At 53.1% G+C, this 139,528-nt stretch overlaps 2 protein-coding genes across 2 annotated transcripts; both read left to right on the top strand.

Moving 5' to 3' along the window:
- Window positions 1-21,962: 21,962 nt before the first annotated feature.
- Window positions 21,963-46,576, top strand: API5 (apoptosis inhibitor 5). The gene is made up of 14 exons (XM_009903622.2): window positions 21,963-22,113; window positions 27,897-28,058; window positions 29,830-29,923; window positions 31,030-31,095; window positions 31,423-31,574; window positions 32,477-32,683; window positions 34,470-34,574; window positions 36,200-36,289; window positions 38,588-38,769; window positions 39,609-39,702; window positions 40,463-40,519; window positions 42,736-42,812; window positions 43,117-43,253; window positions 45,578-46,576. The coding sequence occupies exons 1-14, from the start codon at window positions 22,045-22,047 to the stop codon at window positions 45,655-45,657; spliced, it is 1,572 nt and encodes a 523-aa protein (XP_009901924.2). The 5' UTR covers window positions 21,963-22,044; the 3' UTR covers window positions 45,658-46,576.
- A 4,132-nt stretch (window positions 46,577-50,708) lies between these two features.
- On the top strand, window positions 50,709-133,402 carry TTC17 (tetratricopeptide repeat domain 17). The gene is made up of 25 exons (XM_054161419.1): window positions 50,709-50,927; window positions 66,334-66,423; window positions 69,851-70,020; window positions 73,802-73,913; window positions 77,865-77,996; window positions 79,242-79,351; window positions 80,837-80,981; window positions 81,641-81,780; window positions 83,107-83,267; window positions 84,098-84,210; window positions 84,796-84,936; window positions 87,073-87,188; window positions 90,456-90,630; window positions 91,884-91,961; window positions 93,772-93,996; window positions 97,225-97,411; window positions 107,565-107,735; window positions 108,893-109,146; window positions 111,194-111,359; window positions 116,289-116,409; window positions 117,248-117,407; window positions 119,592-119,675; window positions 124,998-125,117; window positions 131,038-131,181; window positions 133,077-133,402. The coding sequence occupies exons 1-25, from the start codon at window positions 50,712-50,714 to the stop codon at window positions 133,206-133,208; spliced, it is 3,663 nt and encodes a 1,220-aa protein (XP_054017394.1). The 5' UTR covers window positions 50,709-50,711; the 3' UTR covers window positions 133,209-133,402.
- The last annotated feature ends 6,126 nt before the right edge of the window (window positions 133,403-139,528 follow it).

Genomic DNA, 139,528 nt, shown 5'->3' with positions numbered 1-139,528 from the left:
CCAGGTTCTGGAACAGAAGAGGAGCAGTTTGGTGATTTTAGACCACAGGCACCAGGATCTGGACAGTTCAGGGATTTAGAACTCAGGCTCAAGGACCTGGGCTAGAAGAGAACCTATTAAAGGCATTTTAGACCTCAGGCACCAGGATCTGGGCTAGAATAGAATCAGTTAATGGATTTTAGACCTCAGACACCTGGTTCTGGTCTCAAAGAGAACCAGTTCAAAGGATTTTAGATGTCAGGCACCAGGATCTGAGCTAGAAGAGAACTGGTTCAAGGGATTTTAGACCTCAGGCACCAGGATCTGGGCTAGAAGAGAACCAGTTCAAGGGATTTTAGACCTCAGGTACGGGGGCCTGGGCTAGAAGAGAACCCATTAAAGGCATCTTAGGCCTCCGGCACCAGGATCTGGGCTAGAAGAGAACCAGTTCTAGGGATTTTAGACCTCAGGCACCAGGATCTTGCCTAGAAAACAACCAGTTCAGTCATTTTGGGCCTCAAGCACCAGGATCTGGACTAGAAGAGAACCAATTCAAGGGATTTTTCACATCAGGCACCAGGATCTGGCCTAGAAGAGAACCAGTTCAGTGATTTTAAACCACAGGCACCAAGGCACCAGGATCTGGCCCAGAAGTGAATCAGTGAATGCACGACCACAGTGTGAGGCTTTTCCCTGTGGAGCAAGTGTCGGTCCCGGCGGTGGCATCTTCAGCAAGTTATGGGGGGGGAGGCAGGCGGGGGGCCTGCGTTAATCAACAGTGGGGATAGAGGGAGTAGGTGGTGTTTTCCTTTGGAACTATCCTACTCACAGTCATGGAGTAAAGGTCCTCTTTGTGCTGAAAATTGTTATTCTATTAGGGTAAACTGTGGTGAAGAGAAAACTGCCATTTTGCAAATAACCGAAAGTACTTTTACGCCTGTTGCCAGAATATCTGTGAAGACTAGCTTCAAGTTGTGGTAACAAATCCTCTGATGTACTCTGATGGACTCTAGATGGGAAAGGTGAGGAGTCTGAAGTGAAATTCTGAGTCAAATGGAAAAAAGCTAGGCTTTTCCCTTTAGGTTTTACCCCAAAAAAGTTTTGTTTAGTTTTGATTAATTTCAGAATCAAGCAGTTTGCAACTGCGTAGAACAGCATGTATCTCAAAACAGGAATGAGGTAGGCCAGGAATCAACTGCTTATTTTGACTATCTCCAGAAGAGAACTCAAACGGAAAAAAACTAGTGCTAGGGTTTTACCCCAGAATGTTTTGATTAGTTTCAGTTTGTTTCACAATAAAGATGTTTCCAGCTGCATAGAATGCCATGTATCTTAATACTGGAAAGAGGTAGACCAGAATTACACATCTCATTTTGACTCTCTACAGAAGGGAGATCAAATGGAAAAAGAAGTTTGATGCGAGATGTTTCCCTTTACTTTTTACCCCAAAAATGTTTTGATTAGTTTCAGTTCATCTCACAATCGAGCACTTTGCAATTGAATAGAACAGCACATATCTCATCACAGGGAAGAGGTAGCAAAGAATTTCAAGGACCTTTTTGAGTCCTTCTGTGATTGAGATCTAATGGGAAAAGGAATTTGGTGCTAGGCTTTTCCCCAACAATGTTTTGATTAGTTTCGATTAATCTCAGAATCGAGCAGTTTTCAACTGCATTGAACAGCATGTATCTCAAGACACGAAGGATGTAGACAACAATTTCAAGGCTCATTTTGACTCTCTCCAGAAGAGAGATCATATTGAAAAAGGAATATGGTGCTAGGCTAGGCTAGGTTTTGATTCGTTTCAGTTTGTTTCAGACTCCAGTGTTCTGCAAATGTATAGAACAGCAGGTGTCTCAACTCAGGAAAGGGGGAGGCCAGAATTCAAATTCTCAATTTAATTCTCCAGAAGAGAGATCAAATGGAAAAAGAAATGTGGTGCTGGGCTTTTCCCTTTAGGTTTTGGTCCAGCTATGTATTGATTAGTTTCAGCTCATTTCAAACTCCAGGGATTTGCAAGTGTATAGACCAGCACATGTCTCAACATAGGAAAGAGGCAGGGCAGAATTCAAATGCTCATTTTGACTCTCTCCAGAAGAGAGACCAAAGGGATAAAGGAATTTGGAGCTAGGCTTTTTGGTTTAGGTTTGACCTCAATGTTTTGATTGTTTCGAATTGTCTCACAAACACGCAGTTTACAACTGCATAGAAGAGCCTGTGTCTAAACACAGGAAAGAGATAGGACAGAATTATAATGCTTATTTTAACTCTCTCCAGAAGGGAGATCAAATGGAAAAGGGAATTTGGTGCTAGGCTTTTCCCTTTAGGTTTTGTCCTAACAATGTTTTGATTAGTTTCCATTCAATTCAGAATGGAGCACTTAGCAACTGTGTAGAACGGCATGTATCTCAGCACAGGAAAGAGGTAGGCCAGAATTCAAATGCTCATTTTGACTCACTCCAGTAGGGAGATCAAATGGAAAAAGGAATTTGGTGCTAGGCTTTTCCCTTTAGGTTTTAACCCAACAATGTTTTGGTTAGTTTCGATTAATCTCAGAATTGAGCAGTTTTCATCTGAATAGAACAGCATGTGTCTCAACACAGGAAAGAGATAGGCCTGAATTTAAATGTTCGTTTTGAGCCTCTCCTGCAGGGAGATCAAATGAAAAGGGAATTTGGTGCTAGGATTTTACCTTTAGGTTTTAACCCAACAATGTTTAGTTCATATTAAATGAATTTCAGAATCATGCCGTTTCCAACTGAATAGAAGAGTATGTATCTCAGCACAGGAAAGATGTATGCCAGAATTCAAATGTTCATTCTGACTTCCTCCAGAAGAGAAATCAAATGGAAACAGCAATTTGGTGATAGGCTTTTCCCTTTAAATTTTAACATTACAATGTTTTGGTTATATACAAATTGTTTCAGAAACACGCAGTTTTCTACTGCACTGCACAGCATGTATCTCAGCACAGGAAAGAGGTAGGCCGGAATTCAAATGCTCTTTTTGACTGCCTCCAGAAGGGAGATCATATGGAAAATGCGATTTGGTGCTAGGCTTTTCCCTTTAGGTTTTAACCCAACAATGTTTTGAGTAGTTTCGATTAATCTCGAAATCAAGAATTTTGCATCTGCATTGAACAGCATGTATCTGAGCACAGGAAAGAGGTAGGCCAGAATTCAAATGCTCATTTTGACTCCCACCAGAAGGGAGATCATATGGAAAATGCAATTTGGTGCTAGGCTTTTCCCATTAGGTTTTACCCCAAAAATGTTTTCATTAGTTTCGATTAAACTCAAAATCAAGCATTTTGCATCTGCATTGAACAGCATGTATCTGAGCACAGGAAAGAGGTTGGCCAGAATTCAAATGCTCATTTTCACTCACTCCAGAAGGGAGATCATTTGGAACATGCAATTTGGTGCTAGCCTTTTTCCTTTAGGTTTTACACCTTCAATATTTTGGTTATATTTGAATTTTCTCAGAAATGTGCAGTTTGCCACTGCAGAGTACAGCATGTATCTCAGCACAGGAAAGAGGTAGGCCAGAAATAAATGCTCTTTTTGACTGCTTCCAGACTGGAGATCATATGGAAAATGCAATGTGGTTCTAGCCTTTTCCCTTTAGGTTTTACCCCAACAATATTTTGGTTATATTCAAATTGTCTCAGAAACGTGCGGTTTGCCACTGCAGATTACAGCAGGTATCTCAGCACAGGAAAGAGGTATGCCAGAATTCAAATTCTCTTTTTAACTGCCTCCAGAAGAGAGATCATATGGTAATGCAATTTGGTGCTAGGCTTTTCCCTTTAGGTTTTCCCCCAATAATGTTTTCATAAGTTTTGATTAGTCTCCCAGTCAAGCATTTTGCATCTGCATTGAACAGCATGTAACTCAGCAGAGGAAAGATGTAGGCCAGAATTCAAATGCTCATTTTCATTCACTCCAGGAGGCATATCATTTGGAACATGCAATTTGGTGCTAGCCTTTTCCCTTTAGGTTTTACCCCAACAATGTTTTGATTATATTCTAATTGTCTCAGAAACGTGCAGTTTGCCACTGCAGATTACAGCCTTTATCTCAGCACAGAAAAGATGTAGGCCAGAATTCAAATGCCCTTTTTAACTGCCTCCAGAAGGGAGGTCATATGGAAAATGCAATTTGGTGCTAGCATTTTTTCCTTTAGGTCTTGCACCAACAATGTTTTCATTAGTTTCGATTAATCTCGCAATCAAGCATTTTGCATCTGCATTTAACAGCGTGTATCTGAGACAATTTGAATATAACCTCCCTTCTGGAGCGAGTGAAAATGAGCATTTGAATTCTGCCCTACCTCTTTCCTCTGCTGTGATACATGCAGTTCAAGCAGATGCAAAAAGCTTGATTTTGAGATTAATCGAAACTTATGAAAACGTTGTTGGTGTAAAACCTACAGGGAACTTCCTAGAACCGAATGGCATATTCCAAATGATCTGCCTTCTGGAGTGAGTGAAAATGAGCATTTGAATTCTGCCCTACCTCTTTCCTGTGCTGAGATACATGCTGTACTCTGCAGTGGCAAACCGCCGTTTCTGAGACAATTCAAATAGAACCAAAACATTGTTGGGGTAAAACCTAAAGGGAAAAGCCTAGCACCAAATTGCATGTTCCAAATGATATGCCTCCTGGAGTGAATGAAAATGAGCATTTGAATTCTGGCCTACATCTTTCCTCTGCTGAGATACATGCTGTTCAATGCAGATGCAAAATGCTTGACTGGGAGACTAATCAAAACTTATGAAAACATATGAAAACTTATGAAAATATTATTGACCTGGAACGGTTCCTGGAATAGAATCATAGAATCAACAAGGTTGGAAAAGACCTCAAAGATCATCAAGTCCAACCTCTCACCCAAGTCCTCATGACTACTAAACCACGGCTTCAAGTGCCACATCCAATCTACTCCTGAACACCTCCAGGGATGGTGGTGTGGAGAAAGTTCTTCACTGAGACAGTTGTTGGCCATTGGAATGTGCTGCCCTGGGAGGTGGTGGAGTCACCATCCCTGGAGGTGCTTAAGAGGGGACTGGATGTGGCCCCTGGTGCCATGGTTTAGTCATGAGGTCTGTGGTGACAGGCTGAACCCGATGATCCTTGAGGTCTCCTCCAACATTCGTGATTCTGTGATTCTGTGTGAGTTTGGGAGCATGAAGCTGATGGCTTTAGTGGTAATCACAAGGGTCTGCCAAAGAAACTGTTGGAAGCCATGACCGTGAAGAAGGAATGCCTGGACCTGTGCTCAGGCCAGGAGGGACACCTTGGGTGAGGCAGGGATGCAGGGAAAGCCTGAGCACCCCAGGCAGAAACCCCTGAGGTGTGGGGAGGGCAAAAATCAGAACCGCTGCCCTCCAAAGGGGCCATTTACTGGCATTTGCCTCCCCAAGCTCACAGCTTGACTCAGCCCAGCCCTGCATCCTCAGATCCTGTGCTCGGCAGCCTCAGGGAGGGGGACACCAGCCTGGCAGGCAAGGAGGAAACTCCCCATTGACCAGGGGTGGGATGAATGGGAGGAAATGCAGCCCTCTTTTTTTGAAACCTGTTATTAGCACTGCATTGTCACTGGGAGAATTCCTACAGCCTTTTTTTATGTCAGGCCATTCATTCTGTGCAGTGCTTAGCATAACAGAGACAACAAACACCAGACAGGAGCAGCCCGACACAGGAATCAGTTTCTAAGATGCCATTTCCTTCTTTCCAAGGAAAGCATCCTGGTGACTCAGCAGTCCAGGGCAGATTGGCAGCCCCACAGAGGAGACAAGATCCCAAGGGAATCTGGTGATTTCCAGTCTCAGTAGCACAAGGATATTGCACTCACCATGCCAGAGACTCCCCTGCATGAGGAGCAGCAGAGCAGAGATGCTGTTGGGGGCAGGCAATATGGAGCAAAGGGAGGGAACCCAGGGCTGCTGGAGAGGGACCAGAGGGGTGCTTACCTCCACACTGACACTGTTCACCAATCCACAGCCACCACATCTCCCAGTCATGATGGGACAGACACTCAGGTGTCCAGGCTGGCACAGCTGTTCCCCTACACACCACAGCTCCCAGCCACACTGGTGCAGCCCCTTGGGGGTCCCTGATGTCCCAGACTCTCGGCTTCCAGACTACCAGAGCTTGCACAAGGCCAGGAGGCACTGAATGACCCTGAGGGAGAAGATGGGGAGCCAGTGCCAGAGATACTTGAGGCTGTGTAACCTCTGTGTGTACCAGGGCTGCAAACCCAGCCAAACCCCGGGCTCCCCAGACACAGTGAACCCCCAAGCAGCTCACGAGGAGGAGTCCCAGGCCCTTGTTAAATTCTCCGGAGAGCTGCACCAGGCTGGAATCACTGGAGGATCCTGGAATGACTTGTAATGGGCAGCTGGGCTCTCCCTGCTCGCCACACCTCATGAGAGAAAGACAGGAAGGCAACTGATGGCCTTCACTGTTGATGTGGTCACTGGCCAGCTGCTTGCCCTGCCTGGCCGGTCTGGGGGGTCCCCAGTGAATGCCGGTAGCCCGCAGCTGGCCGCGCAGCCGGGGCCGTAGTGCAGCCTGTGTCACCATCCAGTGCCTCCACCGCGACCTGCAGGCACCCTCGGCGTGGCTCCAGCCCCGGGATCGGGGGGTGCTGGAGGAGCAGAGGCTGGCAGAGGCGGGTGGGTGGACCTGTAGCCCACCCCGTGCACAACCCACCACGGCACCAGCTGTGGAGGGGACACAGGCTCTGCCATGAAGCATGAGAGCAGAAGCTGTAGGCAAGGGAATATTGAGCTGGACAGGTCGGTGCTGGCAGTGGAGAAGCTCGAGCAGGAGGTCACTACAGGTGACAGTGACAAGCTGTGGCTTACTCTGACCCAGTAAGCATAAATGTATCTGTTGACGAATCCACCTGAATCTCAGGTACTTCCAACCCAAAGAGTTTGTTCCACCTCTCTCCTCCAGTCCTGCAGCACCCACCATGGGAGAGCAGGGGGATATTTATGGGGAACACTTTAACTGGAGCCCAGTAACAGCTGGGACACACAGGTAAGCAGTGGGGGCGAGGCTAGGTGGGAAATAAGGCAGGAGCTGTAAATAGGGGGGTGTGAGAGGGAGAGGTGTGAGATGAAGTGTGTGTGGAACAAAACTAGAAGTCAGTAGATTCAGATTGGATGGTAGGAAGAAATTCTTCCTCATGAGGGTGGTGAGAGATTGGCACAGGTTGCCCAGGAAGGCAGTGGAAGCCTCATCCCTGGAGGTTTTTAAGACCAGGCTGGACGTGGCCGTAAGCAACCTGATGTAGTGTGAGGTGTCCCTGCCCATGGCAGGGGGGGTGGAACTGGATGAGACTTGAGGTCCACTTCAACCCTAATAATTCTGTGATTCTAGGAGCTTCAAAAAATAGAATAGAATCTGTTCAATGCAGGCACAAAATACTTGATTACAAGATTAATCAAAATTTATGAAAACATTGTTGGGGTAAAACCTAAAGGGAAAAGGCTAGCAGCAAATTGCATGTTCCAAATGATCTGCCTTCTGGAGTGGGTGAAAATGAGTATTTGAATTCTGGCCTTCCCCTTTCCTGTGCTGAGATACATGCTGTACTCTGCAGACGCTAAATGCTTGATTTTGAGTTTAATTGAAACTAATGACAACATTGTTGAGGTAAAACCTAAAGGGAAAAGGCTAGCACTGGATAGCATGTTCCAAATGATCTGCCTTCTGGAATCAGTGAAAATGAGTATTTGTATTCTGGCCTACCTCTTTCCTGTGCTGAGATACATGCTGTACTCTGCAGTGGCAAACTGCCCATTTCTGAGACAATTCAAATATAACCAAAACATTGTTGGGGTAAAAACTACAGGAAAAAGGCTAGAACCAAATTGCATGTTCCAAATGATCTGCCTTCTGGAGTGAGTGAAAATGAGCATTTGAATTCTGGCCAACCTCTTTCCTGTGCTGAGATACATGCTGTACTCTGCAGTGGCAAACTGCCGTTTCTGAGACAATTCAAATAGAACCAAAACATTGTTGGGGTAAAACCTAAAGGAAAAAGGCTAGAACCAAATTGCATTTTCCAGATGATCTGCCTTCTGGAGTCCATGAAAATGGGCATTTGAATTCTGGCCTACCTCTTTCCTGTGCTGAGATACATGCTGTAATCTGCAGATGCAAAATGCTTGATTTGGAGTTTAATCGAAACTAATGAAAACATTGTTGGGGTAAAACCTAATGGGAAAAGGCTAGCACCAACTTGCATATTCGAAATGATCTGCCTTCTGGAGTCAGTGAAAATGAGCATTTGAATTCTGGCCAACCTCTTTCCTGCGCTGAAATACATGCTGAGCCCTTCCCAGGAGAGGGAGCAAGCTCTGGGCAGCCACTGGTGGGGCAGGTATCCTTACCCCTGAGCAGGAGAGCAGAGGGTCAGACCTGCCCCCTCCCGGGGATGCATGCAGGCAGAGGGGCCTCAGGATGCCAAGCATTGTGACACACCCCGAGTACAAGGGGGTCACACTGGCCAGGCCGCCAGCAGCCAAGAAACTGCCGGGGCTGTTTAAAGGGCCCTCCCCTGCTTACAGGGTGGGCTGGGGTCCAGGCAGCTACCCTTCCCCCATATGGGTGGAGGCCCTGGCTCGGACCCTCCTTACAGGGTTGCCAGTCTCCGTGCAGCCAAGGAGCTAGGAGGCGAAAGGCCAAACACAGCAAAAGCAAAGACTGAGTCCTGCTTACAGGGAGGTCGCCCAGCACAAAGCCAATCAGGGCACCCTAACGGTGCTGGCAAAGATCTTGTGTTACCACAGCCAAATTCAGAGGGAGGTCTCATTGCCCAGGGTGCCTTCCTCCTGCCCTGCTCTTCAGCCCAACGCGGTTCCTCTTGCCTCGCCGCCTCTTCCCTCGACGCCTTTTGTTGCCTCGCCGCCTCTTGTTGCCTCGCTGTCTGTTGCCTCGCCGCTCCACAGCGGGCCTCCTCTTCCTTCTGTGCCAGCTGCTGCCAAGGAAGGAGGACAGAGTTAGGCCTCGGCAGTGACAGTCGCTCCCCACCTGAGGGAAAGAGGGATGCCTCCAGTCCGAGGGAAATAGGCATCATTGCCCCTAAATCACTAAGGGCTTTTTCTGGTGCAAATATCACTTCTTGCCTTGAATTACAGTAGTTTCTATTTTCAAAATTTTGATCCTTTGCCCTACAGATTTTCTTTGCAATTCCAGGCATAATTTCCCTTCCTCCCGTCCATAATCACTTCTTTGTTTCCCTCCAAAACATCACCTTTTCTCCCTCCATCTTTCCTCAGCTTTTCCCTCCCATGTCTTCACTCACCATCACTCTCCCTTCTAAATAAGCTGCGATTTTCTCTCCAAAATCTTCATTTTTGTCTCCTGTAGGTTACCTTTGCTATTTAGTTCTGTATCTTTTCTCATAGATACTTGCCATAGCTCTTCCCTCCAAACTGCCTCCTGTGTCCCCTCTTGTTTACCTCAGGTTTTCTCAGAACAATTTTCTCCTTCTCCCCTACAGATTACTTCAGGTTTCCCCTCCATGCCAGGTCTGCCCCCAGTACATTACCTCTGCTTTTCCCTCCTAAATCTTTGGTTTTATTCTGTATAAGCTACCTCAGTTTTTTCCCTCCAAAATGTCACCTCTGTTCTTCTTTACCTCAGGGTTTTCTCTGGTTTTCATTTTCTTCCCCAGAGATCCTCTCTGGTTTTGCCCCCGAAATGTCACTTCTCTGTCCCTGAATCTCAGTTTTCCTGCAAAGCTCTCGTTCTGTATAAAAGAGCAAAAAAGCAAAAACACACAGAGTAAGTTTGAAGCTACATAGGAAAGTACCTCAGATTTTAATACAAAAGAAATTGTCCCTGAGTTGATTCCCCTCCCCCTGGCCAGTCTCACCCTGTGCCCTCACAAATCCACTCAGCCCCGCCCTGGAGGCGCCACCGCACAGCTCTGTCCTGCTCCTGAGGCGCACGGTGCGAGGAGAGAGCGGCACATGCCGGGCCCCCACGATGTTATTAAAAACCACAGAAATGTACCCAGATGCTGAGCTGTTCATGAAAACAGCTCAGACATTTACTTGTAAACTCCTCTCTTCAGCTGCTGCAGCTCTGCCCCAGCCCGGCTCTGTTCCCTCTCGCGCACCTGGGCGCTGCCCTCACGGCTCCACCACCCTCTGCGCTGCCAGCCCAGCTCTCCGGCAGCCCCAGCGCTGCCCCAGCAGACTTGCAAGAGCCACCCTCACACCCACCCCATCCACCGGCGCCTCGGCCTCGGGCTCAGCCTTCCTGGCAGAGCCGGAACTCCCTCAGCCCTTGGAATCCCCTCGGGGACGCCCTGGGGGCAGCCCGGGGTGGAGAAGAGCAGCGCGCACTGCCCCCCTCAGGCGCTCACAGACTGCTCCGCGGGTACCGCTCAGGCCCGCAGCCCCCCCTAATGTTCATTCCACTAAGGACACCTGCATCGATGTGTGGCTTAAGCTGCACAGGAGAGTGCCTCAGGTATTCATAAATCAATAAATCCCTCTAAGCTCCTTTAGGTCTTCCCGGTCCAGCCCTCCCTGTGCCCTCACACACCTGGGCTCTTTTCCCTCGTGGATCCGCCAAAGCCTCTCTGAGTTGCCTGCCAGGTCTCCATCAGCCGGAGCGCTGCCACAGATGCTCTCCAAGAGCGACTTTTGAAGCTTGCTAAGTTCAGCAGCGCCTCAGGCCGGGGTTGGTCCTGCCCAGGCAGGGCGCCTCTGGCTGCTCGAATTCCTGTGCCGACTCCCTGGGAGGAGCCCAGGAAATGTGCCAGCCCCGCGAGGCGCAGAGGAGGTGAGGCGGCCCTGCCCAGAGCCCGCCCTGCGCCTCAGGGCCCTTAGACTCCTCCGCCGGCCGTGGTGAGACCCTCACAGAGCCTTTGGCCACCCCTGCTGCTCCCTCTATTAAATATATCTACATCTGTAGATGTTCTGAGCTGCACAGGAGAGACCTCACGATTAAATAAGTGAATTTAAAACATCCCTCCCAGCTGCTCCAGGCCCCCCCTGCTCGAGCGCCCCCTGCTCCCTCTCCCGCGCCTGGCCAGGCTCTGCCTCACACAGCTGCAGAGCACTCCGTGGTGCCTGCCAGAGCTCACCGCCGGAGCTCTGCCCCAGGGCGGCCTCCACGCTTTCCGCAGCCACAGGCTGGGGTTCAGCTCTCGCGGCAGAGCCAAGCGCCTCTGCCCCTTCCAGATCTCGCACCGAGCCCGGGACAGAGAGGCAGCGGCTGCCGCCGCCTGCTGCAGTGCGGCAGAGCTCTGGGGCAGCGCGCAGGGAGGCCTGGGGCACACAGAGCTTGGTGCTGGCCCCAGCCCCGCTGTGGCACTCACAGCAGCCCTGGCTCCAAGCCGCCCCCCCCACAGCCCTCATCCCTGTCCCTCAGGACTCTCGCAGCTGCTCGGCACACCGCAGGCCTCCCCCGCCTGGCTCTGTCCAGCACCTGCCACCCCCTCTCCGCGGCAGCCTGCCCTGCCCCCCGCTCTGCCCCCGGCTCTGCCCCCGGCTCTGCCCCCAGCTCCCTGCCACGCCTGGGTCCATCCTGCCTTGGAGGTCTCGTCCCAGCAGGACCCTGGCCCCCTGCTGCGAAATGAGGAGGCGGGGAGGTAAGAAAAAGATAAATTATTTATTAATCCAAATGCCGCCACGAAGGAGACATGAAGTGAGGACAGCGACAGAGCCAGGGGCTCAGCGCCTGCAACTGCCCTCGGCTGAGCTTGGCCAACTGTGGCTCCGCGGCGCACAGCACCAGGGCGCCGCTCGAAGGCTCACACGTGGCGTCCATAGCAGCACGCAGCCGCACTGTGCACTCACGCAGGGCAGAGCTCCGGTCCCGCAGCTATGGAAGGCTGCATGCCGCAGGCGCCAGCTCGCTCCAGACACGCCGGCCCCTTGGCACCACCGGTTGCCATCCTCTTTAGAAGAGGGCAGATAAAGGCTTTTTGCTATTAAATCATTTTTTAACTAATAGAAATGTTTTGCATCCATATCAGAACAAGAGAAAGCTCTTGTTCAGCTCCTCACACTAACACCTGCAAGTTTAAGTCATTTGTAAGCTGCCCCTCTCTCCTCCCCCACCGACCCCAAAAACTTTTCAGCTATTTCAAGCATTCAGGGCACTTGGAGAGGAGGCAGCAGCACCGAGGACCGCTGGGGGACACAGGCCGCTGCACACCTGCAGTGCCGACACTGAGACACAGGGTGGCAGCACTCAGCCCTGCTGCGGCATCTACTGCTGTGCGCGGGGCACCGCTCCCTTAGGCTCTGTGCAGGTTTTTGTCCATCTGAATTTTAGACTAAGACACACAAAGGAAAATCCCCTAGCTTTTGTTTGTATATGCACAACTTGTATTTCTATTTCAAACCCCCCTGTGGCTCTGCTCAGGATGTGCTTTTCTGGCAGCCTTTCCAGATAACAGAGGAGATCCGGGGGGAGTTACATCAAAGCCTTGCTGCGTACAAATCGCTGTCCTTCTGCAATCTCTCGATAAACAGCACAGCTTCTCCTCTGCTGGAACACCTCACACTCACACTTACACTTCCCCAGGGCTTTCCCTCCCCTCCAAGAACATTCAAGCATTTCAAGCATTCAGGTCTGCAAGCAGCCTTTGTGGCAGGCTGCCCCCATCCCTCCCTCACTGCTCCTCTGCTGCATCCTCGCCCACCCCCACATGGCATCACAGAAGGAAAGACAGAGAGCTGAGGGGCTACCCTCCTGTTCTTTTTATCACCCCGAGCTGGGGACAGCCTTCTGGGTAAGGTCTGCACCTTCAGCAAACAGCTGAGCTTCACTGCCTTTCTCTTCTAAGAGCTGTTGCACAGCTCTGCATCTCCGAGCATGTCTCCCAGGACTGACAACCCCAAGGTTACTTTGCAGTCAGTGCATTTATCACTGGCAATCACCAATCTCTTCTGTCTGTTGCTCTCATCAATTAAACCCTTTGATGGTCTCAGTGTGTTCCCCCACCCTTCATCTGGTGTCTTCAGTGGAATTGCGGGATCTTAGATTTTGGGGTCTCGCAGCATCGGGGGGGGTCTCACTCTGGTGTTCATTGTTCTCCCCCCCATGTGAGGAAATGGCCTCAAGTTATATCAGAGGATGTTCAGGTTGGCTGTTACAGAAACTTCTTCACTGAAAGCTTCTCAAACACTGGAATAGTTTCCCCAGGGAAGTGGTTGAATCCCCACCCCTGCAGATGCTTAGAAGAGTTGTAGTGCTGAAGGACAGGGTTTGGCATGAGACTTGGTAGAGTTTGTGAGCTGTTGGACTGCAGAATCTGAAAGGCCTTTTCCAACCCAAACAATTCTATTATTCTATAAAACACTCACCTGCAGACAAGCTGATGAGCAACTTCCCTCTGATGAAAAGCTTCCGGAGACGGCCACCACCCTCACTAAGTCAGCATATGAAAACCATGTCCCTGCTGAACGAGTGCTCCTGCAGCCTCACTGACATTGGCACAAAACTCTGCTTGAAGGACAAGGTCATCAGCTGCACTCGCTTTAGGGAGGACTGGGGAAGGACAGAGGTGGCCACAGTTGTGCAGGATGTAAACACCAGTGATGGCACAGGCGTGGGATGTGAGGACAGTGGGACACTCACATCAAAGCTGCAAGACTCAGTGTAACTAAATGCACTATGAGGCAGGCTGCAAAGGGGAGTCTGAAAGAGAAGAGGTGAGGACTTCAGGGGACACATTTAACTTCTGGCAGCTAGAACTGACCATGGGGTACAAGGCTGAGCTGATTCAGATTTGCAGTGGGCTCAGAAAACAGCAGACTGTGGTTTAGACGGCTATAATCAGATGTCAGTACAGTCTTGTTTCCTATCAACAGCATGTACAGTTCAGAAGTGGTGAGAAACATGCTCTGCAAAAAACCCCATTTGATTGACCATTCTCTCCTGGTATTCATTATTGTTCCAATGTGATACAAATGGTCATGCTAGTTCTTACAAGGAAATGCATTCCTTGACACGTATATGCCCATTGTCTGACTGCTGGTTGATGATTTCTAATCTTCTGAAATCACTGGTCTGTTTGGGATTTGAGAGAAGCAAAAGTTGAATTACAAAATCTTATTTAAAGAAGAGAGACAAAACACATTTTAAAGTGTAGAATTCTTTGTCTACCCACCATGCTCAGCTGCATCACACACATACTTCAAGGATCTCCATCCAAAGTACAGATCCAGGAGAAAAGCCTGATTTGGCCATAGTCTGACTGATGTCAGTGGAACTGTTCTCTTGTTAACACCTTCCACCAAGCTCACATTACTCACCTGTTTTGCATTCCTTTCATATTTTCTACCAACTTCAGGTGCTTGAATGCTGACACTGCTTCTTGAACATAGATAGATGGATAGAGACCTTCAGAGTACATGTCAAAAGATATTGAGATGTATGAAGAGAGGACAAAGAAAATGTCAATCAACTGTATGGAAAGAAGAAGCAAGCTGGGGTTGCTTAGCCTGGAGAAGAGGAGGCTCAGGGCAGACCTTATTGCCATCTACAACTACCTGAAGGGAGGTTGTAGCCAGGTGGGGGTTGGTCTCCCAGGTAACCAGCACCAGAACAAGAAGAAACAGTCTCAAGCTGCACCAGAGGAGGTTTAGCCTGGATGTTAGGAAGAAGTTCTTCATAGAAAGAGTGATTGGCTATTGGAATGGTCTGCCCAGGGAGATGGTGGAATTACCATCACTGGAAGTGTTTAGGAAGAGACTGGATGTGGTGCTTGGTGCCATGGTTTAGTTGATCAGATAGGTTGGACAAGATGATCTCAAAGGTCTTTTCCAACCTGGTTAATTCTATTCTATTCTATTCTATTTGTGTCCAGGTACACGTGAGCAAAACCACACCAGCATGACAAAGAAATAAGAATTTCTTTCCCATTCAAAGCTTCCATCAGCAGGGAAGGTGCATTCCCAGGTCCCCATTAAATGCAATCAGCCTGACCAATCTTGTTTACCACGGCAGAAATGAATTATGCTGTGGTCTGGCTTCAGCTCTGAACTACTTCAATGTTGAACAAGGACAGCTTATACTCACAGAAGTCACTTGGTGGGTTGTGTGCAAGGTTCCTGTAGAGCTCAGGTCTCTGAGCCTTCTTTACAGCTGTGCTTAGCCCCAAATCAGACAGTTTCACAGCCCTGAGCTCCTACGGGGCAGCACATGCCACAGCATGGCTGCAGTGCCGGCCATTACACACCGGGTGGCAGCACTGAGCTCCCGCGGGGCGTACACGCCGCGGCACGGCTGCAGTGCCGGCCATTACACACCGGGTGGCAGCACTGAGCTGCCGCGGGGCGGTACACGCCGCGGCACGGCTGCAGTGCCGGCCATTACACACCGGGTGGCAGCACTGAGCTGCCGCGGGGCGGTACACGCCGCGGCACGGCTGCAGTGCCGGCCATTACACACCGGGTGGCAGCACTGAGCTCCCGCGGGGCGGTACACGCCGCGGCACGGCTGCAGTGCCGGCCATTACACACCGGGTGGCAGCACTGAGCTCCCGCGGGGCGGTACACGCCGCGGCACGGCTGCAGTGCCGGCCATTACACACCGGGTGGCAGCACTGAGCTCCCGCGGGGCGGTACACGCCGCGGCACGGCTGCAGTGCCGGCAATTACACACCGGGTGGCAGCACTGAGCTCCCGCGGCACGGCTGCAGTGCCGGCCATTACACACCGGGTGGCAGCACTGAGCTGCCGCGGGGCAGTATACGCCGCGGCACGGCTGCAGTGCCGGCCATTACACACCGGGTGGCAGCACTGAGCTGCCGCGGGGCAGTACATGCCGCGGCACGGCTGCAGTGCCAGCCATTACACACCGGGTGGCAGCACTGAGCTCCCGCGGGGCGGTACATGCCGCGGCACGGCTGCAGTGCCGGCCATTACACACCGGGTGGCAGCACTGAGCTCCCGCGGCACGGCTGCAGTGCCGGCCATTACACACCGGGTGGCAGCACTGAGCTGCCGCGGCACGGCTGCAGTGCCGGCCATTACACACCGGGTGGCAGCACTGAGCTGCCTCGGCACGGCTGCAGTGCCGGCCATTACACACCGGGTGGCAGCACTGAGCTCCCGCGGCACGGCTGCAGTGCCGGCCATTACACACCGGGTGGCAGCACTGAGCTGACGCGGCACGGCTGCAGTGCCGACCATTACAAACCGGGTGGCAGCACTGAGCTGACGCGGCACGGCTGCAGTGCCGACCATTACACACCGGGTGGCAGCACTGAGCACCTCCCTTGCCGTGGGCAGCAGCTGGGCCCCCATGGGGATTTTTTTTCAATTCTAAAAGCCTTTTTGAAAGAGAGAGGGCAGACGGGGGTCGTTTCCAAAGCTGTCTTACGCAGCACTCACTCCCATTCCTCCCTCTGCAGCTGCAAACCAGAGGCTTGGCTCTGCCTCACCTCACCCCAGTACTGAACAGTTTTAAAGATTCTGTGGTCCCCTCTGAGAATTTTCAGCACTTTAGGGGGGTGCCCCCAGCCCTCGGTCACCTGCTCCTCTGCTGCAGCAGCCCCCTGCCCCACGGGGCAGTATCAGTCCACCCACAACCCCCCCACTCCCTTTGATTCACCCCCAAAAGAAAGCAAACTGCCCAGCCAGCAGCTCCTTCCTTTCACAGCAACGACCGAACACTGTGTCTTTGGCCAAGACTCTCAGCCCAAAGGAAGGCCTGGCCCCTGATGAACTAAATGCAAGTGGTCTGTCTGACACCACCACAATCCTGTGAATATTGCAAAGGAGTAGCGCATGCACTATGATAATTAGACAGTTAACTGCTGCTCAAGCTTTACACAAAGTATCCTATTCAGTTTGGGATTCCACTTAACACAAAGTAAAAGTAAAAAAGCTGAGGGGGAAAGCCAACTCTACCTCTGAACTGCATCAAGAAACACTGGAATGAAGGGGGCATTTCTTCTGCTATTAATAGATGAAGATAACATGAAAACTGATGGGCTAAAGCAACAGGGCAAGATTAGAATAAAGATTAGACAGAATGGAAGATACAAAGCTTCAACTACATCTGTTTATCAGCGACTCCAATCAGATAACTTTCATTCCACAACTTTACTGGATTCAAACAAGCCAGTTGGTGAAGCGTCCTTGGTTACAGGCGGTCGACGAGGAGACGTGCAGCAGGCGGAGGCGAGGGAAGAAGTCCTGAGCTTTGCTGCAGGCTGTCCTGCGGGCTCCCCTACCGGCTCCTTCCTGTACATCACCACAGCATGAGTGGTGTGAATTTTGTCTCAAACCAGCTCATAAGACAACCTCTGCTTTTTCCCTGTGTGCCTGCATGGGTTTTGCTTCATCCTTCCCTCAGGCTCTCTGTGGCATTCGGGTGTAGAGCAAGGCTCCGGACAGCCAAACCAAACACCTGTGCCGAGGAAAAGGAAGTGGAAACACAGGCTGAGCCTGTGAGCTCCAAATGTTCACTGAGCCCCAGCAAACGCCTGTATCTGCTGGCTGCTGCCACCTCCTCCTTGCCCTCGTCCCGCTCATTGGAGGCTGTCTGGCAAAAGCATCCATCCCCACTTTCCTTGGCATTCTTTGAATACCCAGATTGGAAACCTGAGAGGTAGCGTACTAATTGGAAAGCATGTTCCAGCGTGCGTGTCTGGAGGCTGCTTTAGACAGACTGCTTTATATTATCTAGTAGGAACTTGAACTCCTACAGGAATTGTGGGGGGTTTATGACAAATTATTCCTTTTCTTTTTTTCAGGGAGGAATTTGGTTTCCCACAGCTCCTCATTCTGACACCAAAGCAGCCTGCTCCATGCCGCTGGAGGGCCGAGCCCAGACAGTGGTGGTGAATGGTGCCACAGCCAGCTGGCAGCCAGGCACTAGTGGTGTGCCCCCAAGAATCAGTACTGGGCCCCATGCTCTTTAACATCTTTATTGATGATCTGGACGAGGGCATTGAGTCCATCATCAGTAAATTTGCTGACGACACCAAGCTGGGGGCAGGAGTTGATCTGCTGGAGGGTAGAGAGGCTCTGCAGAGGGACCTCGGCAGGCTGGACAGATGGGCAGAGGCCAAGGGCAGGAGATTGAACACATCCAAGTGCCAGGTGCTGCACATTGGCCACAACAACCCCATGCAGAGCTACAGGCTGGGGTCAGAGTGGCTGGAGAACAGCCAGGCAGAGAGGGACCTGGGGGTGCTGGTCGATGGTAGACTGAACATGAGCCTGCAGTGTGCCCAGGCAGGCAAGAGGGCCAATGGCATCCTGGCCTGCATCAGGAACAGTGTGGCCAGCAGGAGCAGGGAGGTCATTCTGCCCCTGTACACTGCACTGGTTAGGCCGCACCTCGAGTCCTGTGTCCAGTTCTGGGCCCCTCAGTTTAGGAAGGAGGTTGACTTGCTGGAACGAGTCCAGAGAAGGGCAACAAAGTTGGTGAGGGGTTTGGAACACAAGCCCTATGAGGAGAGGCTGAGGGAGCTGGGGTTGCTTAGCCTGGAGAGGAGGAGACTCAGGGGTGACCTTATTACTCTCTGCAACTACGTGAAGGGAGGTTGTAGACAGGCGGAGGTTGGTCTCTTCTCCCAGGCAGCCAGTACCAGAACAAGAGGACACAGTCTCAGGCTGCGCCAGGGGAGGTTCAGGTTGGATGTTAGGAAAAAGTTCTATACAGAGAGAGTGATTGCCCATTGGAATGGGCTGCCTGGGGAGGTGGTGGAGTCACCATCACTGGAGGTTTTCAGGAGGAGACTTGATGGGGTGCTTGGTGCCGTGGGTTAGTTGTTTGGGCGGTGTTGGATTGGTTGATGGGTTGGACGTGATGATCTTGAAGGTCTCTTCCAACCTGGTTTATTCTATGTATTCTATGTGCCAGGGGTTGTGGCTGAGGCCGACTACAAATCTGCAACTGGTCCTCAGGCAAAGCAAGTTAAGCTCCCTGAAAAAAAGGAAAGAAAACAAGAGTGAGACAACCATAAAAACAAGACCTACACAAAACCCCAAAGCCATTTTTTCATGTTTTTCAGTTTTACAGTGTTCTGTATTACCTTCTTTGCTGGATATTTCTGTATACATTGTAAATTTGGTATATTGTGTATATATTAATCTGCATTTCATCCTGCTTGTAAATACGGCTTGTGCACGTTTCTGCTTCTCCTACTGAGTTAGCCGTGGTTTCTTTGTGTGTGGGGGAGAACTGAACTTTCTCTCACCACCACAATACCACTTAAAATTTCCTTCCCACTCCTTAAAAGCACTCAGGCATCACATAACAGTAACAGAACAAAAGTTCTTCTCTCTCAAAGAAGAGGGTCCCTGGGAACACAAATTCGCCCTTATACCTGTGGTGTGTTCATCCTGAGCACAGAAGAGCTGTGCAGAATCGAAGCAAATTGTACTTCAGATGGACACAGTAGGAGCTGCATGGTACCCCAAGCATTGTGCAATACTGCAAGTGACAGTCCACATGGAAGAAGGATGGGATTCTTGCACAACAGGACTGCAGCTCACTTTGCCAGGTGACATAAACAGGCGCAACATTCAGCTGAGGCTGGCCTTTGATACAGCTTGCTGTGCCTGAAGCCTACTCTGAGTGTGCTTTCCACATGAAGAACATCTGAAGGAGCAGGACAAGAAGTGAAGATACACAGCAGCACTACGTTCTGGCTGCCTTGACAATGATTGCCAAAAGGACAAAATAAGGCATTGGTAGTGCCAATTCCTCCCTGCCCAAGGCCAGAGGGATGCCTCCAGCCCCGCAGGCAGCTCCCCACGGGCACCCCCAGCCAGCTACCCGCCCGCAGACACCCCCAGCTCTGCAAAGACTTCCCGCTTCCACTCGACTCACCCAAGGGGCACACGGCAGACTTCCGGTCGGGACTGCAGACGGGCGCCGCAGCAGACACCAATCGGGCAAAGTGCAAGGTCCTGCAGCTGGGCTGGGGCAATCCTTGATATCAGTCCAGGCTGGAGGATTGTAAGATTGAGAGCAGCCCTGCAGAGAAGGACTTGGGGGTGCTGGTGGGTGAGAAGCTGGACATGAGGCAGCAACGGACACTTGAAGCCCAGAAGGCCAACGGCAGCCTGGACTGCATCCAAAGCAGTGTTGCCAGAGATGGAAAGAGGGGATCCTGCCCCTCTGCTCTGATGAGACCTCACCTGCAGTGCTGTGTCCAGCTGTGTAACCCCTAACACAGGAAGGACATGGACCTGATGGAGAGGGCCCAGAGGAGGGCCACAAAAATGATCAGCGGGCTGGAGCAGCTTTGCTGTAGGGACAGGCTGGGAGAAGAGAAGGCCCCAGGGAGACCTTAGAGCTGCATTTCAATATCTGCAGGGGACCTACAGGAAGGCTGGGGAGGGACTGCTTAGAGAAGTCTGAATCTCTTGTGAGAAACCGTTCTATTTGGATTTCATAAGGGCAAGGTGGGCGCCAGTGTGTGCCGGCGGGGTTCGACCCTTGGGCTGGTTGTAGTCTGAGTTGTGTAGGATGTGTACTGGGAGAAGAGTGGCGGGGAGCCAGGCGTGGGAGACTGGCTGGCTGGGGGGGACAAGGTCATGAGTGCAAGCACTGTCCCGGCCCCGACCACAGGCGGGACTGGGCCTGAGGGGTGGGAGCGTGCCTGGGAAATGCAGAGGGATTCGGACAGACGAGTACGTGCAAGCTCGACGTCTGTCTAAGCTCAGCTCCTGTGGTTATGGCGCTCTCGGCCAACCTGCTCTGCGCCCAGCGCTCTCTGCCTTTATTTGATAATAAACTGCTTATATTTACAAGTGAGCTTGTTTCTCACACTCTCTTTTAGTTTCAAACCATCCCCCCTTGTCCTGTCACAACAGGACCAGCTCAAAAGTCTGTCCCCAGCTTTCTGCAGCCTCTTTAAGTATCAAAAGGCCACCAGAAGGTCTCTGTGGAGCCTTCTCCAGGCCGTACAAGCTCAGCTCTCTTGGCCTGGTCTCACAGCTCATCATTTTTGTGGCCTCCTCGAGCTCCACTCCAGCAGCTCCGTGTCTCCATGGCTATGCTCTGATGAGGACTCCAGAGCTGAAGCCAGCACTGCAGGACTGGGCATCTCCAGGGCCATGTCCCAGCCAGTGAGGGGCATGCAGCGGGTTTGTGTCTCCTGGGGCAGCAGGAGCTGTGTGGGGGCTCCCTGCAGGAGCAGCTTAGCAGCTCTGGGTTCTGGGAGGCTTTCTGGGCCTGCCCTGGGTGAGCTGGAGCAGGGGGCCACAGGCAGCTGCCCCGTGGGCCCAGGTGGGCTCTGGGCAGCCCTGTCTGAAGACACACAGGCCTTTTGGAGAGATCCTTACTAGGCCTCGGGCTGGAGCAGCGCGGCGGCGCCGCCGCTGCCGCGGGGAGGTCCATGCTGAGGCGGGACGGCCGGCGTACGGGCGGGAGGGGGCGGCTGTGGCATCGACCCCACACGCCGTGGGGAGGGGCGCCGGTAGAGACAGGGCAGCTTGTGCCCAGCGCTGAAATAGAAGCATAATACAAGAAACTTGCCGAGGCTGTTGTCTTTCTCTGAGTCAGTACAGGCTGCTCAGGGCAGTGGTGGGGTAGCCATCCTTGCAGCCGCTGGAAAGCGGTGGAGATGCGGTGCTCAGGGGCATGGCTGAGTGGTGGGCTTGGCAGTGCTGGCTTAGCAGTTGGGCTTGATGATCTTCGAGGGCTTTTCCAGCCTACAACGATGTGATGATTTCCTGATCTTTTTCCCACCCACGCCCATTGTCCCGGGGCGTTATCGTACACAGAGAGCGCCGGGGCACTCGTGTTCAGCAGCCGTTTAACATCCGCTGTGCGCCTTCCGTCTCCAAGACCCCCGCGCTGGGAGATGAGAAGGGTGTGGGTAGGGCTGCCTCACCCATGCTGCCCCCCGGCCTTCCACCCTGCCCTGCACTGCCACCGCCAGCGGCTTGAGGGCGCTGCGCCAGGCGCCCTCACAACTCCGCTCTGCAGCTTCCGCCTCGCTGGTGCTGACGACGGCGGCCCGAGAGGTAGCGGCGTCGGCAGCGGCGTCGGCAGCAGCAGCGGCGGCGGCGGCCTCGGTTGTCAGCGGCGGTTTCTGCCCCTTCTCCGCCGCACCATGCCCACCGTGGAGGAGCTCTACCGCAACTACGGGATCTTGGCGGACGCCACCGAGACGGCGGGACAGGTACGGCGTGGTTGCGGCCTACTAGGCCTCACTAGGCCTCGGGCTGGAGTAGCGCGGCGGCGCCGCTGCCGCGGGGAGTTCCGGGCTGAGGCGGGGCGGCCGGCGTACGGGCGGGAGCGGGGCGCCGTGGCATAGATTGCACATGCCGCGGGGAAGGGGGCCGGCAGGGATTCGCTTGGCGCCTGCCCTTCTGCGAGGACGCTGTAGCAGTTGTCGCTGCTTTTGTATCCTCCTCCTGCTGCCGACAGCTCTTCTTTAAACGTGGAGTGGCGGACGTTAACTAGTTATGAGCTGGAGTCAGGCTGGTTGGGGTTTGGGGGTTTTGCGGGGGGGGCGGGGAGTTTAGCCTGGCGGATTGAGGCCTTGAAGAAGACGCTGGTAGTGCAGACCTGACCCAGCGCAGTTCCGGAGAGCTTCCGGCCAGCGAAAAGGCTCCTGGAGGAAGAAGAAGGTTATTGGAGTTTGAGGATAACTGCCGCAAGGCCTCGCTGCCAGAGCAGATGCTTGCCTACAGAATTCTGGCGAGATCTGTTGTTACTGAATTACAAAATAGAGGACGACTGCGTGTATCACCAATAGGCAACCTGATGCTTGGCTGAGACTGGTCACCAACAGGCAACCTGATGCTTGGCTGAGACTGGTCACCAACAGGCAACGTGATGGTTGGCTGAAACTGGTCACCAACAGGCAACGTGATGCTTGGCTGAAACTGGTCACCAACAGGCAACGTGATGCTTGGCTGAAACTGGTTTTTCAACTGAATTAGGCTGAAAAAGCAGCAGATGATAACAGGCATAAGTAGGAAGTAGCTTTGCACATCCCTGGCAGGGTGTTTTAAGCTGGATACTACTATGCAAGGTAACTGGGAAAGTTCCTTAGGAGAACAGGTAATATGGTGGTCATTTGGGTTTTTTGTTTGTTTGCTTGTGCTGGTTTTTTTTTCTTTTTCATTGGAAGAGAAGGGTTTTGTTTTCCCTTGAAGTCTCTTTCCTGTGCTGGTGTAATTATGCCCTGGTGAAATACACAGTCCAACACAAACATCATCTCAGAGTTAACTGGAGGAAGGCAGTTAAATGTTGGGATCTAGGAGGAGAAGATGTCCATCAAAGTGGCAGTGGACATACCTAGTCCATCATCATTTTGGCTGTTATGGGTAGCTTCTTTTAAGATGGGAATGGCCATCTGGGGTAGGAAAAAAACCTGTGGAGCAGGTAGGAAACACCAGCCTGTGACAGGAATTAGCAGCAGATGTGTAAGAGCCTCCAAAGGTAAGCCTGGAGCCATGATTCCTGCTAGATTCTCCCAGCTTTGCCTGTCTCCAGCTTCCATAGCCAGAGGCAGCACTGTTGCAATTGGTGGCTCTTCCATAGATTGCTCTTCAATAAACGTTCCTGATGCTTTTCTCAACTGGTTGTGTTTCTGGCACACTAACATTCTGTGGCCAGGTGTTCCCTTTGCTCACTAAACTTTGTGTGAGGGAGTTCTCTCCTCTGAACCTGTCATTTCATGCTTTCATTTGACAGCTCCAGTGCTGGCATTCTGGGAAGCCACCAGTAATGCTTCTTCATCTGTCATACCCCACTGATTATCTCTGTGACACCCTTGCCCATGTGGCTCTCCACACGGAAAACTGTGGTCACCCTCTCTCAGTAAAGAAACATTGAACATGAGGAGAAGTGTGGATGAGAGTGTGGAGCTTGTGAAGTGGGGAAGGGGCTCACCTGTGATGAATCTACCTTGTGACTGGGATCACAGAATTGCTTTGGCTGGAAAATAATATCATTGAGTCCAAACCATCCTCTGGCTCTGCCAAGGCTGGGGCTAAACCATGCTGTCAGCACCACGTCTCTGCCTATTTGAAACCCCTCCAAGGGTGAGGATTCAGCCACCTCACTGGGCAGCCTATGCCAGTCCTTCAGAACCCTTTCAGGAAGTTTCTTCTAATGTCCCACCTAAACCTGTGGGACAGCTTAAGGCCCTTTCCTCTTGTCCCATCACCTTTTGTTTGGTTTTTTTAGAATTAACCAGCTTGGAAGAGACCTTTGAGATCATTGAGTCCAACCTCTTACCCAACTCTATCTAAGCAACTAAACCATGGCACCAAGCACCCCATCCAGTCTCTTCCTAAACACCTCCAGTGATGGTGGCTCCACCACCTCCCTGGGCAGCACATTCCAATGGCCAATTACTCCTGTGAAGAATTTCTTCCTAACATCCAGTCTAAACCTCCCCTGGCACAGCTTGAGACTGTGTCCTCTTGTTCTGGTGCTGGCTGCCTGGGAGAAGAAACCAACCCCCAGCTGGCTACAACCTCCCTTCAGGGAGTTGCAGAGAGCAAGAAGGTCTCCCCTGAGCCTCCTCTTCTCCAGGCTAAGCAACCCCAGCTCCCTCAGCCTCTCCTCACAGGGCTGTGCTCCAGACCCCTCCCCAGCTTTGTTGCCCTTCTCTGGACACCTTCCAGCAGCTCAACCTCTTTTCTAACCTGAGGAGCCCAGAACTGGACACAGGACTCCAGGTGTGGCCTAACCAGTGCTGAGCACAGGGCACAATGACCTCCCTGCTCCTGCTGGCCACACTGTTCCTGATGCAGGCCAGGATGCCCTTGGCCTTCTTGGCCACCTGGGCACACTGCTGGCTCACATTCAGCCTACTCTCAACCAGTATCCCCAGGTCCCTCTCTGCCTGGCTGCTCTCAGCCACTCTGCCCCCAGCCTGTAGCACTGCCTGGGGTTGCTGTGGCCAATGTGCAGAACCTGGCACTTGGATGTGTTCAATCTCCTGCCCTTGGCCTCTGCCCATCTGTCCAGCCTGGCAAGGTCCCTCTGCAGAGCTCTGCTACCCTCTAACAGCTCAACTCCTGCCCCCAGCTTGCTGTCAGCTGCACATTTACTGATGCTGGACTCCATCCCGTCCTCCAGATCATCAATCAAGATATAGAACAGGCTGGGGCCCAGCACTGATCCCTGGGGCACACCACTGGTGCCTGGCTGCCAGCTGGCTGTGGCACCATTCACCACCACTCTCTGGGCTCAGCCTCCAGCCAGTTCCTCACCCATCTCAGAGAGCTGCTGTCCCAGCCAGGGGCTGACAGCTTGGCCAGGAGTTTGCTGTGGGGGACAGTGTCAAAGGCCTTGCTGCAGCCCAGGCAGACTCCATCCACAGCCTGCCCCACATCCACCAGGCAGTCACCTGGGCATGGAAGGAGATCAGGTTGGTCAGGCAGGAGCTGCCCTTCCTAAATCCATGCTGGCTGGGCCTGAGCCCTTGGCCATCCTGTCAGTGCTGTGTGACTGCATTCTGGATGACTGCTCCATCACCTTGCCTGGCACTGAGGTCAGGCTGCCAGGCCTGGCATTCCCTGGCTCATCCAACCTGCCCTGCTTGTGGGTGGGCACCACACTGGCAGCTTCCAGTCCTCTGGGACCCCTCCAGTGAGCCAGGACTGGTGGTAAATGATGGAGAGCAGCCTGGCCAGCTCCTCTGCCAGCTCTCAGCACCCTAGAATGGATCCCATCCGGTCCCATGGACTTGTGGGGATCCAAGTGGCTCAGCAGATCTCTAACTACCTCCTCCTAGAACAGAGGGAAACTGCTGCTCCCTGGCTCCTTCTGCCAGCTGTGCAGGCCAGCTGTCTGGAAGACATTCTGTCCTGCTAGTGACAATTGAGGCAAAGAAGGTGTTCAGTACCTCTGCCTTTGCCTCATCCTTTGTTACAGCGTTCCCCTCCGTGTCCCCCAAGCAGTGGAGGTTGTCCCTGCCCTCCTCTTGCTATTCATGTATTTATAGAAGGACTTTTTGTTGTCCCTCACAGCAGTGCCAGCTAAGCTCTGACTGGGCTTTTGCTCCCTAGTTTTCTTCCTACAAGACCTAGCACCATCCTTACACATTCCACGGGTCGCCTCACCTCTCTTCCAAAGATGATGCCTCCTCTTTTTCCCCTTTAATTCACCCAGAAGTTCATTGCCCACCCAGGCTGGCCATCTACCCTGGTGGCCCAACTTCTTTTGGATGTTCAACCTAAAGTTACCCTGCTCCAGTTTCAAACCATGGCTCCTTGTCCTGCCACTGCAAGCCCTTCTAAATAGTCCTTCCCCAGCCTTCCTGTAAGTTGTCTTCAGATACTGAAATACTGCTCTAAGAGTCTTTTGGATCCTTCTCTTCTCCAGGCTGAACAGCTCCAGCTCCCTCAGCCTGTCCTCATAGCAGAGGTGCTCCAGCCCTCTGATTGTCTTTGCAGCCTCCTCTGGATCTGCTCCATCAGGTCCAAGTCCTTCCTGTGTTGAGGGCCCCAGAGCTGGACACAGTACCCCAGGTGAGGTCTCAGCAGAGCAGAGCCAGAGAAGCAGAATTACCTCTCTCACCCTGCTGGCCCCACTGCTTTTGATGCAGCCCAGGCTGCCACTGGCCTTGCTGTCTATTGCTGCCTCATGTCCAGCCTCTCATCCACCAGCACCCCAAGTCCTTTCCTGCAGGGCTACTCCCAGTCTCATCATCCCCCAGCCTGCATTGATAACGAGGATTGCTCCAACCTAGGTGCAGTACTTTGGGCTTTGCCTTACTGAGCCTCATGCAGTTCTCCTGAGCACACTTCTCTAGCCTGTCCAGGTGGCATCCTGTGCCTCAGCTTTGTCAGCCACACTCCTCAGCTTGGTACCCTCTGCAAACTTGCTGAGGGTGGCCTCAGTCTCCCTGTCTGTATCACTGGTGAAGATACAGCACAACATACATGAAAGATCAGCCGTGATCTGTTCCAGTAGCACAGTTGTCAGAAGAGGTACTCTCTGCTTGAGAGACCAGAAAGGAGCAAACAGAAGGCAGAAACTCCTTGGAAAAACAGGAGGGTGGGGGGAAGCCCAAGTGTAGTGAAGGTGATCAGGTAATTCCTGGAGTCTGCACTAATTAATCCTGAGAGCTGTGAGCCTTGGGCTTGGCAATTTGAACAATAAGCACTTGGACAGAAGAACCAGGAAAAAACCCAACAAAACCCAGGCAACAGAGTCAAGATTGTGCTACACTGACATGGATATATTGATCTAAGAGATAACAGACATTTTTATGAAGCCTGTACAATGTATTGAAGTAGGAGAGGAAGAAAAGTCCTTTCCTTGTCTGAGAACACCCCTAGATTGGCCCAGAGAGCCAAGCAGAGCCTGGGCTGCAGCAAGAGAAGTGTGGCCAGCAGGGCCAGGGAGGGGATTCTGCCCCTCTGCTCCACTCTGCTGAGACCACAGCTGCAGCTCTGGGGCCAGCTCTGGAGCCTCTGTGCCAGGAAGGCTCTGGAGGGGCTGGAAGGTGTCCAGAGCAGGGCCAGGAGGAGGAGCAGAGGGCTGGAGCTGCTCTGCTCTGGAGACAGCCTGAGAGAGTTGGGGTTGTGCAGGCTGGAGAGGAGAAGGCTCCCAGGAGACCTCATTGTGGCCTTGCAGGATCTGCAGGGGGCTGCAAGAAAGCTGGGGAGGGACTTCTGAGGGTGTCAGGGAGGGATAGGACTGGGGGGGATGGAGCAGAACTAGAAGTGGGGAGATTGAGATTGGCTGTGAGGAAGAAGTTGTTGCCCATGAGGGTGGTGAAAGCCTGGCACAGGCTGCCCAGGGAGGTGGTGGCAGCCTCCTGCCTGGAGGTGTTTGCAGCCAGGCTGGAGGTGGCTGTGAGCAAGCTGCTGTGGTGTGAGGTGTCCCTGCCCATGGCAGGGGGTTGGGACTGGATGATCCTGGAGGTCCCTTCCAACCCTGACAGCTCTGTGATTCTATGACTTCTCTATTTATGTGCTCTTTTCCCTTTTCCAGCACAAGGATGCATACCAGGCCATCCTGGATGGTGTGAAGGGAGGTGCCAAGGAGAAGAGACTTGCAGCCCAGTTCATTCCAAAGTTCTTCAAGCATTTTCCTGAGCTAGCTGACTCAGCTATCAATGCCCAGCTGGACCTTTGTGAGGACGAAGATGTTTCTGTAAGGATGAGAATCTTGCAGCAAGTTGATGTGTTGAATTTATGTCTTGGGTTTCTTTGGGGGGGAGAGTTGATGATTTGGAGAGGTAATTGCATTCTCCTGGGGATGGGCAAATGCAAACTGGTGAATCTCCTTCCTTCCTCCCATCGTAGAGCAGAGGGTCAGCTCTGTACAGAGAACTTTAGACCCACTTTGTTTGAATATCTGTTAGATGGTTTTTCCCTTTCCAAAAGGTCTGTGTGCTGCTTGAGTCTAATAAATCCTGCTGGGAGGCAAGAGGGGTTTGCTCTCTGCTGAGAGGCAGGGGGGTGTGGTGCTGGGTGTGTCACTCTTGCAGTGGTCTTCATGGAGTCCTAGAAGGGTTGGGAGGGACCTCGAAGTTCATGAGACTCCAACCCCCTGCCGTGGGCAGGGACACCCTCCCCTGCTCCAGCTTGCTGAAGGCCTCTGGTGCTTTGTGTGGATAGAAGCTGTGACTGTGCAGCATCTTTAACCACCAGACCTGAAATGATTTGGCCAGGTCATCACACAGTATCACAGTATCACAGTAACTAAGGTTGGAAGAGACCCCAAGGATCATCAAGTCTCTGGCCTGTGCACAGCTGTGAAACTTCTTCCTGATAGCAAATAACAGTCCCTAATAACACAGATTTCCAGCCCTTCATGCATCAAATGAATGGCTGCCACAGGAGGGTTGTGCTGCCACCCAGCCTGACCTGCACAGGCTGAGAGCTGGGCAGGGAGAAATGGAATGAAGTTCAACAAGGGCAAGGGCAGAGTCTTGCACTTGGGAAAGAGCAACCCCAGGGAGCAGGAGAGGTTGGGGACTGAGCTGCTGGAGAGCAGGGAAGGGGAAAGGGACCTGAGGTGTCCTGGTGGATGGGAGGTTGACCAGGAGCCAGCAATGTGCTCTGGTGGCCAAGGAGGCCAATGGCATCCTGGGGTGCATTAGAAGGGCTGTGGGCAGTAGCTCAGAGAGGTTCTCCTCCCCCTCTGCTCTGCCCTGGTGAGGCTGCATCTGGAATATTGTGTCCAGCTCTGGGCCCCTCAGTTCAAGAGGGAAAGGCTGCTACCTGAGAGAGTCCAGCACAGAGCCACAAGGATGATGAAGGCAGTGGAAGATCTTCCTCAGGAGGAGAGCCTGAGGGAGCTGAGGGCTCTGGAGCTTGCAGAGAAGGAGCCTGAGGGTGACCTCACTGCTGTTGCTAAAGCTGTGCAGGGGCAGTGCCCAGAGGCTGGAGCCAGGCTCTGCTGGGGGATGCCCAATGCCAGCCCAAGGGGCAGTGGTGGAAGCTGAGGCAGAGGAAGTTCCAAGTGAACATGAGGAAGAATTTTTTCAGAGGGCAATGGAACTCTGGAGCAGGCTGCCCAGGGGGGTTGTGGAGTCTCCCTCTATGGAGATATTCAAGACCTGCCTGGATGTGATCCTGCTCTGGCAGGGGGGTTGGACTGGATGAGTTTTCAAGGTCCCTCCAGCCCCTCACATTCTGTGACTCTGGTGGACAGAGCTGCTGTTTGAATTGGAGGTTTCTCCAGTGCTGCTTGGATCTAATAGAAAACAGCTTCCCTCAGGACTAAGGAAGGGTGATCATTTCATAACAGATCTGAAGCTTGGACTTCAGTGAAGTCTGAAGGTTGAATGTTTCTTCTGAAGATGTGCTCATTTTCTCCCACTGAGCTGATGTTTCTGCCAGACTCTGGTAATTGAATCACCTGATTGTTTCTTGGCAATGCCTTTCAGTGTCCTGGTTTTGTTTCCATCTCCACCTAGATCCGGCGCCAAGCAATCAAGGAACTGCCTCAGTTTGCCACTGGAGACAATCTGCCTCGGGTAGCAGACATCCTGACCCAGCTTCTGCAGTCAGGTAGGAGGCATTAGCACTTTCCTGGCTCATCTCCTTCTGGCACACCAAAAAGTACAGAGAATTCTGTTCCATGAAACATTTTCTGTTGGAATCATTGAGTTGGATCAGCTGGAAGGGATTTAGAAGATCCAGCCCCACCATGGCCACCAGACCCTGGCCCCCAGTGCCATGGGCACAGGTTTCTCGAACACCTCCAGGGATGGGGACTCCACCACCTCCCTGGGCAGCCTGTGCCTGACCACTCTTGCAACAAAGAAATTGTTCCTCATCTCCAACCTAACCCTCCCCTGGCACAACTTCAGGTCATAGCCTCTCATTCTATCACCTGGTACTTGAGAGAAGAGACCAACCCCCACCTCACTGCAGCCTCCCTTTGGGGAGCTGCAGAGAGCAGTGAGGTCTCTCCTCAGCCTCCTTTTCTCCAGGCTGAACACCCCCAGCTCCCTTAGCTGCTCCTCCCCAGCCCTGCTCTCCAGACCCTTCCCCACCTTTGTTGTCCTTCTCTGGACCTGCTCCAGCCTCTCCATGCCCTTCTTGGAGGGCTCCAAACCTGAGCCCAATATTTGAGGTGTGGCTTCACCAGTGCCCAGTACAGAGGCACAATCCCTTTTCTGGTCTTGCTGGCCACACTCTTGCTGATCCAGACCGGGATGCTGGTGGCCTTCTTGGCCACTTGGGCACACTGTTCATCTGGATGTCTCTCAGCACCCCCAGCTCTTTCTCTACAGGGTAGCTTTCCAGCTGCTCTGCCCTAAGCCTGGAGCATTCACAAGGTGGTTGTGACCCAAGTGCAGGACCCAGCACTTGGCTTTGTTAAACCTCATAGAGCTGATGTCAGTCCATTGATCCAGCCTGTCCAGGTCTCTTTGTAGAGCCTTCTTACCCTCAAGCAGATCAACACTGCCTCCCAACATAGTGTCATCCCTAACTTGCTGCGGGTGCACTCATTCCCCTCACCCAGCTCATTGATAAGGATATTAAAACCTGACTCCATGACTAGATTAATTTCTGTCTTTATGTTTTCAGTGCTGTCAGGTGAAGTGCAAAATGCCTTTAGTTCTGCTTTCAAGGATATTCATGTCAGAATTCCTTTTTTCTCTCTTCAGATGACTCTGCAGAGTTCAACTTGGTGAACAATGCTTTGCTCAGTATATTTAAGATGGATGCTAAAGGTAAAGACACATTTTCCTCTCCATGTTTTGTTATTAACACTTCCCAGGCTCTAGCAGGATGAGAACAGGATTCAAAGCAAAAGTTAGAGGCACTCACTCATTGTTTGGCTTCACACATGGTACAGAACTGTGCAGTAGTTGTGGGCCTGAGTTCCCCAGAGGGACTCTTACGTCAAGCTAGAGGACAGTTGTCTTTTCCTAAAGGTTAGTGTAGCAGTGACTTCAAAATGTGTTGTGGGATCAGAGTAGGGAAGGCCTTTCCTCATTGAAGATTGAGCTCTCAGCTTCTGAACTAATGGGAGTTCCCTGATTTATCCTCCATTCAAGGGACTTTGGGAGGCTTATTCAGTCAAATTCTTCAGGGAGAGGATATCGTGAGGGAGCGAGCCATCAAGTTCCTCTCCACAAAGCTGAAAACCCTGCCTGAGGAGGTGATGACAAAGGAGGTAGAAGAGTTCATCCTGACTGAATCAAAGAAGGTGGGTCTCTGCTTTCACTACAGACCTCAGTGTTAGGAAAGTCAAGTGCAAGATCCTGCACCTCAGCTGGGGCAATCCTAAGCAGAAGTCCAGGCTGGGTGGAGAATGGATAAAGAGCAGTGCTGTGGAGAAGGACTTGGGAGCATTGGGTGGTGAGAAGCTCAGCATGGTGTGTGCTCACAGCTCAGAAGCCAACCATGTCCTGGGCTGATCTCTAGCTGCAGGAGCAGGAAGGGGATCCTGCCCTTCTGCTCTGCTGTGACCCCCCCTGCAATGCTGGGGCCGGCTCTGGAGTCCTCAGCACAGACAGGGACCTGTTCTATCAGGGAGAGAGGAGGTCACAACAATGCTGGGAGGGCTGGAAGCCCTCTGCTGTGAGGCCAGGCTGAGAGTGTTGGGGTTGTTCAGCCTGGAGAAGGGAAGGCTCCAAGGGGAGGTTTTCTGGTGGCCTTCCAGTGCTTAAAGAGGGCTACAAGAGAGCTGGAGAGAGACATTTTACAAAGGCATGGAGTGACAGGGCAAGGGCTGATGGCTTTAAACTGTAAGAAGCTGAATTTAGATGAGACATAAGGAAGGAGTTCTTCACCATGAAGCTGGTGAGAGGCACTGGAACAGTTTCTCAGAGTTCTGGAGGCTTCAAGCATAGCAGTGTTCAGGGCCTTGAGCAAACTGGTCTAGTAGGAGGTGCCCCTGCCCATGGCAAGGGGCTTGGAAGTAGCTGATCTTTCAGGTCCTTTCCACCCCAAACCATTCTGATTCTTTGTGCTCCTTAGAATGTCTGGGTTTCAATAACTGGAAGCTCCATTTACATGCTGAATATTTGCCTGCTTTGCCTTCTGAGATCAAGGAGATGTGCAGGTTGCCACCACAGGTAGAAATGTGTTCTCTGGTGCTTTCTGCAGGTGCTGGAAGATGTGACAGGTGAGGAATTTGTTCTGTTCATGAAAATACTGTCTGGGTTAAAAAGCTTACAGACAGTAAGTGGGAGGCAGCAGCTGGTGGAGCTGGTAGCTGAACAAGCAGACCTGGAGCAAACCTTCAACCCATCTGATCCAGACTGTGTGGACAGGCTTCTGCAGTGCACTCGGCAGGCAGTGCCTCTCTTCTCGGTATGTACTGAGTGGCTTCCATGAGGAGTGGTGTGGAGAGGGAATGTTGTAGCTTCCCCTGGGTGTACCCAGTCAGTGTGACAGCATCATCAAGACAGGGATCTGCTGGATCTATGGAGATCTGTGAGGACACCTGGGGGACTTGAACACCTCTGCTAACAAGAAAGACAGAAAACCCTGGGGCTGTTGAGAGGAAAAGGCTGGGAGGGGTTCTTCTTAATCACAAAGTCATAGAATCAGCCAGCTTGGAAAAGACCAATTACCTATCACCCAGCACCTCCTGGCAACTAAACCACAGCTTCAAGGGCCACATCCAGTCCTTTTTTGAACACCTCCAGGGATGGGGACTCCACCACCTCCCTGGCCAGCACATCCCAATGGCCAATTACTCTTTCTGGGAAGAACTTTCTCCTCACCTCCAGCCTAAACCTCCCCTGGCACAGCTTGAGACTGTGTCTGTGGTAGGTTGAGAGAGGGCCTAGCTCTCACTCCCCCACAGAGAAAGAAACCACAGCTAAACTCAGTGGGAGAAGCAAAGCTGTATTTACAAGCATATATGGAATGCAGGTTATATATAACACAATTTACACAGTATTTACAAAATAGATACAGAAATATACAGCAAAGAGAAATGACACAATGAAATTCCCTCCCCAGGGAGGGTTTCCCTCCCTGTAACCCCCTCTCTCTCCCCCCCACTACCTCCCTTTCTTCCCAAAAAGGGGTTAGAAAGGCAGTTGGTAAGGAAAGGAGATGTTATTAGGCTTCAAAAGCACATGCAGGAATTAGTTTTGCTTATCTCAAGGTCAGCTCCAGCTAGTTTGCTGAGAAGCAGGCAGGCAGGGAAGCAGAACAGGCTGGAACTCCAAAAAATTGCAGCTGCCCTACAACCTACAGTTGCATTCTGCCCATCCACCAATGAAATTCGTTTAGAATATCTGAGTGTTTTCATTCTGGTACCAAAACATTCAGCCAGAGTGTTCCCAACACTGTCTCTCTCTTAAAGGCACAGCCTCAAACGGTCCTCTTGTTCTGGTGCTGGGTGCCTGGGAGAAGAGACCAGCTCCCACCTGGCTACAGCCTCCCTTCAGGAAGCTGAAATGTCTAGAAGTGTCTGAAGGGTGGGTGGCAAGATGAAGGTGCCAGGCTCTTCAGTGGTGCCCAGTGATAGGACAAATACTTAGGCTGGAGCACAGAATCACAGAACATTAGAGTTTGGAAGGGACCTCCAGAGATCATCAAGTCCAACTGCCCTGCCAGAGCAGGAGCACCACCCAGGGTAGTCTGCACATGAATACATCCACTCCAGGGAAGGAGACTCCACAGCCTCTCTGGGCAGCCTGCTCCGGTGCTCCAGACAGGAACCCAGGCAGTTCCATCTCAACGTGAGGAGAAGTTTCTTCACTGGGAGGGTGCTGGGGCAGGCTGCCCAGAGAGGTTGTGGACTCTCCTTCTCTGGAGGCTTTCAAGACCCATCTGGATGTGTTCCTGTGTGTCCTGCCCTAGGTGATCCTGCTTTGGCAAGGGGTTGGACTCAATCTCTGTATGTGCCTTCCAACCCTCGGTGTTCTGTGATCCTGTCGTGCACTAATCCTCCACCTTTAGCTCCCTGCGAATAAAAGATGTTGAAAAGAGTCCTTTTGAGGATTGAGGGGGAGGCTTAACAAGCTTCAAGGTACTGCTGTGTGGCAGGTGTTGTAAGGGTGGTGGAGTGATGGGTGGGAAGCACTGGAGTTCCTCAGAGTCACCTGACCAACGTGAGATTTGTCTGCCTTGTTTCCCCCAGAAAAACGTCCATTCCACCAAGTTTGTTACTTACTTCTGTGAGCATGTGCTGCCAAACCTCAGCTCTTTGACCACCCCAGTGGAGGGGCTTGATATCCAGTTAGAGGTAAGCTAAAGCTGAAATGGCTTTCAGACCATTAGCAAAGTATCCATCTCTATGAAGACAGCTGCTGTGAAAACTGCAGACGCCTCCCTGCAGCAGCAGGCTGGAGGGAGGGGCAGAGTGGAGCCTCAGCACCTCTGCTGCTGGTACCAGGCTGGGAGGAGTGGCTGCCACCCTGTCAGGCAGTGTTGCCGTTCGGCCACACCTCCACAGGCTGAAGAGCTGGGTGGAGGGAAGCCTCTGGAGCTCAACAAGAACAAGAGTAGGGTCCTGCACCTGGGGAGGAGTCCCCCCCTGCAGCAGTATGGGTGAGGGAGTGGCCTGCTGGAAATAGCTCTGTGAAGAAGGACCTGGGAGTGCTTGTGGGGCAACAATGTGCCCCCATGGCCAAGAAGTCCAATGGTCTCCTGGGATGCATGAAGGAGTGCGACCAGCAGGTTGTGGGAGGTTCTCCCCCCTCCCTACTCTGCCCCCAGGCCACATCTGGAGTCCTGGGGACTCGCTGTAAGATCTTTGGACTGCAGTGAAGCAAAATGAGACTGAATTATCAGTGTTACTGCATCGAGACCATATCTGCAGTGTTGTGTCTCTGGGCTCCCCAGGTCAAGAGAGACAGGAAGCTACTGGAGAGAGTCCAGCAGAGGCTACAGAGATGCTGAGGAGCATCTCTGTGAGGAGCAAAGGCTGAGAGCCCTGGGGCTGAGAACCTGGAGAAGAGCAGCCCCAGAGGGGAGCTGAGCAATGCTCAGCAAGAGCTGAAGGCTGGGGGGCGAAAGGCTGAGGCCAGGCTCTTGTCAGTGATACCCAGGGACAGGACAAGGGGTGATGGGCACAAACTGCAACCCAGGCAGTTCCATCTGAACATGAAGAGAGACTTGTGAGGGTGCTGGAGGCCTGGAGCAGGCTGCTCAGAGAGGTTGTGGAGTCTCCTTGTCTGGAGAGCTTCCAACCCCCCCTGGCCATTGTGCTCCTGGGCAAGCTGCTGTGGGTGCTCTGCTTTAGCTGGGGGTTGGACTGGGTGATCTCCAGAGGTCCCTTCCAACTTTTACCTTCTCTGAGCCTCAAGTGGTTTTCAGTTCTTGGCTTGGAGGAAAACAAGCTAGACTGGAATAAAAGATTTGCTGTATTGAGGCATGGGAGAGAATTGCCCTGTAAAGCATCTGTCACTTGTGCCAAGCTATTGAGGCAGGGCTGGGAGCAGTAGATCTCTGTAGTCTCTTTTACACTGCTGTCAGTTTTTCTTGCAGCACAGAGTAGTTACTGAAGTCATTGTTGCCTGGCTGATGCTAATTTAGCCTCCTAAGGGACCATTTTCATGTCTGTAATTCTGACTGACTTCATCAGCACTGCAGCTTCAGTGAGGTCTCAGTTGGAAGAGAGGTGGGAGGTGAAGTTGTGTTGGCTTGTTGGGATTAGACACACAAAACCTCTTTCCTTCTTTGAGGACATGAAAAACAGACTAGGCCTGTTCCTTCCTGTGTTCTTACCTGATGTTTGGGAGGGATGTAGCTGTAATAGGTGACCTCTGGTGTGGGAGGTGATGATGTGGTGGCCACCTTTAGGCTCATAGCTAAACCTTTGTACTTCTGGGCTAACACACAAACAAACTCTGCTCTCCTCTGGTGCAGGTTCTGAAGCTTCTGGCTGAAATGAGTTCCTTCTGTGGTGATATGGAAAAGCTTGAATCAAATTTGAAGAAGCTGTTTGATAAATTGCTGGTAAGATTAAGTCAATTTTTAGTCCTTTCAGACACTCAGAAGCTTTTATCAGAACAAGTTCCCTGCCTCCAGTTGTCCTTTTCCTGAGGTGGCTGTTTCAAAGTAGCTCTGTCCACAGTGCAAGGGGAAGGAGCACTGGGCTCGGTCCTGGGGCCAGTTCTCTAGGATCTTAATCACATGGGCTTGCAGGTGACACCAAGCTGGGTGGCAGTGTTGGTCTGCTGGTGGTTAGGGAGGGTACACAGGGGGGCTCTGGACAAGCTGGATCCATGGGATCAGGTTCAACACGGCCAAGTGCTGGGTCCTGTGCTTGGATCACAACCACCCCATGAATGCTTCAGGTGTGGGACAGAGTGGCTGGAAACTGCCCTGAAGGAAAGGAACTGAGGCTGTTAGTCACCAGCCCTCTGAACATGAGCCAGCATGTGCCCAGCTGGCCAAGAAGGCCACCAGCATCCTGGCCTTTATGAGGGTGGCCAGCAGCAGTAGGGCAGAGATCGCCTCCTGCTCTAGGCAGTGGCCGTGCCTCAAATACTGGATTCAGTTTTGGGCCCCTCACTCCAACAAGGACATTGAGGTGCTGGAGCATGTCCAGCACCAGAGAAGGGCAGCAAAGCTGGGGAAGGGTCTAGAGCACAAGTCATTTGAGAAGCAGCTCAAGGACCTGGGGTTGTTTAGCCTGGAGACCAGGAGAGTGAGGGGAGACCTCATTACTCTCTACAACTCCTTGCAAGGGGCTTAGAATAAGGTGGGGATTGGTCTCTTCTCCCATGTTGCAAGTGCTCATACGAGAGGAAACGACCTGAAGTTACATCAGGGAAGGTTTAGGTTGAGCATTGGAAACCCTTTCTTTCCCAAAAGGGTTGTCAAGCCCTGGAACAGGCTGCCCAGGGGACTGCTGGAGTCACCATCCCTGGAGAGATTGAAAACCCATGTAGGTGTGGTGCTGAGGGACATGGTTTACTGCTGGACATCATCATGTTGGGATAGTGGCTGGACTCACATTAAAAGTCTCTTCCAGACCGAACAATTCAGTGACTCTGTGATAATTTTTGCAGTCAAAGCCTTTGCAGATCTAGGGCTCTGTTAGCTGCAGAATGGTTTTAACCCAGTGAGCTCTCGAGTTTACCTGAGAGGCTGACCCTGATTTCATCAAAGGCTGTGTCTGCACTGGCAGTTGTAGCACTGGAGCAGCATAACATTCCTTCTGGGGCAGCAGTGCTACTTCTTTCCTTCAAGTCACAGAATCATTGAAGGGTTTGAGTTGGAAGGGATCTCCAAAGGTCATCCAGTCCAACCCCCCTGCAGTCAGCAGGGATATCCTCCACTAGAGCAGGTTGTTCAGCACCATGAATATCTCCAGGGATGGGTCCTCAACTGCCTCCCTGGGCAACCTGTTGCAGTGTTCCATCATCCTCATAGTGCAGAACTGGTTGCTCACATCCAGTCTAAATCTGCTCTGCTCTCATTGCAAACCATTGCCCCTGGGCCTGTCCCTGCAGGCCTTTGCCAACAGTCCCTCTGCAGCCTTCTTGTAGCCCCCTTCAGGTCCTGGCAGGCTGCTCTTAGGGCTGCCTGGAGCCTTCTCTGCTCCAGGCTGAACACCCCCAGCTCCCTCAGCCTGTCCTCCTAGCAGAGTGCTCCAACCCCTGATCATCTTTGTGGCCCTCCTGTGGACCTGCTCCATCTGGTCCATATCCTGCCTGTATTGAAGGCTCCAGACCTTACACAGTACTCCAGGGGAGGTCTCACCAGGGCAGAACAGAGGGACAGAATCACCTCTCTGGATCCGCTGGCCACACTGCTTTGGATGCAGCCCAGGCTGCCCTTGGCCTTTTTAGCTGCCAGTGCCCATTGCTGGCAGGGCTGCTCTCTAGCTCATCATCCCCCAGCCTGGATTGATCTCTAGCATTGCCCTGACCTAGGTGCAGGACTTTGCACTTTGCCTCACTGACCCTCATGAGAATCTCCTCAGCCCACCCCTCCCAGCCTGCCCAGGTCCCTCTGGATGCCATCCCATCCTTCAAACTTGCCAACAGCACCACTCAGCTTGGTTCCAGCTGCAGACTTGGTGAGGCTTCTGGCTGTTGATATCATTGATGAAGATACTGAACAGCTCTGATCCCAGTGCAGACCCCTGAGGGACACTGCTTGTGCCCTGTCTCCATCTGGCCATCGAGCCAGAGTCGGAGGTATCAAAGTCAATCTGACAGGGTAAATAAAGCCCTGCAGATGAACAGTCAGCTTGCCTATGTGCTTTTGGTTCCCCTTCCTTTCCTTGTCTGTTCCTGTGTTTAGGAGTACATGCCCCTGCCTCCAGAGGAAGCAGAGAACGGGGAGAACGCTGGCAGTGAAGAGCCCAAGCTGCAGTTCAGTTATGTGGAGTGTTTGTTGTACAGCTTCCATCAGCTGGGGAGGAAACTTCCTGACTTCCTCACAGCCAAGCTGAATGCAGAGAAGTTGAAAGACTTCAAAATCAGGTAAGCATTTAGAGACAAGTCTTAGAGTGGCCTGTTAGAAAGTAGGCATCATCATTCACTATCAGCCAGCAATGTGACCTCATCATGGCCAAGGAGGACAACAGATCCTGGGGTGCATTAAGAACAGGAAAGCCAGAAGGTCATTGAAGGTTCTACTCTGCCCTAGTGAGGCCACATAGGGAGTACTGGGTCCAGTTCTGGGCTCTCCAGTTCAAGAGAGACTACTGGAAGAGAGTTCATTGGAGGCTACAAAGATACTGAGGGGCCTGGAGGCAGCTTTGTGAGGAGCAAAGGCTGAGAGCCCTGGGGCTGAGAGCCTGGAGAAGAGCAGCGTGAGAAAGGATCTCACTGTGCTAAGAGCTAAAGGTTGAGGAGCAAGAGGCTGGGGCCAGACTCTTCTCAGTGGTGCCCAAGAAAAGGACAAGGAGCAGTGGGCACAAATACTGGAACCCAGGCAGTTCTGTCTGAACAGGAGGAGAAACTTCTTTGTTGTGAGGGTGCTGGAGGCCTGGAGCAGGCTGCCCAGAGGGGTTGTGGAGTCTCCTTGTGTGGAGAGCTTCCAACCCCCCCTGGCCATTGTGCTCCTGGGCAAGCTGCTGTGGGTGCTCTGCTTTAGCTGGGGGGTTGGACTGGGTGAGCTCCAGAGGTCCCTTCCAATCTTCACTAAGCTGGGAGTCTGTGATTGTGCTGAAGAAGCACAAGTCAGATAGATAAAGAGACTTACTTTGAGCATTTTTCCTAGAGGGGAAGGAAACCAAAAGTGAGATTGCAGTTTCTCTTTCCTTATGCTTTTGTGGGGATGTGTACAGTTGTTAACAGAGTGCTTCACATCCTTCCAGGCTGCAGTACTTTGCTCGAGGGCTGCAGGTGTACATCCGACAGCTTCGTCTGGCGCTTCAGGGCAAGACAGGAGAAGCCTTGAAAACAGAGGAGGTAAATATTGCTTAGGAATTGTGGTGGCCTGAGCCTGCTGAGGTGACACATTGATGGGCTGCAGCCTGATAGCAGCATGCAGATGGAGAGGGAATAACACTGCCAACCTTTACTGCAGCTGCATCTGAGCTGTTCCTGCTGGTAGCTGCTCTCTTCACCCTGCGTTCTGCAGGGCATGTCTTCATATGCTGAGGGGGAAAAGGGTTTGGTGACATGCAGCCTGGAACATTAAAAACAGCTACTTAGTGTTGTGGTGGGTTGAAAATTCCCCCTGAATATTGACTTTGCCAGGGCAGCTCAGCTGGAAGCAAATGCATGCAGTATTTACAAGCAAAACTACAACCTGCAATGGAATGCAAGGAATGTGTACAAAATACACAGGATTTACAGTTAGTAAACAGCACAAGGAGCACCCTGGTCAAAGACCAGGGAAAGCTGCTAGCTTCTCCCTCCCTGCTAGCTGCTCCCCCCTTACCACCCTATACAAAAGAAGGGACAAGAGAAAGGAGCAGGTAAGTTAAGACTTAGCCCAGACAATGCAGTCAAGGTCAAGCAGATGCCAGTTAGTATCTCTCCCAGAGCAAAGAAGCAAGAGAAGAAATTGTTTTAGGAGCTAAATCTTATTAGAGAATCCCAAAATTTCAGCTGGGATGCAGGCACACCTTCCCTGTCACTGGCACTTTACTAGGAGGAGCAATTGCATATTGTGACTCCATCAAAGGCAGTTTCAAGCTACTGAGGTGTATCTTCTTTCTTGCAGAACAAGATTAAAGTGGTTGCCTTGAAAATAACCAATAATATTAATGTTTTGATCAAGGTAAGTCCTCATATTAAGGCCTCATTGCAAGCAGTGTGACCAGCAGGGTGAGGGAGCTGATTTCTCTCCCTCTGCTCTGCTAAGATGCCACCTGGAGCATGGCTCCAGTTCTGGTACCCCCAGCATTAGAGGAACATGGAACTGTTGGAGTGGGTCCAGAGGAGCCATGAAGATGATCAGAGGGCTGCAGCACCTCATCTATGGGGACAGACTGAGAAAGCTGGGGCTGCTCAGCCTGGAGAAGAGAAGGCTTCAGGGAGACCTTCCAGCAGCTTTCCAGTATTTGAAGGGGGCTACAAGAAAGCTGGGGAGGGACTTTTTACAAGGGCTTGTAGTGATAAAATGAGAGGCAATGGCCTTGAGCTGGGAGAGGGGGGATTGAGACTGGAGATTAGGAAGAAATTCTTTCCAGTGAGGGTGGTAATGTGGTGGGTTGAAGTTTCCCCCAGCACTGGCACAGGTTGCCCAGGGAGGTTATGGATGTCCTCTCCCTAGAGGTGTTCAAGGCCAGGTTGGATGAGGCCTTGAGCAATCTGGGCTAGTGTGAGGTGTCCCTGCCTATGGCAGGGTGGTTGGAACTGGATGATCTTCAAGGTCCCTTCCATCCCCAATGATTCTATGAATCTGTGGAGTAATTCATAGAGCAGAGCAGCCTGTGCAGAAAAAGCCTGGCAGGTTTGAGCTAGAGAGGACAGATTGATGTTGGTGCTAACCAGCTCAGTGTTGTTCCTTGCTTCACTGTCTCTGATGAGACACGCATCCACTGCCTCTGCAAGCTGCTTAACCACTGCTGTTGTTGGCATGATGTATTTGGGCACACATTTGCAGCCCTAGTTGTCCACAGGAGCAGCAAACTGTGGCTTCAGGGTCTCTGGGTTGTGGCCCAGCCATTTTGCTTGTAATTTCTCTCTCTTGCAGTGGTAGGGAGAAGGAAGGAGTGGTTTGAAGGGGGGCAGAGAAATGTAAAGGAAGGAGGAGGGGAAGCAAGCTGCTGTATAGAATAGTCCTTGCTCACAGAGCCTAGCAGAGAGGAGCTGCAGAAAGAGGCTTCCATGCAGAGCTCTTGGAACCTTTCTGATTTCTTCTAACCCACTTTTTCCTTTCTTCCTTTGCTTCTTATCTCAGTGATCAATATAAACCAAAACCTTTGCCCATTGTGTTAAGAGTCATGGAATCACAGGAGTGCAGAATGATTCAGGTTGCAAAATACCTCCAAGGTCATAGTGCCCAACTGTTCACACTGCCAGGTCACCACTGAACCCTGTCCCTCAGCACCACATCTACACAGCTTTTAAACCCACCCCCCCCGGGATGGATACTCTACCACTGCCCTGGGCAGCCTGCTTCAGGCCTTGACCACTCTGCAGTAATGAATGCTTTCCTTGTATGCAGCCTAAACCTTCCCAGACACAGCTTGAGGCTCTTTCCTCTTGTGCTGTTACTTGGGAGATGAGATTGACCTCCCCCTGGCTCCAGCCTCCTTTCAAGGAGTTGTGAAGAGTCAGGGAGTTCTCCCCTCAGCCTACTTTTCTCCAGACCAAACAAGCCCAGGTCCCTCAGCTACTTCCCCTGAGACCTGATCTCCAGACCCTTCCCCAGCTTTGTTTCCCTTCTCTGGACCTACTCTAGCACCTTGATGTCCTTCTTGGAGTGAGGGGCCCCAAACTCAGCACTGTATTTAAGAGGAGGTGGATACCAGATGCCTCCCTGTAGCAGTCATCATAGTTCATTCCTGTTGGTAACCATGTGCAGGGCAGTGTGGGGAGGACAGAGCCAGGCCCTGCTCAGGGATGTCCAAAGGCAGGCCAAGGGGCACTGGGGGGTGGTATGGAGCAGAGGAGGTGCCATGGGAACAGAAGGGAAAACTTCCATTGTGGAGCAGACTGGCCAGAGAGGTGGTGGAGTCTCCTCTGGAGACACTCAAAACCCACCTGTGTGAGCTGCCCTGGGTGATCCTGCTCTGGCAGGGGGCTTGGACTGGATGACCTTTGGAGGTCCCTTCCAACCCAGACCATTGTGTGATTTTTCTGTTCCTGTAAATCCCAGTCAGATTTCACAGTGAAATGTGTGGGCTTAAGGCTGCTGCTGCCTTCTGCCTGTGGCATGGGACTTCAGGAGAGGATTTAAAACACTTGGAAAGTCACTGTAATTCTGGAGTCTCAGTAGGTGAACTTGGAGTGAATTTAACGCTTAACTGTCCAATTTTGCCTCTGTAGGATCTCTTCCACATTCCTCCTTCTTACAAAAGCACAGTTACCCTGTCCTGGAAACCAGTACAGAAAGCAGATGCAAGGTAAGAGCTGCTCGCCAGATAAGACAACAAGGGGGGTTAGCTTTAGCTCTTTGCACACTCAAGGTGCCAAGCTAAAAGTTTGACAGCTTCTCTGGAAGGAATTAAGGCTGGGGAGTGATCATCTGAGTTCTGCTTTATAGATAGAGTTGACCAAATCAACTGGAGACTGCTGTAGCTCCTCTTTTGAGTTACTAATCTCAGCATCTTCCTTAGCTTCCTGTGGTTAAGCCTTGAGAGCGATCTGCTGTTCCTGTACCTGGCAGCCCAGGAATTGTAATGGTCTGGTTTTGTTTCCTTCTCTCAGTCAAAAAAGAGCAAGTGAAGACACCACCTCAAGTTCACCCCCAAAGAAGGCTTCAGCAGGACCAAAGAGGGATGCCAGGCAAATCTATAACCCTCCCAGTGGAAAATACAGCAGCAACCTGGGGAGCTTCTCCTACGGTGAGTCGGGCGGCTCGCCAGCTCCTGGCCTAGTGATGCCTGGGGCTGGGCTAAGGCAGGGAGAAACAAATCAGCCAACTTACTTGTCCCAGAGAATGATCAGAGGCCTGGCAGCCCTGCCATGTGAGGAGAGGCTGAGAGAGCTGGGGCTGTTCAGCCTGGAGAAGAGAAGGCTTAGGGGAGACTGTATTACCATGGACCAAGACGTAAAGGGAGGCTCCCAGGAGGACAGAGACTCCCTTTGTACAAGGAGTCCCATGGGAAAGACAAGGTGATGGGGACAAGGGACTGCTGGGGAGGCTCTCATTGCACTCCAGCAGAAAATGTTTCCCCATGAGAACAGTCAGACATTGGAACCACCTCCCAAGGGAAGGGGTGGATTTCCCTACACTGGAGGGTTTTAAGCCTCACCTTGGCAGGGAGCTGGGCCAGCTCATCTCTGCTCTACCGCTGCCTAGAGAGCTTGGACCTTGGGGGCCCTTCCCACCTGGCACTCTGGGACTGAACTTTATCACATGCTGGGAAGATACTTTGTCCTGTCACCAGTTTTTGTGTGTAATGGTCTCTCCCTAGCTGGTGGTCTGTTAGTATTTGGGTGTCACCAGCCTACCAAACTGGGTCACTTGCAAGCAGGAACTTAATTCAGAGTCAGGAATTGCCGTGTTATTATGACACAGCACTCACACCCCACATGTCCCAGCTGCTCTGAGTGGCAGAGCTGGGCCAGCTGCTGAAGTACAACTGGATCTGTGCTGAATTCCACATCCCTTCTTCAGCCTCAGCACATGTCTGATGTGGCAGACCTGACCCAGAGCTCCTGAAGATTGCCATGTTCACTGTGTATACACAGTTCAGAGATTCATGGAATGGCTTTGGGTTGGAAAGGACCTTAAAGATCAGCTAGTTCCAACCCCCCTGTCACAGGCAGAGACACTTTCCACTAGCTCAGGTTGCTCAGGGCCCCATCCAGCCTGGCCTTGAACACCTCCAGGGAGGAGGAATCCATAACCTCTCTGGGCAAAATGTTGTAGTGTCTCACCACCCTCACTGGAAAGAATTTCTTCCTACTCTCCAGTCTAAGTCTGCCCTCCCCAAGCTTCAATCCATTGTGTTTCATCCTATCACTACAAGCCCTTGTAAGAAGTCCCTCCCTGGCATTCTTATAGGCTCCCTTCAGGTACTAGAAGGCCGTTCTGAGCTCTCCCTGGACCCTTCTCAGCCCCAACTCTCTCAGCCTTTCCCCACAGGGGAGGTTCTCTAGCCCTCTGATCATCTTTGTCGCCCTCTTCTGGACCACCTGCAACAGTTCCATATCCCTCTTACATTAGGGTCACCAGAACTGGATGCAGCTCAGCACACAGCTGGCTCTGGGCTGCCAGTGCCCATTGCTGGCTCCTGGGGAGTTTGTCACCAACTGTCACCCCCAAGGCCTTCTCCTGCCACTCCTCACCCACCCTGGATGTGTGCTTGGGATTGCCCTGACCCAGGTGTAAGACCTGGCACTTGGCCTTGTTGAACTCCAGGAGTTTGGCTTGGGCCCACCTCTCAAGCCTGTCCAAGCCTCTCTGGATGCCATCCCTCCCCTCCAGCATGGCAACCACACCAGACAGCTTGGTGTCATTCAACTAAGATGCAGTCACTAGGGAGAAGTCAAAAGTCTGGAGACCTGATGCAGTGTGCCTGGACAGAGGGCTAAGCTGGGTGGCCTCCAGAGGTGCTTCTCAGTTTCCCTGTAATGCATTGACCCAAACGTAGCCCTGAACTAATGGCTGAGGGTTTTGTCAAGGTATTAGTGAGCAGAGAAACCACTTCTGGGTTGTGGAAGCTACTTCTCCTGACCTCCTACAATGTAGTGGGGTCTAGTTGTCCACCAAAGCACAGCTTGGAGATCTCATGGCGTAGAAGCAGGATAACCCTCAAAGACTTAAGCCAACCGTCACCACCTCCAGTTACTGCTGCAGCGAGGTGGGGTTGGTCTCTTCTCACTGGCGTCAGGTGACAGAGTGAGAGGAGATGGCCTGAAATTGTGCCAGGGGAGGGTTAGGTTGGATGTTAGGAAAAATGTCTTTGCTGCAAGAGTGGCCAGGGTTTGGAGCAGGCTGCCCAGGGAGGTGGTGGAGTCCCCATCCCTGGAGGGGTTCCAGCGACCTGTGGACGATCAAGAAATGTGTGAGGGCCACTTGGGGACGTGGCTCAACGGCCACGGCGGCGTTAGGCTGCTGCTTGGACCTGATGATCTTGGAGGTCTCTGCCAACCCAAACAATTGCTTGCACCTGTGATCTTCACATGACAGCACAAAAGAAGCTTGCCCTCTGTGTTTCAGAGCAAAGAGGTGGCTTCCGGGGCGGCCGAGGAAGAGGCTGGGGAGGACGCGGCAATCGTAGCCGAGGAAGAATCTACTGAGCACAGAGCCCCAGGAGAAGGGCACAGTGCAAGTGCTCCTCAGCAGGTTTGCTTGGAGAATTGCTCTCCTTTGAGGACTGCCTTCCACTAAGACTGACTTCAGTGTTCTTTCTACCTTTGTATGTACGATCGACTTTTCTAACAGACTGCGACTTGTCCATAGTGCAACTCCTCCAGCTGTGTTTTTGGATGCTTGCAGGCAACAGTGCTGGGATCTTCCTGGTGCTGGTTTGGTTTGGTTTGTTGAGTGTCTTCAGGATTTATTCAAGGATTGGAAGAGAGCGTAGAGGGTTTGCTTCAGAGGCTGCATCTTGGCAGTTAGTCTCTTAACCTCCAAATCAGCTCCTGCAGAACTGAGACTAGAGCCCTGGGTTGCTGTGCTGGTGGACGGGAAAGGCATGGCAACACGTGGCAGAGAAGCTTGAGCAGCTGAGATAATCCTTTTCTCATCTGTAATCGTAGTCTTCGAGCTGTGGAGAAGAGTCCCATGGTTAAATTTGTCTTGATTTGCCTTTTTTGGTTGTTTTTTAGATTAAATGAAATCAGATCAAAGCTGTTCTGTTCCGTGTTTCAACTTGGCAGCACAGCTGGAAAGTTACTTTTTGTGGTCTGTGGGTTTTTGTCTTGTGTTTTGTTTTCCTTTGCTTGCAGCATGGAGCAATCTCAGAGCCCTGGAGAATGTGGTGTTCTGTTTGGGTTTGCACATCCTCACTGTGATGCAAAGAGAAACCAACCAACCCCCAGGAGCAGTGCTGGTTTGCAGTGTTTCCTGTGGCTGTGTGCACCTGGCTCATGCCAGTCAAAAGACAAAAAAAATCAAACCATAAATGAGTAGAATTATACCAGGAGTGGGCAAAGGCTGATGCAGTGATGAAGCTGTAGAGGTTGGAGGCTGGACCATAGCTGTTCCTGGCTCTTTTTTGGGTTGGCAGATTTCTGGGTGGGTTGGCACTTGAGGGTTGGTGTTTCACCTGCTTGTGTTGGGTTTTGTTGGTTGGCTGTTTCTAACACATTTTTCCCAAGAATGTAAATAAAACACTGTTTTGAGGCAGCATTGACAAATTCCAGCTGCAGAGTTCAAAGTTCAGGCGGAAAAGGTGACAGTTCCATGCTGGTTTATTGCTCTTTTCCCCCCACACCAGGTTGGGATCACCGCTGCACACCCAGAAAACACAATGTAAGAGCACAATGCTTTTAGTTTGTCCTTCTCACCACCCTGCAGCTTCACTTCTCAGGTCATTCAAAGGAATTAGCAGGTAATAAAATAAAAGAGGTTGGGGAGAAGACTGTCAGAGAGTGTTCCAGGGCATGCTTGATGTCAAGTAGCTTTAGGAGAAGGAAGATTGTTTCTTCCCCTGTTTGTTTTCTGTTCAGCCATTCGATGTCTACAGCCACATGCCTGCAAGTGATGTTTCCCCACCTAGCTCCATTTGCATTTCCCTGTGAATCTGCCTTTGGTGTCTTCAGGAAGACTCTTGGCTATGGATCACTACAATCAGAAGGTCAGAGTAGCAAAACTTAAGTCAGGTTGCAGAGCTAAGTTAGAAGCCTGTTCTTCCTTAACTCTGCAGCAGCAAGCAGCAAACTTGGGATGTTGCAGGGGGCATGAGCTGACTCTGCATTGCCAGTTCCATGCCAGCTGCTACACTCAGATCCATCACTGAAACCACAACCTTGGCAAAGAGTTTTCAAGGGCAAATGGGTAAGATCAGAACAAGCAGTAGATGGGTGGTAAGCTTCCATCAAGGGATGGGAAGGTGTGGTGGTAAGCTTCCACCACAGAAGGGGGTGATATAGACCTTTTGCACTTGTGTTTTGAGAGGAATTAAAGCTATCTCAAGGCCTAAACACACCTTGCATCTAGACTCCTAACTAGGTACTAGCAGCTCGTTTCCTCACTGAGTTTGAAGTGAGTTTTCTTTCCAGGGCTTCTGTTTTTCATGGGTGATGTGTAAAGCCCTCATGGCCTCAGAAGCAGCTGTGATCAACCCTCCCTGCCCCCAGCCCAGCTCCATGTTTACTGCAGCCAGTTCTTGTGGAGACACCCAAGTTACCATCTTGTTGACTTGTCCATGTTCTCCTCATGCTTGGGGAATAAATTCCTTTTGTAATTGTGTTTGGCTCATTGTTTCACACTCCTGCAGCATCTTGTGTTGGCTTGGCTCAAAGGGGGAGCTGCCTGTGGTACCTTATTCTTTGGCTTAATGACTTGCTCCACAGATCTCCAGATGCATTGAGCTGTTTGCCACCAAGAAACAGATCTTAGCAAGACTGCATTAGGTGTTGCAACTTGGAATGCAAAGTGTTGGATAGGAATTTCTCTCTTCAGCCAAAGTTGCATGTCCTACATCTTACTTGGCAATTACCTTGTCAAAAGGAGTTGTTTGTTGTCTGATTCAACCTCCAATGCAATAAAATCTGTTAGTGTGGTGGAGCAAGCATGGCTTGAGTAGCAGCCTGGTTGTTTTGGGGGGGGGGGGGGGGGGGGGGGGGGGGGGGGTGTTGTGTGGAATCAAGCTGAATGGAGGATAGAATGGGTGCCACCCAGAGGGACCTGGACAGGCTGGGAGAGGTGGGCTGAGGAGAAGCTCATGAGCTTCAACATAGCTAAGTGCAAGGTCCTGCTCCTAGACTGGGGCATTCCTAGGTATCAGTCCAGGCTGGGGGATGCTGAGATTGAAAGCAGCCCTCCAGAAAGAGACTTGGGGGTGATATGGGTTGAAAAGCTGGACATCAGCCAGCAGTGGGCCCTTGCAGCTCAGCAGGCCAATGGCAGCCTGGGCTGCATCAAAAGATGTGTGGTCAAGAGGTGATTCTGCCCCTTTGCTCTGCTCTGGGGAGACCTCACCTGCAGTGCTGTGTCCAGCTCTGGAGCTCTCCACACAGGAAGGACCTGCACCTGATGGAGAGGCTCCAGAGGAGGCCACAAAAATGCTCAGGGGGTTGGAGCAGCTCTGCTGTGAGGAGAGGCTGAGGGAGCTGGGGGTGTTCAGCCTGGAGAGGAGAAGGTTCCTGGGAGACCTAATAGCAGCCTGCCAGGACCTGAAGGGGGCTGCAAGGGAGCTGCAGAGAGACTGTTTGCAAAGGCCTGCAGGGACAGGATGAGGGACAGTGGTTTGAAATGAGAGCAGAGCAGATTGAGATTGGATGTGAGGAACAAGGGTTTTATAGTGTGAGGGTGGTGGAACACTGGCACAGCTTGCCCAGGGTGGGTGGTTGAGGCCCCATCCCTGGTGATAACCAAGGCCAGGCTTGACAAGGCTGTGAGCAACCTGCTCTAGTGGAGGATGTCCCTGCTGAGTGCAGGAAGGCTGGAATGGATGAGCTTTGGAGGCCCCTTCCAACCCATTCTATAATTCTCTCTGTGCCTGATGTAAAAGCTCTGCCAGCAGTAAGGAACTACCCATGCTTGCCAGGAGCATCTTCTCCATCCTGAGAAACTGAAGCCCTTGCATTTATGCTCCTCTCCCTAGGAACAAGCAATAGGATGAGAGGAAGTGGCCTCGAGTTGCACCAGGGGACGTTTAGGTTGGACATCAGAAGAAACTTCTTCCCTGAAAGGGTTCTGAAGCCCTGGCACAGGCTCCCCAGGGAGGAGGTTGAATCCCCATCCCTGGTGGTGTTTCAGAGAGGCAGAGATGTGGTGCTGATGGACGTGGTTTAGCTCCAGCCTTGGTAGAGCTAGAGAATGGTTGGAGTGGATGGTTTTACAGGTCTTGTCTAACCAAAGGGACTGTTCCTATGATTTCATCTCTGTTGTGTCCTTTCTAAACTTTAAGTAGAAAAACAGGAGGAAAAAACCAGAAAGTGCCTGTAACAAATCTATTGACAGGCTGTGGGCAGTGGGGGGTCCCACAGCAGGACTGCCTGCAGCTTGCCTGCAGATTTAAAGGTCAGACAGAGCGAGGTTGACTTTGGCAGCTTTTAGATCTCCAATTGAAACGGCTGGGGGGTGGGGGGCAGGAAGGTGCTGCGTGTCTCAGAGCTCACATCACCCAGCATGACCTGTGCAGCTGTGTGGGGCTGCTTTGGGCAGAATGCTGTTTCCTTGAGCTCTCATGGCAAATGTTTCTGGGTGCAGCAGACACAGTGTTTTAAATGAAAGAGTCCAGTGTGGTGCCAGACGCTGCTTTGTGACGCTGAAGTCGCTGCTGGCCTGCAGAAAGCAGGCCTGCTGTCGCCACTACCTGCTTGACCTGCAGCAAGGCTCAGGGAGATGGATGTGGAGCCCCTTGTGTGTCGGGTTGCAACCTGGAGTCTCCTGCCCTGAGCAGTGCCACCCAATCACAGACTGGTTTGGAGAGAAGGCACTGGCAAAGGCCAGCTACTACCCCACCCCCTGCAGTCACCAGGGCCCTCTGCAACTCCAGCAGGTTGCTTAGAGCCCCTGTCAACATGAGCCAGAATGGCTCCAGGGATGGAGCATCTCCCCTCTCTCTGGGCAACCTGGGCCAGGGTCTCACCACTGTTACTGTAAAAAAGATGTCTTCCTTCTCTCCAGCCTGCATCTCCCCTCTTTCAGTTCAAACCATCCCCCCTTGTCCTCTCACATCAGCCCTGCCCAGCACTCTGTCCCCAGCTCTCTGCTCAGCCTCTCCAAGCACTGCAAGGCCCCCAGGAGCTCTCCCTGCAGCCTCCTCCTCTCCATGCTGCACAGCCCCAGCTCTCCCAGCCTGGCCTCCCAGCAGAGGGCTGCCAGCCCTGCCAGCGCTGCTGTGGCCTCCCCTGGCCCTGCTCCCCCATGTCCCTGTCTGTGCTGAGGGCTCCAGAGCTGCCCCAGCGCTGCAGGTGGGCTCTCGGCAGAGGAGCGGAATCCCCTCCCTGCCCCTGTGGATGCAGCCCAGGAGACGGTTGCCATTCCGGGCTGCCGTTCCGGCCGGCCGGCCGCCGCCCAGAGGCTTACTCTCGCCCCACGGTTGCCCTGGCTGTTGCCTCAGCCCGGTCGCGCCCCCAGCCGGGGGCCAGCCCGGTCGCCCCAGGCGCTGCCCCAGGCGCTGCCCCTGCCTCGCCCCCGCCGGCAGAGGGCCTCGCCCGCGCCTCCCTCCCCGCCCAAGATGGCGGCGCCGGCGTTTCCGGTTCCGGGGGGCGCGGGCAGGCCGGGATCGGGGAAGATGGCGGCGGCAGGGGAGGCCGGGCGGGGTGGACTGGGGCGGGCGTGGGTCCTCTCCGGCTGGGCGCTGGGCCTGTGCTCGCTGCTGGCCTCGGGGACGCGACCCGCCGCTGCCACCACCCACTGGGTGGTCACGGAGGACGGGAAGATCCAGCAGCAGGTAAGCGGCCGGGAGAGCCTCTGCCCGCGCCGCACTTCGCCCGCAGCCCCAGCGCGCCCCGGGCTGCGCGGCGGCGGCGACGGGGTGAGCGGGCCCGATTCCAAGCCTTACCTGGCCGGCCGCGGTGACGAGGAGCTTCGGTGTCCTCCGGAAACGTGGCGTGCAGCCGCCGGAGCCGCGGTGTGAGGAGCGGTCGGAGCGGTCGTGGGTCTGGGCACACCGGTGATGGTTCTTGACCGGAGTCGGTCACCGAGCGGCGGTTGGTGCTTACCTGCAGCCTCCCTGAGCGCCTTCAGCTCTTCAGGCCGTGCTGCTGCGTGAACGCGAAGCCCGCGTCCCGCCTTGGTGCCGGCCGGAGCAGGCTCTTACCCTCCGGCCGTGCCCTTCGCGAGGAGCCCTCCCGGGGCTCTCCTGGGCCCTGCCGCCGGGGCTGTCCTGGGGGAGTCCCGATGTTCCCAATGAGTTTGCGATTTTCTGCTTCCTCCGCTCCCCTGCTGTTGCTGCTTTCTGGAAGGGAGGCAGGCGGCGGGGTGCAGCGTGGCGTGGGAGCGCACGCGTGGCCTCGGCAGCTCTCTGAGGTTGCTCCCAAAGGCTTCTTGGGACACCGAGCTGTGCCTCCACAAACGTGTGGGCATGGCCCTCTGGGACACGGCTTGGTGGCCATGGCAGTCTTAGGCTGATGATCTTGGAGGTCTTTTCCAACCCGAACAGCTCTGCTTCTCTGTTCACTAACTGTCTGAAGGAGCTGATGGTTAACTCACATTGGAGCTTTTTCTTGCTTGCTTTGCTCCTGCTTTGTTGCAAGGGGAACAGCACCAAAATGAGAGACCAGGATGAGATGGAGAAGGCCCTGTGTGAACCTCATGAGGTTCAGCAAGGCCAAGGGCAAGGTCCTGCACCTGGGTCAGAGCGACCCATGGTATCAACCCAGGCTGGGGAATGAAGGGATGGAGAGCAGCCCTGCAGAGGAGTTGGGTGAGGAGCTGGGCATGAGCCAGCATGGTTTCCTCCCAGCCCAGACCTAGCTGTGTCCTGGGCTGATCCCCAGCAGCCTGAGCAGCAGGGGCAAGGAGGGGATCCTGCCCCTGTGCTCTGCTAAGACCCCCCCCTGCAGTGCTGGGGCAGCTCTGGGGTCCTCAGCACAGCCAGGGACCTGTTGGAGCAGGGCCAGGGGAGGCCACAGCAGTGCTGGCAGGGCTGGAAGCCCTCTGCTATGAGGCCAGGCTGAGAGAGTTGGGGTTGTGCAGCCTGGAGGAGAGAAGGCTTCAGGGAGACCTCCTGGGGGCCTTGCAGTGCTTGGAGAGACTGATGAGAAAGCTGGGGACAGATTTCATCCCTGCATGTGTCTCTCACCCTGGTTAATCATCAGTGTATCACAACACTTGTGGTGCTGTGCCACTTTGTGTGGTGAGCAGGAGGTGGGAGTGTAGGGGAATGGTCTGGAAGCGTTTGTGTGGTGTGTGTATTGATTACATGCTCTCCAAGTGGGGGGCAGGTGTTGGTTTGGATCATTGCTGTGTGGAAGAAAGCCCTGGTCAGCTGAATTCAGCCCTGACTGGAGGAAATGGCTTTTTGCCGTGGGGGTTAACTGCTGCTTCCAGCAGAAGCTTCCACTGTGCCTTGGCTGTGCAGCAGTAAGCTGCTCTGTGGTACCTGGCAGAGCGTTCTCAGGGCCAGCCCGTGCAGAAAGTCCTCAAGGTCTGCAGCTGGGCTGATAAAATCTGTGGAATGACTTCCCTTGCTTGCACCCTCACAAGGAGGGGGCATTTGCTGGAGTGAATGCCAGTGTGTTGGGTGCCATGGGGGGTGGAGTCTCCCTCTCTGGAGATACTCAGAACCCACCTGGGTACATCCCTGTGTGACCTGCCCCAGGTGATCCTGCTCTGGCAGGAGTGTTGGACTGGATGGGCTTTGGAGGTCCCTTCCAGCCTCTAACATTCTGTGAGTCTGTACTTGTGGGTCAACAATTAGCAGCAGACCCAAAGGATAATCTCTGCTGTGCAGTGCCAGGAAGGAATTGTCACTGTCCTGCTCTGCAGCGTGCTGGCACAGCCTCACCTTGAGCCCTGTGAGGGGTTTTGGGCACCTCAGTATGAGAAGGACATCAAACCTTTAGAAAAGGGGGGAGCAGATGGTGAAAGGCTTCATGGGCAAGGCTGAGGAGGAGGGACTGAGCAGATGGGGGATGCACCAAGAGCAGTGTGAGCAGCAGGATGAGGGATGGGATTCTGTCCCTCTGCTCTCATGGGACCCCAGCTGGAGTGCTGTGTGCCAGTCCTGCTGTTCCCAGTACAACAGAGACATGGAGCTGCTGGAGCAGGTCCAGAGGAGGGTCACAAAGATAATCAGAGCCTCCCCTCTGGGGCAGGCTGTGAGAGTTGGGGCTGCTCATCCTACAGGAGAGAAGGCTCCAGGGAGACCTTAGAGCAGCCTTCAAGTACCCAAAGGGGGCTACAAGAAAGCTGGGGAGGGACTTTGACAAAGGCTTTGACAGGACAAGGGGCAGTGGCTTTGAGCTGGAAGGGTGCAGACTGAAACTGGAGGTTAGGAAGACATTCCTGACAGTGAGGTGGTGAGATGCTGAAACAGGCTGCCCAGGGAGGTGGTGGATGTCCCCTCCCTGGAGGTGTTCAGGGCCAGGCTGGATGAGGCCCTGAGCAGCCTGTGCTGGTGGGAGGTGTTCCTGCCCAGGGCAGGGGGTTGGAGCTGGATGAGCTTTAAGGTCCCTTCCAAACTAAACCATTCTGTGAATCTGTGAATGGTTTGGTTTGTTCAGCTTGGAGAGGAGAAGGCTGGGGGGAGGCTTCAGCACAGTCTGCACCTTCCTGAAGGGAGGTGCTGACCTCTCTGGTGACCAGCGACAGGACCTGAGGAAATGGAGTGGAGCTGTGCATGGGGAAGCTCAGCCTGGGCACTGGGAAGAGGCTCTTCAGTGAGGGGATGGTCAGTCCCTGGAGGGTGCTCCCCAGGGCAGTGGTTGTGGCACCAAGCCTGCCAGCTTGCAGCAGTGTCTGGATGAAGCTCTTCAGGACGTGTGACACAGTTTCAGGTAGCCCTGGGGGAGCAGGGAGTGGGACTTCCATGATCCCAGGGGGACTTCCATGATCCTAGGGGCTGCTGTCAGCTTGAGAAGTTCTGGGATTGTGTGGCAGTGGGATCAACCCCCCTGGCAGAACCTCAGCATTCCTCCTCCCAGCACCAAGGCCTCAGTACTCCTTGACAGGACTCAAGCCTAAAGTTTCCCTGCAGGGCATGCCTTTGTTTTCAGCTGTTTGGGCTGTGATTTGTTCAGCTGACTGACACGCAGCTGAAGTCAGGAGTTTCCTACTTCCTTGACCTTCTTTCCAACTGTTTTGAACTGTGTGCATTTGTCAGTGGTGCTTTTGTCCACCTGCCTCTTGCAAGCTCTTGGGTTGTGGCAGTGTGGTTTAAGATCTGTGTCAGTGACATGGGCACTGGGACTGAGGTGCCCTGAGCAGCTTTGTGGATGACACCAAGCTGTCTGGTGTGGTTGCCATGCTGGAGGGGAGGGATGGCATCCAGAGAGGCTTGGACAGGCTTGAGAGGTGGGCCCAAGCCAAACTCCTGGAGTTCAACAAGGCCAAGTGCCAGGTCTTACACCTGGGTCAGGGCAATCCCAAGCACACATCCAGGGTGGGTGAGGAGTGGCAGGAGAAGGCCTTGGGGCTGTCAGGTGGTGACAAACTCCCCAGGAGCCAGCACTGGTCCCTGGCAGCCCAGAGCCAGCTGAGTGCTGAGCTGTAGCCAGAGCAGGGAGAGCAGCAGCACAGGGAGGGGATTCTGCCCCTCTGCTCTGCTCTGCTCAGCCCCCACCTGCAGCCCCACCTGTAGTTCTGGAGCCCCCAGCACTGCTGGAGTGTTGCCCCCAGTGTTGATCCCTGGTGCTCAGGCACTGTTGGACTTTGCACTGCTGGGCACAGTGGTTCCAGCATGGCAGACTCTAGCTGCAAGTGGCTCACCACAGAGTCCTAGAATGGGCTGGGTTGGAAGGCACCTCCAGAGCTCACCCAGTCCAACCCCACCGCGGTCAGCAGGGACAGCCTCCCCTGGAGCAGGCTGCTCACAGCCTTGTTGAGCCTCACCTAAATATCTCCAGGGATGGGGCTTGAACCACCTCCCTGGGCAACCTGCTGCGGTGTTCCTCTGCCTTCATGGTGCAGAACTGATACTGTCTGGTGCTTAAGAGTGGGGGGGTTCCTGGTGGGGGGGGCTGGTTCCTGGTGGTGAGGCTGTCCCTGGTGGTGGGGGCTCTCCCTGGTGGGGGTGTCCCTGGTGGGCTGCTCATACTCACATGGCAATTCAAAGTATAATTACCTGCTGTTCAGTTGCAGAGCTGTTAGCACTCCCAGCCAGCCTGAAACACTTGTCTGAAGCCTGTCTCCTCTTCACAGAGGAACAGGCTGGATCTTCACTTGGACTGCAGGCTGCCCAGGGAGGTGTCTGAGGCCCCATCTCTGGAGATGCTCAAGGTCAAGCTCCACAAGGCTGTGAGCAACCTGCTGTAGTAGAGGATGTCCCTGCTGACTTAGGAGGGGTTGGACTGGATGACCTTTGGAGGTCTCTTGCAGTCCAAAGCATTCTATGGCTGCCTCAGTTTGTCTCAGTGATGCCCAGATCATTCAGGTGTGGGCAGGTTCCTGACATCCCCCTGCTAAACCAGCCCCTGGCTGTAGCTCCAGGGGAGCCCTGGTGCTTCGTGGCTGCCTTGCAGCTTTTGCTTCCCTGCTGGGAGCCTTGTTTTCCTTCTTGCTCCAGCATGCTGTGGCTAAGGAGCTGAAACCAACCTTGCAGACTAGCTCCAAAGCACAGCCACCAGAATGGGTTTGAGGCAAGAGGGGTGAGAATACTTCCCATTGTTGGCCTCCAGTCTCTGCCAGCTGATTCTCCTCACAGGCTGTGAGCCTTGAAGAGGAGACTGCATTCCAGAGAGATTGATGTTCCTGTGGCACAGCACTACCCAATGCTCCAGCCAGAGTTCCTAGCAGTATAACAGCCTGGCAGGGGTGGCAAAGTGAACACAAGCTGCACACTTCTCCATCTCTCAGCAAGATCTCATCTAGTAAACAAGAGTGCTTGCTAGGTAGGCCCTGCTGTTCCACTTGCTGAATGGTGAAGCAAATGAATCCCCAGCAGTGCATGTAGCATTCTGTTGTCTGGGCTAAGCCCTCAGGAGAGAAGCCATCAAACTGCATCTGTTGCTCTAGGAGCCTGGGTTTGGGTCAAAAGACATCATTTTGGGGACCAGCCCCTGTTCTTCTTTCAGCCTGAGTCCACCTTCAGCTGTGTGTTTCTGGAAGGCAGGCAGTGGGCAATGGTCTGCTTCAGTGAGGTGCTGTCTGCTGGTGCATGTGTTTATCCCCAGGACCATGGAATGGGTTGGGTTGGAAGGGTCCTCAAAGGTGGTCCAGTTCCACCCCCCCTGCCATGGGCAGGGACACCTTGCACTAGCCCAGGGTGCTCAAGGCCTCATCCAGCCTGGCTTTGAGCACCTCCATGGAGGGGGCATGCACAGCCTCCCTGGGCAACCTGTGCCAGTGTCTCATTTACCCTCACTGTCAAGAATTTCTTCCTAGTCCCCATTCTCAATCTCCCTCTTCCAGCCTCAATCCAGTCCCCCTGTTCCTATCACTACACGACCTGTTCCAGTGTCTCAGCACCCTCCCTGTGCAGTTTCACTGCTCAGTGGTGTGAAGTTCAGGCTAATGTGTAACTGCAGACACTGCTTGTGTGGCTGCAGGGAAACTGCCCACTGCAGAAGTGCTGGGGTGCTTCAAGGGAAGAGAGAAGCTTGGCCTAAAGACAGACAGCTGGCAGCTGAAATGCAGTGCAGGAAGCTCTCATCTCACAGACCTGACATAGCAGAGCTGAGGTAGGCCACAAAGATGATCAGAGGGCTGGAGCACCTCCCCTGTGTGCCCAGGCAGCCAAGAAGGCCAAGGGCATCCTGGCCTGCAGCAGGAAGAGTGTGGCCAGCAGGAGCAGGGAGGTCATTGTGCCCTGTGCTCAGCACTGCTGAGGCCACACCTTGAGTCCTGTGTCCAGTTCTGGGCTCCTCAGGTTAGGAAAGAGGTTGAGCTGCTGGAAGGTGTCCAGAGAAGGGCAACAAAGCTGGGGAGGGGTCTGGAGCACAGTCCTGTGAGGAGAGGCTGAGGGAGCTGGGGTTGTTTAGCCTGGAGAAGAGGAAGCTGTAGCCAGGTGGGGGTTGGTCTCTTCTCCCAGGCACCCAGCACCAGAACAAGAGGACACAGTCTCAGGCTGTGTCAGGGGAGGTTTAGGTTGGATGTTAGGAAGAAGTTCTACACAGAGAGAGTGATTGCCCATTGGAATGGGCTGCCCAGGGAGGTGGTGGAGTCACCATCACTGGAGGTGTTCAGGAGGAGACTTGATAGGGTGCTTGGTGCCATGGGTTAGTTGATCAGATGGTGCTGGGTGATAGGTTGGACTCTTCCAACCTGGTCTGGTCTATTCTATTCTATTCTGTCTCCCTTCTGGAGGGAGTCAAAATGAGCATTTGAATTCTGGCCTCCCTCTTTCTTGTGCTGAGCTGGGGCTGTTCAGTCTGGAGAAGAGAAGGCTCTGGGGAGACCCAATAGCAGCCTGCCAGTTCTTGAAGGGGGCTGCAGAAAAGCTGGGGAGGGACTTTTGACAAAGGCTTGTGGTGATAGGACAAGAGGGAATGGACTGAAGCTGGAAAAGGAGAGATTGAGACTGGAGGTGAGGAAGAAGTTCTTTCCAGTGAGGGTGGTGAGGCTCTGGCACAGGCTGCCCAGGGAGGCTGTGGATGTCCCCTCCCTGGAGGTGTTCAAGACAGGCTGGATGAGGCCTTGAGCAGCCTGATCTAGTGGAAGGTGTCCCTGCCCATGGCAGGGGGGTTGGAACTGGATGATCTCTGAGGTCCCTCCCAAGCCATTCTGTGTATCTGTGAATGCCTTGGTGGAGGCTGTGAAAGCCAAGAGCCCATGGGAGCTGGTGGAGTCTCAAGGACTGCTTTTATGTGGACTGTATCAGCACTGCAAAAGTGAGTTCTGAGGAACTGAACTGAACAAAACCTCCCAGGCAGATGGTCCAAAGAAGGACTGGGGAAGTGTTGCCAGAAGCAGAGAGCATCCAGCAGGGACTCTGGAGCTGACAGAAAGTTGCTTTGGTTTTGCTGTGCTGTGCTTTGAAGTTTGCTGGACGTGGCTTGGAGAGCAGTGTGAAGGAGCACTGCTGAGTGGCCTGACTGGGGCTCAGAGAGTCATCACCTCCCCAGCCATGACCCCTGACCTGTGGGCAGCACAGCAGTGTGCTTAATTTTGCCTTCTGCAAGCCAAGAGGGAAGATGTTTGGTTGCTTGTGGATTTGAACCCCAGAGCAGCTCAGGTTCCAGCAAGGCAAGATGGCCACGAGCCAGCAATGTGCTTTTGTGGCCAAGGCCAAGGGCATCCTGGGGTGGATTAGAAGGGCTGTGGTTAGTAAGTCAAGAGAGGTTCTCCAGCCCCTCTGTTCTGCCCTTCTGAGGCCACATCTGGAGCATTGTGGCCAGTTCTGGGTCACTCAGTTCAAGAAGGACCTCAGGGAGATGTTTCCCACCCCTGGAGATACTTAAGGTGAGGCTCAACAGGGCTCTGGGCAACCTGATCTAGTTGAGGATGTCCCTGCTCACTGCAGAGGGGGTTGGAGTAGATGACCTTCAGAGGTCACTTCCAACCCAGACCATTCTGTGAAATGCTTGAAAGAGTCTAGTGCAGAGGCACAGAGCTGCTGCAGGCAGTGGAACATCTCCTGTGAGGACAGCTGAGGGAGCTGGGGGCTCTTGAACTTGGAGCAGAGGAGCCTGAGGGCTGCCCTCATTGCTGGGGATAAATCTGTGCAGGGCTGGAGCCAGGCTCTGCTCAGGGCTGGCCAAGGGCAGCACAAGGGGCACTGGGGGCAAGCTGGAGCAGAGGAGGTGCCAGGGGAACAGGAGGGAAACCTTTGTCCCTGTGAGGGTGCTGGAGCCTGGAGCAGGCTGCCCAGAGAGGTTGTGGAGTCTCTTTGTGTGGAGAGCTTCCAAACCCCCCTGGCCATTGTGCTCCTGGGCAAGCTGCTGTGGGTGCCCTGCTTTGGCAGGGGGTTGGACTGGGTGAGCTCCAGAGGTCCCTTCCAACCCTCCCATGCTGGGGTTCAGGGATTGTGCAATACATGAAGCAGTCAGTCCTGCTTTTACAACTGGCAGGTGGACATTTGCTTTGCTCTTTCTCTAAAGGTTCATTTGCTTGGCACTGTGACATCTTTTTTGGCTCAGGCTCTTGTCCTTACAGGTCTGCTCTCTGCTAAGCAAATGACCAAAAGAATTGTTTGTTCATACTGGAGCATGGTGGGGGGCAGTCTTCCAAGCCATGGGACAAGAGGAAACAGCCTCAAGTTGCACCAGGGAAGGTTTAAGTTGGACATCAGGAAAAATGTCTTCCCCGGAATGGTTGTCAGGCTCTGAAGGGTTGTCTGACCTGAGGAGTGGTGGAGTCACCATCCCCAGGGGGCTTGGGAAGCTGTTGTAGACACGGTGCTGAGGGACATCATAGAAAGCAGCCCTGAGGAGAAGAACTTGGGGGTGCTGAGGGATGAGAAGCTGGCCAGGAGCAGGCAGGGTGAGACTGCAGCACAGAAGGCCAAGGGCAGCCTGGGCTGCATCCAAAGCAGCATTGCCAGAGAGCCAGAGAGGTGATTCTGCCACTCTGCTCTGCTCTGGGGAGACCTCACCTGCAGTGCTGGGGGCAGGGCTGGAGCCCTCAGCACAGCAAGGACCTGGAGCTGATGGAGAGGCTCCAGAGGAGGCCATGGGAATGCTCAGGGGGTTGGAGCAGCTCTGCTGTGAGGTCAGGCTGAGGGAGCTGGGGGTGTTCAGCCTGGAGAGGAGAAGGCTCTGGGGAGACCTAAGAGCAGCGTGGCAGGACCTGAAGGGGGCTGCAAGCAGGATGCAGAGAGACTGTTGGCAAAGGCCTGCAGGGACAGGACCAGGGACAATGGCTTCAAACTAGAGCAGAGCAGATTGGGATTGGATGTGAGGAACAAGTTCTGCACCATGAGGGTGGTGGAACACTGGCACAGGCTGCCCAGGGAGGTGGTTGAGGCTCCTTCCCTGGAGATACTCAAGGTGAGGCTGGGCAGGGCCCTGGGCAGCCTGATGTGGTTGGGGATGTCCCTGCTGGCTGCAGGGAGGTTGGGCTGAGTGAGCTCTGGAGGTCCCAGACCATTCTCTTATTCTGTGACCTGGCAGATGGGTTAACTGTTGGACTTGATCCGAAAGGTCTCTTCCAAAGAAAATGACTCCATGATGCCATCCGTCCCAGGGTGACAAGCTGAAGCATGATGACTTTGAAGGGCAGATCAGATTAGCCCAAGGGAAATGGAAGCTTGGTGGTTTTAACCTTCTCTCTTGAGCCCCAAAAATCTGTGGGATGTATGAAATCTGGTTGTTGACTTAAAGCCCCTCCAGGGGAGACATTCTGCCTTTCCATAGGAACGCTGCAGAAGGTTCACCTCCACACTTTGTCCAGGGCCTGTCAGGTGCTCCTTGCTGCCAGGGGAGCACAGCCTCCATCTGTAGAACTGTGGAGGTCACAGCTAGGTGTGATTGGATCAGGTGAGCCTTGCCTGTGGAGTGCTGTCAGGTGCAGGGCTTTTGTTCCTCGGGGTGGGGGAGCAGCTTTCAGTGCTGCCAGCTCAGCAGTGGCAGCTCTGAGTCACAGGTGGGGGAGCTGAGGGGCAGAGCAAAGTGCTGCTGGATGATGGTGGTGCCCAGACTCTTCATACCTTGCTACAGTCTAGAAGGCCACCTTAGGTGTTGAGGAAACACATGGAGATGGCACTTGAGGCCATGCTTTAGTGGTCATGGTGGTGTTAGATTGGCAGTGGAGCTTGGTGATCTCCGAGGCCTTTCCAACCAAACCAGTTCTGTATTCTACCTTGTGCCAGGCTGGGAGTGCTGAGAGCAAAGCTTGAATACAAAGGGGTCTGGGTTTAGCCCAATACACACAGCTGGTAAGCCCAGAAGTTCATAGAATGGTTTGGATTGGAAGGGACCCCCAAAGGTCATCCAGTCCAACCCCCTCTGCAGTCAGCAGGGACATCCTCCACCAGAGCAGGCTGCCCAGAGCCCTGTCCAGCCTCCCCTTGGATATCTCCAGGGATGGGGTCTCAACCACCTCCCTGGGCAGCCTGCTGTTCCTAACATCCAATCTAAATCTTAGAACTCAGCTTTGCAGTGAGGGTGGTGAGACACTGGCACAGGCTGCCCAGGGAGGTTGTGGCTGCCCCCTCCCTGGAGGTGTTCAAGGCAAGGCTGGCTGAGGCCTTGAGCAGCCTGGGCTGGTGGGAGGTGTCCCTGCCCATGGCAGGGGGGTTCACAGACTCACAGATTGCATTGGTTTGAAAGGGACCCTCAAGAGTCACCTTGTGCAGCTGCTGTGCAGGGGCACCTCCATCTCGAGCAGGCTGCCCAGGACCACATCAAGTCTGATCTGGAATGGCTCCAGGCGTGGGGCCTCAACCACCCCCCTGGGCCTCCTGTTCCAGTGTGAAGAACTTCCTCTGATGTCCAACCTAAATCTGCCCTGCTCCAGTCTGAAGCAGTGGGAGCTAAGATGATCTTTCAGGTCCCTTCCAACAGAACCCATGTTCTGATTCCATTCTGCAGTGAGAGCTGCTCTGGGTCCCTGATGTGCCTTCCCTGGTTTGTGAGCTCAACAGCTGAAGTCAGAGCCCTGTGTCCTTCACTTCTTGCCCTGGTCTTGCACTCGAGCCTCTGCAGAGTTGTTCTCTGGGGTTTTGGGTGGCTGTTTCAGAATCATAGAACCACAGGCTGCTTTGGGTGGGACCTTTCAAAGTCATCTAGGCTAATCCTCCTGCAGCCAGCAGGGACATCTGCATCTACAGCAGCTTGCTCAGAGCCCTCAGCAACCTCACCTGGAATGGTCCCAGGGATTAGGATTCTGCCAGCACCCTGGGCAACCTGGGACAGGATCTCACCACTGTCAGTGTCAAACTTCTCTCCAGTCTGAATCTCCCTCTTTTAATCACCACCCTTGTCCTCTCACATCAGGCCCTGCCCAACACTGTCCCCAGCTTTCTGCTCAGCCTCTTGAAGCACTGCAAGGCCCCCAGAAGGTCTCCCTGCAGCCTTCTCCTCTCCAGGCTGCACAACCTCAACTCTCTCAGCCTGGCCTCACAGCAGAGGGCTTCCAGCCCTGCCAGCATTGCTGTGGCCTCCTCTCTCCCCACTCCCAACAGGTCCCTGTCTGTGCTGAGGGTTCCAGAGCTGGTCTCAGCAGTGCAGGTGGGGTCTCAGCAGAGCAGAGGGGCAGGATCCCTTCCCTCCACCTGCTGCCTACATTCAACAAATGCTGAACCTACAAAAATGCCAGCACAGCATCATTCTGCAGTGCTGTCCTTGTCAGCCCTACCCTGAAACATCTCCACTCTGTCCCAGCCTTCCCAGTCCAGCCTGCTCTGCTGTGTAGTCTGTGAGCAGATGGGAATCAAAGTGAAGGGCAGGCTGTAGAAGGGGGTTGAATTTACTTGAGGGTGTTTTGAGGTCACTCACTTTGCAGTGGGGGCTTCTTGATTGAAATGTGAAGGGAATTGTGTAGATCAGCAAGCTGTAGAACCTTCTGGCAGATTCCATACCCTGTGTTTAAAGAAGGAAAGCTCCAGGTCTGCTGTTGCCATCCTAAGAAGGACACAGAGGTGTTGGAGCAAGTCCAGAGGAGGCCACAAAAATGGTCCAAGGGCTGGAGAAGCTCTGCTGTGAGGATAGGCTGAGGCAGCTGGGGGTGTTCAGCCTGGAGAAGAGAAGGCTGAGGGGGGGACCTTAGAGCTGCCTTCCAATGCCACCTGAATGGCTCCTACAGGGAGGCTGCAGAGGGACTTTTCATGAGGGTGTCTAGAGACAGGACAAGGGAGAATGGTCTGAAGCTGAGGGAGAGCAGGGCTAGAGTGGATCTGAGCAAGAAGTTCTCCACTCTGAGAGTGGTGAGACTCTGGATTAGGTTGCCCAGGTGGGATGTGGGTGTCCCCTCTTTGGAGGTGTTCATGGCCAGGTTAGATGAGTCCTTGAGCAGCCAAGTTTAGCTGAGAGGCCTCCCTGCCCATGGGAGGGGGGGGGGGCGTTGAGTAGATGATCTCTGAGGCCCCTTCCAGCCTAAGCCATTCTCTGAGAAAGGAAGCCTCAAGTCCTCTGCTTCACTTGAGATTGCAAGCTCCAGCCTGTTGCATGGGACAGAACAATGGCAAACTGCCCACATCAAGCCCACAAAACCCTTTCTGGGAGCTCCTTTTCTGTAGCCCATCATTTGATGTTGTGTCTTTCCCACCTCCTTGCTGTCAGAAGCTGCTTCCTGCATGCCGCAGGAGGCTGAGGGGCCCTGGAGCTGGGGTGGGTTTCGTGCCCTCTGCCTCGCTGAACGCCGGCAGTGCCGCAGTGCTTTGAAGCCAGCCTTTCCTGAATGGTGACCTTCGAGGTCCCCTCCAACCTGAGCCATTCATTGACCCATGATTTGAAATACCCTTCTTGGTGTGAATCTTACCTGGATTGTGAAGCAAAACAAAAACCACAGGAGATTTGGTAAAATCCCAGTCTAATGAATGATTCAGAGAGCTGGGGACGTGCAGGTAGCACAGGACACCTGAAACCACCTCGGGGGTTGATTCACCTCCAGTGCCTTATTTTGTTAGGCAAATTCTGTGTGTTCCTTGCTGCAGCAGGTTCTGGCTGGACTTTGTGACAGGGAATGAATCTGGACTGTGCTTTTAGAAATAAACTTTCACCTCTGGGCAAGGTTGAACAGAGAGCACTGAGCCTGAAAGTGGTTTTCTGGCAGGGTTTCTGCAGCCCACAGAGCTTCAGGGAATGCTTTCCAGCCCTGGGTGTTTGTCCTCTTTACTGTGTCTGAACTGGAGGCAGATTCTTGCTTCTCAACCACTTCATCTTCAGTGTCAGTTTCAGCACTTTGGAGGAACATTAAATCACAGCAGCAGTGAATTCTTTGGCTTAGGAAAGCCCTTTAAGATCTTCCAGTCCAACCATCAACCCAACCCCACCATGGCCATCAAACCACATCCCACAGTGCCATGGACACAGGTTTCTTGAACACCTCCAGGGATGGGGACTCCACCACCTCCCTGGGCAGCCTCTGCCAGTCCCTGACCACTCTTGCAGCAAGGAAATTGTTCCTCTTCTCCAACCTCCCCCTCCCCTGGCACAATTTCAGGCCATTTCCTCTCATTCTGTCACCTGAAACTAGGGAGAAGAGCCCAACCCCCACCTCACTGCAGCCTCCCTTTGGGGAGCTGTAGAGAACAGTGAGGCCTCTCCTCAGCCTCCTTTTCTCCAGGCTGAACACCCCCAGCTCCCTCAGCTGCTCCTCACCAGCCCTGCTCTCCAGACCTTTCCCCAGCTTTGTTGCCCTTCTCTGGACACACTCCAGCACCTCAGTGTCCTTGGAGTAAAGGGCCCAGACCTGAGCCCAGTGTTCAAGGTGTGGCCTCACCAGTGCTGAGCACAGAGGCACAATTACTTCTCTGGTCCTGCTGGCCACACCACACTGTTGCTGATCCAGGCGAAGATGCTGGTGGCCTTCTTGGCCACCCAAGCAAACTTCTGGCTCATGTTCATCTGGGTGTCACTCAGCACCCCCAGGTCTTTCTCTCTCTACAGAGCAGCTTTCCAGCCACTCTGCCCCAAGCCTGTAGCATTTCATGGGGTTGTTGTGTCCCAAATGCCAGACCCTGCACTTGGCCTTGTTCAGTCTCATACAGCTGATGTCACTGATCCAGCCTTTCCAGGTGCCTTTGTGGGGGCCTGCAAGAAGGCTGCAGAGGGACTGTTTGCACAGGCCTGCAGTGATAAGATGAGGGAGAATGGTTTGAAATGAGAGCAGAGGAGATTTAGATTGGATGTGAGGAACCTGTGCTGCACCAGGAGGCTGCTGGAACACTGCAACAGGTTGCCCAGGGAGGTGATTGAGGCCCCGTGCCTGGAGATACTCAAGACAAGGCTGGAGAAGTCTGTGAGCAACCTGCTCTAGTGGAGGATGTCCCTGCTGAGTGCAGGGGCTTGGGCTGGATGAGCTGTGGGAGTCCCTTCCAGCCCAGCCCATTCTATGTTTGCCATAACTTTATGAGTGCATTCAGCCACGGTGCTGTGACACTTGGATTGCTGCTGCAGGGTAGTGGTTGGTAGGAATTTGGTACTTCTTGTATTGCTTTCCTGTCAGCCTGTGCTCTCTGGGTTGGTAGCACACCATTCCATGTTGCTAAATTCAGGCTTAACACTTAAAACCAGAGCTGTGCTTGAGTATTAATCTGGTTTTGAATGAATGAGAAGCCAGAATCCCTGTTCTCTCAGAAGAAGGCTTTATAAAGGCTGATGCCTGCATAACATCCTCCAAAACACCCCTCCCCACGTGCAGTTTGTCACTGCAAGCAGGGCTGATGGCTGACTTTGCTCCCAGTGACTGTGTAGTGTAATGCAAGCAGCCTTCAAATGCCAGAGGAGCAGTACTTGCAAGGAATCTAGACCTCACACTCACTAGTCCAAAGAAAGTAGAGCTGGGCTTCTCCTCTGACTCACAGCCAGGAGAGCATGGCCCAAGGCTTCATCTGTTGACAGGACACATCCAAATGAGCAGGAAATTTCCTCTTGTGCTGCTGGAGATGCAGTTCTAGACCTGGGTCTATGACACAGGTCTTGTGAGGAGCAGCTGAGGGAGCTGGGGTTGTTTAGTCTGAAGAAAAGGAGGCTGAGGGGAGACCTCATTGCTCTCTGCAGCTCCCTGGAAGGAGGCTGGAGCCCGGTGGGGGTTGGTCCTATAGCTTGTTCCTTGGGAGAAGGGGAAACAGCCTCAAGTCACCTTTAGGTGACTTTAGGTTGGAGATGAGGAACAATTCCTACCCCAAAAATGTTGTCAAACCCTGGAACAGGCTGCCCAGAGAAGTGGTGGAGTCCCCATCCCTGGAGGGTTTGAAAAGCCCTGCAGAAGTCATGCTGGGGAGGGGCTGTTGACAAGGGCTTGTGGTGATAGGATGAGAGGGAATGGATTGAAGCTTGAACAGGGCAGATTTGGACTGGATTTTAGGAAGAAGTTCTTGACAGTGAGGGTGATGAGACACTGGAACAGGTTGCCCAAGCAAGCTGTGGCTGCCCCCTGCCTGGGGCTGTTCAAGGCCAGGCTGGATGAGGCCTTGAGCAAGCAGGGCTGGTGTGAGGTGTCCCTGCCCATGGCAGGGGGCTTGGAACTAGCTGATCTTTAAGATCCCTTCCAACCCAACCCATTCTATGAATTTTATGAATTAGCTTAACTTAACCTTTTGAGCTTGTCCTCCTGAAGAGAATGCCTCATGTGATGGACTGTGACCTGTCTTGCAGGTGGATTCACCAATGAACTTGAGGAACCCACACGACTTGGTGATACTGATGAGACAAGAAACGACAGTTAACTACCTCAAAGAACTGGAGGTAAAGCAGCACATTTCCTACTCCTTCCTGCAAGCACAGCTTGGTTTTGTGCAGGCCTTTTAGATGTAAATGGGGAGCAGAAGTCCTTCTCGGCCCAGTTCTGTTCTGTGAGATCTTCAGACTCTTAGATCACAAGAGTTGTGTGCCTCAGGTTTGCTCAGCTGTGGTTAGCACTGGCCCCAGCTGAATCACAGAATGCCAGGTTGGAAGGCACCCCGAGGATCACCTGCTGGCCCAGCCCCCTGTCAGGCTGAGGCTTGAAACTCAGGGAATCCTCTTGCACGGTTCCCTGTTGTCATCCATAGCTCCTAACATTTAAAAGTCATTTGGGCACTGGATTCTCTTGTTCACTGCTGTATTCCAGCAGACCACCTCTGATTTTCATCAGGCTCATTTATTACTGAGGAGAGGTTTGAGAGCACCATTCTGAAGAGCACTTCAATGAACTTTGATCTGAAACCCCAAAGTTTAACTACAGTATGGTGTGGGCAGGCTGGTGGCTGGACACAGCTTTCTCTTGTGCCAGCTTTTGGTTTGTCAGATGAGCACAGCTAGATGATTGGGAAGGAGGTTGGATTAGGTGGTCTCCAGAGGTGCCTTCCAACACCCACCATTCTGTCACTGGGTGTGGGAGAAGTGGAAGGGCGGCTAAAAACCAGGACTCTTGTCCCTGTGTTCAGCCAAACTTTCTTGTGGAGGTGTATTCATTCTTGTGGTCATGGAGCAACGGTGGTGAGCTTTGCAGGGTGTGGGTTGTGGGTCTGGCAATCACTAAATGTACAGTCTGTGGCCTAAGCATGACTCTGAGCAGAAGTTCTCTAGTTTGAGGTCTTGAGCAAGCTGCTGCTGCTGTCTGTATCTTTGGTGCTGTGTGTGGCTTGAGTTAAAACCGCCAGTTTTCTTCACATAGAAATCCTGGCAAAATTTGATAGGGTTTCAAATTTGCACATCCCAGTGGGGGTGAAATACAGCTTGCTGCACTGGGACAGAGCATTGGTCCACAGTAATCAGTCCCTATGAGCTTGCTGGGGCACAAGGTAGCTCATCATCAACAGATCTGTCCCAGTTGAGTCTTAATTCTAGCACTGAGGTTGTCATTTCAGAGGTGCTTAGCAGGGTGAAGGGTGAGGAAGTTCATTTTGTTTGCCATCTCTGATGCTCATATTTCTTACGGTGGGAGGAAAAGGTCCCAAACAGAGGAGGAGTTGAGGTGTTGCTAACAACTGTTTCTTCTCTTCTGAGTGGCCTGCCATGACTTTGGGCTGCTAGCAGCCTCCCTTTTTGGTACAGCAGGAAAAATAAAGGTGCATGAGGCGCATGGGGGCGTGCGGGTCGGGAGGCAGAGCAGGGCACACGAGGCGCAAGGGGCAGGGAGGCGCAGGGGGAGGTGCGTGAGGCACAGGGAGGTGTGCGAGGCAGGGAGGAGTGCACCGTGTGCACAGGGAGGCGCAGGGAGAGGCACTGAGGCACAGGGAGGCATGCAAGGCGCAGGGAGAGGCATCGAGGCACAGGGAGGAGTGTGAGGCGCAGGGAGGAGCACACCACGGGCACGGGGGGAGGCGCTGAGGCGCAGGGAGAGGCGCATGAGGCACAGGGAGGCGCAGGGAGAGGTGCTGAGGCGCAGGGAGAGGTGCTGAGGTGCAGGGAGAGGCGCTGAGGCGCAGGGAGGCGTGCGAGGCGCAGGGAGAGGCATCGAGGTGCAGGGAGGCGTGCGAGGCGCAGGGAGAGGCGCTGAGGCGCAGGGAGGCGTGCGAGGTGCAGGGAGAGGCATCGAGGTGCAGGGAGGCGTGCGAGGCGCAGGGAGAGGCGCTGAGGCGCAGGGAGGCGTGCGAGGTGCAGGGAGAGGCATCGAGGTGCAGGGAGGCGTGCGAGGCGCAGGGAGAGGCGCTGAGGCGCAGGGAGGCGTGCGAGGTGCAGGGAGGAGCGCACCATGTGCGCAGGGAGAGGCACTGAGGCACAGGGAGGCGTGCAAGGTGCAGGGAGAGGCGCTGAGGCGCAGGGAGGCGTGCAAGGTGCAGGGAGAGGCATCGAGGTGCAGGGAGGCGTGCGAGGCGCAGGGAGAGGCGCTGAGGCGCAGGGAGGCGTGCGAGGTGCAGGGAGAGGCATCGAGGTGCAGGGAGGCGTGCGAGGCGCAGGGAGAGGCGCTGAGGCGCAGGGAGGCGTGCGAGGTGCAGGGAGGAGCGCACCATGTGCGCAGGGAGAGGCACTGAGGCACAGGGAGGCGTGCAAGGTGCAGGGAGAGGCGCTGAGGCGCAGGGAGGCGTGCAAGGTGCAGGGAGAGGCATCGAGGTGCAGGGAGGCGTGCGAGGCGCAGGGAGAGGCGCTGAGGCGCAGGGAGGCGTGCGAGGTGCAGGGAGGAGCGCACCATGTGCGCAGGGAGAGGCACTGAGGCACAGGGAGGCGTGCAAGGTGCAGGGAGAGGCGCTGAGGCGCAGGGAGGCGTGCAAGGTGCAGGGAGAGGCATCGAGGTGCAGGGAGGCGTGCGAGGCGCAGGGAGAGGCGCTGAGGCGCAGGGAGGCGTGCGAGGTGCAGGGAGGAGCGCACCATGTGCGCAGGGAGAGGCACTGAGGCACAGGGAGGCGTGCAAGGTGCAGGGAGAGGCGCTGAGGCGCAGGGAGGCGTGCAAGGTGCAGGGAGAGGCATCGAGGTGCAGGGAGGCGTGCGAGGCGCAGGGAGAGGCGCTGAGGCGCAGGGAGGCGTGCGAGGTGCAGGGAGGAGCGCACCATGTGCGCAGGGAGAGGCACTGAGGCACAGGGAGGCATGCAAGGCGCAGGGAGGAGCGCACCATGTGCACAGGGAGGCGCAGGGAGAGGCGCTGAGGCGCAGGGAGGCATGCAAGGCGCAGGGAGGAGTGCACCATGTGCACAGGGAGGTGCAGGGAGAGGCACTGAGGCACAGGGAGGCATGTGAAGCGCAGGGAGGAGCGCACCATGTGCACAGGGAGGCGCAGGGAGAGGCGCTGAGGCGCAGGGAGGCATGCAAGGCGCAGGGAGGAGTGCACCATGTGCACAGGGAGGTGCAGGGAGAGGCGCTGGGAGGCATGCGAGACGCAGGGAGAGGCAAACAAGGTGCTGGGAGAGGCGTGCGAGGGGCAGGGAGGTGTAGGGAGAGGCGCCGAGGCTCAAGAAGGCTCAGGGGTGTGTAAGGCGGGACAAGAGGGCTCAGGGGTGTGCAAGGCAAGGCAAGGAGTAGGCATGTCCAAGTCCTGTGATCTCTAATAATAAAGTATTTGCAATCCATGCAAAGCAAACCTTTCCTGCAGGTGTTAGGAAACATTGGTTAATGTTCCCCAGATTTAGAGAGCGTGGTTTAGATTTGCTCCCAGCTTGCTCTAAGTTCTGCTGCTGCACTCCTAGCAGCAGCAGCAGCAGCGTTTCATCACCATCCATCCTCCCCTTTCCTTTGTTGTGTGGTTTTATTCCTACAGAAACAGTTAGTTGCCCAAAAGATTCACATAGAGGAAAATGAGGACAGAGACACAGGGCTGGAACAAAGGCATAATAAAGAGGATCCGGACTGCATTAAAGCCAAGGTGCCCTTGGGGGACCTAGATCTGTATGATGGCACCTACATCACCTTAGAGAGCAAAGATATCCGGTAAGGAGATGCTTTATCCTTAACTTTTTTACTGAATGAAGAAAAATCTAAATGTATAAGGAAAAAACCAAACCCCAAACCACCTTTCCTGCCTGTTGTTCTGATCACAGTCACTTTGCTTTCTGTCACTGTGGAATAAAGTGGAAAAACCACCTACCTCTGCCACTGATTGTGGAAGACTATGACACAGAAATGCTGTCACTCACAACCTGTCCTTGTCAGCCCTACCCTGAAACATCTCCACTCTGTCCCAGCCTTCCCAGTCCAGCCTGCTCTGCTGTGTAGTCTGTGAGTAGATGGGAATCAAAGTGAAGGGCAGGCTGTAGAAGGGGCTGTAGAAGGGGGTTGAATTTGCTTGAGGGTGTTTTGAGCTCACTCAGCTTGCAGTGGGGGCTTCTTGATTGAAATGTGAAGGGAATTGTGTAGATCAGCAAGCTGTGGAACCTTCTGGCAGATTCCATACCCTGTGTTTAAAGAAGGAAAGCTCCAGGTCTGCTGTTGCCATCCTAAGAAGCAAGTCCAGAGGAGGCCACAAAAATGGTCCAAGGGCTGGAGAAGCTCTGCTGTGAGGATAGGCTGAGGCAGCTGGGGGTGTTCAGCCTGGAGAAGAGAAGGCTGAGGGGGGGACCTTAGAGCTGCCTTCCAATGCCACCTGAATGGCTCCTACAGGGAGGCTGCAGAGGGACTTTTCATGAGGGTGTCTAGCGACAGGACAAGGGAGAATGGTCTGAAGCTGAGGGAGAGCAGGGCTAGAGTGGATCTGAGCAAGAAGTTCTCCACTCTGAGAGTGGTGAGTCTCTGGATTAGGTTGCCCAGGTGGGATGTGGGTGTCCCCTCTTTGGTCTGAAGCTGAGGGAGAGTAGGTTATATTGCACCCCTTATTCAGGGTGCTGTTGTAGTAGTAGCAGAAGCCCCTTACACTGAGGTGCCATTGGGTGATGAATGTAGGGGCATGAATCCTGCCACTGCTGCAAGCAGCACTGCAGAATGCCAGAAATGCCCAGAGTAGAGAATCTCAGAAGTCCTTCATTACAGCCTTGTGGAATTCCCAGCATTCCAGTCTGAGAGTGTCCTTAATAGAATAAGTCCTGGAAGCCCTCAAGAGAATCACAGAATGTTAGGGGCTGGAAGGGACCTCAGAAGATACAGAATACAGAATTAACCAGGTTGGAGAAGACCTTTGAGATCACCCAAGTCCAACCTATCACCCAACACCATCTGATCAGCTAGACCATGGCACCAAGGACCTCTGTCAGTCTTACTTTAAACACCTCCAGGGATGGGGACTCCACCACCTCCCTGGGCAGCACATCCCAAGGGCCAATCTCTCTGTCTGGGAAGAATTTCTTCCTCACCTCCAGCCTAAACCTCCTCTGGTGCAGCTTGAGACTGTGTCCTCTCCTTCTGTCACTGGGTGCCTGGGAGAAGAGACCAACCCCCACCTGGCTACAACCTCCCTTCAGGGAGTTGGAGAGAGCAATGAGGTCTCCCCTGAGCCTCCTCTTCTGCAGGCTAAGCAACCCCAGCTCCCTCAGCCTCTCCTCACAGGGCTGTGCTCCAGACCCCTCCCCAGCTTTGTTGCCCTTCTCTGGACACCTTCCAGCAGCTCAACCTCTTTCCTAACCTGAGGAGCCCAGAACTGGACACAGGACTCAAGGTGTGGCCTGAGCAGTGCTGAGCACAGGGCAGAATGGCTCATCCAGTCCAACCCCCCTGCCAGAGCAGAGTCACCAAGAGCAGGTCACACAGGAATGCATCCAGGCAGGTTTTGAATATCTCCAGAGAGGGAGACTCCACATCCTTCCTGGGCAGCCTCTTCCAGTGTTCTGTCACCCTCACAAGGGAAAAAATGTTTCTTCATGTTTCCATGGAAAGCAGGCAGCAGCTAACTAACAAAAGTCCCTAGCAGCCCTCCCCCTCCAGTCTCCTCTGTTGCTCCGAGGGGCTGTGTGAACTCTTTCTCATCAATCCCTTAACCAGTGAAGCCCAGCCACGTGTGCAAGCTGAAATCCTTTCCCAGGAAGAGGTGCCAGTGTGTCCAGGAGGTGGCTCCTGCAGCATGTTCCGATCCAAGGGTGCCAGCATGCAAGGATGTTGTTCTTGGCACACATAAAATGTTATTGTTTTGCTTTTTGCAGTGTGCAGCTGGTCAGCTAGGAAGTGTTCTGCAGTCCCCTGCACTCTGCACCTGTTCCAGGTCTTGTTGGCAGATTATTGGCTGCAGCAGGGCTGGACTCGATCTCCAGTACAAGGGTCTTTAGCCTGGAGAAGAGGAGGCTCAGGGAAGACCTTATTGCCATCTACAATTACCTGAAGGGAGGTTGTAGCCAGGTGGGGGTTGGTCTCTTCTCCTAGGCAGCCAGCAGCAGAACAAGAGGACACAGTCTCAAGCTGTGCCAGGGGAGGTTTAGGCTGGAGGTGAGGAAGAAGTTCTTCCCAGACAGAGAGATTGGCCCTTGGGATGTGCTGCCCAGGGAGGTGGTGGAGTCCCCATCCCTGGAGGTGTTTAAGAAGAGCCTGGATGAGGCCCTTGGAGCCATGGTTCAGTTGATCAGATGGTGCTGGGTGATAGGTCGGACTGGATGATCTCCAAGGTCTTTTCCAACCTGGTTAATTCTGTATTCTTTATTCTGACTCTGGAACAGGCTGCCCAGAGAGGATGTGGATGTGCCCTCTCTGGAGGTGTTTAGGGCCAGGTTGGATGAGTCTTGGAGCAGCCAAGTCTCTTGAAGCAGCCAAGACTAGTTGAGAGGCATCCCTGCCCATGTCAGGGAGGTTGGAGTAGATGATCTCTGAGGTTCCCTTCCAACCTGAACCATTCTCTCACTGAGTGGACAGTCTGCTTGTCATTCAGCCTCAGTGATCTGCAGGGCTGCTGGTTTGGGTTTTGTGGGTTTATTTTTAACATCATCAGATGAATACTTGAGGTGGAAAAAGGTTGATTTTATCCTCAGGCACCTTCATTTGGGCTTCTCACTAATACCTGGGGTTTGTTTCAGTTGAAGAGTTTTCTGAGCTGCATGAGTTGCTGTTTGCCTGGCAGATAGAGCATTAATCACAGCAGCAGTGCATCAGCTTGGCACTGGTAGATTTTGGAGACTACCCAAATGTTGATGTTTCCTCTAAAGCAGACAGAATTTGGTTTAACTTTGTGTTGATGACATCCTAATGGAAATCTGTGAAGATACCAGAAATGGTTTCATGTGCTCCAAACACAGGGTTTTGAATGGAGTGATAAAAACCACCACACAGGAGGGCTGTGAGGATGATTAAGGGACTGGAGCATGTGCCCTATGAGGAGAGACTCAGAGCCCTGGGGCTTTTTAATCTGGAGAAGAGAAGACTGAGATGGGATCTGATCAATGTCTATCAATAGCTGAGGGCTGGGGGTCAAGAAGGAGGGGTCAGGCTCTGCTCAGTTGGATCCTTTGATAGGCCAAGGGGCAGTGGATATAAACTACAATAGAGGAGGTTCCACCTCACCATGAGGAGGAACTTCTTCCCTGTGAGGCTCCCAGAGCCCTGGAGCAGGCTGCCCAGAGAGGTTGTGGAGCCTCCTTCTCTGGAGCCTTCCCAGCCCTGTCTGGATGTGTTCCTGTGGGACCTATGCTGGATTCTCTGCTCCTGCTTGACAAGGGGGTTGGACTTGATCTCCAGAGGTCCCTTCCAGCCCCTAACATCCTGTGATCCTGTAAGGATACTGTCTGTCCATTAGGATACTGTCTTTAATGAACTTTAGCAGTGTTCTAATCTAGAGTCTGCTGTCTTCTTGTGTCCTCAGCCCTGAAGACTACATAGATACAAAGTCACCGGTGCCTCCAGACCTGCAGCAGCCAGACTGCACAAAAGTTCTTGATCTTCCATACAGTATTCATGCTTTTCAGCACTTAAGGGTAAGCAAGCAAGAAGCAGACTAGAAAAGCCTTACTGGCAGTTGTCACTCAAGGTTGAGAGGTATTTTGGCCTCTCGAGACTGTCTCAGGGGGTTTTGAACCACAGTTGTGCCCTCGGTTGAAGTTGCTCAGGGAAAGGCAGTTCCATTTGGTGCTTTTGTTATTGCTATTACCTGTTGTTACTATCTGGAGCCCCCATCACAGGAAGGACATGGACCTGATGGAGAGGCTCCAGAGGAGGGCAAATAAAACCATCAGGGGGCTGGAGCAGCTCTGCTGTGAGGACAGGCTGAGGGAGCTGGGGGTGTTCAGCCTGGAGGAGAAAAGGCTCCAAGGAGACCTAATTGCAGGCTGCCAGTACCTGAAGGGGGCTACAAGAAGGCTGCAGAGGGACTGTTTGCAAAGGCCTGTGTGGTGGTGAAAGAAAGTTCAGTTCTCCCCCCTCAGAAACCACAGCTCACTCAGTCAGAGGAGCAAGAATGGATAAGAGCTATATTTACAAGCAGGATGAGATGCAGTGAAGCTGTACACAATGGACAGGATTTACAGTAGATACAGAAATACACAGCCAAGACCCTAACACAGGAAACCTGCCCTTCTCCAGAGAGGAGGGTTCCCCCCAAAACCCCTTCTCCCCCTTCCTCCCTTTTTTGCCACAAAGGGTTAGAGAGAGAGAAGTAATTATTAAGGGGGAGATTCTGTTAGTTCAAAGTGTGTGCTAAGGAAAGGGAAAAAAAGAATTAGTGTCTGATCCTGGTGACTGGAGGTCAGCAGCCAAGCTCAGAGAGAGGCAGCAGCTGTTGAGACTCAGACTCCCAAACACACAGAGACTGACTGAGATTCAAACTGAACTCAAACTAAAGTTTAAAGTTGCATTCTGCCAATCTACCAACAAAATTCCTGTAGAGGATCTTTGTTTTCCTTTTCACACCAAAACATTCAGCCAGAGTGTTCCAGGAACTGTCCCTCTCTTAAAGGCACAGCCTGAAACGGTCACAGCCTGCAGGGACAGGCCCAGGGGCAATGGTTTGAAATGAGAGCAGAGCAGATTGAGATTGGATGTGAGCAGCAAGTTCTGCACCATGAGGGTGCTGGGACACTGCAACAGGTTGCCCAGGGAGGTGGTTGAGGCCCTATCCCTGGAGATATTAGAGGGTAAGTCTCTGAGCAGCCTGCTCCAGTGGAGCATTTCCCTGATGACTGCAGGAAGCTTGGACTAGCTGAGCTGTGGAGATCCCTTCCAATCCAAGCCATTCTTTGATTGTTTGCTTTCTTTTAATGGATCTATTTTGAGGAGAATGCAGTCTTTGCTTTCCAGAGCACAGGTTTCTTTAGGAAAATGGTAGGTTTTTATTGGGAACACTACTGCCTTGTCAATTGTTCCAGTTGAAAATTGCAGTGCTGAGCAGGATGAAGACTCAGGGTCAGAAAATCCTTTGAGGATTTGTCTGTAGGTTCTAACATATTGAAAGTCTCTTTGGTATCTGAGTGCCAAGCCCTAAGCCAGAGGATGAGATAATTATTCTTTCATCTGCTTTAGAACAGAACAGAATTAACCAGGTTGGAAAAGACCTTCAAGGTCATCAAGTCCAACCTATCACCCAGCACCATCTGATCAACTCAACCATGGCACCAAGGGCCTCAGCCAGGCTCCTCTTAAACACCTCCAGGGATGGGGACTCCACCACCTCCCTGGGCAGCACATCCCAAGGGCCAATCTCTCTGTCTGGGAAGAACTTTCTCCTCACCTCCAGCCTAAACCTCCCCTGGCACAGCTTGAGACTGTGTCCTCTTGTTCTGCTGCTGGCTGCCTGGGAGAAGAGACCAACCCCCACCTGGCTACAACCTCCCTTCAGGGAGTTGGAGAGAGCAAGAAGGTCTCCCCTGAGCCTCTTCTTCTCCAGGCTAAGCAACCCCAGCTCCCTCAGCCTCTCCTCAGAGGGCTGTGCTCCAGACCCCTCCACAGCTTTGTTGCCGTTCTCACAGTCTCACAGTATAACTAAGTTGGAAGAGACCCTAAGAATCATAGAATCCAACCTGTCTCCACAGACCTCATGACTAAACCATGGCACCAAGTACCACATCCAATCCCCTCTTGAACACCTCCAGGGATGGGGACTCCACCACCTCCCTGGGCAGCAGATTCCAATGACGAACGGCTCGCTCAGTGAAGAACTTTCTCCTCACCTCGAGTCTAAACCTCCCCTGGCACAGCCTGAGACTGTGTCCCCTTGTTCTGGTACTGGCTGCCTGGGAGAAGAGCCCAACCCCCACCTGGCTACAACCACCTTTCAGGTAGTTGGAGAGAGCAATGAGGTCTCCCCTGAGCCTCCTCTTCTCCAGGCTAAGCAACCCCAGCTCTCTCAGCCTCTCCTCCCAGGGCTGTACTCCAGACCCCTCCCCAGCTTTGTTGCCCTTCTCTGGACTCCTTCCAGCAGCTCAACCTCTTTCCTAACCTGAGGAGCCCAGAACTGGACACAGGACTCAAGCTGTGGCCTAACCAATGCAGAGTACAGGGCACAGTGACTTCCCTGCTCTTGCTGGCCACACTGTTCCTGCTGCAGGCCAGGATGCCCTTGGCCTTCTTGGCCACCTGGGCACACTGCTGGCTCATGTTTAGGCAGCTGTCAATCAGCACCCCCAGGGCCCTCTCTGTTTGGCAGCTCTCAGCCACTCTGCCCCCAGCCTGCAGCACTGCCTGGGGTTGCTGTGGCCAAAGTGCAGCCCCTGGCACTTGGACTTGTTGAATGCCATCCTGTTGGCCTCTGCCCATCTGTCCAGGCCGTTGAGGTCCCTCTGCAGAGCCCTTCTGCCCTCTAACTGACCAACATCTGCTCCCAGCTTGGTGTCATCTGCAAATCTGCTGATGACTGACTCAACCCCCTCATCCAGATCATCAATCAAGATATTGAACAGGCTGGGGCCCAGCACTGATCCCTGGGGCACACCACTGGTGCCTGGCTGCCAGCTGGCTGTGGCACCATTCACCACCACTCTCTGGGCTCAGCCTCCAGCCAGTTCCTCACCCAGCTCAGAGTGCTGCTGCCCAAGCCAGGGGCTGACAGCTTGGCCAGCAGTTTGCTGTGGGGGACAGTGTCAAAGGCCTTGCTGCAGTCCAGGCAGACTCCATCCACAGCCTGCCCCACATCCACCAGGCAGTCACCTGGGCATGGAAGGAGATCAGGTTGGTGAGGCAGGAGCTGCCCTTCCTAAACCCATGCTGGCTGGGCCTGAGCCCTTGGCCATCCTCAAAGTGCTGTGTGACTGCACTCAGGATGACCTGTTCCATTTAGAAAGATTAGCCTGGAGGTATGGTGCAAAAATCTGTCAGCAGGGTTGACTTGAACAAATTTCCTGGTGCAGCTCTAATGGTGATACCTTCATACTGATTTTGTGGCAAGCCTTTAAAACAGTGTTTCCTCTACACATAAAGATTTTTCTTCTGGACCAAAGAGGAACTGAAGTGTCTTAGTTCTGTTCCTGGGTCTGGATATACTTTGCAAAATGGGGGGAAAGGAGGAAAATGAAGGGAGATGATGTGGGGACACTTGGACAGTGTTCATGTAACCTTAGAAGTGTGAGTTAAAGGCTTCAGCTGTAGTTAGCGAGATCCAGCTGCCAGGCAGACAGTGCTAGCAATGTTTATAGTATATTTATGCTACATTACCAGTTAGATCCTTATATTTGTGCTATTGATTAGTATTTATCCTACAGCAGAAGTCAGTATTTATCCTAATGCTGCTTTTGGCTGCTTCTAGTGTTTGCCTCTCTGCAGCGACATCTTATTATCCGTGACCCAGGTGACGTTATCCCTAAGGTCTTGATAGGAAAGGATGATGTCAACGTGTAACAACCAAGCTGTAAACATCCCTGGGAGTCCTGCTCTTGTGTGTCTTCCTCTGCTTGTAGTTTCAAGTGTCAGCAAACACCCATCTTCAGTTTTTCTTGTAGGGGGTCCAAGAGAGAGTGAATCTTTCCGCGCCCTTGCTACCCAAAGAAGATCCGATCTTCACGTACTTGTCGCGGAGGCTGGGAAGGAGTATAGAGGAAATAGGCCATCGTATTTATGATGGGCTGATGAAGGTAGGAAGCTGTAACCTTTGTGTGCTCACCAAAAGAGAGCTGGAGAGCTCTCAGCAGATGAGAGGGAGATGCCCTGTGCACGCCATCAGATCCAGTGTTGCAAGTTTTGGTTGTGACCAGCTGCTGCTGTTTGAGGACGGAAGGAGTTTGCCCCCCAAAAGAGTAAAGAAAACTCATTGTCCCCCAAGGAGTAAAGAAAAAGACTCATACAGGATTGGAGCTTAAATAGAACCACTATTCACAACAAGTACAAAAGGTACCAAGGCAAAGGGATATATATATATATGTATGTATGTGTGTGTATGTATATATGCACACATATCCAAAACTGGCCCTGCCTTGCTTCCCCCTCCCCCAGCTAAGCCCCAGTCTAGGCCTCAGTTAGACCTCAGTGATGCATCAAAAATACCCCCCCCAGCCAGCCAAACCTCTTTCCCACTAGGCTTCTCTGTCCCCCATCAAGAGGTTCAGAGCAGGCCTCAGCTGTGCAGCAAGAAATAGATTCCTGCCAGAGCAGGCCTCACTCCCACACCGCCGAACTCAATCAGCAGCCCAGAGTAGAGAGCTGACTGGAAAGTCTGCTTCTTATATAGCAATTCACAGGAAAAGGGAACAGTATAACAGATTACAATATCCTCTGCCCTTCCCTTGGGACTCTCCAGCCCCTGGAGGACTTTTTGTTCTATGGTAGGACAGTTAATCCGTAACCTTCCACACAAGCAGACCGAAAACCTTTGCTGCTAGGCAAGCAGAGGGAAGAGAAGGCATCAGCAAAGGCAGTAAACAGATATTTACTGTCATGTTTAGTGGCTTGTGGATTTGTGTGTGTCTGGCAAGCCATTGCTCTGTCAAGGTAGGATGAGTTGTAAAACAAAAATGTACTCAAAAACCAAGCAAACAGTAGTGAAATGTGTTTGGGTTTTATTAAATGCCTTCCTGAAAAGTCTGGGAGCTCCAGCTGAGCTCCAGCTGAGCTGCTGATGCCTGGAGTACTGACACTCCTCATTCCACCTCGCTTGGAGCTTACACCTGTCTGAAAGGCAGAAGTTCTGCCTCTGTGATGCATTCCTGTCCTAGTTTGTTCTTCCTGAGCATTCCCATTGCCACATGGCAGCTTTCCAGAGGCAGAGGATAAAACGTAGAGCAGGTTTGAGGCTCAGCTTTCCATCCCGTAGTAATTAAAGCCCTAATGAACCTTTTAGCCTTAGTCATTAAGTTCAGTCTGTGTGTTTGTCTTCACTGCAGAACTCTTCTTCCTGGGTGCTCTATAACATGGCTTCTTTTTACTGGAGAATAAAGAATGAGCCATACCAAGTAGTAGAGTGTGCCATGCGTGCCCTTCATTTCTCTTCAAGGTAAGAGTTGCTACTGAAGGTTTCTTCTCAGGTTGCTTTCCTACTTAGTCTAATTAGCAAACAGGTTTTAATTGCTAAGACTGCATCTGAAGGAGTAATCCATGTCACTTGTTCCTAGTCGTTATGTGTAAGCCTTGTACAGAATAATTTAGATGATTTTAGTTTAGACAATTTTCTGTCACCTCACATATTTAATTTGTGGCTGATCAGAGAATCATTAAGGTTGGAAAAGACCTCTAAGATCATCCAGCCCAACCTTCTACCCAGCACCACTGTGGCTATCAAACCATGTCCCCAAGTACTGTGCCCACATGTTTCTTGGCATGTTTCCAGGGCTGGTGACTCCACCACCTGGTGGGGACCACGTGGCTCAGCTGGTAGGGGCATGAGACTCTTGAGTGTTGAGATCGTGGGTTCGAGCCTGCAGTGGGCAGCAGTGTCCTCCCTTTAGGCGGCGTTGAGGTGAGGGGTCGTGGCTGGGCCTAGGGGATGGGGACCAGGCTGGGGAGAACGGTGGCTGGGTTCATGGCTGGGCCTAGGGGATGGATGGGGTGCAGGCTGGGGAGAACGGTGTTGAGGGTGGCTGGGTTCATGGCTGGGCCTAGGGGATGGGGGCCGGGCTGGGGAGAATGGTGTTGAGGGTGGCTGGCAGTGGCCGTGTGGAGGCTCAGGGCATGCGGGATGGAGCCTCTGGTGGTTCTGAAGTGCCTGTGTGGGGACTGACATAGATCTTAGGGAGGGCTGTGGCCCGAGGTGGGACATAGGCCTCACATACAAATGAGGTGGGGACAGCGGGGAGCCAGGTCCTGCTGCAGAGTCAGGTGTGGGGAGGGGGTTTGTGGGGGTGTAGCATGCTTGGGTAAAACTCCTGTGGTGTAGGAGGGGGAGGCTGGGGCTCCAAGCAGCGTGTAGAGTTCCGTATCCAGAGCAGAGTAACAAAGCTGGTGAAAGGCTGGAGCAACTGGGGTTGTTTAGCTTGAAGGAAAGGAGGCTCAGAGGAGACCATCTCCCAAGGAGATCTTCCCAAGAGGAAACAGCCCCAAGTTCTTCCAGGGGAAATTTAAGTTGGACCTGAGGAAGAATTTCTTCCCTGGAAGTGTTGTCAAGGCCTGGAAGAGGCTGCCCAGTAGAGTCCCAGTTCTTGGAGGGGTTTGGATGTCAAGAGGGGATTGGATGTGGCACTTGGTGACAGGTTGGACTTGATCTCTGAGGTCTCTTCCAGCCTTGGTGATACTGTGATACCACCTCCCTGGGCACTCTTGCAGCAAAGAAATCGCTCCTAATCTCCAACCTAAACCTCCCCTGGTGCGTCTTGAGGCCTTTTCCTCTTGTCCTGTCACAAGTTACTTGAAAGAGGCCAACACCAGCCTGACCTCCTTCCAGCTCGCTGTAGAGCTGAGGATTCTTTTATACACTCTGACCTTCTGTTAATGTCTGGTGCCTTTCCCCCCCCCCTCTTTTTTCCTTTTACTTTTCTTCTTCTAGGCAAAACAAAGACATTGCACTGGTGAATTTGGCCAACATCCTGCACCGGGCTCACTTCTCTGCAGATGCAGCTATTGTGGTCCATGCAGCCCTGGATTACAGCGACTTCTTCACCAGCTATTACACTTTGGGAAACATATATGCAGTAAATACTACCTTTATTTTCCAAGACTTGTAGAAAAACTGAGTGTTAGTTGATCTTTCTGGCCTCATTTGCAATGCTTCCCTCTCTTGCAGTGCCTTTCACGTCCGTTTCGTGCTTCGTCTTTAATGTTCTTTCAAGGTCTGGCTTTGGGCCACAATTTTGTGTCTGTATTTGGAAAGCAATTGTGGAAAAATTTCTTCTGCAGCCTTTCTTGAGCAGATCTGCTGGCCTGAGTTTTAGAAACAGGATCATAGAATGGTTGAGGTTGGAAGGAGCCTTACAGATCATCTAGTTCCAGCTCTGCCCTGCCGTAGTCAGAGGTACCTCCTAGTAGAGGAGGCTTCTCATGGCCCCATCCAACCTGGCTTTCATGAAATCACAGAATGGTTTGGGTTGGAAGGAACCTTGAAGATCATCTAGCCTCCCTGCCATGGGCAGGGACACCTCCTGCTAGATCAGTCTGCTGAAGGCCCCATCCAACCTGGCTTTCAACACTGCCAAGCTGGGAACCTCCTCTAGGCAGCCATTCCCAGTGTCTCACCATGACAGCTGCTTCTTACCACAAATGAAAGTTTATGACTTCTTTATAAATAGAATTCTATTTTCATCACATCTGTTACCAAGCAATGGTTAATTCTCTTCTCTTGGTCGTTCTTCAGATGCTTGGAGAGTACAACCACTCAGTCCTGTGCTATGATCATGCTCTGCAGGCCAAACCAGGGTTTGAGCAAGCTATCAAAAGGAAGCATGCTGTCCTGTGCCAGCAGAAGCTCGAGCAGAAACTGGAAGCCCAGCACAGGTAACTTCAAGAGCATCCTAGCACTGATTCCTGTCCCCCTTTTATTGTTCTGTGGCACCAGTTTCCCTTACATAGAGATCAAAGTCCTCCAGGGGCTGGAGAGTCCCAAGGGAAGGACACAGGGTATTGTAATTTGTTATTCTACTCCCATTTCTTGTATCTCCCTATATAAGGAGCAGACTTTCTAGTCAGCTGTCTCTTTCTGGCCTCTTTGCTCTGGGTGTGTGGCTGCTGCTCTCACAGAATCCCAGAAACATTCAGGTTGGAAAAGACCCTCAGGATCACCAAGTCCAGCCCAGAACCCTACTCCACAAGGCTCACTCCTAAACCATATCCCCAAGCACCACATCCAAACCACCTTTAAACACACCCAGGCTTGGGGACTCCACCACCTCTCTGGACAGCACATTCCAATCCCTGACCACTCTTGCTGGGAACAAATTTTTCCTCCTGTCCAGTCTAAACCTCCCCAGGGGCAGCTTGAGGCCATTGCCTCTTGTTCTGTCACTAATTACCTGTGGGAAGAGCCCAGCAGCAGCCTCTCCACAACCTCCTTTCAGGTGGCTGTAGACAGCCAGGAGGTCTCCCCTCAGCCTCCTCTCTTTCACACTAACCATCCCCAGCTCCTTCAGTCTCTCTCCATCAGATTTCTTCTCCAGGCCCTTCCCAGCTTCCTTGCCCTCATCTGCCCTGGCTCCAGCACCTCCACATCTCTCTTGGATTGAGGTGCCCAAAACTGGACACAAGCCTCAAGGTGTGGCCTCCCCAGAGCTGAGTGCCAGGGGACAATCCCCTCCCTGCTCCTCTGGACACAGCATTGCTGATCCCAGCAGGGATGCTGTTGCTTTTGGCTGTATGGGAGTGAGGCCTGGCTGGCAGGAATCTATTTCTGCTGTGTAGCTAAGACCTGCTCTGGATTTACCTTTGGGGGACTGTGGGGGTGAGAGGGGCAGTGAGGCCTAGTGCAGGGCCCACCCCAAGCCTGGTGTGGGAGAGGTTTGGCTGGCTGGGGGCATATATTTGCTGCATAGTTGAGGTCTAGCTGAAGTCTAGCAGAGGGCTGGTTTGGGGCTAGGCCAGGGCCAGTTCTGAGTATGTGTGTGTATAGATACAGATAGATATCTATATATATCCTTTTGCCTTGGTACCTTTTGTATTTGGTTTACTTTTGTCAATAGTGTTTCTGTTTAAGCTCCCATTCTGGGAGAGTGTTTTTGTGTACTCCTTTGGGGTGAATTCATTCTGTCCTCAGTCCAGAGCTGTCTCAGCTCAACCCAAGACACTGAGGCATTCCAAGTAAATCTTTCCTACTGTTGAATTTTGAAGATCTCTGCAGCGAACACTAAATGAACTGAAGGAATATCAGAAGCAACATGACCATTACCTCAGGCAGCAGGATGTTTTAGACAAGTACAAGCTCATCCAGGAGGAGCAGATCTTGAGGAACATCATCCACGAGACACAGATGGCAAAAGAAGCTCAACTAGGTAAAACTTTGTGGAGTTCCTGCTCCTTAGAGCAATAAACTGCACCTGTTCAGATTAATAGAGTCATGGGATCATTAACCTTGGAAAAGACCTTCAAAATCATCCAGTCCAGCCATTAACCCAGCACTGCCAGCTCACCACTAAACCACATCTCTAAGCACCACATCTCCATGGCTCTTGAATCCCTCCAGGGATGGGGACTCCACCACAGCCCTGGGCAGCCTGGTCCACTTAACCCCTCCTCCACTGAAAATGTTTTTCCTGACATCCAACCTAAACCTCCCCTGGTGCAGCTTGAGGTTATTTCCTCTCATCCTGTCATTTGTTACTTGGGAGAAGAGATCAACTCCCAGCTGGCTCCAAACTCCCTTCAGGGAGCTGTAGAGGGCAATGAGGTCTCCCTTTGGCCTCCTTTTCTCCAGGCTGAACAGCCCCAGTTCCTTCAGCTGCTCCTCACAAGACCTTTTCTCCAGACCCTTGACCACATCCAGTATCAGGATGTAAGGTGGCCCTGAGTTGCTGTTATTTTACATGTTGAAATAAGGGGTTGCCAAGCGTCCTTGGAATGTGGGTGGGTTTTTGTTGAGTCTTTTGAAGACAGTTTCCTGTGTGCTGATTAAATCATAGAATAGCTTAGGTTGGAAGGGACCTCACAGATGATCTGCTCCAACCTCCCTGCCGTGGGCAGGGATGCCTCTCAGCTAGACTTGTTTACTCAAGGTCATAAAATAGGTTGGCAAGATTGGGGGTGGAGGGCTTGACTGTGTGTCTTTATCACCTCAGAAATCTGACTTGTGTAGCAGAAAAACCCCCTCTGTTGTGCTCTGCAGGGAACCACCAGATCTGCAGGCTGGGCAGCCAGCAGCATAGCTTGCACTGCCAGTGGGACCAGCCCGTTCGCTACCACCGTGGAGACATCTTTGAAAGCGTGGAGTATGTTCAGGTTTGTGACTTGCTGCCAAGTGCTTGAAGTGGTCTCTCATTTGCCTTGTTCTCAAAGTTAATTCAAGGGGGTTTGGGTGGGTTTTTAGGCTTGACAAGGTAAATTTTATGTGTGGTAATTATAGTTGGGGAAACCATTTTATGTCATTTCATAGATTCGTGGGGTCATGGGATGGTTTAGGTTGGAAGTGACCTTAAAGATCATCCAGTTCCAACCCCCCTGCCACAGGCAAGGACACCTTCCACTAGCCCAGGCTGCTCAAGGCCTCATCCAGCCTGCCCTTGAACACCTCCACCTTCAAGGAACCTGACCGCCACCACCTCCCTGGGCAACCTCTTCCAGTGTCTCACCACCCTCACTATAAAGAATTTCTTCCTCCTCTCCAGTCTGAATCTCTCCTCTTCCAGCTTCAATTCTTTCCCTCTCATCCTGTTGGCCTGGACTTGTCCTTTCCTTGTTGACTTATTTACAATATCAATACAATACAAATGTGGGGGTGAAAAAACCCCAATGTGCAGGAATTCAGCCAGCAATCCAGCACCATCTCTTTGCTTTCTTTAATGCTGTTTTTTCTCTTGTTTCTAGTTTGGTGAAGACTCTTCAACTTCCAGCATGACATCTTTGAATTTGGCTCTTCATGGAAACCAAAGTGACCACAGCCAATCCTCGCAGTCTTCCCCTGTTGCTCGTTCCATTGTTTCAGTGTGGAGTGTGGAACCCAACAGAGTGAGTGCAGCTTCCTCCTTCCAAAGAGGAGCTGGCAGATGGTGGAGTTTGTCCTTCTGCATGTGAAGCTTCTTTGTGTCTAGAGCACAGCCCTGGAGAATGGAGCATTCTGAAGTTCTTCAACTTGCAAGCATCTCTCAAGTTTGTCTGTACTGGCTTACCATCAACTGAACCTCTGCCAAGGCACAGGGAGGGTTGTTCTTAGCTGCTTTTGTGAATATCTGCTGCAAATTATGCACTGCATCTGAGTAAAGATAGAGAACAACAAGCTCACCATCAGCCAGCAATGTGCACTTGTGGCCAAGGTGGCCAACAGGATCCTGGGGTGCATTAAGAAGAGTGTGGCCAGCAGGTTGAGGGAAGTTCTCCTTCCCCTCTCCTCTGTCTTAACAAAGCCACAGCTGGGGTACTGGGTCCAGCTTTGGGCCCCACAGTTCAAGAGAGAAAGGGAGAGGGTCCAGTGGAGGCTACAGAGATGCTGAGGGGCCTGGAGCATCTCTGTGAGGAGGAAAGGCTGAGAGCCCTGGGGCTGTTGAGCCTGGAGAAAGAACTAAGATCATTATGGAGAAGGGAAATTCTCAATGCTTAGCAAGAGCTAAGGAGTGGGGAGCAAGAAGATGGAGCCAGACTCTTTTCAGTGGTGCTCAGTCGCAAGACAAGGGGCAGTGGGCACAAACTGGAACCCAGGAGGTTCTGTCTGAACAGGAGGAGAAACATCTTTGTTGTGGGGGTGCTGGAGCCCTGGAGCAGGCTGCCCAGAGAGGCTGTGGAGTCTCCTTTATTGGTGATCTGGATGAGGACATCGAGTCCATCATCAGTAAATTTGCTGACGACACCAAGCTGGGGGCAGGAGTTGATCTGCTGGAGGGTAGAGAGGCTCTGCAGAGGGACCTGGACAGGCTGGACAGATGGGCAGAGGCCAAGGGCAGGAGATTGAACACATCCAAGTGCCAGGTGCTGCACATTGGCCACAACAACCCCATGCAGAGCTACAGGCTGGGGTCAGAGTGGCTGAGAGCAGCCAGGCAGAGAAGGACCTGGGGGTGCTGGTTGATGGTAGGCTGAACATGAGCCTGCAGTGTGCCCAGGCAGCCAGGAGGGCCAAAGGCATCCTGGCCTGCATCAGGAACAGTGTGGCCAGCAGGAGCAGGGAGGTCATTGTGCCCTGTACACTGCACTGGTTAGGCCACACCTTGAGTCCTGTGTCCAGTTCTGGGCTCCTCAGTTTAGGAAGGAGGTTGACTTGCTGGAAGGTGTCCAGAAAAGGGCAACAAGGTTGGTGAGGGGCTTGGAGCACAGCCCTGTGAGGAGAGGCTGAGGGAGCTGGGGTTGCTTAGCCTGGAGAGGAGGAGACTCAGGGGTGACCTTATTGCTCTCTACAACTACCTGAAGGGGAGTTGTAGTGAGGCAGAGGTTGGTCTCTTCTCCCAGGCAACCAGTACCAGAACAAGAGTCTCAGGCTGCATCAGGGGAGGTTTAGGCTGGAGGTTAGGAGGAAGTTTTACACAGAGAGAGTGATTGCCCATTGGAATGGGCTGCCTGGGGAGGTGGTGGGGTCGCCGTCGCTGGGGGTGTTCAGGGCGAGGCTTGACAGGATGCTTGGTGCCATGGGTTAGTTGATTGGGTGGTGTTGGATGATAGGTTGGACACCATGATCTTGAAGGTCTCTTCCAACCTGGTTTATTCTATTCTATTCCTTGTCTGGAGAGCTTCCAACCCCCCCCGGCCATTGTGCTCCTGGGCAAGCTGCTGTGGGTGCCCTGCTTGAGCAGGAGGATTGGACTGGATGAGGGGACCCAGAGGTCCCTTTCAACACTAAAACTACTCCAAACAAATGAACAAAAAGCCCTCCAAACCCAAAGTACTGACAGTCTAGCAAAGGTGCAAAAGTAACAGTTTTACAGGTCTCTTCAGTCCTCTTTTTTCATCTTTCAGTATATTCTTTGTGCTGATAAAACCATAGAATAGTTTGGGTCAGAAGGGACCTTAAAAATCATCTAGTTCCAACCCCTGTGCCATGGGCAGGAGCAGCTTCCACTAGACCAGGCTGCTCAAAGCCTGCTTTTGGTTGTTTAGCTTGTTAATGAAAATGTTAAGAGTGCTTGGAAAACACTGAACAGTTCCTCTTCCCCTCAGGACAAGCAGCACCTGCTTTGGCCTCGGCGATCTGAGTGCATGAAATCTTACCCCAAAATCCCTGATCCAGAAGAACTTCCAACTTACTTCCTGCCTCCAGAAAATCGAGGATTCAGGCAAGTGTTTGGTTTGTGAACAAAAAAAAATCAGATTGGGAAGTTTTCCTACTGACATCTGAACTCCAGCTGAAGAGGATGGGTGTAATCCGTATTCGGCAGCAGAGAGGCGGCCAAGCCTCTCTCTCTGGCTGCGCCACAAAGGGAGAGGGTGGGTGGTGGTGTCACCTTTGCTGTAAAAGTCAGGTCCAGCTTCATGGTGGTTCTTCCCTGACTGTTGGTACAAGGTAACTGTCTTCAGTCTTACCCAAAGAATGAGGATTGAAGCACAAACCTGGATCAGCAGGAGCGTGACCAGCAGGACCACAGCAATGATGATCTGATGATCTGATTGATGATCTGGATGAGGGCATCGAGTCCATCATCAGTAAATTTGCTGATGATACCAAGCAATGATGATCTGATGATCTGATTGATGATCTGGATGAGGGCATCGAGTCCATCATCAGTAAATTTGCTGATGATACCAAGCTGGGGGCAGGAGTTGATCTGCTGGAGGGTAGAGAGGCTCTGCAGAGGGACCTTGCCAGGCTGGGCAGATGGGCAGAGTCCAACGGCATGAGATTGAACACATCCAAGTGCCAGGTTCTGCACTTTGGCCACAGCAACCCCATGCAGAGCTACAGGCTGGGGTCAGAGTGGCTGGAGAGCAGTCAGGCTGAGAGAGACCTGGGGGTGCTGGTTGACGGTAGACTGAACATGAGCCTGCAGTGCGTCCAGGCAGCCAGGAGGGCCAATGGCATCCTGGCCTGCATCAGGAACAGTGTGGCCAGCAGGAGCAGGGAGGTCATTCTGCCCCTGGACACTGCACTGGTTAGGCCACAACTCGAGTCCTGTGTCCAGTTCTGGGCCCCTCAGGTTAGGAAGGAGGTTGACTTGCTGGAGCGTGTCCAGAAAAGGGCAACAAGGTTGGTGAGGGGCTTGGAGCACAGCCCTGTGAGGAGAGGCTGAGGGAGCTGGGGTTGCTTAGTCTGGAGAAGAGGAGACTCAGGGGAGACCTTATTGCTCTCTACAACTACCTGAAGGGGGGTTGTAGACAGGCAGAGGTTGGTCTCTTCTCCCAGGCAACCAGTACCAGAACAAGAGGACACAGTCTCAGGCTGCGTCAGGGGAGGTTTAGGCTGGAGGTTAGGAAGAAGTTTTACACAGAGAGAGTGATTGCCCACTGGAATGGGCTGCCTGGGGAGGTGGTGGGGTCGCCGTCGCTGGGGGTGTTCAGGGCGAGGCTTGACAGGATGCTTGGTGCCATGGGTTAGTTGATTGGGTGGTGTTGGATGATAGGTTGGACTTGATGATCTTGCAGGTCTCTTCCAACCTGGTTAATTCTATTCTATTCTATTCTATTCTAATGGTTGTCCTCCTGTATTGAGCGCTGGTGAAGCTGCACCTCAACTACTCACTCCAAGAAGGACGTGGAGGGGCTGGAGGGTGTCCAGAATGTGCCTTGTAGAGTGCATTTCAGAAAGCAAAACAACAACAAAAAAGAGAGGTGTCTGCTTAATAACTCCAGTGAACTGTTGTACGTTCCAGACCTCCTCTTAGCTTCAGTTGTGGTAACAGAAAATTGGCTGAAATATGGTGTGGAAGGCCCCACTTGGTTCCTCTAGGACAGAGGTAGAGCAGCAGTGCAGCTGTGGAGTAGTCAATAACACTTGTGGCAGGATAAAAGAACTGTGTTGCAATAGCTGCCTTAGAATGTTCTCTCCAAGTTATTTGGCTACTTGATGGTTTTGAAGTCAGACTGGAAGTGTGAAAACCTCCAACGTTTTCTTTTTCACTTATATAGGCCCTAGCTTGATGCAGTCCTTGTGAGCATAAAATGAGAACCTTTTGTGTCTTCACTGTATTGTTGTAGACTCATTAAGGCAGGAAGAGACCTCCAAGATCATCAAGGCAGTTATTGTATGCTTAGAAATGGAAAGGGAGAGGAAGGAAATGGAAAAGGAGGTTGGCTGCATTGAGGAGCCATGGTCAATTGTATGAGGTTTAACAAAGTCAAGTGCTGGGTCCTGCACTTGGGTCACAGCAACCCTGTGAATGCCCCAGGCTTGGGGCAGAGTGGCTGGAAACTGCCTGGCAGAAAAGGAGCTGGGGGTGCTGGCTGACAGCAAGCTGAAGATGAGCCAGCAGTGTGCCCAGGGGGCCAAGAAGGCCACCAGCAGCCTGGCCTGGATCAGCAGGACCAGGGCAGGGATTGTCCTCCTGTATTCAGCACTGGTGAAGCTACACCTCAAAGCCTGGGTTCAGTTTTGGGCCTCTCACTCCAAGAAGGACATGAAGAGGCTGGAGCAGGTCCAGAGAAGGACAACAAAGGTGGGGAAGGGTCTGGAGAGCAGGGCTGGTGAGGAGCAGCTGAGGGAGCTGGGGGTGTTCAGCCTGGAGAAAAGGAGGCTGAGGAGAGACCTCACTGCTCTCTGCAGCTCCCCAAAGGGAGGCTGCAGTGAGGTGGGGGTTGGGCTCTTCTCTCAAGTACCAGGTGATAGAATGAGAGGCCATGGCCTGAAGTTGTGCCAGGGGAGGGTTAGGTTGGAGATGAGGAACAATGTCTTTGCTGCAAGAGTGGTCAGGGACTGGCAGAGGCTGCCCAGGGAGGCGGTGCAGTGTTGCTGTAGGGACAGGGTGACGGTCAGAAGCGACGAAGATCAAACGCAAGCAGAGGACAGAGAAAGCCAGAAGCCTCTCTTGATTCCAGCAGCAACACATACTGGCATCTCTTGTCAGTGTGGCTGCATGGGATTGGTTAACAGACTCTTCTCAAGATTCTTGTGGGTTAGTGATAGCATTGCCATAGTTGTTAAGCTAGTCCAGGTGGCCTCCTATCTTATCTTGTGGTTTCTCATCCTCCAACATCCAGGCCAGGGAGTTTCCAACTTCTCATGGGAACACAGTGATGTTGTCAATGCTGAACTCCTCACCAGAGCTCTTCAGAAGGTCCACAGATTCATCACAGTCCCCCACAGTGGAGTCCCCACCCCTGGAGGTGGTCAAAGAACATGGGACCATGGCACCTGGGGACATGGTTTAATGTCCAAACTGGTGCTAGGTCAATGATTGGACTCGGTGATCTTAGAGGTCTCTTCCAACCCAAACAATTCTATGGCTGTAATTTATTAATGACTTCACAAGGGCAGGGTGGTCTTCAAACTCCCCTGCTTTGCAGTCTCATGTCTACTGGCTGTCAGTTGATACACAGCTGATGATTATGTTCATAAGAGCAGTGACCTGCAGCACATGATATTAACTTGACTTGGTTCTCCTTATTGCTAGAGTCCACCCAATCCTGAGCAGCCCAAGAGATCCTGATGGGCATGGAGATACCCAGGCACCAGACTGTTCTTCCATCACTGATACTCTTAGCAATGAATCTCTCAATGTGCTGGTGAAGGAACTGGACAGCAATCTAGGTTTGGAATTCAAGATGCCAGATGATCAAGCAAGACAAGTAAATGACAGTTTCCTTCTGGGTTCTTTGCTGGTTTAAAGTTCTCTTTATTGCCTTGTGATACACCAAGCCAAGCAGGGCTTCCAAAACAGGGCAGCAAGTGCCTTTTCCAATAGGTCTGGAGGAAGAGAGGACTTGGCACTCAGCATAAAACTTTGTTGTCTGATTTCTTTGAAATGGTGACCAAAAGCACCAAGAGTAGAAATGTCAATCTGGGAGGAGTGGCTGATACCCCATCAGGCCATTCAGCCACACCTGGCTGGGCTGGAGGGGTGGGTGGGGAGAAATTGGATGGAATCCAACAAGTGGAGAGTCCTGAAGCTGCCAAAGAGCAACCCCATGGGCAAGCATAGGCTGGGGGCTAAGCTGCTGGAGAGCAGCCCTGGGGAGAAGTACCTGGGAGTCCTGGTGGACAGAAGGATGGCCATGAGCCAGCAATGTGCTCTTGGGGCCAAGAAGGCCAGTGGCATCCTGGGGTGAATTAGAAGGACTGTGGTTAGCAGGTAGAGGGAGGTTCTCCTGCCCCTCTGCTCTGCCCTGGTGAAGCCATGTCTGGAATATTGTGCCCAGTTCTGGGCCCCTCAGGTTAAGAAGGACCTCAGGGAGCTGCTTGAGAGAGTCCAGCACAGAGCTACAAAGCTGCTGCAGGCAGTGGAACATCTCCCTCTGAGGACAGCTGAGGGAACTGGGGCTTGGAGCTTGGAGCAGAGGAGCTTGAGAGCTGCCCTCATTGCTGGAGATAAAGATGTGCAGGGCTGGAGCCAGGCTCTGCTCAGGGATGGCCAAGGGCAGCACAAGGGGCACTGGGGGCAGGCTGGAGCAGAGGAGATGCCAGGGGAACAGAAGGGAAACCTTTGTCCCTGTGAGGGTGCTGGAGCCTGGAGCAGGCTGCCCAGAGAGGTTGTGGAGTCTGCTCTGGAGACTTTCCAACCCCCCCTGGATGTGTTCCTGTGTGCCCTGCCCTGGGTGACCCTGCTCTGGAAGGGGGCTTGGACTGGATGATCTCTGGAGGTGCCTTCCAGCCCCTAACATCCTTTGATGGTCTTGGGGATTCCAGTAACTACTGTACTGTACCAAGCTGGTAGGTTGAGGGTGAAATTAGTGTTTCCTATAGTTTGTGAAGTTTGGCTGCTTTAACCATCATCCAAACCCTTTACTGAAGGGAAGAGCTAAGGAAGTGAGTCTCAGATGACCCAGACTGTGTCATTTATTCACCTGTTTAATAAGAACAATGCCATTTTTCCTTTGCTCAGGTTTTGCATGCTCGTGTCAACAGCCAGGCTGTTACAGAGGAGAAGATCGCAGCCTTTCTAGACCATGCCATGAAGGAGGTAGGTCCAAAACTGCAGCATGAGATAAACTTAGACTTCTTAACTTGAGGCTTGCCAGGGCCAGAAGGGACCTCAAGGCTCATCCAGTTCCAGCCCCCTGCCATGGGCAGGGACACCTCACACCACAACAGGTTGCTCACAGCCACCTCCAGCCTGGCTGCAAACACCTCCAGGCAGGAGGCTTCCACCACCTCCCTGGGCAACCTGGGCCAGGCTCTCACCACCCTCATGGGCAACAACTTCTTCCTCACAGCCAATCTCAATCTCCCCACTTCTACTTTTGCTCCATCCCCCCCAGTCCTATCCCTCCCTGACACCCTCAGAAGTCCCTCCCCAGCTTTCTTGGAGCCCCCTGCAGATCCTGGAAGGCCACCAGAAGGTCTCCTGGGAGCCTTCTCCTCTCCAGCCTGCACAACCCCAACTCTCTCAGGCTGTCTCCAGAGCAGAGCAGCTCCAGCCCTCTGCTCCTCCTCCTGGCCCTGCTCTGGACACCTTCCAGCCCCTCCAGAGCCTTCCTGGCACAGAGGCTCCAGAGCTGGCCCCAGAGCTGCAGCTGTGGTCTCAGCAGAGTGGAGCAGAGGGGCAGAATCCCCTCCCTGGCCCTGCTGGCCACACTTCTCTTGCTGCAGCCCAGGCTCTGCTTGGCTCTGTGGGCTGCAAGTGCTCCCTGCTGGCTCCTGTTGGGCTTCTCCTCCCCCAGCACCCCCAAGGCCTTTCCTTCAGGGCTGCTCTCAAGCCAGTCCCTGCCCAGCCTGTATCAGTGCCTGGGATTGCCCTGACCCAGCTGCAGTCTCTCTCTATCCTTGTAGCCCCCTTCAGGTCCTGGCAGGCTGCTATTAGGTCTCTCTGGAACCTCCTCTTCTCCAGGCTGAGCACCCCCAGCTCCCTCAGCCTGTCTGCCTAGCAGAGTCTGCTCCACTCCCCTGATCATCTTCAAGGCCCTCTTCTGGACCTACTCCATCATATCCATGTTCTTCCTTTGCTAAGGGCTGCAGGGCTGGATAATCTGTAAACACCATCTGGTGCATGTCAGTTGTCAGCTTTCATAAACAGGTTTCTAAATCCAAGAAAAGAGAACTCTGAAACCTTAAACTGCCAGGAATTCTTGACCTAGGATGGAGGACCTGGAAGCACATCTAACTACAAATGCAAAGCTGCCTGACCTTGAAATTGTCACAGCTCTCCATAGATGTGGATTAATCACAGAATGATAGAATGGTTTGGGTTGGAAGGGACCTCCAAAGGTCATCCAGTCCAACCCCCTGCAGTTAGCAGGGACACCCTCAACTGGATCAGGTTGCTCACAGCCTTTCTGAGCCTGACCTTGAATATCTCCAGGGATGAGGCCTCAACCACCTCCCTGGGCAACCTGTTGCAGTGTTCCAGCAGCCTCCTGGTGCAGAGCTTGTTCCTCACATCCAATCTCAATCTGCTCTGCTCTCATTTCAAACCATTGCTCCTCATCCTGTTCCTTCAGGCCGTGGCAAACAGGCTCTCTGCAGCCTTCTTGTAGCCCTCCCTGGGCAATGTAAGGTTCAGACTCTGAAGTGCCTCCCAGATGCTACTTCCTTGCACATTTGTGTATGTCAAGGGATTTTGTGGTTGCGATAGGAGGGAGTCCTATGAGCAGAGCGTGAGCAGCAGCTGCTCCTCAGTCACAGCACAGACTGGCAATCCCAGCAGCTCACACAGCCTGCTGGCAGTCACAGCAAGCTGTGATTTGTGCCCTGTTAACAAGGTAGTGTGCAAGGTGTCTTGCTCAGGTACCTCTTTATGGATGCTTTCATCCTTCTCCCTCTCTCTCCTGCAGCCAGAAGATCCTCTCTGGCTTGTGCTGAACGAAGCCGGCCTGTACTGGCGTGCGGTCGGCAACGGCTCCTTGGCCGTCACCTGCTTGCAGAAAGCCTTCAGTTTGGCTCCACATGAGTACCAGGACATCCCTCTGGTCAATCTTGCTAACCTCCTGATTCACTATGGTCTCCACTTGGATGCCTGCAAGCTGCTGCTGAAGGCTTTGGCCATCAATGCCTCTGAGGTAAGATGATGTTGGGTTTGTTGTTTGTTTGCTCGGCAGCAAAGATCTTTCCCTTCCTCATGTTACTTACTTGTGCATGGGGCTCACCTTCCAGCTGGTGGGTTTGCAACAGGTGGTGAGTTCCATTTCAGTTCTTAATCACACTGGAGGTGACCCTGGTTCACAGAGTCACAGAATGTTAGGGGCTGGAAGGGACCTCAAAAGCTCATCCAGTCCAACCCCCCTGCCAGAGCAGGAGCACCTAGAGCAGCTCACACAGGAATGCATCCAGGCAGGTTTTGAGTATCTCCAGAGAGGGAGACTCCACATCCCCCCTGGGCAGTCTCTTCCAGTGTTCTGTCACCCTGACAGTGAAATAATTCTTCCTCCTGTTTCCATGGAACTTCCTAGGCCTCAGCTTCCACCACTGCCCCTTGTGCTGCCATCAGTTGCTGAGGATGTAAACACCTGGAGCAGAAGGGAAGGTCTTCTAAAAGAGTTGACAGAGCCTTTGCCTCCCAAAACCTTTAGTGACTCCAAGGAATGTAATCCTGGTTTCTGGCAACGTTTTCCTGTAAACCACAGATCCCTGATGCTGTCAGCCTTGGATCTTGGTATTTAAAACCCTTCAAGTGGTGTCCCTCAGGACTCCGTGCTGGGACCAGAGCTGTTCAGTACCTTCATCAGTGCTACAGACAGCCAGACTGAGGCACCCTCAGCAAGCCTGCAGATAGTACCAGGCTGAGTGGTGCAGCTGGCAAGTCTGAAGGGCAGGGTGGCATCTAGAGGCACCTGGACAGAGGGGAGAGGTGGGCTGAGGAGATTCTGTTGAGGTTCAATAAGGCAGCCAGGTCCAACCAGGTCAGGACAGTCCTACATATCAATCCAGGCTGGGGGATGATGAAATTGAGAGCAGCCCTGCAGAAAAGGGTGCAGGCCTGGGGGTGCTGGTCAGTGAGAAACTGGACATGAGCCAGCAATGGGCACTTGCAGCCCAAGATGCCCTTATACAAGGGCTTGTAGTGGCAGGACGAGGGGCAGTGGCTTTGAGCTGGAAGAGGGGAGATTGAGACTGGAGATGAGGAAGAAATTCTTGACAGGGAAGGTGGGGAAACTCTGGCACAGGCTGCCCAGGGAGCTTGTGGCTGCCCCCTCCCTGCAGATGTTCAAGGCCAGGTCAGATGAGGCCCTGAGCAACCTGGGCTGGTGGGAAGTGTCCCTGCCCATGGCAGGAGGATTTGAACTAGGTGATCTTTAAGGTCCCTTATGACCTTGTCTTCAATGAAGTGAAAAGTCCCTCCACATCTTTCCTGTAGTCCCCTTCAGGTACTGGAATGCTCCTCTAAGGTTTCCCTGGAGCCTTCTCCAGGCTGAACAGCCCCAGCTCTCCTCATCCTGCTCCAACAGTTCCAGGTCCCTCCTATGCTGAGGGCACCAGAACTGGACATAGTACTCCAGGTGTGGTCTCAGCAGAGCAGAGGGGCAGAATCCCCTCCCTGTCCTGCTGCTCTCACTGCTTTGGATGCAGCCCAGCACATGTGTGGTGGTGAGAGACAGTTCAGTTCTCCCCCACACACAAAGAATCCAGGCTAACTCAGTCGGAGAAGCAGAGATGCATGAAGCTCTATTTGCAAGCAGGATGAGGTGCAGTGAATGTATGCACAGTATTACAATAGATACAGAAACACACAGCAAAGAGCATAATACAGAACAAAACTCCCTCCTCCAGCCAGGAGGGTCCCCCCTGTACCCTCTCTCTCCCCCTGCCTCCCTTTTTCCCCAGAAAGGGTTAGAGAGAGAGAAAAGGTCATTACTGAGGAGGACATTCTGTCAGCTCAAAGCCTATGCAAGCATTAGTTTCTTATCTCTTAGCTCAAGCTCAACTCCGTCCTGCAGAGCTGTTGCTCGGAGAGAGACTGAAACAGGCAGGCTGAAACAGACAGACAGACTGAACTGACTGAGACTCAAACTGAACACTTGAAGTTGCATTCTGCCAGTCTCCCAATGAGATTCCTTTAGAATCTCTTGTTTTCATTATTCCACCAGAACACTCAGCCAGAGTGCTCCAGCAGCTGTCCCTTCCCCAAAGGCACAGCCCCGAAGGGTCACAGCATGGCTGCCTTAAGACGGTGCTGAGTCAGCAGGGCTCATCTTCAGGAACATCCCTGAGCCCTTGCTGCTTGCAGGAGTGCCTCTTCTGATTTTATTTGGTGGTGGTTCTTTCCCCACACTCTCTGTCCTGTGGGAGTTGTAGCGAAAACTCTGGCAGGAGGATTTGTACCTGAATCCTATTTCCTGGGATGTAATGGAAAGGAAATCCAAGTTGAAGTGAGTTGCCAGCTCCAGGGGGTGAAGGATGTGTTGTGTTAACAGCAGCTTTAGAAAGGTTAAGCATAGCATTGCTTTGGTTGGAACAGCCCTTTAAGACCCTCCAGTCCAACCACTCTCCTGCTCTGCCGAGGCTGGCATGTCCCTCAGCACCACATCTCTGCCTCTTCAAAACAGCTCCAGGGATGGGCGTTCAACCACCTCCCTGGGCAGCTTGTGCCAGTGGTTAAGAACCCTTTCAGTGAAGAAGTTTCTTCTCCTATCCAACCTAAACCTCTCCTGGGAGCACTTGAGGCTGTTTCTTCTCATCCTGTCACTTGTTCCCTGGGAGAAGAAACTGACCCCCAGCTTGCTCCAGACTCCTTTCTCAGGTCCTTGCAGAGTGCAGTGGGGTCTCCTGTCACCCTCTTTTGATCAAGGCCCCTCAGCTGCTCCTCCCCAGCCCTGTTCTCCAGACCCTTCCCCAGCTTTGTTGCTCCCCTCTGAACATGCTGCAGCACTGCAATATCCTGTAGAGAGGAGCCCAAGCCTGAGATCAGCATTGGAGGTGCAACCTCACCAGTACAGAGGGACAATCACTTCCCTGGTCCTGCAGGCCTAACTATTGCTGATGCAGGCCAGGATGCTGATGGTCTCCTGAGCCACCTGGGCACACTGCTGGCTCACCTTCACCTGGCTGCTGCCTAACACCCCCAAGTTATTTCCCATAGGGCAGTCTCCATCCATTCTCCACCAGGCCTGGAGTTGTTGGGATGCAGGTGCAGGGACTTGATGATCTCTCAGGTCTTTTCCAGCCTGGCTGATTGACTGGGTGATCCTTCCCAGGGTGTGGGACTGACTTGGGTTCTTCCTAGCTGGGTTGAACTTCAAGCAGCAGCCAAACTCAGTGCTGGGGTTGTCTCCCTTTTTTTCTCTTTGCAGCCCCTGACTTTTTTGAGCCTAGGAAATGCCTACTTGGCCCTGAACAACATCAGTGGAGCCCTGCAGGCCTTCAGGCAGGCGCTGGATTTGACAGCCAAGTGCTTGGAGTGTGAGAGCAGCCTGAAGATGATTCGCTGTCTGCAGTTCTACCCTTTCCTCTACAACATCACCTCCTCTGCCTGCAGTGGTAAGCAGCTGCTGAAAGAGGGGAAGATGGACCACGAGTGACACAGTGTCTGTTTGCCTTGGCTCTGCCACCTGAAGTTCATGAGTATGCTACTTTTTTTTTGGCCAAGGATCCTCCCTTTTGCTTTATCTTGCTTTGTGCCTGTAAGGAGCAAGGTTGAGGCACTGCCTTTAATGGAAAAGTTACAATAAATCCTGTTGATAAATATCTGGAGGGCTTCTACCCAGTGCAAATTACTTCTTGACTGTGTCAGCAGTACCTGAACAGCCTCCCAGTGGGCACTGAGGAATGCTGGACTGAGTAGTTGTGGTGGTGGACAACTGTAGCTGCTAGGATTCTCAGCAGCCCCTTTGGGCATCCCTTCCAGCAGGGCACTCAGAGCATGTGACAGGCTGGAGAGGCTGGCCCAAGCCAGCCTCAGGAAGTGCAAGACAAGGGCAAGGTCCTGCACCTGGGTTGGGGCAATCCCAAGCACAGATCCAGGCTGGGTGGAGAATGGATAGAGAGCAGTGCTGAGAAGGACTTGAGAGTGCTGGGTGAGAAGCTCAACATGAGCTGCCACTGTGTGCTAACATCCCAGAAGCCAACCGTGTGCTGGACTGAGCCCCAGAAGCCTGGGCAGCAGGTGGAGGAAGGGGATCCTGCCCCTCTGCTCTGCTGAGACCCCACCTGCAGCACTGGGGCCAGCTCTGGAGTCCTCAGCACAGACAGAGACCTGTTGGAGTGGGGAGAGAGGAGGTCCCAACAATGCTGGCAGGGCTGGAAGCCCTCTGCTGTGAGGCCAGGCTGAGAAAGTCGGGGTTGTGCAGCCTGGAGAGGAGAAGGCTCTGGGGAAGCATTAGAGCAGCCTTCCTGTATTTGAAGGGGGCTGCAGGAGAGCTGCAGAGGGACTTTGGACAAAGAAATGGAGTGACAGGGCAAGGGGTGATGGCTTCAAAGTGGAAGAAGCTGGATTCAGATCAGACATCAGGAAGAAATTCTTCTCCATCAGGGTGGTGAAGCTCTGAAACAGGTTGCCCACAAAAGTTGTGGAGGCTTCAAGCCTGGCAAAGTTGAAAGTCAGGATGGGAGAAACCTTGAGCCACCTGGTGTAGTGGAAGCTGTCCCTGCCCATGGCAGGGGTGATGGACCTAGATGATCTTTAAAGGCCCTTCCAGCCCAAGCCATGCTGTGATTGTGTGATTTTCACTCTGCCAGCACATTGGCTGTGCAGAGCAGATGGATGCTCTTTCAGAAAGGGAGGCTGAGGGGAAGACTGTAACTCCCTGACAGGAAGTTCTAATGAGGTGAGTGGTGGTCCCTGCTCCCAAGCTGCAAGTGAAATGCTCTTAAGTAGCACTAGGGGAGGCTGAGCTTGGCCACGAGGAATGATTTCTTCCTCCAGAGGGGTTGTCAAGCCCTAGAAGAGGGTCCACATCCCTGGAGAGATTGCAGAGCTGTGTAGAAGTGGTGCTGAGGGACATGGCTTAGTGTTAGCTTAACAGTGTGGCTCAATGATCTTAGAGGTCTTCTCCAACCACACCAATTCCATAAGCACCTTCTTGGTGTGGTGGCTGCTGAAACATGCTTTGAATTGCTTCTGCATGGGCTTTGCTTGACTGTGTGTCAGCAGAGTTGATGCTTGGACTAGCAGAACTCATTTGTACTCAAAATGTTTTTACTTGACTGAGCCTCTACCTATGACTGACACTTTCAGTGACTGGAATCACAGAATTCTCAGGGTTGGAAGGGACCTCAAGGATCATCCAGAGCATCCAGGCTCCAGAGCTGGCCCCAGAGCTGCAGCTGTGGGCTCAGCAGAGTGGAGCAGAGGGGCAGAATCCCCTCCCTGGCCCTGCTGGCCACACTTCTCTTGCTGCAGCCCAGGCTCTGCTTGGCTCTCTGGGCTGCAAGTGCTCCCTGCTGGCTCCTGTTGAGCTTCTCCTCCCCCAGCACCCCCAGGGCCTTTTCTCCAGGGCTGCACTCCAGCCAGTCCCTGCCCAGCCTGTCATGGACTGGCACTCCACATTCTTCATGACAAACCATAATTCAGCCTCTTAGGCTTTATCACTAGACCTGATGGCGTTCAAAAGATGATGCAGAAGGTGCAGCAGGGCTCCTCTTGGCGTGGCCGCTGGGCCTTGGCTCGCTGGTGCTCCGCAGGAGCTCATGCTCTGCCTGGGCTGTGCCTGCAGCGCCCTCTGGTGGCACAAACCCCGCACAGCACATAGGAGCCCTTGCTTTATTCCATAGACTCGGGGAATGCAACCCCGCTGCGGGCAGCAGGGACCTTCCAGTGATGGGCACAGCCCAGTGATCAGGCTGCTCAGAGCCTTCTCGAGCTTGCCCTTGAATAGCTTCAGGGAAGGAGCCTCAACCACCTCCCAGGGCAGCCTGTTGCAGTGTTCTGCCACACTCCTGGTGCAGAATTTGTTCCTCACATCCAATCTCAATCTGCTCTGCTCTAGTTTGAAGCCATTGCCCCTGCTCCTGTCCCTGCAGGCCTTTGCAAACAGTCTCTCTGCAGCCTTCCTGTAGCCCCTTTCAGGTACTGGAAGGCTGCTATTGGGTCTCCCCAGAGCCTTCTCTTCTCCAGGCTGAACACCCCCAGCTCCCTCAGCCTGGCCTCCTAGCAGAGCTGCTCCAGCCCTCTGATTATCTTTGCAGCCCTCCTCTGGAGCCTCTCCATCAGCTCCAGGTCCTTCCTGTGTTGAGGGCTTTTGAGCTGGACACAGCACTCCAGGTGAGGTCCCACCAGAGCAGGGCAGAGCAGAGGGGCAGAATCACCTCTCTTGACCTGCTGGCCACACTGCTTTAGAGGCAGCCCAGGCTGCAATTGGCCTTCTGCCCCAACCTAGGTGCAGGTTAACTTTCTTAGCTTGCACTTAACTTTGTTAAACCACATGAGATTCTCCTCAGCCCACCTCCCATCTCTCCAGGTCCCTCTAGATGCCATCCTGTCCTTCAGACTTATCAGCTACACCACTCAGCTTTGTGTCATCTGCAGACTTGCTGAGGGTGCCTCAGTCTGGCTGTCTGTAAGCACTGATGAAGATCCTGAACAGCTCTGGTCCCAGGACAGAGCCCTGAGGGACACCACTTGTCCCCTGTCTCCATCTGCCCACTGGATGTGATCCCCCAACCAATTCCCCATCCACTGGAGAGTTCACCCTTCAAATCCATCTCTCTCCAGCCTAGAGAGCAGGATGTTGTGGGTTCTTATTAAAAGAATACAGAGGGGAAAGGTATTTCATCTTCCCATGTGGATTGTCCTTGCTTCCCCCAGTACTTAGCAGTTAATAAACTCAGACCTTGAAGCAAATTGACCTGAGGAAGAGAGGCTGAGCTGAAAGGAGAATCTCTGCTTGGAACCCTCCTAGTAAGCTTACAGACAGATTGAAGAACTTGCCTCAGTTGACATCATTGTTTAAGCCTCTGACTCTTTAACTGGAGCTCTGCCATCACTTTGAGTTCCCCATAGCTATTTCAGATGCAACTGCTGCTCCTCACCTGGATGGGTGGCAAGGAAAGGGAGAAGGCAGTTGAGCTGAGTTCAGAGTTGTAGTTCTGTAGCAGTTATGTGGGAGGCTGAACTGAACACTACTCTGTGTGCAAGAGTCAGCTTTTTCTTTCTGTGGCTTCTGCAGCACATAGAGGCAGAACTCCTGACTGCTCCTGAGCCTTGCTTTGACTCTGGACACTTGAACCTGTCCAGAGTAGGGCAACAAAGCTGGGGAGGGGTCTGGAGCACAGCCCTGAGGGGAGAGGCTGAGGGAGCTGGGGTTGCTTAGCCTGCAGAAGAGGAGGCTCAGGGGAGACCTCATTGCTCTCTCCAACTCCCTGAAGGGAGGTTGTAGCCAGGTGGGGGTTGGGCTCTTCTCCCAGGCAACCAGCACCAGAACAAGAGGACACAGTCTCAAGCTGTGCCAGGGGAGGTTTAGGCTGGAGGTGAGGAGAAAGTTCTTCCCAGAAAGAGGAATTGGCCCTTGGGATGTGCTGCCCAGGGAGGTGGTGGAGTCCCCATCCCTGGAGGTGTTCAAGAAAGACTTGGATGTGGCCCTTGGAGCCATGGTTTAGTTGTCAGGAGGTGTTAGGTGTTGGGTGACAGGTTGGACTTGATGATCTCTGAGGTCTTTTCTAAGCTGGTGGATCCTGTGACTACCACTAGGACTCTGCTTTTTCTGATTCCATTAGTCACAGAATCACTAAGGTTGGAAAAGACCTTGTGGAACATGGAGTCCAACCATAACCCAACTACCATGGCCACTGACATATATCCTGAAGCCCCCCCATCTGCACACTACAGGGGTGGTAACTCCACCTCCTCCCTGGGCAGCCTGTTCCAATACCTCACCACTCTTTCAGGGAAGAAATTTTTCCTCCTGTCCAATCTGAACCTCCCCTGGCACAGCTTGAGGCTAGTTCCTCTCATCCCATCATTACTCACTGGGGAGAAGAGACCAGCACCAGCCTCGCCCCAGCCTCCTTTCAGGTAGCTGTAGAGGGCAATAAGGGATGAAATCTGTGACCTTTTTATTTCTCTGTTGCTCTTACTGGAGCAGAAGAGGCTGAGAGGAGACTTCATTGCTCTCTGCAGCTCCCTGCAAGGAGGTTGCAGTGAGGTGGGGGTGAGGCTTTTCTCCTGAGTATCAGGTGGCTGAGAGGCCATGGCCTGAAATTGTGGCAGGGGAGGTCTGGGTTGGAGATGAGGGAAAATTTCTCTGCTGCAAGAGTGGTCAGGGACTGGCAGAGGCTGCCCAGGCAGGTGGTGGAGTCAGCATGCCTGGAGGTGTTCAAGAAACCTGTGTCCAGGGCACTTGGGGACATGGTTTAATGGCCATGGTGGGGTTGGGTTGATGGTTGGACTGGATGAGCTTGGAGGGCTTTAACAACCCAAACATTCTATGATTCTACTCTCACCATTGCCTTATGTCCCTCTTATGCTGGGGGCAGCAGAGCTGGAGGCAGTGCTGCAGGTGGGGTCTAGCAGAGCAAAGGGGCAGAATCCCCTCCCTGTGCTGCTGCTCTCCCTGCTCTGGCTGCAGCTCAGCACTCAGCTGGCTCTGGGCTGCCAGGGACCAGTGCTGGCTCCTGGGGTGTTTGTCACCACCTGACAGCCCCAAGGCCTTCTCCTCCACACTGCTTACACAGGAACACATCCAGGTGGGTTTTGAATGTCTCTGCAGAAGGAGACTCCACCACTTCTCTGGATGGCCTGCTCCAGTGCTCCATCCACTTTAAATTCAAGAAGTTCCTCCTGGTGTTCTGATGGAACTTCTTCTTTTCAAGGTTGTGCCTCTTACCCCTCGTCCTGTCCCTGGGCACTGCTGCAAAAGACTGGGCCCATCTAATTCCCTTATTAGAATCATAGAGTCATTAAGGTTGGAAAAGACCTCCACAGGCTCACAGGATGTCAGGGGTTGGAAGGGACCTCTGGAGATCTTCAGGTCCAACCCCATCCAGAGCAGCACCACAGAATCCAGCACAGGTCACACAGGAACACATCCAGACAGGGCTGGGAAGGCTCCAGAGAAGGAGACTCCACAACCTCTCTGGGCAGCCTGCTCCAGGGCTCTGGGACCCTCACAGGGCAGAAGTTCCTCCTCATGTTGAGCTGGAACCTCCTGTGCTGCAGTTCATATCCATTGCCCCTTGGCCTATCCCAGGGTGCAGCTGAGCAGAGCCTGTCCCTGTCCCCTCCCTCCTGACCCCCAGCCCTCAGCTACTGATAGCCATTGATCAGATCCCTCTCAGCCTTCTCCAGACTGAACAGCCCCAGGGCTCTCAGCCTCTCCTCACAGCACACATGCTCCAGTCCCTTCAGTGTCCTGGTAGTTCTCCAGTGGGCTTTCTCCAGTAGATCCCTGTCCCTCCAATATCAAGTCCAACCCTCAACCCAGCACTGTCATGGCCATTAAACCATGTCCTAAAGTGCCATGTCTACATGTAAGGACAGTGACTCCACCACCTCCCTGAGCAGCCTGTTCTAGCTGCCTGGTTATTATCTATCCCATCAGTCCCTCAAGTAGCAGCAGGAGAGGTCTAAGTTGGACATAGGGAACAATCTCTTCTATAAAATGCTGTCACTCCCTGGAACTGGCTGCTCAAGTCAGTGGTGGAGTCCCCATCCCTGGAGGGATTTAAAGCCTGTGTAGATGTGGTGCTGCTTTGTGTTCTCATAGGAAGAGGTTTGTGTCCCTTCTTCTCCTTTTCCATGTGTTATTTGTCACTTCTCCTTATTTGTACAGTCCTGGAATGGGTTGGGTTGGAAGGGACCTCCAAAGGTCATTCAGCCCAACCCCCTGCAGTCAGCAGGGACATCCTCCACTAGAGCAGGTTCCTTGTCAAGCCTCACCTTGAGTAGCTCCAGGGATGGGGCCTCAACCATCTTCCTGGACAGCCTGTGGCAGAGCAGATTCAGATTGGATGCTAGGAAGAAGTTCTTTACTATGAGGGTGGTGGAACACTGGCACAGGTTGCCCAGGGAGGTGGTTGAGGCTCCTTCCCTGGTCAAGGTCAGGCTCCATGAGGCTGTGAGCAACCTGCTCTAGTTGGAGGATGTCCGTGCTGAGTGCAGGGGCTTGGGCTGGATGAGCTGTGGGGAGTCCCTTCCAGCCCAAGCCAAGCCATTCTATGAACCTGGTTCAGAGAGAGCAAGGCCAGCTGTGGCTGGGTGGACTGTAGGCTTTTTGGGTCTGCAGCAAGGTTTGGAACAACCTTGTGCCCTTCCAGAGGTAGGCTGCCCACCTGCTTTGTGCCTTTCCTGAGTCCTGCAGTGCACAGGCATGATGATGTGGGGCTCCTCTGTGTCTCTGCAGGTCAGGACTGCACAGCCAGGTGCTTGTAGTTCATAAACCAGTAAAGCCTTGGAGTGGGTTCTGTGTTTCTCTGATTCTATGAGCTCCCAGCTCTTTTTCCACCAGGATTTTTTTCCCTCCTGCAACGTCAGAAATCTGAAAGCAGCAGCAGGAGGGGGAAAAAAAAGAAGAAAATGAGGCCACTCAGGCTTCTATATTTAGCAGCCTCAGATCCCAGGAAAGCCAGGACTCATCCAGTCTGTTTTTAGCTGCCAGTGTTTGTCAATCAACGTGAACAGAGCTGTTCCTAAGTAGAATTTTAAGTGCTGTCATGGTGGGGTTTGTTGTTTGGGTTTTAGTTTTTCCCTTCTTGCTATCTCCAGCCTATTTTCTTCTTTTGGGGCATTTAGATTTCAACTAAATAGAGTTGTCAGCTTTCCAGCCCCTTTGCTTTGGCTTCTGGGTTGGGGGTTGTTTTTCTGTATGGTAACAGTGCATCATAGAGCCACGGAATTGTCAGGGCTGGAAGGGACCTCAAGGATCAGCCAGTCCCAAGCCCCTGCCATGGGCAGGGACACCTCACACCACAGCAGCTTGCTCACAGCCACCTCCAGCCTGGCTGCAAACACCTCCAGGCAGGAGGCTGCCTCCACCTCCCTGGGCAGCCTGTGCCAGGCTCTCACCACCCTCCTGGGCAACAACTTCTTCCTCACAGCCAATCTCAATCTCCCCACTTCTAGTTCTGCTCCATCCCCCCCAGTCCTATCCCTCCCTGACACCCTCAAAAGTCCCTCCCCACCCTTCTTGTAGGCCCCTGAGCTGACCTTCAGCAGAGGGCATTGTAGTCCTCACATTACTGAGAGGAGCCTGACTAGCATCAAAATCAGGCTGGTGTGGTGAAGGGCAGCGGGGGGCACACTAGTTGCAGCTTGAGGGCTTTCTGCACAGCAGTGCACAGAACTGAGCATGAGGAGCACAAATTTCAACCTCAGGATCTCCACCTAGTCAAGTGATTGATTATTTTGATTTATTTTAATGGAACCAATTCTTTTGGGTGTTTTTCTTGACAGGATGGTGGAGGTGAGGAGGGGGTTAAAGAAAGGATCAGTGACTGAGAGTAGGAAGGCCTGTGGCAGGTGGCACAGAATCATGGAATGGTCTGGGTTGGAAGGGAACTCCAAAGCTCATCCAGTCCAAACCCCCCTGCACTCAGCAGGGACATCCTCCACTAGAGCAGGTTGCTCACAGCCTTCTCCAGCCTCACCTTGAATAGCTCCAGGGATGGGGCCTCAACCACACCATCCTGGGCAGCCTGTGGCAGTGCTCCAGCAGCCTCATAGAAAACACAGTTTCTGAAGTTAACTGCTTCTGGCTCACATCTTTACCCATCACTTAACACTGCCTTCTTTTATGTGGAGCAGAAATGCAGGACAAGAAGTGAGATCACTGCCTGGAGCAGAAAGGATCTACTTGGTTCCTGTTCTCTGTGCTGCTGGTTGAACAAAACCATGCTTTCCATATGCATGGGGCAATACAATTTGCATTCATCAGGGGGGAATGGAGAACAAACTGAAGGCTCTTACATTTAATTCAAGCTTTCCCTGCTCCACCACATGCTGCTCCATTCATTTCTGTGTGGTGCTCTTCTCACTCACAAATGAGCAAAATGAAGAGCAGCAGTGCTGGATGTGGAAGATGTTTTCCTCCCTGGGGACAGGTTGATGGGCAGCTGCTCCTCTCAGCTCTCGCTCCCAGAGCTTTGCAGTGTATGTGCTGGAGTCTGAGCCTGTAACCTGGCCACAAAGTTAGAGGTGGTCCAGTTTCAGCTGGTTTTCAGCACAGAAAGCTACCTGTGGCTTGTTTCTCTTTATTGTGCCAGTCCTGTCTCAGAAGATCACAGCTTCACAGAATGGAAGGGGTTGGAAGGGACTTCCAGAGGTCATCTAGTGCAACCCCACCCAGCAATCAGCAATCAGTCTGCCTTAGAATCATTGAAGGGTTTGGGTTGGAAGGGATCTCCAAAGGTCATCCAGTCCTACCCCCCTGCAGTCAGCAGGGACATCCTCCACTAGAGCAGGTTGCTTTGTCAAGCCTGACCTTGAATATCTCCAGGGATGAGGCCTCAACCACCTCCCTGGGCAACCTGTTCCAGTGTTCCAGCAGCCTCCTGGTGCAGAGCTTGCTCCTAACATCCAATCTAAATCTGCTCTGCTCTCATTTCAAACCATTGCCTCTCATCCTGTCCCTGCAGGCCTTTGCAAACAGTCTCTCTGCAGCCTTCTTGTAGCCCCTTTCAGGTCCTGGCAGGCTGCTCTTAGGTCTCCTTGGAGCCTTCTCTTCTCCAGGCTGAACACCCCCAGCTCCTTCAGCCTGTCCTTGTAGCACTGCTCCAGCCCTCTGGTCATCTCTGTGGTCCTCTTCTGGACCCTCTCCATCAGGTCCATGTCCTGCCTGTATTGAAGGCTCCAGACCTTACACAGTACTCCAGGGGAGGTCTCACCAGGGCAGAACAGAGGGACAGAATCACCTCTCTGGATCTGCTGGCCACATTGCTTTGGATGCAGCCCATGCTGCCCTTGGCCTTCTGTGCTGCCAGTGCCCATTGCTGGCTCCTGTCCAGCTTCTCCTCCACCAGCACCCCAAGGCCTTTCTGCAGGGCTGCTCTCTAGCTCATCATCCCCCAGCCTGGATTGATCTCTAGCATTGCCCTGACCTAGGTGCAGGACTTTGCACTTTGCCTCCTTGACCCTCATGGGAATCTCCTCAGCCCACCTGGCCAGGCCCTTCTTCTCTTTCACATCAGCACAGTCAGCATTCTGGTGTCTGAAGTTCATATGGCAGACAGCTCCCCTGTATGGTGCAGCATCACTGCAGCATGCCTTGGGGATGTTCCTTGCAGTGGCTTCCAGCACACAGCAGTTTCCTCCCAGCTGTGCAACCTTTCTTCTTTCCACAGACACCTGAGTTTTCCTTCATTGGTAGCTCATAGTGTGTACCTAATGACAGTGGGTCCTGAAACTGTTTCAGGTGGTCTGCCTTGTCCAGAGGCAGCTCAGCTTGCTGACCACTGGAGAAGGTCTTTGATACCTTGTAGAGTATTTCTGTGGTTTAGGATCCATGGGAGTGATGGAACACTGCAACAGGCTGCCCAGGGAGGTAGTTGAGAGTCCATCCCTGGAGATACTCAAGGTGAGGCTGGACAGGGCTCTGGGCAGCCTGACCTACTGGAGGATGTCCCTGCTGACTGTAGGGAGGTTGGGCTTTGGAGGTCCCTTCCAACCCAAACCATTCAGCAGCTCTTTGCTATACAGGAAAGCAGAAGGTTGAAGCTTCAGCAGTGCAGCACAAGGTGTGTCAGTAATATTCTCTCCTTCCAGGTCACTGCTATGAGAAGAACCCAGGTGGCAATCATGACAAGGAGAAATACTTTGATGAGCACCACGAGCCAGATCCAGCAGTGCTAGAAGGACACTCAGAGGGAGGTACAGAAGATCCAGAAGTCCTCCCTCAGGATTCAGCAAGGGATCCCTCCTTCTTGAGACTGCAGAGTAAGTCAGCCTGAGAAGATCAGTGCTTGCAAATGAGTCATGCTCTGAATGTCCTTCCTCCAAGGAGCTGCATTTTGGCACCCTCAGTAAAGCAACAAGTCACCCTTCAGACTGGTCTTGTTCTGTTCAACCCTCTTCTCCAAGTCTTAATGTCCAAATGTGCTGAGTCATCTCATTTTTATGAGATCAAGCTTTAGGCACCTCCCAAGCTAAAGGATGTAGTTTCTTCAGGACTCTCCAAACACACAGTGGTTGTACCTCAGTGAATTCTGAATCAGCTGTGCCAGACAGAATGGCCAGAACGATCCTCACTATCAATACAGACTGGGGGAGGAGCTGATAGAGAGGAGCCCTGAGGAGAAGGACTTGGGGGTGCTGAGGGATGAGAAGCTGGCCAGGAGCAGGCAGGGTGAGACTGCAGCTCAGAAGGCCAAGGGCAGCCTGGGCTGCATCCAAAGCAGCATTGCCAGAGAGCCAGAGAGGTGATTCTGCCACTCTGCTCTGCTCTGGGGAGACCTCACCTGCAGTGCTGGGGGCAGGGCTGGAGCCCTCAATACAGGAAGGACACAGACCCTATGAGGAGGGCCATGAAAATGCTCAGGGGGTTGGAGCAGCTCTGCTGTGAGGCCAGGCTGAGGGAGCTGGGGGTGTTCAGCCTGGAGAGGAGAAGGCTCTGGGGAGACCTAAGAGCAGCCTGCCAGGACCTGAAGGGGGCTGCAAGAAGGCTGCAGAGAGACTGGTTGCAAAGGCCTGCAGGGACAGGAGCAGGGGCAATGGCTTCAAACTAGAGCAGAGCAGATTCAGATTGGATGTGAGGAACAAGTTCTTTACTATGAGGGTGGTGGAGCACTGGCACAGGCTGCCCAGGGGGGTGGTTGAGGCTCCTTCCCTGGTCAAGGTCAGGCTCCATGAGGCTGTGAGCAACCTGCTCTAGTTGGGGATGTCCCTGCTGAGTGCAGAGGGGGTTGGAGTGGGTGAGCTTTGGAGGTCCCTTCCTGCCCTGCCCATTCCATGATGTTATAACTCTGACAAGAGTGTCTGTGGGGAAGAGACAGCTCCTGCTTGATGCCCCCAGCAGGCAGACTTCTGGTGCAGAAAGCAGACTTAGCTTAAAGGTGTCTGGAGCTGCTGCAGGCTTTTCTGGTGTTCCCTCTTAGATGCAGTGGCTGCAGAGAGCAACGGCTCAGAAGGAGTGGAGGCCCTGGAAGATGATCAGATGTCTGAGGAGATGCTGGCTTTGGTGGATGAGTTTGAGAGCTCTTGGCCTCAGGAAGCTTTTGAAGGGGCACTGGAGGTAAAAGGCCGCCGGATGGACCTGCAGGGAATCCGTGTCCTAAAGAAGGGATCTCAGGATGGGCTGGCTAGCTCCTGTTTTGGGGACTGTGGTGATGATGATGATGAAGCTGAATGGGTAAGTTTGGATGAGTTTGCTTAAGCCTTGTACTAACTTACTCTTGTGGAGGAGGAAAAGACCAGGACGGTGCAGGGGGTTAACGCTGGGATACAGCCAGGGACTTCCCAAGAGCTGGTCCATGGCTTGTGTGAAATGAAGTAGTTTCAGTTCATCTGCTGAGGGAAAGGCCTCTACACATAGTCTGCAGGCAGAGGAAAGACCTTCTGGCTCTCTGCAGCTCCCTGAAAGGAGATTGGAGTCAGGTGGGGGTGGTCTCTTCTCCCAAAGAACAAATGAGAGGACAAGAGGAAGTGGCTTCAAGTTGTGCCAGGGCACCTTCAGGCTGAACATCAGGAATGATGTTTAGCACCAAAAGGTTGCCAAGCCCTGGAGCAGGTTGCCCAGAGCAGTGGTGGAGTCTCCATCCCTGGAGAAGTTTGAAAGCAGTGTAGGTGGTGTGCTGAGGGACTGGTTCAGTGGTGACTTGGCAGTGCTGGGTTAATGCTTGGACTTGATGATCTTAAAGGTCTGTTCCAGCCTAAGCACTTCTGAGAAGGAGCTCAGGTTTTGAATGATGCTAAGGGCCTTCATACTTCCTGCTCACAGTTACAGTGGGGAAAGGTTTCTAACCAGTTGTGCTCTATGATAGGACAAGGGGCAATGGATGGAAACTCCAGCACAGGAGGTTCCACCTCAACATCAGGAGGAACTTCTGCCCTGTGAGGGTCACAGAGCCCTGGAGCAGGCTGCCCAGAGAGGTTGTGGAGTCTCCTTCTCTGGAGCCTTCCCAGCTCTGTCTGGATGTGTTCCTGTGTGACCTGTGCTGGATGTACCAGAACAAGAGGACACAGTCTCAGGCTGCACCAGGGGAGGTTTAGGCTGGAGGTTAGGAGGAAGTTTTACACAGAGAGAGTGATTGCCCATTGGAATGGGCTGCCCAGGGAGTCACCATCACTGGGGGTGTTCAGGGTGAGGCTTGATAGGGTGCTTGGTGCCATGGGTTAGTTGGTTAGGTGGTGCTGGATGATAGGTTGGACACAAAGATCTTGAAGGTCTCTTCCAACCTGGTCTGGTCTAGTCCTGTTCTATTCCATTCCATTCCATTCCATTCCATTCCATTCCATTCCATTCCATTCCATTCCATTCCATTCCATTCCATTCCATTCCATTCCATTCCATGCTCCTGCTCTGGCAGGGGGTTGGACTGGAAGATCTCCAGAGGCCCCTTCCAACCCCTGACATCCTGTGAGCCTGTAGTAAGTTCTGGTTAGCATCTGCTGTCATCATGGCCATCTAAGTGCCTTTCAGTGCTCTGGCAGCCTAAGTGGTTTTCTTCTCTGTTGGAGACTGAAGCTATGTCCCCTGTTTGCATGGTGTGATGGAGTGAAAGTGAGCAGGCTTCAAGAATGGGTTGAGATGGGGGGAGAGGGAGAGAAAGATCACATCTGTATCATCTTGGAAATGGAGTCTTTGGACTAGAGAAAGTAGCATAGCCAAGCTGATGTACTGTGTACCAGTGTGGAGCCCCCAGTGTGGGAAGGACATGGACCTGATGGAGTAGATCCAGAAGAGGCCATGAAAATGCTCAGGGGGTTGGAGCAGCTCTGCTAGGAGGAGAGGCTGAGGGAGCTGGGGATGTTCAGCCTGGAGAGGAGAAGGCTCTGGGGAGACCTTAGAGCAGCCTGCCAGGACCTGAAGGGGGCTGCAAGAAGGCTGCAGAGAGACTGTTTGCAAAGGCCTGCAGCGACAGGAGCAGGGGCAATGGCTTGAAATGAGAGGAGAGCAGATTGAGATTGGATGATAGGGACAAATTCTTCACCATGAGGGTGGTGGAACACTGGCACAGGCTGCCCAGGGAGGTGGTTGAGGCTCCTTCCCTGGAGGTGTTCAAGGTGAGGCTGGACAGGGCTCTGGGCAGCCTGATGTGGTTGGGGATGTCCCTGCTGGCTGCAGAGGGGTTTGGGCTGGGTGAGCTTTGGAGGTCCCTTCCAGCCTGGACCATTCTATGATCCTGTGGTCATGGTGGTACTTGATGCTGAGCTTGCTAATCCTGTTCTCCTGGCAGATCACTTTTCAGGTCAAGCGTTTGAAGAAACCAAAAGCTGAAAGCTTGGATCTCCAGGAGCCAGCTGGGAGGAAAGGAGAAGCAGAGACTAATGGAGAAGGTGAAAACTTCTACCACACTGCCCTGGAGATCAGTGGACCAAAGATACCTTCTCCTGGACCAATAGGTAACCTGCTGCTTCTAGAGAATGCAAGCTGTTTGTAGCTGTTGAGCTGCCCTGGGTTTGCTTTGCACTGCTTGATCACCATCAATCCATAGCCCAAACCTCTGCCATCTGCACCTGCCTCACAGAGGGCAGCAGGGTTTCATCTGCTGTGTGAGCTTCTGGGGATGAGGTGGTAAGAGTGGAGTATAAAAGAGGTAGATATTGAGAGCAGAAATAGTAGCAAAGAACTGATGGGGGTTTAACCAGCCCCAGAGAGGACCTGGGAGTCTGGGTGGGCAGGTTCATGGTGAGCCAGCAGCGTGTTCTTGTGGCCAAGGAGGCCAATGCTCTCCTGGGGTGCATTAAGAAGACTGTGGCCAGGGAGGTTCTCCTGCTTCTCTACTCTGCTCCACTGAGGCTGCAGCTGCAGTACTGGGCCCAGTGCTGGGCTCTCCAGTAAAGGGGAGACAGGACACTACTGGAGAGAGTCCAGCAGAGGCTACAAAGCTGCTGAGGGGCCTGGAGCAGCTCTGTGAGGAGCAAAGGCTGAGAGCCCTGGGGCTAAGAGCCTGGAGCAGAGCAGCCCCAGAGGGGAGCTGAGCAATGCTCAGCAAGAGCTGAAGGAGCTGTGAGGGGCAGGAGGCTGGGGCCAGGCTCTTGTCAGTGGTGCCCAGGGACAGGACAAGGGGCAAGGGGCACAAACTGGATCCCAGGAGGTTCCATCTGAACAGGAGGAGAAACTTCTTTGCTGTGAGGGTGCTGGAGGCCTGGAGCAGGCTGCCCAGAGAGGTTGTGGAGTCTCCTTGTGTGGAGAGCTTCCAACCCACCCTGGGCATTGTGCTCCTGGGCAAGCTGCTGTGGGTGCCCTGTTTTGGTAGGGGCTTGGACTGGGTGAGCTCCAGAGGTCCCTTCCAACCCTCCCATGATGGGATTGGTGGATTGCTTGGACTTGCCACAGTATGCACCAAACCTAAGGACAGGATTTGAGCAGGCTTTTGTTCAAGTGTGAATGTCAGGTTCCTGTTTCTCCCAGTGATCTGTTTGTTACCATGCAGCAAGTTCTTTAACCTTGCCCTGCCCCTGTTCACTCCTCTGCAAAACAGGAGGGCTGAAGTGCTTCATGGTTTCAGCAGTGCTGCTCTCTAGAGGGTAGGACTGCAGTGGAAGCCACTCTTTGCCTTGACCAATAGTCACTGACAAGGACCAGCAGTGTTTTGCACCTGGGATTGTCAGAAAATGGAGCAACCAACTTCTAGTAGTTTTCAGTGTAGCTGTGGAACAGAAATGGTGACTCACTCATGAACTGTCTTTAAGGACATGCAAGTAGAGAGGGTTCCCCCTGAGCAAGGGTGGTGATTGTTCTTCATGTGTAGCACTTGGAACAGTGCAGTGAAGTAGGTTTGAAACCTCCACCTTGTAACCTCTCTTTACCTAAGATCTGGTTCAGTCTTTGGGTCCCTCAAGTTCCATTCAGGTTCAGGAATGTCAGGGCAATCCCAGGCACCAATACAGGCTGGGCAGGGACTGGCTGGAGAGCAGCCCTGAAGGAAAGGCCTTGGGGGTGCTGGGGGAGGAGAAGCTCAGCAGGAGCCAGCAGGGAGCACTTGCAGCCCAGAGAGCCAAGCAGAGCCTGGACTGCAGCAAGAGAAGTGTGGCCAGCAGGGCCAGGGAGGGGATTCTGCCCCTCTGCTCCACTCTGCTGAGACCACAGCTGCAGCTCTGGGGCCAGCTCTGGAGCCTCTGTGCCAGGAAGGCTCTGGAGGGGCTGGAAGGGGTCCAGAGGAACCACAGAATGTTAGGGATTGGAAGGGGCCTCGAAAGCTCATCTAGTCCAACCCCCCTACCAGAGGATCACATCCAGATGGGTTTTGCATATCTGCAGAGAGGGAGGCTCCACAGCAGCCCTGGGCAGCCTGTTGCAGTGCTTGCAGATCTTTCTGGGGGGAGCAGTCCCTCTGCATTTCTGCACGGGGGATTTTTTTCTCCTTGTGCTCATGTTTAGGATTTCTTGAGTTGTTCCCTTGCACAAACATACAAAACCAGAAGAGTCTGAGAACAGCAATAATCCATGAGAGAGAAGGTCCATCTGGCCCAATACTCTGTCTCCACACCACAGTGGACAACCTTAAATGGTTTAAGGAGAGCAAGTAAACAAAGAAGGTCTACTTCTGCCAGGGTCCTGACACGCTCATAGGTCTCAGTGGCTGAGAATGGCCTCCCCTGGAACCCCCACCACCTCCTGCTAAGGGCCCAGGGGATGGCTCAGATCAGCCTGGGGCCTTCAGTCCCTGCCTGAGTGAAGGAGGTGTGCCTGCCCCTGCCTCCTGGATGGGGCTGGGTCCTACACTGCAGAGAGCTGCTGTGCTGGATGGAGCCCGCGGGCCTGTGTCGGAGTTCCTCACTCCATTGCACTCCCTGCACTCACCCTGAATCAGGCAGCAGCAGCACTGCTCTTTGCCTGGAATGCCAGGAGGTGTTCAGCTCCAAAATCTCTGCCAAGGACACACAGCACAAAGGTTACAAGTGGAAGGAGGATTTTATCTTGTTTTTCCTGACACTGTTCCAGAGGTGATGCTCCCTGGACAGAGCCGTCGTGTGGCCAGGAGCAGGCTGATGTGCTCTCACTGTAGGTGGCAGTCTGGCCACAGGCAGCAGCAGCAGGAGCACAGGCCAAGCACTCCCTGCTTCCTGAAGAGTAAGAACTTGGAAGAATGAAAATTGGCATCCACTACCCACAAAGGCAGAGGAGGAGGTGTGTGGTACCAGGGGGTACTTTCCAAAGACACTCAGGGTCGACAGGCAGCAGGATTTTGTCTTCCAAAACTTGAGAGCCCAAGAGAGCCTGGGCTGGAGTGGTGCCTTGGAGGTGCAAGAGCAGCAGCCAGAACTGAGCCAGAAGTGCCCAGAGAAGCCCTGACAAAGAGCTGTGCTCAATGCTACAGAGGAAAGGAAGCAGCTCCAGGGCAACCCAAGAAGCTTCCCCATCCTAGGAGTGTAGAAAGCTTCCTCCCCCCAGATGCAGGGCATGAGAGGCCTCTCCATGGTGCATGAGCAGCAGCAAGTACCAAGCCAAAAGGGCCTGAAGGAGAGCTGACAAGGGGCTGTGCTTAGTGCTACAGAGGAAAAGAAGCAGCTCCAGGAGAACCCAAGAAGCTTCCCTGTCCTAGGAGTCTAGAAGGTTTCCTCTCCCCAGATGTGGGGCCTGGAAGGTCATCTCTGTGGTGCATGGAGCAGCAGGAACTGATCCAAAAAGCACCAGAGGAGGCTGACAAGGGGATGTGCTCAATGCTGCAGAGGAAAGGAAGCAGCTCTCAGGGTACCCAAGAGGCTTCCCTGTCCTGGGAGTAAAAAACTTCTCCTCCTCCCAGATGTGGGCCACGAGGGACACTGTTGTGGAAGCACAAGCAGCAGGCCCCTGGCCAGAATGGCCCAAAGGAGGCCTGGCAAGTGGCCATGCTCAGTGCTGCAGAGGAAGGCAATAAACCCCCTGGGGACCAGAGCCAATCCACCCTGGGGGGAAAAATTCCTTCCTGACCCCAGCACTGGTGATCAGCTACTCCCTGAGCATGTGGGCAGGACCTGCTTCCTCCTGCCCCAGGCTGGTCCTGCCTCCCAAGAGATGCCCAAGCCCTACTCTCCCTCACCCTGCAGCCACCTCAGGGCACTCTGAGAGTGGTCAAATGCCCCATGCCTGATGGACCTTGGGGGCAGGAATCTTCTCCTGTGCTTGGCAGGACACCAGTGGGTGCTCCAAAGCACTGGCTGCCCTGGCAACATCTCTGCATCCCACTGCTTACAGCTCCTGGCTCCAGCAGGGATGTTCTGCAGTGCTCCTCAAAGCTGAAGAATCCTGATTGCCTCAGGCCCCTCCAGAAATTGGTGCTGCTTCTCACCTCCAGCAGCCTGGTCTAGCTCCTGGCCTTCCTCCCTCAGCCCTCTCCAGCTTCTTCCACTGGCTCCTCAACGGCCTCCTCTGGGATGTCTCTGGGCTGCTCCCAGGCCAGGGTCTGGCAGCAGAGAAAGGAGGATGCTCTCTTTTATCCTGTCCCAGGGCACTGGCACTGCTGTGTGGCCACTGCCAGGTGATGGCATTGTGCCATCAGGCTGTGCCCCCCACCCTGTGCCCAGCTCTGCCCACCGGCACCTCATCACCTCCCCTCTGCCCAGCAGCCTTCAGGGGAAGCCTTTGGGCTGCTGTTCCTGAGGCAGTCCCAATGCCCAGGAGGCCTGGGAGGCTTGGCCCTGCCCTTGGTGATGAGCAGAGGGCTGGAGAGAGACTGAGAGAGTTGGGGCTGTTCAGTCTGGAGAGGAGAAGGCTCCCAGGAGACCTTCTTGGGGCCTTCTGTAGCAGTTTTAGGCTGTGCCTGAGCAAATTTTCCATGGATTGAGCAGAAAGTAGTAAAACGTAAATAAATCACCATTGGATGCAAAAGGGAAAATAAGGATAAGGTCTCAATAATCCCTTGGGACAGATAGCTGAAGGGGGCTCCAAGAAAGCTGGGGAGGGACTTGTGAGGGTGTCAGGGAGGGATAGGACTGGGGGGGATGGAGCAGAACTAGAAGTGGGGAGATTGAGATTGGCTGTGAGGAAGAAGTTGTTGCCCATGAGGGTGGTGAGAGCCTGGCACAGGCTGCCCAGGGAGGTGGAGGCAGCCTCATCCCTGGAGGTGTTTGCAGCCAGGCTGGAGGTGGCTGTGAGCAAGCTGCTGTGGTGTGAGGTGTCCCTGCCCATGGCAGGGGGCTTGGATGATCCTTGAGCTCCCTTCCAGCCCTGACAGTTCGGTGATTCTGTAATGTCCTTAAAAGAGCCCTGGCTGCAGGACCATGGCTGTTGTAACGTGTGGAATGCATCCTCTGTGATGAAGTACTTGGGAAGGGGTTGTGCTGCAGTAGAATGTCTGCCTGCTTGCAGCTTGCTGTGGTGTTTGACTTCTCCTCCCCTCCCTGCAGGCACGAGGCGTGACTACCGCAGCCTTGGCTGGCCCAGCCCTGACCAGTGCCTGAAGCTCCGCAGGGTTGAGCTCACCACCGTAGCCAGCACCTGGCTTGCTGTGTCTGCTAAAAACATTGAGTAAGTATCTCTGAGATGAGCCTTACAGAACTTCCTCACACAAAGCAAGTCCCTTAAGTGGTCTTCAGCATGCCCACCCTGAAGGCTTTATGCTTTAGGATTGTATTATCTTTAGAACAGAATGATGGTGGAGGATGGAAGGGACCTCTGCAGCTCACCCAGTCCAAGGCCCCTGCTCAAGCAGGGCACCCACAGCAGCTTGCCCAGGAGCACAGTGGCCAGGGGGGGTTGGAAGCTCTCCACACAGGGAGACTCCACAACCTCTCTGGGCAGCCTGCTCCAGGCCTCCAGCAGCCTCACAACAAAGAAGTTTCTCCTCCTGTTCAGATGGAACCTCCTGGGTTCCAGTTTGTGCCCCCTGCCCCTTGTCCTGTCCCTGGGCACCACTGACAAGAGTCTGGCCCCAGCCTCTTGCTCCCCACAGCTCCTTCAGCTCTTGCTGAGCATTGAGAAGTTCCTCTCTCAAGGTGCTCTTCTCAGCCATTCCCCCTCACAGAGGTCCTCCAGGGCTCCTGCACTCTGACAAACATTTTTCCTTATGCTCACATGGAACCTCTTGTGTTCTGTTTTGTGCTTGCTTCCCCTTGTCTTAAATCCTTAAATACTCTTTAAAGCAAGAAAAAACCTGCCAGAATTTCAAAGCCATTTGCAGGCCTGCTGTGTTGCACAACAGACTTGCCCAGAAAGGTGAGGTACAGACAGGATATCCATTTCTCTCTTGCTGCTTGCACATCCCCACTGGGGTTCTGCCAGGTTCTGGGCAGTTCATCCTGACCAGGGAGCTTGCAGGGAGCCTGCCTTCTCCTGACTGATGCAGCTTCTTTTGTGACCTTTGCAGCATTACAGAACACATCGATTTTGCCACCCAGCTGCAAGAGCCAGCCATGGAGCCCCTTTGCAACCCAAACCTCCCAGCCAGCATGCACACTTTGGACCACCTGCAAGGTGTCTCCAGTCGGACCAGCTTGCATTACACTGGAGAAAGTCAGCTGAAAGAGGTATGGCAGAGCTGGAGGCTGTCCATGGGAGGTGGAAAGTGCACTTAGCTCAGTGCCCTGTCTCTAGAAGTGGCCTTCAGTGAGGGAATGCCTGGAGCCTGGATAAAACTGTAGAGTAGAGTAGAATGGAACAGAATAGAATTAACCAGGTTGGAAGAGACCTTTGAGATCATTGTATCCAACCTGTCACCCAACACTACCTAATTAACTAAACCATGGCAACAAGCACCCCATCAAGTCTCTTCCTGAACACCTCCAATGATGGTGACTCCACCACCTCCCTGGGCAGCACATCCCAATGGCCAATTACTCCTGTGAAGAATTTCTTCCTAACATCCAGTCTGAACCTCCCCTGGCACAGCTTGAGACTGTGTCCTCTTGTTCTGGTGCTGGCTGCCTGGGAGAAGAGACCAACCCCCTCCTGGCTACAACCTCCCTTCAGGGAGTTGGAGAGAGCAATGAGGTCTCCCCTGAGCCTCCTCTTCTGCAGGCTAAGCAACCCCAGCTCCCTCAGCCTCTCCTCCCAGGGCTGTGCTCCAGACCCCTCCCCAGCTTTGTTGCCCTTCTCTGGACACCTTCCAGCAGCTCAACCTCTTTCCTAACCTGAGGAGCCCAGAACTGGACACAGGACTCAAGGTGTGGCCTGAGCAGTGCTGAGCACAGGGCACAATGACCTCCCTGCTCCTGCTGGCCACACTGCTCCTGATGCAGGCAGGAATGCAAGCTGAAAGCCATCCTTTCAAGAATGTCTTCTCAGCCACCTACAGCCTGGCCTGAGGGAAATCCCAGAGCACTGCTTAGTGTCCTGGAATCCATCTTGATGGAGGAAAGAGTGAAAGAAAAGCCCAGCTGAGCACACCTGGACTTTTACTGTGCTTGGTATGGAGTGCAGTGGAATTCTAACACTATTGAGGATGCAGATAGAATCCTTAAGGTTGGAGAAGACCTCCAAGATCATCAAGTCCAACCCTTGACCCATCACTGCCAGGGCACCACTAAACATGTCCTGCAGCACCACATCTCCATGTTTGAACACTCCCAGGGAGGGTGGAGCAGTCTGTTCCAGGGCTGGACAGCCCTTTCAGAGACAACATTGTTCCTCGTGTCCAACCTAAGCCTCCACTGGTACAACTGGAGGCCATTTCCTCTCATCCTAGCAGTTTTTCCATGGGAGAAGAGACCAACCCCCACATGGCTCTTAACTTCCTGTCAGAGAGTTGTAGAGAGCCACAAGGTCTCCTCAGTCTTCTTTTCCCCAGGCTGAACAACCCCCTTTGTGCAGCCCTGCTCTCTAGACCCTTCAGCAGCTTCATTGCCCTTCTCTGGACTGCTCCAGCACCTCAGAGTGAGGGGTGCAAAACTGAACTCAGCACTCAAGGGGTGCCTCACTGGTGCTGAGTACAGGGCTGTGATCTTCCCTGCTCCTGCTGGCCACACTGTTGTTGGTGGCCTTGGCCACCTGGGCACACTGCTGGCTGACTGTTGACCAGCACCCCCAGGTCCTTTTCTGCTGGGCAGTTTCCAGACATTCTGCCTGCCCTAAGTCTGGGATATTCATGGGGTTGTTGTGACCCAAGTGCAGCACCCCAGACATGGTCTTGTTGACCCTCATGCTGTTGGCCTCAGCCCATGGATCCAGTCTGGCCAGATTTCCTCTGTAGAGCCTCCCTACCCTCAAGCAGATCAACACTGTCACCCAGCTTGGTGTCATCTTCAGACTTCCTGAGGGTGCCTCCCTTCCTTCATCCACATCATTGATAAAGACATTGAAGAGAAGTGGCCTCAGCACTGAGCCCTGGGGAGCACCACTGGGGAGTGGTCACCAGCTGGCTTTCACTCCATTCCCCACCTCCCTTTGGGCCCAGCCCAGTTTTACCCTCAGGAAAGTGTCCACCCATCCAAGCCTTGAGCAGCCAGCTTCTCCAGGAGGATGCTGTGGGAGACAGTGGCAAAGGCTTAGCTGAAGTCCAGGGGAACACATCCACAGCCTTTCCCTCATCCTCTGGGATGCTGAGGTTATCAGAGTTGAGGTTAACCAAGCAGGACAGTTTTAAGATAGTGATGTTCATGTAGGAACAGGACACAGCACTTGTTAAAGGCTGGGGGGGAAAAGCAAGCAGCGAGTGAGGGCCATCTCTTAACCATCTTAAGCACCTCTAAGCTCTTGTTCTGCCTCTTCCACAGGTACTACAGAACCTTGGCAAAGAGCAGTACTCACCACAGTCATTAGAACAAGTTGGGACTCGAATAGCCAAAGCTTTGGAGAAGGTATGTGTAAAAGAGCAGCAGGAGGAGCCTGGACTTCCCTGCTCATGACTGCTGCAGTCCTCAGTCCAGGCTTGAACCCTTGGTCTGAAATTCCACTCAGGGAGCTGGAATTAGGGCTTGTGTCTCTTCAGGATCTGTAATGCCCTCACAGGTACCTTGTGGAGATGTGTCCTGTGCTTTACCCTGGCAAGTCTCTTTCCTATCTCCCTGCTCCAGCTTGTCAAGTGTCCTGGTGTCTCCAACCCTCTAGTGTTGAAATACTCAAGTAGTGCAGCTGTTTTTTTTTCTACTTGGAGCTTAGGAAAAATCCAGTTCAAGCCTTGGCTCAGCTCTCCAGTCACGTTTCTGGCAGGCAGTGGTCAGGCAGAGGCTTCCTCTCTTCTCTGCCTCCTCCCTTGTATCTCACGCAGCGTTGGGTTGAGGTGTCAGATGCATTCAGGGAGATGTTTGGCACCACGTGCAAGGCTGCACTCCTCTCCCTCCCCAGAGGAAGCCAAATTAAGGCTGCTACAGACCTCAGGGGAGGGCCTGAGGATGAGGAACATTGTTTTCCCAGGAGCTACCAGGTAGTTCAGGACGCTGGGATTGCTGTTACATGTTTACAGCAGGTGGGGAGACTCTCCCAAACCACTTCAGAGCAGAGAGCTCAGCCAGGACATGGAATCATTAAGGTTAGTCTCACAGAATCACCAAGGTTGGAAGAGACCTCAAGGATCATCGAGTCCAAGCTGTCACCACAGACCTCAGGACTAACCCATGGCACTAAGTGCCACATCCAATCCCCTCTTGAACACCTCCAGGGATGGGGACTCCACCACCTCCCTGGGCAGCACATCCCAATGGCCAACAACTCTCTCTGTGAAGAACTTTCTCCTCACCTCGAGTCTAAACCTCCCCTGGCACAGCTTGAGACTGTGTCCTCTTGTTCTGGTGCTGGCTGCCTGGGAGAAGAGACCAACCCCCACCTGGCTACAACCACCCTTCAGGTAGTTGGAGAGAGCAATGAGGTCTCCCCTGAGCCTCCTCTTCTCCAGGCTAAGCAACCCCAGCTCCCTCAGCCTCTCCTCCCAGGGCTGTGCTCCAGACCCCTCCCCAGCTTTGTTGCCCTTCTCTGGACACCTTCCAGCAGCTCAACCTCTTTCCTAACCTGAGGGGCCCAGAACTGGACACAGGACTCAAGGTGTGGCCTCAGCAGTGCTGAGCACAGGGCACAATGACCTCCCTGCTCCTGCTGGCCACACTGTTCCTGATGCAGGCCAGGATGCCCTTGGCCTTCTTGGCCCCCTGGGCACACTGCTGGCTCATGTTTAGGCAGCTGTCAATCAGCACCCCCAGGTCCCTCTCTGTTTGGCAGCTCTCAGCCACTCTGACCCCAGCCTGTAGCTCTGCCTGGGGTTGCTGTGGCCAAAGTGCAGCCCCTGGCACTTGGACTTGTTGAATGCCATCCTGTTGGCCTCTGCCCATCTGTCCAGCCTATTGAGGTCCCTTTGCAGAGCCCTTCTGCCCTCTAACTGACCAACATCTGCTCCCAGCTTGCTGTCAGCTGCAAATCTGCTGATGACTGACTCAATCCCCTCCTCCAGATCATCAATCAAGATATTGAACAGGCTGGGGCCCAGCACTGATCCCTGGGGCACACCACTGGTGCCTGGCTGCCAGCTGGCTGTGGCACCATTCACCACCACTCTCTGGGCTCAGCCTCCAGCCAGTTCCTAACCCAGCTCAGAGAGCTGCTGTCCAAGCCAGGGGCTGACAGCTTGGCCAGCAGTTTGCTGTGGGGGATGGTGTCAAAGGCCTTGCTGCAGTCCAGGCAGACTCCATCCACAGCCTGCCCCACATCCACCAGGCAGTCCCCTGGGCATGGAAGGAGATCAGGTTGGTCAGGCAGGAGCTGCCCTTCCTGAATCCATGCTGGCTGGGCCTGAGCCCTTGGCCATCCTTCAGGTGCAGTTATTGCCCCCAGGATAATCTGCTCCATCACTTTCCCTGGCACTGAGCTCAGGCTGCCAGGCCTGGAGTTTCCAGGTTCCTCCATCCCACCCTGCTTGTGGATGGGGACCACCTTGGCCAGTTTCAGTCACCTGGGACCTCTCCAGTGAGCCAGGACTGGAGGAAAATGATGGAGAGCGGCTTGGCAGCTCATCTGCCAGCTCTCTCAGCACCCTAGGATGGATCCCATCCAGCCCCATGGAATCATATCATAGAATGGTTTAAGTTGGAAGGGACCTTAAAGATCATCTAGTCCTAGCCTTAGAGAGTGACACCTTCCACTAGCCTGGGTTGCTCCTCATCTGCCTGGCCTTGAACACCTCCATGGAGGGGGCATCCACAGCCTCCCTGGGCAACCTGTGCCAGTGTCTCCCCAGCCTCACTAGAAAGAATTTCTTCCTAATCTCCAGTCTCTATTTCCCCTCCTCCAGCTCAAAGCCATTGCTCCTCATCCTATCACTACAAGCCCTTGTCAAAACTCCCTCCTTAGCCTTCTTGTAGCCCCCTTCAGGTACTGGAAGGCTGCTCTGAGGTCTTTCTGGAGCCTTCTCCTCTCCAGGCTGAACAGACCTGACACCCTCAGCCTGCCCCCTCTGGGGAGGTGCTCCAGCCCTCTGATCATCTTGGTGGCCTCCTCAAGACCCAGAGATACTTATTACACATCCAGAGAAGGAGACTCCACAACCTCTCTAGGCAGCCTTCTCCAGTACTCCATCACCCTTACAGCAAGGGATTTCCCCCCACCCTGTTCAGATGGAAGCTCCTGGGTTCCAGTTTGTGCCCATTGCCTCTTGCTGAGATGGAACTTGCTGTGTTCTTGCTGTGTTCTTGCTGTGCTTTGAAAGTGAAGCCAGTATAGCTTTGCCATCCCCAGGTTAAGTAAAGGTGTTCCCCTCAGGCTCCTGTTTCTTTCCACTTAAGAAGCAATTTGTCCTCTTCCATTCTGCCCTTCCCCCTGCAGACAACAAGCTCTCCTAGTAAGCTGAGCCCAGAATTCTCAGTCAGGCTTTAGCTGTGCTGGAAAGCAAATGCAAATCTTGTGTCTCCCAGTGTCATTCAGCATGCACAAGAGCTAATCAGACAAATCAAGATGGCTACTTAGCTAATTGGCACATGTGAGCATAAACAGTCATTTTGCTGTCTCTGAGCCCACAGAATTCCAGCACATTGGTGTTTTCCTTGGATTCTGACACGTGCTGGGGGAGGCAGCCAGCAGCTCCAGACTTCTCAAGGCTTCTGCTCCAAGCTGCATCTTACAGCAGCTCTTCTCGTCCCAGCCACTGCATGAGTGCAGTCAGCTGCTTCAGCTCAGGTTTCTCTTTTGGCTTTGGGTTGGGGAATGTGTGTACAAATCCAGATGCTAAGCATCAAACAGCTGCTTAGAAGCTGTTGTGACTGCTCCAACTGATGTTGCTGCTGAAATCATTTGAACTGCTGTCCCTGCCTTAAGCACATGATGTAGCGCTTGGAGTTTGGGGTTCAGCTGGCAAACTGCTTCACCTGGCTCTTGCAACAAGAGCAAGTGCAGCATCCTGCACTTGGGCTGGAACAATCCTCACTATCAGTACAGACTGGGGGAGGAGGTGATAGAAAGCAGCCCTGCAGAAAAGGACTTGGGGGTGCTGAGGGATGAGAAGCTGGCCAGGAGCAGGCAGTGTGAGACTGCAGCACAGAAGGCCAAGGGCAGCCTGGGCTGCATCCAAAGCAGCATTGCCAGAGAGCCAGAGAGGTGATTCTGCCACTCTGCTCTGCTCTGGGGAGACCTCACCTGCAGTGCTGGGGGTAGGGCTGGAGCCCTCAATACAGGAAGGACACAGACCCTATGAGGAGGGCCATGAAAATGCTCAGGGGGTTGGAGCAGCTCTGCTGTGAGGCCAGGCTGAGGGAGCTGGGGGTGTTCAGCCTGGAGAGGAGAAGGCTCTGGGGAGACCTAAGAGCAGCCTGCCAGGACCTGAAGGGGGCTGCAAGAAGGCTGCAGAGAGACTGTTTGCAAAGGCCTGCAGGGACAGGAGCAGGGGCAATGGCTTCAAACCAGAGCAGAGCAGATTGGGATTGGATGCGAGGAAGAAGTTCTGCACCATGAGGGTGGTGGAACACTGGCACAGGCTGCCCAGGGGGATGGTGGAGGCTCCTTCCCTGGAGATACTCAAGGTGAGGCTGGGCAGCCTGATGTGGTTGGGGATGTCCCTGTTGACTGCAGGGAGATTGGGCTGGGTGAGCTTTGGAGGTCCCTTCCAACCCAGACCATTCTGTGATGCTATGCTTTGTGATGTTAGAGGTAAAACCCTTTTGTTGCTTTGAAACAGCTTAGCCCCAGTGCCAGAATTCTGGAATCATTTCAGTTGGACAAGTTTCTACACATCCCATTTCACTTGTGCTTGAGCAGGCAGCTTGGTGCCATGATGCCATGTTCATGAACAGTTGTGTACAACTGATAGCATTAATAATTGATGCTTTGCAGAGACCAAAGGTCCTTCATTTGCCAACTGTGTGGCCATGGCACTTTGCAACAGGGTTTCATGGCCATGGTGGTGCTGGGTTGCTGGTTGGACTCAATGAGAGCTTTTCCAACCCAAAGAATACTGTGGTAATCCATTATTTGCCTGTGTTATTCCTGAAGAAATTGGATGAATATACTCTTGGCTTTTTAAAACCAAGGCTTAGCAACTGACACTGAGCCCATCAGTGTTTAGAATGTGGCTGGAAATTCACACTGTCAACTGCAGGAGAAATGAAGCTGCTGAGAAGAGGAACTCTGGAGAACAAAAGCAGTGCTCGAAGTGATGGAAACCCCCCAGAGTGTTCTGGGTCTTGTTCCCCCCTCTTCTAATGCCCTGCTGGCTTTGATGTGCTGTGAATTAGAGAATCACCAACAAAGCTGGGAAAGCTTTCTAAGCTCATCCAGTCCAACCATCAACCCAACCCCACCATGGCCATCAAACCATGCCCCGCAGTGCCATGGGCACAGCTTTCTTGAGCACCTCCAGGGATGGGGACTCCACCACCTCCCTGGGCAGCCTGTGCCAGTCCCTGACCACTCTTGCAGCAAAGAAACTGTTCTTAATCTCCAACCTAAACCTCCCCTGGCACAATTTCAGGCCATTTCCTCTCCTTCTATCACCTGATACTAGGAAGAAGAGCCCAACCCCCACCTGTGTCCAACCTCTCAGGCAGCTGCAGAGAGCAGCGAGGTCTCCTCTCAGCCTCAGGCCGTTTCCTCTTGCTTTAAGTTTTAACTCAATCTACTAAATACCTTTGGAAGAGTGGCAGACAGGAAGATTGCTGACTACAGGTGTGGACATGACTGGGTTCTTTGTGTTCTTCTTTTGCCAGAATCAGACTTCCTGGGTCCTGTCAAGCATGGCAGCTCTTTACTGGCGGGTGAAAGGCCAAGGCAAGAAGGCGATCGATTGCTTGCGGCAGGCCCTGCACTATGCACCCCATCACATGAAGGTCTGTACGGCTGCCCCCACTGCCCAGCTCAAATCCTGCTTCCCTGCTCACAGGAGAGCTGCCACAGCTCAGCACTCCATGTGTCAAGGGTCCATAAGGTCTTAGATCTCAGCTAGTTGTGGTGGAACTTGTATCCCAGTGCTTCACAGCATCTGAAGGGCAAGAGGATTGGGCCTGGCTCTTTGTTTTAGTGGTGCCCAGACACAGGGCTAAGGGCACTGGGCACAGACTGAAACCCAGGAGGTTCTGTCTCAACAGAAGAAACTTTCTTGGTGTGGGGGTGCTGGAGCTCTGGAGCAAGCTGCCCAGAGAGGTTGTGGAGTCTCCTTATCTGGAGAGATTCCAACCCCCCCTGGCCACTGTGCTCCTGGGCAAGCTGCTGTGGGTGCTCTGCTCTAGCAGGAGGGTTGGAGTAGATGATCCCCAGAGGTCCCTTCCAGCCTTCACCATGCTGGGATTCTGGGATTCTCTGGAACTGACTTGAAATGAAGGGCACAATGTGCCAGTGGTAATCCAGACCCTGACACCTGTCAGCCTCTGGGAGGGACTCTCACACTACTTTCAGTAAGTAATTTTCCTGGCTGCTCTGGAATTCACTCTCTTGAGCCTGCCCCATCCCTGGAGCTGTTCAAGGCCAGGTTGAATCATCATAGAATCAATAAGGTTGGAAGAGACCTCATCAAGTCCAACCTGTCACCCAAGACCTCATGACTACTAAATCATGGCTCCAAGTGCCACGACCACTCCCCTCTTCAACACCTTCAGGGATGGGGACTCCACCACCTCCCTGGGCAGCACATCCCAATGGCTAACAACTATTTCAGTGAAGAACTTTCTCCTCATCTCCAGCCTAAACCTCCCCTGGCACAGCTTGAGACTGTGTCCTCTTGTTCTGGTGCTGGCTGCCTGGGAGAAGAGACCAACCCCCTCCTGGCTACAACCTCCCTTCAGGGAGTCAAAGAGAGCAAGAAGGTCTCCCCTGAGCCTCCTCTTCTCCAGGCTAAGCAACCCCAGCTCCCTCAGCCTCTCCTCCCAGGGCTGTGCTCCAGACCCCTCCCCAGCTTTGTTGCCCTTCTCTGGACACCTTCCAGCAGCTCAACCTCTTTCCTAACCTGAGGAGCCCAGAACTGGACACAGGACTCAAGCTGTGGCCTGAGCACAGGGCACAATGACCTCCCTGCTCCTGCTGGCCACACTGTTCCTGATGCAAGCCAGGATGCCCTTGGCCTTTTTGGCTGGCTCACATTCAGCCTACTCTCAACCACTACCCCCAGGTCCCTCTCTGCCTGGCTGCTCTCAGCCACTCTGACCCCAGCCTGTGGCACTGCCTGGGGTTGCTGTGGCCAATGTGCAGAACCTGGCACTTGGATGTGTTCAATCTCCTGCCCTTGGCCTCTGCCCATCTGCCCAGCCTGTCGAGGTCCCTCTGCAGAGCTCTCCTACCCTCTAACAGCTCAACTCCTGCCCCCAACTTGCTGTCAGCTGCACATTTACTGATGTTGGACTCCATCCCCTCCTCCAGATCATCAATCAAGATATTGAACAGGCTGGGGCCCAGCATTGATCCCTGGGGGATGCCACTGCTCCCCGACCCCATCACCCAGCTCTGAAGGCCACTCGTCCTGAACTCCTGCCTTGCTGTTAAACATTGAGGCAAAGAAGGTGTTCAGGACCTCAGCCTTTTCCTTGTCTTCAGTCACAGTGTTCCCCTCCAGGGAGTGCAGGTTCTTCTTGCCCTTCTTTTTAGTGTTAATGTATTTGTAACAATGCTTTTTGTTGTCTTTCACAGAGGTGTTCAGCTTCAGTTCTAACTGGGCCTTTGCCTCTCTCATTTTTCTCCTATATAATCTGACAACATCCTTAAACCTATCAGGAGAAGCCTTCCCCTCCTTCCAGAGGTGATACAGCCTCTTTTTTCCCCTTCAATCCTCCAGGAGCTGCTTGCCCATCCAGGCCGGTCGCCTTCCCCACCGGCTCATCTTTCGGCACATGGGGACCGCCAGTTCCTGTGCCTTCAAGAGCTCCTGTTTGAAGCAGCTCCAACCCTCCTGGACCCCTGGGTTCTTGAGGGCTGCTACCCAGGGAACTTTACAAATAAGTTTCTTAAAGAGGCTGCAGTTTGCCCTCCTGCAGTCCAAGGTGAAGGTTCTGTTGGTGCTCCTCCCTATCTCCCTGCATATTGAAAACTTCACTATCTCGTGGTCACTGCACCCTGGGCAGCCTCCCACAGTCACATCTCCCACCAGCCCTTCCCTATTGGAGAGCAGCAGGTCGAGCAGAGCCTGTCCCCTGGTAGGCTCACTTAACAGCTGCAGCAGGAAGCTGTCCTCCATTCGCTTCAGGAATCTTCTGGACTGCCTCCTCTGCTGAATTAAGTTCCCAGCAGATATCTGGCAGGTTGAAGTCACCCACAAGGACAAGATCTGATGATCTTGAGACAGCCTCCAGTTGTTTGTAGAATAATTCATCAGCCTCCTCATCCTGGTTGGGTGGTCTATAACAGACTCCAACCAGGATGTCAGATTTGTTAGGCTGCCCTCTGATTTTAACCCACAGGCTCTCAATTCCCTCATCTTCCACCTCAAGCTCTGTGGCATCTAGTGGTTCCCTGATGTACAGAGCCACCCCTCCTCCTCTTCTCCCTTGCCTGTCTCTCCTTAAGAGCCTGTAACCCCCCAGTGCAGTGCTCCAGACATGTGAATCATCCCAGCATGTTTCTGTAATAGCAACTATATCATGGTCCTCCTGGAGAACCAAGGCTTCCAGCTCCTCTTGTTTGTTACCCATGCTGCATGCATTGGTGTGCCTGCCTGCAGCTGGGCTGCTGGTTTCTCAATTAACCCTAATTTGTGTCCCACTCTCTCCTCTCTGGAGAGACTGTTTCCTCACCCCACCCCCTTCAGACCTAGTTCAAAGCCCTCCCAATGAGCCCTGCCATCTCTTGCCCTTTCTAGATCATGTTGCCCCATCAGGACCCAGCAGGTCAGGTGCAGTAAAAGTTGCCCCTTGATCAAAGAACCCCAAATTCCATTGCTGGCACCATCCCCTGAGCCAATTGTTGATGGTGTGTGTTCTCCTGTTCCTCTCATGAGCAGTGAGGCCTAGAGCAACCTGGGCCAGTGGAAGGTGTCCCTGCCCACGGCAGGGGGGTTGGAACTGGTCCCTTCCAACCCAAACATCATCTTCTGGTTAGTGTTTCAGCTCTGCACCCTTCACCTTGCATCATTGCTGAGCAAGGGCCAAATATACCAAGGTCCTCCTTGCAAACTGGTAAGTGCAGTTCATGCAGTCATTAAGGTTGGACAAGACCTTTTATGATTAGAACAGAATAGAACAGACCAGGTTGGAAAAGACCTTTGAGATCATCAAGTCCAACCTATCATCACACCCAACCGTTCTGCTGGAGCAGAGGAGGTTCCACATGAACAGGAGTTCCCTGTGAGGGTGCTGAAGCCCTGGAGCAGGCTGCCTAGAGAGATTGTGGAGTCTCCTTCTCTGGGGACATTCAAAACCCTCCTGGATGTGTTCCTGGATGACCTGCCCTGGGTGCCCCTGCTCTGGCAGGGGGGTTGGACTGGATGATCTCTGGAGGTCCCTTCCAACCCCTAACATGCTGTGAAGTTCACTAAACCGTTTCCCTCAGCGCCTCACATGGGCTCCTCGGTCAGTATTGCAGAGTTCTCCTTGGGACATGAGCAGCAAATCCTTTGGTGCTGCAACATGTGTCCTCTGTGTGGACTCTGGGTCCACATTCTTCACTGAAATTATGGAATTGTTTCAGTTGGGAAAGACCTCCAAGGTCATCCAGTCCAACCATCAACCCAGCACCACCACGGCCATTAAACCACTTTCCCAAGTGTCATGGCCACACATTTCTTGGACACCTCCAGGGATGGGGACTCCACCACCTCTTTAGGCAGCCTGTGCCAATCCCTGACCACTCTGGCAGCAGAGAATTGTTTCCCAGTCTCCATCCTAAATCTCCTCAGGCGCAGTTCCAAGAGACAAAGTAGTTTATACTCCCAGGATATTATGAGGAGGGTTTACCATGGGCAGAAGCAATGCCTCAACTCAGAAATGCTCATCCTCTATCCCTGAGCTTTCAAAACCAGGTTGGAACCAAGATCCAGCACAGGAACATTTTGCTGCTTTTCCTTTCTTTCTGTGTAACTCCAGATGGCTCCTCAGGAGTGGTGCCCTTGCCTCTGTGACTGCAAGGCTCAGAGGAGGGATTGGCCCTTACCATTTTGGCAAGGTTATGGTGTGCAGTTTCCTAGAAGTGTGAGGTGGTGTTGCTTGGAACTGGTTGACTGGTTAGGGTTTTGGAGCTAGATGATCCTTGAGGTCCCTTTGAACCCTAACAGTTCTATGACTGTGGAAGTCTGTACCTTGTTTTTACCCTCCATACTGAAGCTGCCCCCAGAGAAACCTGTGGGCTTTGTCTGCAGAGCTGCAACTGAGCTTGGTGAGAGTCAGCACTGTTTGGGTTTATCCTCCCTCTTTGGCTTCACATCCTCCCTCTGCTTTCTCTTGCCTTTTGTTTTCATGTAAATTCATTTTCCTCTGGGCTTCTTCTGTGATTTTTGACTTCCACAGCATCTGCTTTGCAAACACTTGCCCACCAGGGCTACTCCTTGCCTTGGAGAGGTCAAGGAGGCAGGGATCAAAACCATCCACAATGTTTTAGTCTCCTGTTGAGGGCACCTAAGGCTTGCTGCTAAGCAGCAGTTTGTACTTTGAAGGTATGAAGCCCAGCTCCCAGAGAGCCTTGTTATGGCTGTCAAGGCTTAACAGTTTGTCAGCTGGACAAGGTAAGAGTCTGGATATCTAGGAAACAAAAAACCACACCATCAGTGACTTGCTGAGAGCATTGTAGCTGTCTTCCAGCATCAGACAGGAATTCTGGGGTAAAACCCAGCTGCACAACTGGTTAGGCCCTTTTGTCACTTGCCTGCTGTCCCTTTTCTTCATATCCCTTCCCCCTTGGTGCAAGAGCTGAAGGAGGTTGGTCAAATGAACAGCAAGAGTGGGCAGTGACCAAGTGAGGGTGGCCTGGTGGTGAAGCAATCCTGCTGACTGAATCACAGGATGGTCTGGGTTGGAAGGGACCTCCAAAGGTCATCCAATCCAACCTCTCTGCAGTCAGCAGGGACATCCCCAACTAGATCAGGCTGCCCAGGGCCTGTCAAGCCTCACCTTGAATAGCTCCAGGGAAGGAGCCTCAACCACCTCCCTGGGCAACCTGTGCCAGTGTTCCACCACCCTCAAGTAAAGAACTTGTCCCTAACATCCAATCTAAATCTTCTCTGCTCTAGTTTGAAGCCATTGCCCCTGGCCCTGTCCCTGCAGGCCTTTGCAAACAGTCTCTCTGCAGCCTTCCTGTAGGTCCTGGCAGGCTGCTCTTAGGTCTCCCCAGAGCCTTCTCCTCTCCAGGCTGAACACCCCCAGCTCCCTCAGCCTCTCCTCATAGCAGAGCTGCTCCAACCCCTGATCATTTTCATGGCCTCATCTGGAGCCTCTCCATCAGGTCCATGTCTGTCCTGTGCTGAGGGCTGCAGAGCTGAATGCAGTTTCACTGTATCTGAGGAGCTTCAAGGGCGGTTGGTCTCTTCTCCCAGGCAACCAGTGACAGAACAAGAGGACACAGTCTCAAGCTGAGCCAGGGGAGGTTCAGGCTGGAAGAAATTCTTCCCAGCAAGAGAGGTTGGCCATTGGAATGTGCTGCCCAGGGAGGTGGTGGAGTCACCATCACTGGAGGTGTTTATGAAGAGCCTGGCTGAGGCCTTTGGTGCCATGGTTGAGTTGACCAGATGGTGCCGGGTGAGAGGTTGGACTCGATGATCTCCAAGGTCTTTCCCAACCTGGTTAATTTGGTATTCTGAAAGAAACCCCTTGCTGATGTTTGGCTCTTCTCTTGCAGGATGTGCCACTAATAAGCCTAGCCAACATCTTCCACAATGCAAAGCTCTGGAACGATGCCATCATCGTGGCTACCATGGCGGTGGAAATTGCTCCCCACTTCGTGGTCAACCATTTCACCCTGGCCAACGTCTACGTGGCGATGGTGAGCGCAGCTGGCACCCAGCTCTCCTCTGCCCTTGGCTCCATCAGCTCTGGCTTTTCTTTCTGTTCTTTTTTTCCCCTTCCTTTGTTTATTCTTGTGTTCTTGTCTTCTGTGTCTGTGGATCAAAATCTTCTGCTCACAAAAGTTTTGGAGCAGCAGCAGCGGTCTAGGAATTGGGGTAGGATCAGCAATCCTTTGGTTGTGGTTTGTTTGGGGGTTGGGTTTCTTTGGGGGGGTTTTTTGAGTGGCAAAACTCTTTATTCACACACAGTGGATCACAGGGTGTTAGGGGTTGGAAAGGACCCCTGGAGATCTTCAGGTCCACCCCCCTGCCAGAGCAGGAGCACAGAATCCAGCACAGGGCACACAGGAACACATCCAGACAGGGCTGGGAAGGCTCCAGAGCAGGAGACTCCACAACCTCTCTGGGCAGCCTGCTCCAGGGCTCTGGGAGCCTCACAGGGCAGAAGTTCCTCCTCATGTTGAGCTGGAACCTCCTGTGCTGTGGTTTCCATCCATTGTCCTGTCCCAGGATCCAGCTGAGCAGAGCCTGTCCTCTCCTTCTTGACCCCCAGCCCTCAGTTATTGATAGACATTGATCAGATCCCTCTCAGTCTTCTCCAGATTAAAAAGCCCCAGGGCTCTCAGCAGTGCTCCCATCCCTTCATCATGCTCATAGCCCTAACAATGTGCAGCAGCAACTTAGCTTCCTCCCATGCAATAGAAATATTAGGAAGAAATTCTTTAGACTGAGAGGAATGAGACACTGGCACAGGCTGCCCAGGGAGGAGGTGGCTGCCCCCTCCCTGGAGCTGTTCAAGGCCAGGCTGGATGAGGCCTTGAGCAGCCTTGGGCTGGTGGGAGGTGTCCCTGCCCATGGCAGGGGGCTGGCACTGGATGAGCTTTAAGGTCCCTTCCAACCCAACCCATTCTACGATTCGATGGCTTTGTGGTTTTGTTTGTTTATAGAGAGATTTGCCTACAGCAAACAGTGCCCAGAAGTTTGTTCCTCTGCTCACAATGACTCTGAAACGTTGTGAGGGGAAGTGGTTGATGAGAAACACTTGGATTTCTGCAAGCACAAGACACCCTGGCTATGACAAGGGACATGGGGCTGGCTGTTGGGAATGCAGCACTGCTGCTGCCCTGATCTGCTCTTGAGGAGATGCCAGCACAGAATCACAGAAGAGTTTAGCTTGGAAAAGGCCTTTCAGGTCCTTGAGTCCAAACCATTCTTTGAATCTGCAGAATTGGGTCAATTACACCAAGAAAGTATCAGCTGTTGGAGGGAGAGACTTTACAGCATCCTTCCAGTGCCTGAAGGGGGCCTACAAGAAAGCTGGGAAGGGACTTTTGACAAGCACTGCATGAGGGCCATAGCTTTGAGCTGGAAAAGGGCAGATTTAGACTGGAGATCAGGAGGAAATTCTTTAGCATGAGGGTGGGGAGACACTGGCACAGGTTGCCTAGGGAGGTGGTGGATCCCCAGTCTCTGGAGGTGTTCAAGGCCAGGTTGGATGAGGCCTTGAGCAACGTGGGCTAGTGGAAGGTGTCCATGCCTGTGGCAGAAGGGTTGGAACTGGATGATCTTTCAAGTCCCTTCCATCCCAAACCATTCAATTAATCTAAGAACAATGCTCCTGAAGCACAAAGATTGGTTTGGTTCCTCATGTTCATGCCACACTTCAATGACATCTTTCACACTTTGACTCCTTCCAATCCTTCTCTTTTGTTCTTGTTCTGTCTTTTGTTCTCATTTCTTTCTTTTCTTCCTCCTTTCTGCCCTGCTTGCCTCCTTTCTGCCCTGCTTGCCTCCTTTCTGCCCTGCTTGCCTCCTTTCTGCCCTGCTTGCCTCCTTTCTGCCCTGCTTTCCTTTTTGCTTTCTCTCTTTGCAGGAGGAGTTTGAGAAGGCCATGAAGTGGTATGAGTCAACACTCAAACTTCAGCCAGAGTTTGCCCCAGCCAAGAACCGAATCCGCACCATCCAGTGTCACCTCCTCCTGAAGAAGGAGCGACGCTCTCCTTAGAGACCAGCTGCTTCCCTCTGCTTTTTGAACACCACCATCCTTCTGCTCTGCCTTTTAAGTCTCCACAAAGAGAAATGTGAGGAGTGGACAGCAGTTTTTAACCAGGCTCTAAAAAAAGCCCAAACAAACAAATAAAAAGGGAGATGGGATTTGGATCAAAGGTTTCTGCTGGTTGGTTGGGTTGGGTTTGTGGTTTTTTTCCCCTCAACTATAAGAGCATCTCTGGAAACAACAACAACAAAATCTTCTTTCACAGAGCATTTGAAAACATCCATGTAAATATGAAACCAAGAAGCTTCCATCAGTCCATGACCACCTGTACCAGGCCCCAGCCACTGTTAGTTTCTCCTTAATGCTCAGATTGGCATCGGCATCCTAAAAGGAACTCGCTTTGTGTCTTACCATCTTGAATCAGTGGAAATGTAAAGCACACTTCCCATCCCCAGTCAGTAGTGAGAGGAGGTCAGCAGCTCATCCATGTGAACCTCCTGCTTTGGCCAGCCTTTTGTGCTTCATACCACCTCACCTGCTTCTTTGGGGAAGGAGAGGGACAGGGATTTCAACCTTTAGCAAAAGCCATCAGGGAACATCAAGTGGTTTGGGAATCACTCTGTTTCTGTTGGGGGGATGAGGAGGAGGAGGGAACAGCAGGACCCTAAAGGCCCAAGTGAAAAGGAAAGCAAAAAATACAAACAATGAAATCACTACAAATCCCCCAAGGATGGTGAACATTTGTCTGTGCATTCATAGCCCTCTGCCTCCCTGAATGGTTGATTTACTAATACTTTGCTCAGTGTATTTGTAGCCATTTCTGATTACGGTGCAGGTTTATGCTCACTCTGAGCCATACTTCCAGCTCAGGAGGAGGAGGAAGGAGGCAGTGTCAGATGATCAACAGCCACTAAGTCAGGTGGAAGGTTTCCAAATCAGTTCTCTCTCTGGTTGGTGGAGGATGTGATTCTCCAGGCATCATTGCTGAATCAACAAGGGCACATATTTGAAATGAAATAAAATTGTTTATGAACAAAGTGAAGGATTGTCCTCAGCTCTTGGTGTCCTGCAGAGGGTACAGGCTTGGGGAACTGAGGGAGCAGGCAGGAGAGCCTTTAACTCATCTCATTAACCAGTCACAGAGCTGTCAGGGTTGGAAGGGACCTCAAGGATCATCCAGCTCCAGCCCCTGCCATGGGCAGGGACACCTCACACCACAGCAGGTTGCTCACAGCCACCTCCAGCCTGGCTGCAAACACCTCCAGGCAGGAGGCTTCCACCACCCCCCTGGGCAGCCTGTGCCAGGCTCTCACCACCCTCCTGGGCAACAACTTCTTCCTCACAGCCAATCTCAACCTCCCCACTTCTACTTTTGCTCCATCCCACCCAGTCCCATCCCTCCCTGACACCCTCAAAAGTCCCTCCCCAGCTTTCTTGGAGCCCCCTGCAGATCCTGGAAGGCCACAATGAGGTCTCCTGGGAGCCTTCTCCTCTCCAGCCTGCACAACCCCAACTCTCTCAGGCTGTCTCCAGAGCAGAGCAGCTCCAGCCCTCTGCTCCTCCTCCTGGCCCTGCTCTGGACACCTTCCAGCCCCTCCAGAGCCTTCCTGGCACAGAGGCTCCAGAGCTGGCCCCAGAGCTGCAGCTGTGGGCTCAGCAGAGTGGAGCAGAGGGGCAGAATCCCCTCCCTGGCCCTGCTGGCCACACTTCTCTTGCTGCAGTCCAGGCTCTGCTTGGCTCTCTGGGCTGCAGGTGCTGACTGCTGGCTCCTGTTGAGCTTCTCCTCCCCCAGGACCCCCAAGGCCTTTTCTTCAGGGCTGTTCTCAAGCCAGTCCCTGCCCAGCCTGTATCAGTGCCTGGGATTGCCCTGAGCCAGCTGCAGGACCCTTGGTCCTGTTGAACCTCATGAGGCTGTCATGGGCTCAGCTCTGCAGCCTGTTCCAGGTCCCTCTGGATGGATCCTTCCCTCCAGCTGCACCACACAGCTTGGTGTTGTCAGCAAACTTGCCAAGGGTGCCTCAGTGCCACTGTCCATGGCACCAACAAAGATGTTGAACAAGCCTGGTCCCAGTGCTGATCCCTGAGGGACTCTGCTTGTCCCTGGCCTCCACTTGGACACGGATCCATGGACAGCCACACTTTGGGTGCAGCCATCAAGCCAGTTCTGTATCCACTGAATGCTCCATCCATGGAATCCATCTTGCACCAGCCTGGAGACCAAGATGTGGTATGGGTCAGTGTTGAAGGCTTTGCTCAAGTCCATGTAAATGATTGTCCCTGTATCCCTGCAAAGATTCCTGCTTCTCCATGCCTGCCTCCTTTTCTCTGGCGGAAGGGAATAGGGGAAGTTAAGCAACTGAGCTGCCTGCCACGTGTCCTGCTCTCAAGGTTTTAGTGTTAGACCTGCTGCTTAGTGTGGCTTCTTCAGGAATCACACAACCCCAGCGTGGAGGGGTTGGAAGGGGCCTCTGGAGATCATCCTGGCCCCACCCCCTGCCAAAGCAGGGCACCCACAGCAGCTTGCCCAGGAGCACAATGCCCAGGGGCGGTTGGAAGCTCTCCACACAAGGAGACTCCACAACCTCTCTGGGCAGCCTGCTCCAGGGCTCTGCTCCCTCACAACAAAGAAGTTTCTCCTCCTGTTCAGGTGGAACCTCCTGGGCTCCAGTTTGTGCCTGTGCCCCTTGTCCTGTCCCTGGGCACCACTGAGCAGAGCCTGGCCCCAGCCTCTTGCCCCCCACAGCTCCTTCAGCTCTTGCTGAGCATTGCTCAGCTCCCCTCTGGGGCTGCTCTTCTGCAGGCTCACCAGCCCCAGGGCTTTCCTCCTCACAGAGCTGCTCCAGGCCCCTCAGCAGCTTTGTAGTCTCCTCTGGACTCTCCAGTAGCTCTCTGTCTCTCTTGAACTGGGGAGCCCAGAACTGGCTATATTCTTCCAGCTGTGGCCTGACTAGGGCAGAGTAGGCGGCAGGAGAACCTCCCTTGACCTGCTGGCCACACTCTTAATACAGCCCAGGATGCCTTTGGCATTCCTGAGCAGAAGGGCACATCCTTGGCTGATGGGGAACTTGTTCACCAGCACTACCAGATCCTTCTCTGCAGAGCTGCTCTCCAGCAAGCTGAAGAATTAACAGTTGGATGAACTAACTTTTTTTAAACCACCCCCAGTCTTTTTCCTCTTTCAGTGATGCAGCCCAAGGTCAGCTATGATGTCAAGGTGATTGTTTTAATGCTGGAAGCTGCTACTGCCATGAAAGAATCCCTGGCTATTTGGGGATTTAATCTATATCATTGAAGGCTACCTGATGGCTCTGGCTCAGGAGGATCATCTGTTGGTGGCTGGAGACATTGATATTAAACACCCAGAGGAAGATCACTCCCTGGCAGGTCTGAGATACCATCACAAGCATCATGGACTGGGGTAATGAACTACAGAGACTCTTAGATTCACAGAATGGGTTGGGTTGGAAAGGACCTTAAAGCTCATCCAGTTCCAACTCCCCTGCCATGGGCCAGGGACACCTCCCACCAGCCCAGGTTGCTCCAGGCCTCACCCAGCCTGGCCTTGAACACCTCCAGGGAGGAGACATCCCAAACCTCCCTGAGCAACCTGTTCCAGTGTCTCACCACCCTCACTGGAAAGAATCTCTTCCTAATCTCCAGTCTGAAGCAGCCCTCATCGAGCTTTACTCCATTCCCTCTTACCCTAGCACATCTCCATCACAAGGTCTCCATCAGTCAAGGTGAGGGAGGGGAAAGCAGCAAGGCAGATGAAAACAAATGGAAAGAAGTTCCATGTGTGCTAGAAAGGCTCACATGTTGAGGCCCCATCCCTGGAGACATTCAAGGTCAAACCTGATGGGGCGCTGAGCAACCTGGTCTAGTTGGCTATGCCCCTGCTAACTGCAGTGGGTTCGGACACGCTGACCTTCGAGGGTCCCTTCACCACCTGATGCATTCTGTGAAAGAACTTGGAGCAAAGGCTTTGCCTTGACCCAAAGCTGACCTATGGAGAGGTTGTTTTCTTCAGCCATGTCAACTCACCTGCTTTGCTTCCAGAGTGCTTGATGCATGCTTTGGAGACAAAGACACTTGGTGAGTCTTCCATTCCAGGTGCTGGTTTTACAACCTAACACACAGAGAACCCACCTTACTGCTAGGGTTCCTCCCATGTCCTATGGTCAGATCAAGTGATTTGCCACATGCTGAACCCTTTTCTGTCTCAGGGATGATGAAAGATGCTGGGAGTTAAGTGGAGAGTGAGGCTGGAACGTGTCCAGAGAAGGGCCACAAGGATGAGCAGAGGGCTGGAGCTCCTCATTGGCACCCAGCTGACCTTCCCAGCTCCATCACTGTCCTCCTCATGTGACTGGAAGCAAGGCATTTCCCCTCCCTTCCCTCCCACCCATCATCTGATGCCTTCTCAGAACATATGGGGATTTTTGGAGCTGGAATCGTTGCTGTTTATGCCTTTGTACCAGAAACAGTTGCAGTGCCAGAGAACACAAATAGTAGTAACACAAATGGAAAGCAACCACGTGAGGGACAGAGGAAAGGGTTTTGGTGTCAGCACTGAAGGAGTGAAGATGCTTCAGAAGAATCAGAGAATGGCTTAGGCTGGAAGGGACCTCGGAGGTCATCATCTAGTTCCAACAAGGGATGCCCTTGACTAGAACAGGTTGCTTCAGGCTTCATGCAGCCTGGCCTGGAACACCTCTGGGCAGGAGACATCCACAGCCTCCCCGGGCAGCCTGTGCCAGAGCCTCACTACCCTCATACTGAAGAACTTCTTCCTAAGATCCAGTCTAGCCCTGCTCTGCCTCAGCTTCAAACCATTCCTCGTTGGCCTGGCTCCAGACACCCTCAGGAAAAGTCTCTCTGCAGCCTTCCTGCAGGATCCCTTCAGGTCCTGCCAGGCAGCTCTGAGGTCCCCCTGGAGCTTTCTCTTCTCCAGACTGAACACCCCCAGCTCCCTCAGCCTGTGCTCACAGCAGAGCTGCTCCAGCCCTTGGAGCATTTATGAGGCCCTCCTCTGGACTCTCTCCCTCAGCTCTGTGTCCTTCTGCTGCTGGGGAGACCAGAACTGGAGGCAGGATTTGAGGTGAGGTCTCAGCAGAGCAGAGCCATGGGGCAGAATTCCCTCTGCTGCCCTGCTGCCCACACTCCTCTGGCTGCAGCCCAACACTCAGCTGCCTGCTGGGCTGCATGAGGGCACTGCTGGCTCCTGGGAGCTTCTCAGCAACCAGCACCTCCAAGTCTCTTTCTTCAGGGCCATTCTCAACCCCCTCTGCACTCAGCCTGGATTTGTGCCTGGGGCTGGTCCAACTCAGCGGCAGGACCTTGCACTTTGCCTTGTTTGACCTCCTGCAGCTGGCACTGGCCCACTTCTCAAGCCTGTCAAGGTCCTTCTGGATGCTATCCCTGCCCTCAAGTAACTCCAGCACACCACATAGCCTGGCATCACCAGCAAACTCACAGAGGGTGCCCTCAGTGCCACTGTTCATGTCACCAACACAGATGTTAAACAGCACTGGACCCAGGACAGACCCCTGAGGAACTCCACCTGCCACCTGGACATCAAGTCATTGATCACAACTCTTTGGGTGCAAGTGAACTTCTCTTGACAGTCAGAAAAATGTCAGCTCCTTCTCCAGAGCTCCTGGGTGTTGTGTGGCAGGTGCAGGGTGCTCCTCATCATCATCACTTGGAGGTGTCCTTCTGGAGCACTGCAGGTTGCCTTGATTTCACAGAGGACCAGCTGGCTGTGGTTGGGTCAACAAGACTCTGTTGGAAGAAATTCCCCTAAAGTTTGTCCAGTTCTGGAGTTGCTTTGGTTGATTTATTTCCTTCTTTATTTCCTTCCCCACCTGCAGCTCTGGGTCCAGTTCTGGAGCCTCTGTGCCAGGAAGGCTCTGGAGGGGCTGGAAGGTGTCCAGAGCAGGGCCACGAGGAGGAGCAGAGGGCTGGAGCTGCTCTGCTCTGGAGACAGCCTGAGAGAGTTGGGGTTGTGCAGGCTGGAGAGGAGAAGGCTCCCAGGAGACCTCATTGTGGCCTTCCAGGATCTGCAGGGGGCTCCAGGAAAGCTGGGGAGGGACTTTGGAGGGTGTCAGGGAGGGATAGGACTGGGGGGGATGGAGCAGAACTAGAAGTGGGGAGATTGAGATTGGCTGTGAGGAAGAAGTTGTTGCCCAGGAGGGTGGTGAGAGCCTGGCACAGGCTGCCCAGGGAGGTGGTGGCAGCCTCCTGCCTGGAGGTGTTTGCAGCCAGGCTGGAGGTGGCTGTGAGCAAGCTGCTGTGGTGTGAGGTGTCCCTGCCCATGGCAGGGGGTTGGG

Source organism: Dryobates pubescens, chromosome 5 (genome assembly GCF_014839835.1).
Source record: "Dryobates pubescens isolate bDryPub1 chromosome 5, bDryPub1.pri, whole genome shotgun sequence".
NCBI lineage: Eukaryota > Metazoa > Chordata > Aves > Piciformes > Picidae > Dryobates > Dryobates pubescens.
The sequence above is the reverse complement of the archived record's forward strand: the minus strand, read 5'-3'. Positions and strand labels throughout refer to the sequence as shown.

Excerpts from the sequence above, each read along its gene's own strand:
- TTC17 (XM_054161419.1), top strand. The coding sequence starts at position 50,712 with ATGGCGGCGCCGGCGTTTCCGGTTCCGGGGGGCGCGGGCAGGCCGGGA. Across the intron at positions 77,997-79,241 it reads TTTATGATGGGCTGATGAAG|AACTCTTCTTCCTGGGTGCT; the intron begins GTAGGAAGCTGT and ends TCTTCACTGCAG. Across the intron at positions 79,352-80,836 it reads GCCCTTCATTTCTCTTCAAG|GCAAAACAAAGACATTGCAC; the intron begins GTAAGAGTTGCT and ends TTCTTCTTCTAG.
- API5 (XM_009903622.2), top strand. The coding sequence starts at position 22,045 with ATGCCCACCGTGGAGGAGCTCTACCGCAACTACGGGATCTTGGCGGAC. Across the intron at positions 34,575-36,199 it reads GGCTTGATATCCAGTTAGAG|GTTCTGAAGCTTCTGGCTGA; the intron begins GTAAGCTAAAGC and ends CCTCTGGTGCAG. Across the intron at positions 36,290-38,587 it reads AGCTGTTTGATAAATTGCTG|GAGTACATGCCCCTGCCTCC; the intron begins GTAAGATTAAGT and ends TCCTGTGTTTAG.